The 106,940-nt window shown below is 35.1% G+C and overlaps 8 protein-coding genes and 1 long non-coding RNA gene across 12 annotated transcripts; 3 read left to right on the top strand and 6 right to left on the bottom strand.

Annotated features, from left to right (window-relative positions):
- Positions 1-42,140: 42,140 nt before the first annotated feature.
- Positions 42,141-43,780, bottom strand: LOC110730172 (transcription repressor OFP13-like). The gene has a single exon (XM_021909953.1). The coding sequence runs from the start codon at positions 43,417-43,419 to the stop codon at positions 42,517-42,519; it is 903 nt and encodes a 300-aa protein (XP_021765645.1). The 5' UTR covers positions 43,420-43,780; the 3' UTR covers positions 42,141-42,516.
- Positions 43,781-49,498: 5,718 nt separating this feature from the next.
- LOC110730163 lies at positions 49,499-57,105 on the bottom strand. Of its 2 annotated transcripts, XR_002513006.1 has the most exons (4): positions 51,861-57,105; positions 51,553-51,724; positions 51,355-51,460; positions 49,499-50,446 (listed from the first exon to the last, which is right to left on the bottom strand). It is a non-coding gene; the product is annotated as an uncharacterized LOC110730163 (long non-coding RNA). The 2 variants fall into 2 exon arrangements; XR_002513005.1 differs by having other exon boundaries at positions 51,553-57,105.
- A 2,640-nt stretch (positions 57,106-59,745) lies between these two features.
- LOC110730152 (probable CCR4-associated factor 1 homolog 9) lies at positions 59,746-60,867 on the bottom strand. Its single transcript, XM_021909930.1, has one exon. It carries the CDS (start codon positions 60,697-60,699, stop codon positions 59,872-59,874), a length of 828 nt encoding a protein of 275 aa, XP_021765622.1. The 5' UTR covers positions 60,700-60,867; the 3' UTR covers positions 59,746-59,871.
- An 8,863-nt stretch (positions 60,868-69,730) lies between these two features.
- On the top strand, positions 69,731-76,683 carry LOC110730137 (serine/arginine-rich splicing factor 4-like). Of its 3 annotated transcripts, XR_002513001.1 has the most exons (4): positions 69,731-69,849; positions 71,432-73,892; positions 74,357-74,426; positions 74,731-76,681. XR_002513001.1 is itself a non-coding variant. In XM_021909922.1 (2 exons), the coding sequence occupies exon 2, from the start codon at positions 71,432-71,434 to the stop codon at positions 73,790-73,792; it is 2,361 nt and encodes a 786-aa protein (XP_021765614.1). In that variant the 5' UTR covers positions 69,731-69,849; the 3' UTR covers positions 73,793-74,350. The 3 variants fall into 3 exon arrangements, 1 of the variants encoding a protein (XP_021765614.1); XR_002513000.1 differs by having other exon boundaries at positions 74,357-76,683; XM_021909922.1 differs by lacking the exons at positions 74,357-74,426; positions 74,731-76,681 and having other exon boundaries at positions 71,432-74,350.
- On the top strand, positions 75,114-84,457 carry LOC110732372 (zinc finger MYM-type protein 1-like). The gene is made up of 6 exons (XM_021912309.1): positions 75,114-75,247; positions 75,498-75,541; positions 80,961-81,044; positions 81,466-81,558; positions 82,353-84,303; positions 84,400-84,457. Exons 1-6 carry the CDS (start codon positions 75,114-75,116, stop codon positions 84,455-84,457), a joined length of 2,364 nt encoding a protein of 787 aa, XP_021768001.1.
- Positions 84,458-85,753: 1,296 nt separating this feature from the next.
- On the bottom strand, positions 85,754-87,488 carry LOC110730127 (homeobox protein 6-like). Its single transcript, XM_021909905.1, has 2 exons — positions 86,861-87,488; positions 85,754-86,468 (listed from the first exon to the last, which is right to left on the bottom strand). The coding sequence occupies exons 1-2, from the start codon at positions 87,068-87,070 to the stop codon at positions 86,028-86,030; spliced, it is 651 nt and encodes a 216-aa protein (XP_021765597.1). The 5' UTR covers positions 87,071-87,488; the 3' UTR covers positions 85,754-86,027.
- A 4,950-nt stretch (positions 87,489-92,438) lies between these two features.
- Positions 92,439-98,929, top strand: LOC110730117 (TLD domain-containing protein 1-like). Its single transcript, XM_021909894.1, has 8 exons — positions 92,439-92,591; positions 92,679-92,781; positions 92,879-92,983; positions 93,068-93,153; positions 93,831-94,072; positions 97,213-97,399; positions 97,754-97,937; positions 98,358-98,929. The coding sequence occupies exons 1-8, from the start codon at positions 92,539-92,541 to the stop codon at positions 98,661-98,663; spliced, it is 1,266 nt and encodes a 421-aa protein (XP_021765586.1). The 5' UTR covers positions 92,439-92,538; the 3' UTR covers positions 98,664-98,929.
- A 29-nt stretch (positions 98,930-98,958) lies between these two features.
- On the bottom strand, positions 98,959-99,525 carry LOC110732362. Its single transcript, XM_021912298.1, has one exon. The coding sequence runs from the start codon at positions 99,523-99,525 to the stop codon at positions 98,959-98,961; it is 567 nt and encodes a 188-aa protein (XP_021767990.1).
- Positions 99,526-105,103: 5,578 nt separating this feature from the next.
- LOC110730107 (40S ribosomal protein S17-like) lies at positions 105,104-105,859 on the bottom strand. The gene has a single exon (XM_021909884.1). It carries the CDS (start codon positions 105,704-105,706, stop codon positions 105,272-105,274), a length of 435 nt encoding a protein of 144 aa, XP_021765576.1. The 5' UTR covers positions 105,707-105,859; the 3' UTR covers positions 105,104-105,271.
- Positions 105,860-106,940: the final 1,081 nt, after the last annotated feature.

Here is a 106,940-nt window from a genome sequence, read left to right as displayed (position 1 = left end):
AACTGATGTGTGTAATTATTGTAAGGAGAAGAGGCATTGGAAGAGAGAATGTCCCAAGAAGAAACAACAGGATAAATCTGTTACTGTTGCTTTAGCAGAAGAGGATTCGAATTCTGAGTATGACATTGCTTTAGTTGCGGGTGAACATACATATATTGATGTGTGGGTTCTTGATTTTGGGGCATCGTATCACATATGTCCACGTAGGGAGTGGTTTACTACATATGAGCGGGTAGATAGAGGAAATATTTCGATGGCTAATAGTGCAGTGTGCAAGGCAATTGGGATTGGCTCTATCAAGATCCGGACACATGATGGTACATTTCACATATTGAACGATGTTAGACATGTTCCACAAATGACTAAGAATCTGATTTCACTTAGCGTATTAGACAATAAGGGGTTCAGTTTCAGGGGTAAAGGTGGAGTTCTGAATGTCTGCAAGGGTTCGGATGTGGTTCTAAAGGGTGTCAAGCGTGGTACTCTATATTTTCTATAGGGTTCCACTCTATCAAGTTCAGTTGTTGTTGCTTCATCTGAGGTTCAAAAGGATGATATGACCAAGCTATGACACATTAGGCTTGGGCATATGTGTGAAAGAGGGATGCAAATTCTCTCTAAGGCGGATCTTTTAGGTGGCCACAAGGTCACGAACCTTGATTTTTGTGAGCATTGTGTCTTTGGGAAATTACATTGTAGCAAGTTCCCTAAAGGCATTCATAGAACTAAAGGTACTCTTGATTTTATCCATGCATTCCGATTGTTGGGGTCCTTCACGTGTTGAGTCATCATTGGGAGGTCACAGGTACTTTGTATCATTCATTGATGATTTTCCAAGGATGACCTGGGTGATCATAATGAAGTTTAAAAGTAAAGCTTTCAAGAATTTCAAGTAATGGAAGGTGTTAGTGGAGAATCAAATTGGGAAGAAGATCAAAAGGCTACGAACTAATAATGGTCTGGAATTTTGTTAGTCTGAGTTCAATGATTTTTGAAAGAATGAGGGGATTGCTAGGCATCGTACTGCCATAGATACAACATAGCAAATAAAATGGTGTAGCTGAACGAATGAGTCAAACACTTTTGGAGAGAGTTCGGTGCATGCTCTCTAATGCTAGATTGACTAGAAAGTTCTGGGCAGAAGCCGTCAGTACGTCATGTTATCTGATCAACCGTGGACCGCACTCTGGAATTAACCTCAAAATACCCTATGAGGTGTAGTCTGGTAAGCCTGTAGATTACTCAAATATGCGAGCTTTTGGTTGCAATGTTTATTATCATGTTAATGAGGGTAAATTAGAGCTAAGGGCCAAAAAGGGAGTATTTGTAGGGTATGGAGATGTGGTTAAAGGCTATAGAATTTGGTCTCCATCGGATAATAGAGTTATACTTAGTAGAAATGTAGTCTTTGATGAAAATTCTATGTTTAACTCTAATGTTTAGTCCATAATTGTATCAGATAGTGGTAGTGTTGACAAACAGGTGGAGCAACAAGTCACTCATGATGAGAGTGATGAAGTACAGGGAGAAGATGTTCAACACGAAAATTCTGAAGCACCAAAATCATCAACACCAACATTGAACAAGCCTAGTCTAGCTCTGGAATGTCCTAAAAGCGCGAATTTCGGGAAACCTCCCAACAGGTTTGGTTTTGAAGATATGGTGGCTTATGCACTACAGGTTGCCGAAGAGGTGGATGTCTATGAGCCATCTACCTACAAGGAAACAGTTACATGTATAGAATCTACCCATTGGCTTGCTGCAATGGGAGATGAGATGGATGCAATGGGAGATGAGATGGATTCACTTCATAAGAATAAGACTTGGGATCTTGTTCCTAGGCCTTCAGGGAGAAAAATTGTTACTTGTAAATGGGTTCTAAAGAAAAAGGAGAGGATGACACCTACGAAAGGGATCAAGTGTAAGGCTCGAGTAGTTGCTAGAGGGTTCACATAAAGAGAGGGGGTAGACTACAATGAGACCTTCTCACCTGTGGTCAGACACACTTCCATCAGGGTGGTAGCAATGGTTGCGCATCAGGATTCGGATCTTGAGCAACTAAATGTGAAAAACAGCTTTTTTTACATGGAGAGTTGGAAGAGGATATATACATGACTCAACCGGATGGTTTCCAAGTTCTGGGAAAAGAGGACCATGTTTGCATGTTGAAGAAGTCCTTGTATGAACTAAAGCAATCTCCTAGGCAATGGTACAAGAGGTTTGATAGCTACATGGTGGAGCTAGGCTACAACAGGAGTTCGTATGATTGTTATGTATACCACAACAAGGTGACAGATAGGTCTTACATCTACTTAGTTCTGTATGTAGATGATATGTTGATAGCAGCGAAGAATAAGTTTGATATTCAGAAATTGAAGGGTCTTCTTAGTGCCGAGCTTGAAATGAAGGATTTGGGTGCGGCTCGATAGACATTGGGCATGGAGATTTATAGGGATAGGGCTCAAAAGAAACTTTTCTTATCGCAGAAAGGTTGCATTGAGAAGATATTGTCGAGTATTGTCGAGGTTTGGCATGTCAACAGCGAAACCTATAGATACTCCAAGTGCGACCAATAGTCACTTGTCGGTTGCTTTTGCACCTAAGTCTGCAGTAGGGAGTTTGATGTATGCTATGGTTTGCACTAGGCCAGATCTCGCACATGCAGTCAGTGTTGTTAGTAGGTTCATGGTTGATCTTGGTAAGGAGCATTGGCATGCAGTCAAGAGGATTTTTTGTTACCTAAGAGGTATGTCTGATGTTGGTCTCATTTATAGTAATGAAGTGGCGTGTTCAGTTACAGGTTATTCGGATTCTGAATATGTTGGGGATGTTGATGGTAGAAGGTTCATGACTGGTTATGTGTTCACTCTTGGTGGTTCTGTTGTTAGTTGGAAAGCTACTCTGCAGCCCACGGTGACTTTGTCTACTACCGAAGTAGAGTACATGGCCTTGATAGAAGCGGCCAAGGAGGGAATCTGGTTAAAGGGACTAGTTAGTGACCCGGGTCTACATCATGATCAAGCGATAATGTATTGTGACAGTCTGAGTGCAATATGTTTAGCTAAGGATCAATTGTATCATGAGAGAACTAAACACATTGATGTCAGGTATCATTTTCTACGAAGTGAGACGAGAATTAAGGTGAAGAAGATAGGTACTGTTGATAATCCTGCTGATATGTTCACCAAGACGGTTCCACAGAGTAAGTTCGAACATTGTTTGAACTTGCTCAATGTTCGAGGTTGCTAGTAGGCCTTAGGGGCTAATCTGAAGCTCTATGGAGCTAATCTGGAGTTCTACGGGGCTAATCTGGTCTGGTTGTCTTTTCGGGACAAGTCTGGTTGTAAGGAGAGTCTTGGCATTGTGATCAATGTGTCTAGTTATCTGGTTTTTGTGAGAGGATTCAAGTCAAGGTGGAGATTTGTTGAAATATGCCTTGAATTGGGTTTAGGAGCAGCGAGCTATAACTCATGAGGTAGTTTAGTAGTTTTGGAAACATTTGAAGTTTCGACGAATTTGGAGTTATATCTCCTATGCGAGTGAGCTATAGCTCACGAAAATAGTTTGGTTCGACTAGGCCGAGCGATAGCTCGCTTGGTAGCTCGCGAAGGTCAAAGGTGCGCTAGGGGACGAGGGATAGCTCGATCGACTATGAGCGATAGCTCGACTGGGGTCCGAGTAAAAGCTCGCTCGATTGTGAGCAAGAGCACTCTATTTTCGCGCGATGAAGCTTACACAACTCCTTAGGGTTGCGCGAGTCTTTTTTATGCGTTTATCTATCTTATTTGGGGTAGCTATATATAAACCTAGTTAGGATTTATTCATAGTTTGAGTCTGGTGATAATTGACATTATCAAATTTGTAATATGGAATTCCTCAAGATCAATAAAGCTTTTCTCTCGCATGCCCGTGGATGTAGCCAACACACTGTTGGTGAATCACGTGAATCTGTGTATTATTTATTTGTTTTGCATTCGTTAATTTGTTCTTTCTCACATCCGTTACAACAGTAAAAAAAATACACACTTCATAGCTCATCATACAACCATCACTAGTAGAAAAACTTAAATGGGCACCGCCAAGTGCGCACCAGTTTTTAATAACCGGTGCAAAAAAAAATAGGCGGGATTGAGGGAAAGAGTTTTCGCACCGGTTCTAACCAAAAAAATGAGTTAATCGCACCGGTTCTAACAAAACCGGTGCGAAAAGTGAGTAAATCGCACCGGTTCAGTTCGAACCGGTGCTAAAGCTGTTGTAAAAAAAAAACGTTTATAATCTTCTTTCTTTCTCTTTCAATTCCTCAATTTTTCCTCTTCTCTCATCTGCCTCTCTCTCCTCTCTTTCTCCTCCATTGAAGCGTACTCGACATTCTCCATTGAAGGGGCTTCTGGGCTTTCTCCCAGCACTTTCCTCAACCTCCTTCTCTCTCCTTCGATCTACTTCTCCATTACCTCCACTTTCCCTTTCCTTTCTTCTGTCTTTCGATCTCCTTCTCCTTCTCCATAACCAAGCACAACCACCATCGCTGCCGCCGTCAATGTGAACCAAATACAACAACAAACTTGAGTTAATTATCGATTCAAAAATCACAAATTCGAGGTATGTGCTCTTCGATTTGAAATCTAGGTTTTGTAATTAGGGTTTCTAATTTGACTCTGAATCTCCGAAATTTTTTTGAGGATGATATTGTAGAATACTGCGAATACTCTTCATGGTGGCGCAATTGCGTCTTTGGTGGATTTGGTGGGTTCGGCTGTTGTTTTCACTATTGGAGCTCCGTCTAACGGTGTTTTCGTTGAGATCAATGTTTCCTACCTTGATGCTGCACTTCCTGATGTATGTTGAGGGTATTTTTTGGGAGAATTCGTAATTTTGTTGGATTTTTATTACTTTATTGATGTTGATAAGCTAGAATTTGTATGTGTTCTGTATATTTTGATGTTTTTAACATACTAAATTGTGGGAATGTTGGGGTTAAGCTTGTTGAAGTGATTTTATAATCTATCAGTGTCATGTATTTGGACTTTAATTTTTCTTTGTTATGTAATTTGTACTTTTGTAGCAATTAGCCAATTAGTTTGCATTTTGCAGGTTATTTATAATTTTATTATTTTGTTTTTTCTGAAAATTAGTTGGTGAGTTTCCTTTTCCCTTCTATTTTAATCGTGGTGCTGCGAGGTTAGTTGTTGCGTGTGTGGTGCTGTGCGTGTATTGTTGCGTGTATGGTGCGCTGCTATTGCGTGTTGTGTGGTGCTCTGTTGTGGGGTGTTGTTGTTGTTGTTGAGTGTGATTGTTGTGTGCTAGGTTGTTCTAGCATAGTGTTGCGGTGCTCTATGTGCAAGGTTGCTAGTGTTTATTATCATATACTTGTGGCAATGTTTTTTCTATGTTGATGATGATTACTATTGTTGTTGTTTAGTGATTCTTAAATATTATCACATATAAGTTATTGTCACAAATTTATTGCTCATTTATGATTCTTATGTTGATTGATCTGATGGAGGTTGCCTTTTATTGATGATATGGTTGTTGGCAATAATATATTGTTGCTGGCTAGGGGATAGATTTTGAATATGAAGAATGTTAGTTGCTGATTCTGAATTTGTTGTTGTTGTTGGGTTGTGAATTAATATTGTTGGTTATGTTAGTACTTTTGTGGCTGGTAACGTTGATGATGATTACTACTATTTCTTTGCTTTTGTTGGTATTGAAGTGATTTTTATGTTAGTTGTTCTGATGGAGGTTGCCTTTTGTTGATGATATGGTTGCCAACCACTATATATTGTTGCTGGCCAGGGGATAGATATTGAATGTGAAGGATGTTGCTTGTTTCTGAATTAGTTGTTGTTGTTGTTGGCTTGTGAATTTAGTTAAGGGTCCCTGTGTGTGTCTTAATGGGGAATTGTGATTGTTGGATGATGATTGTCCTGCAGTCTATTTGTGTTAGTTCTCAATGACCAAGTGTATAGAGAGAACTACTGCTACTTGCTATAAGTCAGTTCTTAGTTATTCATAGTTAACCAAATGATGAGGGGACACATTTTGAACTACTAGTAGATTGATATGTATGATTTGTTCGTGTGTTGCGTGCGCTAGTGGTTGTTTGAAATTCGTTGGACATACAGTATACATCTGGGAACATAGTTATCTTAATGATTTGAATATATGTCCTATTCTTTCATTTGCTTTCTCGAAGACCATATAAGATTGTTGCTCGAATAAGCTTAAGGCCAATTTGAATTTCTTTTCTTTTCTGTTTTTTTTTTTTTTTTTTATGTGATGTTTGATTTTGAGTTTGATTTTGTCCCTCTTGTTCGATGGTTATTGTAATTTTGATATCTAGGTGTTTTCACTTAGTTTAGATTATGGGTTTAATTGGGTTTTAGTAGCCTTAGCAGACTTGATAGTAAGTTTTGGGGTTTGAAATCAGATTCCACAACTCAGTTTTATTGCGATTGATCTAGGGTTTTGTTAATTTGTTTCAATAATTGCGATTGATCAAGCCCCTCTCTTTATCATTCACTGTCATTGATTGACTAAGTAGAAATTAGGATTACTATTTACATGGTCTTGAGCTTTAGGTAACTAAAAAATTTTATACTTGGGACCTTGAGCTATTAAAACTTAAATGCAGAAGAATCCTTTTAAACAATGCAAATTGGCATAAAGCAGAGATGATATTGTAATTCTATTTTTTTACTTTTCATTATTCTACAGAATGATATACGGAAAAACCCGACATTCAGAGCTCAATTTCATGAGATGTGCTCTAAAGTAGGGGTGGATCCTCTTGCCTCAAACAAGGGTTTTTGGTCAGAGCTTTTGGGAATGGGTGACTTTTATTATGAACTTGGTGAGTGTCATGTTGTCTTAGCTCTTTTGTATGATTCATTTGTCAACCATTCAATATAGTATATTTACTGTGGCTTTGCTAAATTTTACAAGTATATATTATGATGCTTTGCCTGCTTGCCTTTGCTTTTGGTGTGATGCATTTTTATTCATGTCTAGTATTTTCTGATACATCTTGTTGCCTAGAAAGGGGTGCAAATTGTTGAAATATGTTTGGCCATCAGATCGCTCAATGGAGGCTTGATAAACTTGCAGGAGTTATTAGACCTTCTATGTTTGAAGCGTAAAAATGCCCGTGAACCAGTATCAGAGGATGACTATTTACGTGCTATATCAGAGGACGACCTTCTACCTCTGCTGTTGTTGTTACTTTAGTGCTGCTACTGCCTCCTATCTTTGATTGTGTGGGTTGCTTTTTTTTTTCAGTTTTTTAAAGTGTAATATTACAAGTTATTGAAGAAAATATATGTGTTTTATGTATATTATGATTATATATAAGTATTTGGTACAATTTAAGTGAAAAAAATGCAAAAAAAAAAAAATAAATAAAAAAAAAAAAAAATTTAGGCATATTTGGCACCGGTTTTGAAACAGAACCAGTGCTAAAAGTTTTTTTTTTTTGGGCCATTTTTAGCACCGGTTCATTGCAAGAACCAGTGCGAAATCTTCTGGTTTTTGTCATCCCTCAAATCTACACGGTTTAAAACCGGTGCTAAATAGGGGTTTTGAACCGGTACTAATTACCATTTTTCGCCTAGTGCATATATCACATATAATTCATAAAATTCTTTAGATGTCACAACTCCCTGTTTTTATGAGCAATTCTTTCTCTTATGAATGTTATGATTTTTAAGGAGCTGTTGAGCCTTTCCCCTTAATGTGAGGTTCCTAGTCTAAAACTTTGGTTTGTTAAACTTAGTTGGTTTATTTCAATAATGTCATGACATCGTGAGTAGTAATGTTTTATACTAACTCCATTTTAAAATAATTGTATCGTTTTGACTTTTATGTTTGCCAATACATAAACTTTGACTACGAATGTCATAAAAATTTGATGCATTGCAATAAAATATACATATTAAGACAAACCAAAAATATTTAGCTTGTTCATGTAATGATACAGAATAGTTGCTTTAATATGTCGATAGAAATAAGAAGAAAATGTTCAATATAGAACAAATAAGTATTATCAAAAGTCAAAATGATGTACTTATTTTAAAATGGGAGATACGTAGTACATACTCAGTAACTAAACGTCAATAGAGACAATTTTTTACACCATTCCAGCATACACCCTTTTAATAAACCAATCTGACAATTTGGCCCATACAAGATCAATGGGGTTACATTGCTTAAAATTATTATTTGAAGGCTGGACTCTTTTTAAGGTGTGAAATGATAATGTTTTATTGCTTGATGAATTCCACTTTGATGGTGGATTAGATAGGAGCTAGCCAGGCCAGCTGGATTGTTGGAATGGAATAGTGGAAAGCTTATATCATTGGTTGTTCTTTTGAAGAAAACAACTAAGCTAAGCTATTAAATCATGATGTATATCTTTGTGATTGAAAACTTGTTAAACCTAAGATTCCTATCCTTACTAATCTCTCAAAAAATTAAACTTAGTGACAATATATGATTTTAAAAAAATTGAAGACTATTAATAACATCAATGATTTATATAATATATTAATGCTTAATTAAAGGAATAAAGGTATTATTAGCATTTCCTATAAATTCCTATCCTTACTAATCTCTCAAAAAATTAAACTTAGTGACAATATATGATTTTAAAAAAATTGAAGACTATTAATAACATCAATGATTTATATAATATATTAATGCTTAATTAAAGGAATAAAGGTATTATTAGCATTTCCTATATAAAAAAAAAGGTATTAATAGCATTCAAATTTATGCATTAAAAGTTTAAAACCTTGAAAAAATACATGTACGGTAAATTTGTAACCATTTTTGTGGGACAAGGGTAGCATTTGGCTAGATGTGAATGTAGAAAAAGTTATGGCGAGTCTAAAAGTGTACAAGCAGTTTGAGTCTACTTTGGGGTTGGGGAAGTTAAGGGTTGTGCAAAAAATGGCATTGGGTCAAGTCAGTCATGAAACGGTATGGCCTAACATGAAAAGGCACAATATGACACGGTCTAACATGACAAAGCAGGATGAAGTAAGCTGTACTTCGTATTTGGTTTATGCAAAGTGATATGTGGCCTTTGATTGTGTATGATAACCCTTTCAAACATTCAACATACATGACAAGTATCTAGAGTATCGCTTACAACCATATATTAGTTGCGCCAATATTAAGTTATCTTTTTAAAAGAATTTAAAGTGTTAAAAGAAATTTTTTGTGACTGCATTGCATGTGTATCTCATTAGTAATTGAGAAACACTTCAACTAATTAATTCAACACAACTTAATAAATAAATGGAAAATTCTACATGGTCATCCTTAAAATGACTATCTTTATTCTTAATTCTTATTGGTCGATTTTATATTTATTTTTATGCTTGGTCAAACTTCTTTTTTTAATTTTTTCTTTTTTTAATCATTTTTTTATTTATGAAAATTATTTTTGATTTTTGGATTTTTTTTTATTTATCTTCATAATAGTTATTAAAGTTAGTTTTTAATAAAATCAAGAATAAAAAGATTAAATTAAAGAAATCAAATATTGTTCTTCATTGTTCTTTAATGTTCTTCATTCATGGATGAAATTAACAACCATTATTGTAATCTTTGTCCCGTAAATACGCTCGCACATCAATTAATAAAAATTTAAAATATGCATCGATCTACATACTACATGTGAAATTTGAGTTCGTTCGAAATTAGGATTTATGTGCGATATGGGTTTTTTAATACTAAAACAATATATGTTAATTGAACGATCGTAATCAAGGGATGCAAAATCGGTCATTATATGTATGCAAAAATAAAAGATTATCAATTTTTCGAATCTGGGCTCGTGAGGCAAATCGGAGAAGACAATCACGATTTTTGTCTTGAAATACCTGTTTGATTCAAAAAATAGAAGATGTAATTTTAATTTCTGTTTGTATATAAGGCATTAACTCAAATCCTAATAGGACATTACCTATAAAACACAATCTTATTGTTTATTTTGTCTATGACCATACGTTATGTTGGACATTGCTAGCTAATTATTGGTTCATAAATCATAATGCATTAATATATCTTAATATTTTTCTTAATTGATAGCAAATAGGATTGTGTTCTTCACTAGCCAAGTCACAATGTATGTTTACCAGGCCAGGTTTGATACCAATTACCAATAATGATTACTTATATATCTATTATTGTAGTTTGATTTCTGTAAGCATATACCTTAAAATTAAATTAACTCTCAATCAAACCACTTTAGAGCTACTCTAATGACAACTAATCGCCAAATTAGATGATTATCTTCGTATCCATCGTGTGACCCAATGGTTGGATACTAGTTTGTTATTAATTAAAACAATGAACGTCTTTTATTTATTATTATTGTATAACTTTACAATTAAGTAGATTGAGACCCGTTCTAAATATATAAGAAATGTCATATCCTAATATTGGACGTATCCAATATAATAACCAAATGGAAAAAATCTGGAATTAGAGCAATTACGTACAATGGCAAACTGTTAATTTTTTTTTTTTTTAAGAATACAATGGCAAGATGTTAAATATATGTAAATATATATATTTTTTAATCCTTTCATAAGTTATTTACATATAGGCAATATATTTTTGTATTTATGTAAACTAGTATGAGAATCAACAGCTACTCATCATCATATAGGCAATATTCTTCAAATATAGATCTTAAATCTAACACCTTCCATTGTTAATATAAATTTCAATTTTGATTAGTAGCTTTAAATATTTTTTTTACCTTAGAGAAAGCTGGTTTGAATTTCAAATTGCACTAACCAAAAAACAAAAATTACTGTCTAAACCTATCTTTATTGTTTTGGTCAAAATTTATTTTGACTATATATTATATCTTAAATTAGCTATATTAAAATATGAAATTACCAAAAAGAGGTTGGCTTAAACTAAATCGATTTACCAATTAACATTTAATAAAGAAGATATTTGGTAATTAAAAAAGGAGTCAAATATGCTATTATTTATCACGTAGACACGTACCGTAAGCTATCTCCTATCATTACATTTCATTTTTTATTAGAAGAATATTAAAGGTTTTTTCAATTATTACTACATAGGTTCCTTAAAATTTAAATAATCTTTCTAAAATTAAGAGATATTGGGTTCATATTTTTCTTAAAAAATAATTATATTAGATTCGTATAAATCTTTGTTCAGTAGTGCATTCTTATAATGGGCAATGTTCAAAATAATAAAATTGTTTGTTACAGGTAATGTCCTATTAGAAGTTAGGTTAATGCCTTATACACGAACAAGATTTATAATTCCATCTTCATTTTTTTGATCAAAAAGGTTTTCAAAACAAAATTTATGGTTTCTTCTCCAAGTTGCCTCACAAACCCAGATTTTCGAAAAATTGATAAATTATTTTAATTTTTTTTTTTTTTGCGTATAATGGCTGATTTTGCATCCCTTGATTGTAATTGTCCAATTAACATATTTTATTTTAGGATTAAAAACGATCCTAAATTCGCACGAACGATTTTGAATGAATTCCAATTTCACATATAATATGTAGATCAATGCATACTTTCAATCTCCATTGATGTGCAATTGTATTATGGGACAAGATTATGATGATGGTGGTTATTTTCATCCATTGATGAATAATATTGAAGAACATTGAAGAATAATGAAGAAACATATATTGATTTTGATTTTTAATTTTTAATTTTTTTTTTGAGGAAAATATATTGATTTTAATTATCATTGTATAATCGTTGCATTTGATTTTAAATAAAAAAAAATTATTTTAATAACATAATAAGAAAATAAAATTCAAAAAATCAGAAAATAATTTTCGAAAAAAAAATGAACTAAAAAAGGGAAAAAAAATTAAAAAAAAAAAAAGTTTGACCAAGCATAAAAATAAATAAAAAATTAACCAATAAGAATTAAGAATAGTGGTAGTCATTTTAAGGATGACCACGGTAAAATCATCCTTTATAATTTGGATCTAGAGTAGTTTAATACATTTAATTACTCAAAAATCACAATAATAAAAATATGTACTTCGTATATACATCATTGCATGCAGTCTATCTATAGAGGTCGAGGGGAACCTGAGTACTGTTAGCTTAGCTACCTCCTATTAGTTGAGTTCACGTACACTTCATTCATTAATATGAAAGGATTGGGGGTTTTTAAGTAGGTTATCTTTATGATATATATAGAGCCATATATATCTGAAAGACATTAATGAACCAATTCAATATCTTAAATATTAGCACCTAAATAATTGATACAGTTCGTTTCAGACTAAACATTGGAACCATTTTAGTTTGTCACTTTGGTTAGTTTGTCATCTGTGAAAATCCAATTCGAGGAGTATAATACTCTCTTGTGGAAGTAAGGGCGGAATTACATTAGTGTTTGTAGTGTCAATTAAACTCGCTATAAATATCGGGATTTTTAAATTTTATTTTGACTTCTTCATATAATTAGCCGTCATTTATCTTGCAAAGATCAAATAGAGAAGAAATTTATCTAGAGTTTCTAGACGATATTTTAATTTGTACTTAGCATAATCGTATGTATGTTAGGAAATAATATTTATAAAAATATTGTTGAAAGGTAATTAGTTGCATCATAATTCACGATACTAAAGAATTGAAGTATTTGCATTGGAATCTAGTTTTGATTTACGACAAAATCTAATGTGTACAAAAATTGACAACATTGACCCGACGCAAACTCAAACTACATCAGGTTATCAACTTTAATCAAGTTTGATCCAACGACTCAACTTGACGCAACCCAAAATATTACGAGGCCCTTGGAGTTTTGAAGGGATATACTTCGTAAATGTCAATCAAAAATAAATTTAAATTATAGTTGGGGTAGCCAGTGAATTAGTAATGAATAATAATAATCAATTTGCAGACATTGAAGCTACCCCGTCAAATAGGCTAAAATACATACACTCAGAATCCTGAACTTGCTGCAACAACATTCAATTGTAGGCACTAATTATTCGCTGCCAAAATGCATTGCCATTGTTCGTACTTAAATTGCTAGCTATGTCAAACATAACATATATATGGTACGTCTATCAATCATGTAAATATATTTAATGATGATGAGATATGATAGAAATACAGATATATACAGTAAATCATGCTCAAGATTTTGTTTCACATTCATGTTAACTTTGTCTTGCTCATAGAAATTGACAAATTTCTTTGAATTTTTTGCATGAACATAGTGAGAAGTTCTTAGTCAATCTCAAGTAACGCGTCTTACTATACGGAATAAGACCTTTGCTTTTACTAATTTGTAGATATACGGCAAACTTCAATTTGTTTGAAGTACAACTAAAATATTACAAATTCTTAAATGAACCTGGTTCACACAAATTTATTGTAGACCACTAACATCAGAGATACTATGATTGTTTTATTAATAAAAAAAAGTCACTACATTAAAATAAAGGTTATTATGTTGAAATAAAGGCGATTGTGACATTATAAAAGCTATAAGAGGTTAATTTTTTTGGGATGTAAACAGAAATAACATTAAAGGTCACACAAGTTTTAATAAAGGTTACTATGTTAAAAAATAAGGATACTATGTTAAAATTACAGTCACTATGTTCCAAATAACGTTAGTTTTGCGTGTATATAAATCTCAGGTCCACAATAATATTATTGTGGACTAGGTCCACGCAAGAATTTCTAGGCCTTATTTAGTACTCGTACTAATAGATCTCAATTCTACTCAGTACTAATAAGTTACATACCAACTATAAAGGATAATCAAATCATTATTAGTTATTGTGTTAATTGTGTAACTCCTTGATTTACTCTTTAGGTTGACAATTAAAGATTTCCCTAACTCTTAGCTAATGTATAACAGCTATCACTAACAGTTTTGTATCTAGACAAACACTAAAAAAAATGTCCATATAAAAACGGAATTCTAGCGACGGAATTCAATCCGTTTCTAAATTAGAGACGAAATAAAAAAAAATCCGTCTCTAAATTAGAGACGGAATTAAAAAAATCCGTCTCTAAATTAGAAACGGATCGGAATTGAAAATCCGTCTCTAAATTAGAAACGGATTTTTTTTTCCGTTGCTAAATTAGAAACAGATTTTTTTTCCGTTGCTAAATGAGTGACGGGATTTTTTTCCGTTGCTAAATTAGAGACAGATTTTTTTCCGTTGTTGATATGAGTGACGGACTTTCAATTCCGTCTCTAAATTATTTTCGAAACGAATTATGTATTACTTTAGAGAGGAACTATGTAAGCTAGAGACGGATTTTCGCTTCTAGTTTAGAGACGGATTTGAAAATCCGTTTCTAAACTAGAAACGGATTTTAAATTCCATCTCTAATATTTCTTTCACTTATTATCAATTATATGCGTAGAAATAAAGAAATAATATTTGGTATAGTTGGTAAGAGTTTCACTATGTGACTTTGAGGTCACGGGTTCAACTCTTACCAATTGCAATTCTTGAGATTGGGAATTCAAGGAGCTTTACATGCAAAGCTGAGTCGAGTTGACTTGAGTGAGATCGAACCGAATAGCAGCTATTTTTAGAGCCAAAATATTTTTTGCCGTTGCTAAATTTAGAGACGAATTTTTTTTTTTCCATTGCTAAATTTAGAGACAGTTTTTTTTTTCTTTTTTTTTGCTGATATGAGCAACGAATTTTTTTTTTCAGTTGACAAATTTAGCGACAGATTTTTTTCCCGTTACTGATATGAGTGACAAATTTTTCTTTTTCCCGTTGCAAAATTTAAAGAGGAATTTTTTTTCCGTTGCTAAATCTCTCATGTATAATCATTAATACAATTTAAAACTTTGCAACATTCTCTTTCTCAAATATAACTCTATCACCAACTACATACGATTTAATACCAATAGGTTTTATTAGACTCGGGAATACTTGAGGCTCAGAACTTCTGATATCATATATGCATGTAAAGATGATCATGTTAAGTACTTCAATTTAATGTAAGGGGTTTGGCTATTATGGGTTTAGTAGTAAATGCTCAATAAGTTGCTTCAATTTAGCTTGCATTGAAGAAGGGGCAGTGCTTTCGGCTACAAGCCATAAAATTTGACAAGAAAGGTCGTGTATAATTTTGCTGGTACGTTTGAACAATAATTCAATTCTATTTCAATTCATCAAAATTAATGTATGTGTAAACCCAAACCCATAATAATCGGGATACTTGTTTGCATTGATTGTTCTCAAATAGAGTTGAATTCGATTATACACATACTTTTTTTTTTTTTTTTTTTTTCTTATACACATACATGATTCATGCATACAACACACATGTTTCTCTACCGTTGACAATGATACTCCCTCTCATCATTTCCCTCAAAAAATTAAAAATGAAAAAAATAATTAGTAGCCCTTATTTAAGTTATTTGAACTTCTTTCCTTGAATAAAACAAAGCAAGAAAAAGTTATTTGAACTTCTTAGAAAGTAACTAAATAAGTGAAAATTGCGTCTAAGAATTATTGAAGGGGGAAAGTTTAAAGTTCGATTTTAATCCCTTATAATCATATTGAATTTTTTTTTTCTTTTCAAAGGGATTTGGATTTTATTATTTAAAAGGTACATTGTAGAAACATAAAGTTTCATGTGTGGCGCGCTAGCCACATCACGTGGCCGGGATTATTTGATCAGGGGTTACTCGGTCAAGAGTTACTTGGTTAAGGGTTACTCGATTGATAAGGAGTTACCCGGTCGGTCAGAGGTTACTCGATCATGGATTACCCGGTAGTGTTTTAGTGGTCAGACACACAAAAAAAAATGCTGATGTAGAAATAGTTAATTTTACTTCAAAAAATGTAATTCAAGAAAATTTAGTCATTCATTGCGGACAATGGAATGGGCCTTAGTCCCTGGTTTCAGAATGGGTTATTGGGGTTTGTTTACAGGCTGGCCCAAGTTACGTGATCCAATTCTCGCTTATAAATCACACGCAGTATCATGGTATTTTTTCTATGTCAAAAATAATACCCCCTCGTCATTTTCAATTATTTACGCTTTGGCTTGTATTTATGGTAAACTTTTTAAAATTTTGACTATAAAATTAGCTACCATAAATATCAAAATTATATGATCATCTTAGATTCGGCTCGAAATGTATTTGCAAATTATCAATTAATCATAATTTTTACCTATATCATATTGAAAATATATATATATATATATATATATATATATATATATATATATATATATATATATATATATATATATATATATATATAAAGAAAAGCATTAAAAACCATGAAATTTCATGGTGTAAAGAGTAAAAAGTAGCGGTGGTGAATAAAATATAATTTCACCTTTCGCCTAGAAAAATTAAAATAACTTTTTTTTTTTTTTTGTTAATAATAAATTTGGAGTACATGTTTTTTATTTATGAAAAGTTTCCTATCTTTTAACCTCTATTGCTCTAGTGCAACGTTAGTACTGGATGATACTAATATGAAAATACATGATTTGTAGATGTCAACTAATTTATTTGAATAAAATTTTGATGCCGCATCTAAAATTTGAGGTCACTCTCCTGTCTACTTCATTTACACTCTCCCACTTTTTACCCCAAAGAAAAAGCGAGATTGGAATTTGAAAACATAGGCAATGCCCATGCTTGAAGTGACAAAAACATGGCCTTGAAATAGATGACGAGGGCACTTCTTGGACCTTGCTTCACGGAAACTAATTAATGCTGTGATTACTTCTATTTTTTCTTGGAAAGGAAGTTCTCACTCAATATAATTTCCGTAATTTTTAGTAATAAATTATTGGGTAACTGAGATTATTATTTAATTTTTTGTAGTTACTTTGATTTATGAGCTTTACTATTATCTCTAACCAAGCTATTGGACGCAATTTGCCCAGCCAAACAGAAAACATGATTTGTTTTCCAGAGGCATTTTGACATATATAAGCCTGCAGTTTGTTTGTCTGAATATAGTACGAGTACAATCCCTATTCAATATTTTTCGGGTTTTTTTTAGAATATGATGAATCATCTACAATATCAAATTTTGATTTTTTATACTTTCTCTATTTTTTTATGGTACCCCAATATTACGTACACATGACACAAATTAAAATCACATATCAATTGTTGTAAATTAGTGTACGTAGCTACCACGGTGCAATGCAAGTTTGTTTAATATTTACAATAATAATAAAATTTAATTACTTAACTCACCAAGTATAAAACCGATACTAAAACACCAAGTATAAAACCGATACTAAAAAAAAAGAAGTATGCAAGTGAAGATAATTTAACAAACATATAATAATTACATGGAATTTAAGTTTTGTGTCTAGCAAGTTTAGTTTAGAATAAATTTTACTCTATAATAATGAAATTTTCTTAAGCGTGTAATTTTGGATGTAAATATTAATGTAACGCTATAAAGTCTCTTCCGACTTTTGGAGTTTGCCTTATTAGTAGAGATAGTACTATGTGAACCCTTTCCTTACCGTTGTTTATGTTAGTTAAATTATGACTAATTGGTTCAAATAAACTTCTTTAGTCTCTTCTTTGAAATGCATGACATGGAATATATACTTCCTCCGTTACTATTTAGTTGACACATTCAATTTAGGCACACATATTAAGGAGAGGAGAGAGAATGAGAGAGAATGATAAAACAAATGGGGTACACTAGTAAATGTAAGAGAAAAGGTTTACCAAAAAGGAAACGCATCAACTAAAAATAAACTTCCTAAAAAGGAATATGTGTCAACTAAAAAAAACGGAGGTAAGTATATTGTAAGAAGAAAAAAAAACGGGTATTTATACAATAATGAAAATGATGAAAAATACTGCGTAAAGTAATACTACCTCCGTTTTTTTTAGTTGACACCTTTCTCTTTTCACGCTTGCTAATGCACTATTTTAACGCTTAATATCTTTAAATCACGACATTGTAAAATTATAAAAAGTGGATTTTAATAAAAATATACATTAAGATGATTCAAATAAGATTCCACTTGACTATGTTTTATCATAGCTATAAATCAAAAAAGCTAGTCAAAGTGTAGCTAGTGAATAGTGTAAAAATCAAATGGTGTCAACTAAAAAAAAACGGAGAAAGTATCCACGAAGCCTTAATTCTTGGAGGGGTATGATAAAAAACCATTTCCATTTCCATTTCCATGACCATACACTCATGAAGCCATTAGTCATGAGTTCATGACGATACTTCTTACTTATGATAATTTCTTTTTAATTTTAAATTTAAATTTTAACATAAGATTAACTTTTGAACAATACAACATCACCTATCACACTATAATATTGATACAACATTGTCTTGAAATTCTTTATATGAAGATTTATGGGCATCGTTGGAAGTTGAACTTTCTTGAGGACTTTCTACTTAAAGAATATTGATGAAATAGTTTAGTTAACTAATATAGAGAAAGAAAATCATTACGGGATACTTAATACATATATTTTTTTTCATATTAGAGTATCAGCCGATATTTCATGCACCTTTATGGTTCCATCACTACTTAAAATTATAAACAGGACTCAATTTCAACTCTTAAGTCCTCGACTAATTAAGCTACTCGTAAATTAAATACTACTTCGACACTCTGTACATAAATCAATGAAAGGGTACATGCAATTCTAAATCACCAAACTAAAATTAATGAAATAATTTAGCTAGTACGCATATATAGATTGCACACTCATAAAATATTGTTGTCCCTACGTACTATTATAGTGTTGTCACCTTCAATTATCACTTGAAGGAAGAAATTGAAGCAATAAGCATGGTAGAGCAAATCATAAATGTGAGTAAATTTAATTTTGGAAAATAAGTTATTGCTATTAGCCTGAACCGGAAGTGGTTTATATATTTCTTTCTTTTAATTTCCTTTTATTGTTACCAAATCTTTTGGGAAGTCCTTGCGATGTTATATTTTTTCTGAGTTTTATTAAATGAAGGTTTGAATTTATATATTCACATTTTAATTAATGTATACATTTAAATGAAACAGGTAGAACGTAATATGACAAGATATTTGGGCCAATTTCATTAATCAGCATTTAGTATTTCTTGTTGTAAACGCTTATTCCCATACCTAGAGAGAAAAAAGTTGTAATAATTTTTAGGAAAACTGGCTTAAAATAATACCAACTATCAACGGTGTGTGCAAAATGAACTCAACTATTTGCTATTAACGGTACCGCCTATTGTACAATATATGCAAAATAGTATGCTGGTTACAAAAAAGTATTTCGAGCTGGAATACTCCGTCTATATTTATTGTAATTCTATTAATTTTATGTTTTCTTTTCAAAACACATACTTCCTCCATTTCTTTTTAATTGACACGTTTCTTTAGTCATCTTTGTCAATGCACAAATTCAACCGTTAATATCTTAAATTACTGATAAGCAAAAATTATAAAAAGTTAATACTTTGAAAATATATATTGTGACGAATCTAACAAGACCCACATGAATACATTTTTCATTACATATAAATCACGAACCCTGGTCAAAGAAAAATGTGTGAATAGTACTAAAGTCAAAACGTGTCAAGTTGTCAACTAATAAAAAACAGAGATAGTATTATGTTAACAATTTTATTTATAATCCAGAGTAATAATGCCCCACCTCTTTGTTAGACTTTTTTTTTTTTTTTTTTTTTTTTGAATTGTCAATATGTGTTTAAATATTTTTTTTTCAAAATACCAATAGTAATTTCTACTATCACACAATAGTATATAGGGTATTTAAATGCATTATTATGTTGATATAATTAGTTTCAAAAATTGTTTCAAAAATCCTAAATTTCGCCACATTCACCAACCAAAATAATGTGGGGAAATTTTTGGGTTTTCTAAACAATTTTTGAAATTGATTACTTATTATATCAAAATAATAATGCATTTAAATACCCTATTTACTATTGTGTGGTAGTAAAAATTACTACAGGTATTTTGAAAAAAAAAATATTTAAATACATATTGACAATTTAAAAAAAAAAATTCCTAACAAAGGGGTGGGGTATTATTAATTTGGATTGTACTTTTGAAAACATAAATTTAATAACAAAAAAAAAAAAAAGAATAATAAATATAGACGAAATATTCCTCGCGATGCTTTTTCGGTGAACGACATACTATTTTGCACATATAGTACAATAGGTGGTACTGCTAATTTCAAATAGTAAAGTTCGTATTATTTTGCACACACCGTTGATAGTTGGTATTATTTTAAGCCATTTTTTCTACTTTTTATGTGAGTAGTTCTAAATCCTTTTATTGAGTAATGAATAATTTGATGCAAATTTGAGTACAATTAATTACGTCAAATCAATGTCTAATTAGCCTTTCGCATAATACAGAGTATAAATTAAAATAGGTATAATACTTATAAATTGATCCAAAATCTATCTAATGCATATGTATTGTCAACACAATCAATTAAAGCTCACTAGAGGCTCTTTGAGGGTGGGGGAATCCCCCTTATTCCCAATGCAATGAATTTGATCCACACATTTGCATCTCTTATCATGGTCAGCGTTGGATATTTTAAAATAACAAAGGTTTTTCGATCCTTTCTTTTGCCACATTTCAGTCAAAGCTAAGGGTTGAATCGTTGAAGAGAACGAAGCTAAGGTTTTGGTCTTCCCATAATGGCTAGTTTATGTTTAAACAGAAAGGAAAAAAAAATACTAATGAGAGACATATATAGGTGTGCCGTTTATGTAGTAGGGTCTTTCTCCAAACCTTTAAAAATATAAACGCATTGTCAAATTTTATATGACTGAGTTTATAAAGTTCAATTAATGACATAACTGATTTGTACGTAGGAACGCCATACAATCCGGTTATCATACTTGTATAATAATATAGCCTAGGATTTTTGGGGACTACGTACATTGATCACCCTCTTTCAAACCTTGTGTATATGATGATTATAAGCTAGCTCACATAATACTATGTTTGTACTTAATTGTATTACAGCACCACAGTACGTACATATACTCATATTGTCATACATACTTAAAAGGTTAAATGGCATGAAATAATTGATGGCACCATGTGTAGTGGTCAATTGACACCAACTTCGTGATTTGCGCTACTTAAACAATTTTTAATAGGTTGCACATTATTTTTTTTTATTTTTTTTTGAAGGGTAGCACATTACTAATTTAATTCATACCAATATCTTAATACGAATTATAATGAAAAAATGCTAATGATTAACCATTTTATAAAGATATACACAAGTAGTTAGATACAGAGAGATGAAGAAACGAATTTATACATAAATGACATTAGAGTATCATATGTGGCCTAACTCAACTCGTTGACTATTTTAACAAGTATAGCAACATTAGCAATTAATTAATTAATTAGGAAATGTTTGTTCAAAAAATAAAAATTTAATTATATAGGAAATGCATTAACCAAAAGATTAAATTGCACATGGTTTAGAAGCTTCGCCGTTCAGATGGAGAATCTTTTTGCTCCGATGTTGAAAGTGGAGCCGAATCAACCGATTCTGATCATCAATTAAATATCGATTAAGGAGCTGATTATGTCTGATTGATTTACCTATATAAGAAAAATTACTTTTTTCTAACTCCCTCGATCTATCACTTAATATGTACCGATTTTATATTATATGATATTCAACTGCGTCTTGGGGCATAGCTCGTGTTTTTGAAACGCATATGAGGGTAAAATAGTCATTAGAATTCATAAAGGTATTTTTTTTTATGATTGACGTGGTATTTTTTGTGTACTATTATTATTACTACGTATTTTTTTTGGTGTTCCACCCAATTTACTCTTTGGACTAATTCGGATTGAGGATCGGTTCTGGGTGGATAGGTTCCAGTCCCCTCTCAATTATTGTTGCGGGAGATCGAACACGCGGTCTTTTCTACCAAGTGCAGTCCCAATCACCACTGCACCAACAACCTTTTTTTTTTTTTTTTATACTATTACACATGTGTATTATACCATTAAAATATATAGGTTGTCTTAGTAGTACTATTATATCTCACAGTGGTATAATATTTGATATACAATTTACATATTTATTTGTATCATTCAAAAAATATTTATACCACTACAATATTTAATGGTACTATTTACCTATTTGATGGTACTTTATACTCATGTTAATATTTACATCTTAATCCTATTTGTTTCAAAACAAAGAGGTGCTATGCGCCAATACTTCTCCATGATATTCAAGACATGCATACATTTTATTGTCAATATCTTTAATAATAACGCATTAATCGAAATTATAAAAAGTTAAAATATATATATATATATATTTTTGAAGATTTAAAAGCAAATATTAAAACTGCACATTGAAACTAATATAAGTATAATAGTTTATCAAAAACAAAAATACCGAGTGTAATAATACCTCACATTTGTATCATGTCAAAAAAATCTAACAAAGTTTCAAATCAAAGTTAAAAATAAAAACCTTAGTGTCCCAAACATATCTTTATTTTTTATTTTTATTTATTATATTTTTTTTTTATACAGTAAAATACGGGGGTCTCCCACCCTATCACAAGAATAGGGAGATGAGAATCGAATCCCCAACCACTTGGGGGGAGATGGGAGGACTAACCATCCCACCATCTCCTATGTCCTCCCCCAACATATCTTTATACAACAAGATAATTAACCAAAGTACAAAATTGCATAAAATTCGATCATTTATTTGAGATTCGTTATCTAATTCGTGCACGTACAAACCAATGATGTTGAATGCCGCTATAGACTTGAAGAAAGTCATAAATTAAATTTGGAACAGATTGGAGATTATTAAGTAAAAATTAAAGTCATGTACAATGTACTAATTCTCTTGACAAGTAGGCAACTTGTACTACTTTGTGTACTAAAATAGTAAATTTATTTCATCTGATCATCCTTTTAATATAGTTGCATGTACTAAGGTGATGTACATTTGCTATACATCACACGTAATAACATTTGTACAAACTAATCAGGCATTTAGACCCTTTCATTTCTCTGTTTATTTCGTTATTATTAAGCCTTAGTAAGTTAAGTTAATTGACATTTGCCAGACATTACACAACATTTAATTTTATCAAACATAAGTGTGAGGTAAAGGTTCTAAATTATGCCTCATGCTTACCATACCTGTAGTAAGTCGCACCGTACAATGACAATACGCTTCAAATAAACTTTAATTCATATTGACATTCTCATGAGTTTCAATTAGAGCAGTTAATTTCTGACCCGAACCATTAAATCCAATAGTTTCGAACCGATCCGAAAATGAGCTGAACCACTAAAAACCCGTTTTTTGGAAATCGAAAATCGACCCGACCCGACCCAATTTTTGCTAACCCGAAACTGAACTGAATCGAATTTGTGTGAACCGTTACTAACCCAACTCGTTATCAAGCCAAACCGTTACAACCCGAAACTGAAAACAACCTAAACCGATTACGTCTGAACCCGATAGTAACTCGACCCATTTTGAACCGAAAACCGTTTAAACCCGGCAAAAATCCGATAAATCTGAACCGATCCAACCCGTAATAACCCGTTGTGACCGAAACATTTATAACCCGTAACCCGTTATGACCGAACTGTTTCCAACCTGTAACCCGTTGAGACCGAATTGCTTACGACCCATAACCCGTAGAGATCGAACCGTTTACGACCGGTAACCCGTTATGACTGAGTCGTTTACAACCTGTAACGTAATATGTTTATGATCTGATACGTTTCAACCCACTACTTGATAAACCCAACTTATTTATGACTTAACTTGATTATAACATGACCCGTTCCTACCCATTATCTGACTAACTCGACTCGATAATGATCCGACTCGATTTTAACCCAATATGATTTGGACTAAAACCCGCTTCAAATTGGGTAATCCCGTTTTCAAACCGACCAAGTTCAATCCAAACCGATTATGACCGGAACCCCGATTTCACCCGATCTATTTTGAATCGAACTCATTTTCAAACCGACCCGGGTTAACCCAAATTGATTATGACCTGAACTGATTACAACCCGACCCGATTAGAACCCGAACTATTTTGAACCGAAACCCACTTTAAACTGGTTAAACCCTTTTTCAAACCAACCCGATTCGACCCAAACTGATTATTACCCGAACCAACTACAACCCGACACGATTAAGACCCGACCCGAATAGAAAACGCAATAAAAAAACCAAACCGAACTGAACCGATGATTTTCAAAACCGACCCAAACCGATCCGCTAATCATTTCAACCCATTATAAACCGACCCATTATAACCCGAAACTGATAAACTCGAACTATTTACCCGAATTTACACCCCTGATTTCAATTACACAAGTAGGTCCCTAAGCTATTTTCTACACGTTCTTCTTATGACATGTCTTCAAATTTTCCTTGTGGGATCTACTTGTTAATTGTTTGGTTTACAGCAAAATATACTTGTACATGTGAATATGATGATTAGAAGTTACTAAGACGTGGGATAATACGAAAATCATAAAATTAAGTTCGTCTTCTCGCTAAATAGAGAAATTTATACTATATGAACACAATGTCATACATGAACCCAAGCATTAGTGTTAGCAATATTCATATTTTTGAATGAGGAAACAATAACTACACCAAATTAAGCTTTTAATAGCGCTTTTTTTCCTAAAAACACAGCGGTTATGAAGCGCTATTAATCATAGGTGCTGCTAATTAAATTATAGCGCTTTAGAAAACGTTGTTGAAACTTGGTTTTTTAATAGCTATTTTTAGAAGCGTTGTTAAATCTCTATTTTCTAAATACTTAGAGCTTAATTATTTTATTTTAATTTTTTTAGATATATTGCTCACATCTAAAGTTTGAGCTTTTTTTATTTTATTTTTTTATTATTGATATACTAAAGACAAGGTGAAAATTAATCTAATAAAAAATATCAAAGCTTTGATAAACAATCTTTAATTCAATATATACAACAAAAGAAAATTCATTTCTTATAGTATACAAAATCTCTTAGTAAAATCATTTACTTTGTACAATATTATTCGTCGCATAGTCTAAACACTTATTTAATCTTTATAATCTATACATAAATTGGTTTCTTGACTTCATAATAAGAGCACTAATCGAAAACCAAGTGAAACCCAAGGCAACTAATTTATCAAGTTATTGATTTGACCATGCATAATCACAGCTCGAAACGTTACAATCATCATGCATCAGACTGCAAAATTGAAAACAAATAATCATTGATAGTAACTTGCATAATATATATTAAATCGACATGAAAAAAAAAAAAAAAAAAAGTCCTCCTTACCATAGAATCAATAAGAGCCATCCATGATGCACAATAAAAAAAAAATGAAGCACAAAAATAAGACACAAAGGAAGGCAAAGAAATCAAGAACGAGTCATATAACTTAGGACATCCAATTATTAACAGGGTTAGTTATAATTACAACTCAACCATCATATATTATCCATCAAAAACTACAATGAGTATTACTTGTTAAATATGACTGACATTCCCCCTAACTAGCACCACAAGATTATTATACTCATTTGATTATTGATAAATTGCTTACAAAGCACTAGTTTATGCATATACTTGTAATTGACTTTTCTTGTATTTTAGATAGCTAGTTTAGTTCTATGTTGCATTTATTAAATGTTTTTACACTAATTATTAACTTGAATCACTAAAACTATAAATCATAATACTTCATTAATCTAAATTAAGCACTAGCCAGCTAGTCACATGAACTTCCATTTGATCTGACAAGCATAATTTCAAAACCCCCCCACCCCCCCAAAAAAAAAAAAAAAAAAAATCTAGCAGTAGCTATGTAGGAAGTAGTAGTACATGAATTAAAAGCACTAACTAATTCAAGAATATCACTTAAGTTAATTATTACTAATACCTTCTCTACTGTAACTACGAAAACAAAACCTACTAGACTTAAAGATATTGGATTAAAAGACAAACAAAATAAATCTTAAAGATTATAATTAAAACACCCTAGAATCAAATCATTGCTAGCAATAGAAATCAATAGTTGTAATCAAATAAGGAGATAGAGAAGACAAACAAGAACATAGATGAACTTTTATGCCCAAAACACAATAGTGATCGACAACAACCATAAAATTGCCAAATTGATAAATATGAATCAACCAAACCATTACTGTATCTTATTTGAAGAATGATTTTAAAGATTAGATGGAATATTAAATGTTTCGGGTGAAAACAATGGGACCTTGCCGAAGGTCCGCTGAAACGGAGAAGACTGGATTCGGTCCAAGTTATGTTGGGCCGAAGGTTTCCTGCACAGTAAACACACGTAAACTAGCCTCGGGGGTGTTGCCGAGGAAGGCCCCTCCGATGCTAAAGTCAGTACAATGTGTAGAAAGAGAACACTATGCAAGAGAATTAATTGCTTGAGGCTTTGATTGAATATATGAGAGTATATGAATCTATGAGAATATATTCAATTTGTGAATGAAAATGAATGTATGAGTATTGATGGCTTTTATACCTCTTCATACATGGAGAGGTTGGGCCTTAGCCCAATTGGCTTGCTTTGAGGGCTGACCCTTGACTTTAGCACAAGTGGAGAGTTGAACCTTGACCTTGGGCTTTTAATTGGATCATTTAATGCCTAGGCCCAATTGGACTAAATTGGACCCAAACAACTTGCCCCCCAGACCCGATTTGGAAGGATGACGGGTCGGGTTTGATTTAATTCAGAAAAGGAGGGAAGTAAATGATTTAATTAATCCAAAAATTTGAATTTAAACCGTAATTAATGAGATAACCACGGTGAAGGCGGATGATTGTGGAAGTTGGACGGATAATGGGCAGTTTAATCACAAGATCATGTGTTTAACGGTTACTTAAGTGGGGTATTTAAGAGAAATTGAAACACGGACTCCTCGTATCCCATTCCTGGAGATATAAACAGAGGCGCGTCATCTCTCCTCACTTATTCACCAACACAAACCCAGAATTCTCGAGAGAAACCAAGAACCCGCATCAAAACTTCGCAAATTCCCCGAGCATTAAGCTTAGAAACTGAGACTTGCCACTACGAACTCGTAAATCGGCAACTTTCGCTTCAGATTAAGGTAAATTCCTTTGATTTCAGTTTATTTTTCTTCGAATTCGAACTCCTTCCCTTTTTTTTCGACTTTTTTCTTCGAAATAATCAATGGCAAGAGGAGTTAGAGGTAGAGCCCGTGCTCCAAGAAGAGCAAGGCCAATTCCCGATCCTAGGAACAGGATTGGGACCTGGAATGGACAAAGGCCAGAGTCTGACCCTGCTGAAGGGATTAGGGCGACTCCAATTTCCTCGGCTCCTCCTCAGAGAACGGAGGGGCGGAGCGCTTCTGGACGGGACGATGAAGTTCCCGCTGTCCTTTGGGATATCCTCCCCGGGTTTTCAGAGTGGGAGAATGCCGAAGTAGCTTCGGCCATGATAAAGAACCGCCCCTACTCATGGTGGGTGGAGAATGCCGAACAATATCGGTTTGCCGAGCAAATTGAGTTGCATTACGGCATTTTTGAAGCTGATGGGTATTGGTGCCGAATGCCCGCGGCATCCGATAGAATCCATCGTCCACCCCCGGGGTATGTGGGGGTGTACACAAGACAGCTTCAGTACGGGCTGAGGTTCCCTTTGGACGTATTCGTCCGAGACTTGTTGATCCATTACAATATCTCTCTATGTCAGTTAACTCCCACCAGCATCCGAAGGGTGATGACATACTTATGGGTCTGCAAGTTCTTCAAGTATGTGCCGAACCTGCACTGCTTCAAAAAGCTTCATCGGCTAGTGCCAAATATTCAAAGTGGGCACGGAAGCCATGGTTCTGGGTGGTACCGGATTGAGTCCCGGCCCCAATACCTAACCATGTGGCCGAACGACTCTTCAGACAAAGACTGGAGAGGTCAATGGATTTGGGTTAGGGCACCCACAGATCCGGGCCACCCTTGCGTCTTCAGCGCTCCCCGGTACCTTGCTGAGCCTGATCCCGAAATGGGAAGTTTAGGTCCCCCCGCAGATAACGGGGCGGATCCGAACCTTGATCAACAACATATCTTCGGCAAGCTGCCGAACCAGGGGGGCAGTGGCCGAATGCAGCATATCCCGGAGACTTGGCTCCCCGATACACATTATGTTTTCCAAGAGAACATGCTAGCAGCTGTTGGCCTCAGCCGAAAGTTTAAGGATGGTAAGCTTCTTCGGCTGGGGCCGAGGCTTTTTAATTATCTCTTTTTCTTCTCTTACTTCGCCTTTTTATGCTGTGCCACCCTATCTGAACTGACCTTTCCCCTTTTCTTTTTCAGAGCGGGACGAGACCAACGTTGGCATTAACTACGCTCGTCTTGGTGTCAACCGAGAGAGAGTTGTAACTGAACGGGCCCCGTCTATCACTGAACCGAGGCATAGGGAAGTTCATCTATACTCTTCCCACTTCCGAATTGAGGTTGTTGCTCTGTATCAGAGGCAGAAGCCTTGGTGGAAGAAGAGAGACCCCTGGTTTCAGCTGCTGGACGAAGAAGCTGAAGCTGCCCGTACAGCCGAAGAGGTTGCACGGGTTCTCGAAGCTTGCGAAGGAGGAGAAGGGTCCTCCAGAGCTGCTGAAGAAGAAGCTGCAGCTAGGGCAGCTGAAGAAGACGAGGCTTTGCTGAAGACCTCGGTGAGCTTTCAGACTTAACTTGTCTTTCTTCTTTTTTTTTTTTTTACTCACATTCTTCCTCCCCCCTGTCTGTTACAGTCTGAAGAGAGTAACAGACACAGAGAAGGGAAAGTCCCTGTTCGTCCCGAAGACCAAATACAAGAAGAGTCTTCAGACTCAGATATGGACGAGCAGCCCCTTCAGAAAAGGCGCCGAAGGATGGCCATCATCGGGCCGCATGACTTTCAGCGGAGGCCGATGACCATCGGCGTTGCAATAAGGGAACCCGAGGAAGGCAATGGATCGCCGAGGGTTCCCCGGCCACCACCCCAATCACCTCCAAAGACCCCTCCGCCACCTCCTGAGATGGAGGTGGATCAGAGAACTCCCGAATCTAAGGGAGGGGTCCAAGAAGCAATTAAGGAGAGTGCTGCTGAGCACAAAAATAAGGATGCCGTGATGCCCAGTGCTGAGGGTTTCACAGCAGATATCGCAAGAGAGGTTGAGGCTTTCGTCCTCACCCCTGAAGAAGAGGAGGTCATAGTAATTGACTCCTCTGAGAAGGATGATGCTGAGCCATCCAAAGCTAAACAAGCTCCATCGTCATCCTTTCCCTCCTTCCAGACTCTGCAATCTGGAGAAATGGGTTTCTCGGCCCCCCGAATTCCAATCCCAGACCACATCTGGGACCTCATATGGGGTCAGAACCGAGAAGGAGCTGCAGCCTACTTCGGCGATTTTGCTGGCATGTCCGAAGTAGATAGGGCAAGGATCTGGTCGCTGAAGGCCACTGCTGGGATGGGCGAATCCAGCAGATCAGTTCCTGACCCAGCCAGGTCTAACCAACTGCTGATGATGCAGGTGATTTTCCTTGCCTTTATTTCCTCTAAAATTCAGCTCTATTTTTATTATTATTATTATTATTTTTTTTTAAACTTGTCTTCCTGTTTTCAGTTCGTGCACAATCAGACTCTCACTGTAGAGCTGATAGATACCCTACAAGATAGGGTAGACGCTGCTGAGCACGACAAGAAGGTAGCTGAAGAGGAATTGAAGCTTGCTAAGCTGAAGCAAGCAGCAGCTGAAGAGAAGCAGCAGAAGGGTGAGGAGTATGAGAAAAAAGCTGCTGAAGCCCTCAAAACCTTCTGCGACGCTATGGAGAAGGAAGTTTTTCCCCCACTGATGGAAGGGGAAAAATTCCTTCAGGAGCACATGGGAGTGGACGTCTCCAAATTCAAGGCTGCCGTTGAGAGCCGTATTCAGGATGGAGCTGCTGCACAAGCTGAAGTGCAGCAACGACTAGAAGCTCTTGAAGCCAGCCGAATGGCTGCTGAAGAGCTGCTCCAAGCCAGGGATGTCCAACTCTCAGAGGCTGCTGCTGCTGCTGAAGCTCAGAGAGCTAATCTCCTTGAGGCTGAGGATCAACTGATGGCCAAAAAAGTAGAAGTGGCCCAGGCTCAGACAAAGGCTTCCCAAGTTCAGCAGGAGCTGAATGAGCTGAAAGGTTCCTCCTCCAAGCTCGCTGATGAGCTGAAGAAATCCAAGGAAGACTTGGAGGAGACCCAGAAGAAGCTGGCTGATGCTGAGGCTCTACTCAAAGTCCGTGTCTATACCCAAGAGGAATATGAAATGGGTTTCAGAAACGGGTTCAGAGTATGCCGAAGAGTCTGCCTTCATGCTGAGCCGAAGCTGGACTGGTCCAAATGTGCTGAATGGGTCCAGAATCCCGAAGACCCTCATATGAAGTATGCAACTCCAGTCGAAGCTGAAATTCTTAAGGCTGAGGAAGCCGAAGAGGAAGCTGAGAGAATGGAGTTGGAGGCTGAACAGAGGGAAAGGGAGGCTCGGCAGAGTGCAAAGCCTGCTTCTTCTGCTGCTGGGGCTGAGGCCACCATGGGGCTCAACAACGCTGATCAGTCTGATCCTCAGGCTGAAGCATAGGAACTCGGGCAGTCGTCTTCAGAATCTTGCGGTTCATCATGCGCTTAACTTTAGACTTGTCGCTTTCTGAATTTTTTGCCTTGTTTTTTGCTTCAGCTTGCCTTGTCGTACAACAGTTTATTTTTTTGCATATGTACGTATTTCGGCAGCTGTTATTTTCCGCTTGTGGGCGGCTGCCGATACAGCTTAATTGAACTTGTAGCTCAATTTCTGAGCATAAATTATTAATTTGATGCTCTTTTCTTCAGCTGCTTTGTTTTTGAATGCCTTATTTTCTTTCATTCTGCCGAACATAAACTTGCACTGATAGTGCTTCTTGCCCCCCCAGAAATTGAAGTATGGCTTCAGCTGAATAAACAATTTCTTCACTTCTTCAAAATGGGTATCCGAAACACAGGGCCAACTGAAGGCAATGCTTCTGGGATACAAGTCTTACTGAAGATTGACTTCAGCTGAAAGACTAGAGTTATTTAAAAAATGGATATCCGAAACACAGGGCCAACTGAAGGCAATGCTTTGGATAATAGATTTCTGGGATACAAGGCTCAGTTAAGGCAATATCCCAGAATTGTCCATGGACTCATGTCTTTGGAGAACAAATCTTACTGAAGTTGGACTTCAGCTGAAAGACCAGTGTTCTTTAAAAGATGCCTATCCGAAACACAGGGCCAACTGAAGGCAATGTTTCGGATAATGGCTTTTTGGGATACAAGGCTCAGTTAAGGCAATATCCCAGAATTGTCCATGGACTTATGTCTTTGGAGAACAAGTCTTACTGAAGTTTGACTTCAGCTGAAAGACCAATGTTCTTTAAAAAGACGAGTTTTGTCAGCAATCTGAAACCCAGTTACCCGAAGGCGAAGGTTTCAGACGAGGCTGGCTAAACAATTTTCAACTGTTGCTGTTATCCTTTATTTTCTGTCTATCTTTGAAAAATGGATACCCGAAACACAGGGCCAACTTAAGGCAATGCTTCGGATAATGGCTCTCTGGGATACAAGGCTCAGTTAAGGCAATATCCCAGAATTGTCCATGGACTCATGTCTTTGGAGAACAAGTCTTACTGAAGTTTGACTTCAGCTGAAAGACCAGTGTTCTTTAAAAAGACGAGTTTTGTCAGCAATCTGAAACCCAGTTACCCGAAGGCGAAGTTTTCAGACGAGGCTGAATAAAAAACCCTTAAAGAGTAGATAGAACAAAGAAAATTTTGAAAGGATAAAAAGTTGTAAACATTTATATAAATGGCGGCTCCAAGGCCTTTCATTAATTCAAAATGTACTTACAAAGATTGTTCTGCCCTGAAGGGTTTACACATGGTATTTTTTCAGTACATCAGCGTTCCAGTGATTTTTCAACTCAGTTCCATCCAACTGCCAAAGTCGGTATGTCCCTGGCTGAAGCTCATCATAGATTTCATAAGGTCCTTCCCATGCAGCTGAGAGTTTCCCATGGATTCTGCCTTTCTGAACTGCAGCAGCATTCCGAAGGATAAGGTCTCCAATTTTGAGAGGCCTTGCATGGACCCTTCGGTTATAAAAATTTGCTGATTCTCTGCTTATAGGCGGCCATTCTGTCTCGAGCTGAGTCTCTTACTTCGTCGAGGAAATCGAGAGATTCCCTCATCAGTCGCTCATTCTCAGCCGAGAAGTGGTGCACTCGAAGGCTCTCAGAGCCAATTTCCACTGGAAGGACGGCTTCGGCACCATACACCAGTTCAAAAGGTGAGTGGCCCGTTGCCTCTTTTTCAGTTGTCCGAAGGGACCAAAGGGTTCCAGGGAGCTCCTCCAGCCACTTGGACTTTTGATCTTCCACCCTCTTCTTGAGGGCATTTAAGATCTGTTTATTTGCAGCTTCGGCTTGTCCGTTACTTTGCGGGTGGCATACCGCTGAATATGCCAGTTTGATGCCGAACTGATCTGTATACCGCTGAAGCGGTAAGTTATCAAATTGCCTCCCATGATCGAAGACAAATACTCTCGGGATGCCAAAGCGAGTGATGATATTCTGCCAGATAAATTTTCTGACAGTTTGCTCTGTAATGTTCGAGGCTGCTTCGGCCTCGATCCATTTACTGAAGTAGTCGACACCAACTATCAGCCATTTTTTCTGGTACACAACCTCTGGAAATGGTCCCAGTATATCCAGTCCCCATTGGGCAAACGGGAGTGGATAAGGATCGGCTGAAGATCCCTTGCTTGCTGATGGATAACTGGAGCGTATTTTTGACATTTTTCGCATTTCCGAACCAGCTCCTTAGCATCTGCGATCATGGTGGGCCAGTAATATCCAGCCCTCAGTGCCTTGTGGGCTAAGGTTCTTCCCCCAATGTGGTTCCCACAGATGCCGAGGTGAATCTCCCGTAGGATATAATCTGCATCTATTGGTCCCACGCATTTCAGCAATGGGGCTGAGAAGGACTTTTTCAGAAGTTCCCCCCTGAAGACAATTAACCTAGAGCTGGTTCTCTTCATCTTGGAGGCCAAAGCTTTATCTTCAGGAGTTTCTCCCCGAAGCTTGAAAGCTAGGATGGGGTCCATCCAACTAGGCTCTGGGTCAGCGCAGCACACTTCAGGTGCTTCGTCGACACTTCTCTCTCGACGCACTTCTACATATACAGATCTGCTCAGCTCGGTAAGAGATGAACTGGCAAGTTTGGAGAGTGCATCGGCTTGAGTATTCTGACCCCTTGGGATCAGCTGAACCTCAAAAGTTTTCAGCTCTGCAATGACTGATTTGATCTTGGCAAGATAAGCTATCATGGAGGGCTCTTTGGCCTCGTAGCTGCCACTGATCTGATATGCAACTAGCTGAGAGTCTGTTTTTAGGCAGACATGATCGGCTTCCAGGGAGATGCACAATTCTAGGCCGGCGATTGCTGCCTCATACTCGGCTTCATTGTTCGAGGCCTTAAAAGAAAACTTTAGTGCATACTCAAAAGATATTCCTTCGGGAGAAGTTATCACTACTCCTGCCCCCGAACCGTTTTCGGTGGAAGATCCATCCGTAAACACGGTCCAGACTTTCTTTTCACTGTCTAGCGCTTCTTAGTATGAGCATTCGGCCAAGAAATCCGCTAGAGCTTGAGCCTTAATGGCAGCCCTCGGACGGTAGCTGATGCTGAATTCGGTGAGCTCAAAAGCCCACTTGGCTAGCCTACCAGATTTTTCAACCTTGCCGAGAACTTTTTCCAACGGCTGATCAGTTAAGACCACTATCTGATGGCAATCAAAATAGGGCCTCAGCTTCCGAGCAGCTACTACTACCGCGAAAGCAACTTTCTCGAGTAGAGGATAGCGAGTCTCGGCATCCGTCAGTGTATGACTGACGAAGTAGATCGGTTGCTGACTTTTACTTTCTTCCTTCAGCAATACTGCGCTGATGGTGGCTGGGCTAACGGCCACATATAGGTACAAAGTTTCTCCTTCAGCTGGGCTAGCCAGCGTTGGGAGTTGAGCCAGATGCTCCCGAAGCTGTTTAAAGGCGTCTTTTTGCTCTTCCTCCCAAACGAGCTCTTTTGTTTTCGGGAGTTTCAGGGCTTTGAAGAAAGGTAACCCCTTATCCGAAGCTCTGGAAATGAACCTCTAGAGGGATGCCATTATTCCGGTGAGCCGCTGAACATCCCGCTTCGTTTTCGGCTCAGGAAGGTCGAGCGCCGCTTTGACTGTAGAGGGATTGGCATCAATCCCCCTTTTGCTGACTATGAACCCAAGGAATTTCCCTGACTTCACGCCGAAGACACACTTCTTCGGATTCAGCTTCATTTGATGCTTTCTCAAGGTGGCAAAAGTTTCAGCCAGGTCCTTTACATGGTCCTCTGGTTTTTTTGCTTTTGACGATCGAATCGTCAACATAGACTTCCATGTTTCGGCCCTTTTGATCGGCGAAAACGTGATCCACCAGCCTTTGATAGGTTGCCCCCGCATTTTTCAATCCGAAGGGCATCATTTTGTAATTGTACACCCCAGCGTTCGTGACGAATGCTGTCTTTGCTCGATCGTCAGGGTGCATAAAGATCTGATGATACCCCGAGAATGCGTCCATGAAACTAAGCAAGGCATGGCCACTTATCGAATCGACTAGCTGATCGATCCTCGGCAAGGGATAGAAATCCTTTGGACAAGCCTTATTTAGGTCCGTGAAGTCAACGCACATCCTCCAGGTACCATTGGGCCTCTGAACCATCACCACATTTGCCAGCCATTCTGGATATTGGCAAGGTTCGATGAATCCTGCCTCCAACAATTTTTTGACCTCGGCTGCGATGTCTCGGTTCTTATTGGCGGAGTAATTCCGCTTATTTTGCTTAACTGGTCGACACGTTGGGTCAACATTAAGCTTATGGGAGATGAGGTCTGAACTTATCCCGGGCATATCAGCTGCCGAGAAAGCAAACACATCTCTGTTGTCCCGAAGGAGCTGAATAAGTTCACAACGGGTGTTCGGATCAAGGTCCATCCCGATTGTTACACATTTCTCAACGTCTCCTTCAGCCAACTCAACTGTTTCAGTCTGTTGGTCCATGTCCATTGCTGATGGACTGGACTCTTCATAATCTGGCCTGCTGCCAATGTCAGCAGGTGTCCCAGTCTTTTTGGTCTTCGGCTGGCTCTCTGAGTCTTGCGGCTCAGCTGAAGAGCTAGCCTTTTCCCTTTCGGGCCCTTTATCTCTGCGTACAGATCCTTGGGCCGAAGCACTTAGGCCTTTCGGCTTTTTTGTGCTCGGCTCTCTTTCTTTTTCTTTCTCCTCCTCATCCTTGTCATCTGGGCGACTAGTGGATGGTTTGAGGTAGTTGCACCTTCGGGCGTCCTTTTGGTTGCCCTGTATCCTTTCGGGGAAGCCGGCGTCTGAGACGTAAATCATCAGCTGATGATAAGTTGAGACGACCCCTTGGATCTCCTGAATTATGGGTCTCCCCAAAATCACGTTGTACACTGAAGGAGCGTCGATGACCAAAAATTCAATCATGACGTTCCTGGCTGCCTCATCGCAGCCGATGGTGACAGGAAGTGTCACCTTCCCATCTGGATAAGTTGAAGCCCCGTTGAACCCGGATACCGGGTAGGGTACCGGCGTAAGATGCTTGGGCTTCAACTTGATTTGATTGTAGGCCTTTCGGAACAGAATGTTTGCTCCACTGCCACCGTCAACAAGGACCTTACTGACGTCGTGGTTGGCCACCGTGGCGATGATCACCAACGGATCCTCGTGAGGGAACGTAATCCCCCGGCAGTCGGCGGCTGTGAACGTCATGTTCGGCACCGGCGACTGGGAAGATTGAATGTCAGCGTTGTTCACCTGGTGAGTCAAAGCTCTAAGGTGTCGCTTGTGCTCCCTCCGAGAGTATATTCCTCCCGAGATAACATTGATAGGAGGGAATTTCCCCTCCGGCTTTTTACTGTTTTTCCGGGGGAAGTCGAGGTCTTGCCGAGAGTCCTTTGCTGACTTCTCGGATTCTTTTTTCTCGCGGTGATCCGCGATGTATTTTTTCAAGTATCCCTTCCGGACCATGTCCTCTATCTGGTCCTTCAGTTGGATACACTCCTCAGTGTTGTGTCCCGAAGATTCGTGGAACTCGCACCACTGATTTTTATTTTTTCGCTGATACCACTCTGGGAGTGGTCTCGGCTTTCGGTAACTCTTCTCCTCCTTCGTCACGCTGTAAATTTTGGCGCGTGGAAGAGAGAGCGGAGTGTAGGACTCGTATCTGCCTGTGTATGAGGCAGATCTTTCCTTCTTTGGGTCACTAGCCAAAGATTGCTCCGAGGCCTTTGACTTTCCCTTTGCCTTATGGCCTTGGCCTTCAGACAAGGGTATTTGCCTTTGTTTCCCTCCCCCAAATTGAGGTTGGGTTTTCGCTTTGTTCCATTCTTCGGCTCGGATGAACTTATCCGAAGCATTCAGAGCTTCCTCCAAGGTCTGCGGGGTATGCATGACCATGAAGTCTAGGAACTTTCCGGGCTGAAGGCCATTCTGCATTGCAAAAACGGCTAGCCCCTGGTCCAGCTGAGAGACGCTGGATGACTCGTTACTGAAACGGGTCAGATAGTCTCGGAGGCTTTCGGTTTCCCCCTGTTCTAGACTCATGAGCTCTGCAGTAGTCTTCTCTCGGCGGTTTGCCGTGGAAAACTTGCTCCTGAACTTGGAGGACAGATCATCCCACCCTGTTATGGAGCCTTGCCTTACTCCCTAGGAGATCCACGCTTGCGCGACCCCCTTGAGAGTGGTTGGGAAATATTTGCACCAAGTCGCCTCGGATCTGGGGCAAAGATGCATATGAGTCTCATACGAGGCCACGTGATCCTTCGGATCCGAGGTCCCGTCATATGTGATGTGCGACGGTATTTTAACCGTGGGTATGCGCTCTTCCAGTATCCATTGCTCGAATGGTGAACTGGCGGGTAGCATAACGACCTTGCCCTTGTTCCTGGCCGAAGGGACCGCGCTCCGCCCTCTTAGAGAGGTAGGAGTGGTTTTCGTCCCTGGCTGGGAAGTCTGGGCCTCGGCTGCAGGGAACGAGAGGCGACTGCGCACGCTCGGTTCCTTGCCGCCGAGTCGGTCAAGGACGCTTCGGCGAACAGTCTCAGGTTCTCGGTGAGTAGATTCTGGCCGAGAAGCTGAGCTGCTGCTCTTATGCGCTTCTGGTCTTGAGGATGAGGATCCTTTTAAAAATTGAGGGTTCTTTTTCCTCTGTTTTTCATTTTTCCAGGAATCCTCTTCCCACTCTTCCAGTTCCCGGAAGGAAGGAAGCTTCCCACCATCATGGTCTAACTTCCTCCGCTGATGCCGGGTATGCGGAGGAGTTCGATCACGAGGTGGTGGCATATTTTGTGCCCTCATCGCCTCCATGAGCACTGCCAGCGCTCTTGCCACCTCTTCCGAGCTGGGCCCCGTCAAAGGGGTCCTCGGCCGAGTATGGGAATGAGGGCGCGCAGCCGATGGTTGGCTTTGGGGCACTGAATGTGTCCTATGATCGGACTCACCCCTGCTAGACCGAGAGTGACTCGGCCTATAATGAGAGTCATGAATTACGGGAGAAAGGGAATCCTCCTTGTATGATCCTCCCCCCGGGCTGGCACCCTTGGGAGAGTCCCGGTCCGGCGAGGGTGATGGTGTAGGGGTTTTAGGCTTTTCGCCCGCTCCTTGACGGAGGCTTTTGCTCTTGCGGTTCTTAGCCATTGCTACTAAGATAATTGCAAGATGATCTTGGTTAGAAATTTGGCTTAAAGATTTTTGAAAGTCCTCCCCACAGACGGCGCCAAATTGTTTCGGGTGAAAACAATGGGACCTTGCCGAAGGTCCGCTGAAACGGAGAAGACTGGATTCGGTCCAAGTTATGTTGGGCCGAAGGTTTCCTGCACAATAAACACACGTAAACTAGCCTCGGGGGTGTTGCCGAGGAAGGCCCCTCCGATGCTAAAATCAGTACAATGTGTAGAAAGAGAACACTATGCAAGAGAATTAATTGCTTGAGGCTTTGATTGAATATATGAGAGCATATGAATCTATGAGAATATATTCAATTGTGAATGAAAATGAATGTATGAGTATTGATGGCTTTTATACCTCTTCATACATGGAGAGGTTGGGCCTTAGCCCAATTGGCTTGCTTTGAGGGCTGACCCTTGACTTTAGCACAAGTGGAGAGTTGAACCTTGACCTTGGACTTTTAATTGGATCATTTAATGCCTATGCCCAATTGGACTAAATTGGACCCAAACATTAAATAAAATATTAGAACGACATTACCAGAAAATAGCAAAAACTTCTGTCAAAGAAATTGAGTGATGGTTTGCCGTCATCGGAGCGCCGATACAATGGAATTTAAACCAAAAACTAAATCTACAACAATTTCAATCTAAGCGACCTAATTTATCTAAATAGGAAAATTCTCTTATTGTAAAATCTAAAATTGATGATAGAAACAAGAAGTTTTTGAGAAACAAAAAGAATCTCAATTTGAGAAGCGAGTAGCGACTATAATCTTGGGAAATTGGGATTTTGGGGAGTTTTAATCACACAAATTCCTGGCAGTTAGTGTTTCAAATTTATATTTTAATTTTATTTTATAAGAATACGGTTTAGCGAACATATGAAATTGGAATGATTGATTTCATTAACATCGCATAATGAAAGCGTTTAATCGAAAATGCTGTCGATAGTATATTTTTCACAGCACTTGTCCTTAAACTGCTATTAAATTGCTTCAATTAGTAATTAAGAGTTGGTATCTCCAATAATAATAGCATTTTTGCAAGAGTGCTGTTATTTTGGTGCTCTTAAAAGCTTAGTTTGTTGTAGTGTAATATCAATTGATCATTACACCTATAAACTATCACATCATTTTCCAAGTTAATTAAAGATACGTTGTGGGATAACAAGCATTACTATCGAGTTTTAATTAATAGTATATTAGTATAGACAGATGTGCCGTAGTCTATGTCTTTAAGCCCTAATGGCCATGGTGAATCAAACTCAAATCATGAGAGGAGAAAGGAGAAAGTTCAAGAGATCAAAGATCTTGATGAGACCGAAGTTTGTGGTTTTCACTTCGGGATTTAATTATTTTTTTTATAATAACAAGCATTACTATCATTGTTTAATTATAACTTGATTGATTATTGCATAGTCAATTATTAATTGATCTCTACAAAATTCGTAATTATCCACTTCAAATCGACCCTAACCACATCGAATGACTCGTCACTATAATATCAATTAAATGAGCGCGATTGGTGGAATCTTGAGGGCCAGGCAAACTTTGTAAAATCTCTAATAATTTAAGAATTGCCAGGCAAAATGTTCATCGAGACAATTGTTCTCTGTAAAGGCAACCATATCCTCACAACCCACTCACTAAGGTCTAAGGAGCAGGAGCAAGAAAATGTATGTATGGTATGTCTTTCAATCTTGTTTTATTCTTTAACATTTTACTCCTCAAAATTTATATTCATATCTACCCAAACATGATAACTTGGGCGTGCCCACTTATGAATGAATCATTTATATGTATATACTACGTACGTTTTTTGTTTTCTTTCAAATTTTTTTATGAATTTTATTTTTAATTTTAAATGAAGGGTTTTCAGCCATTAAAATTACAGAAATCCAGGTGTTACTTCTTTTGTCTCATGCTAAGATCCTGACGTCCAAATATTCTCATTATATCATCCCATAAAAAATTAATGTCAAAAATCAGTGAAACATTTTATACCAACTTCATATACAGACAGAAATTAGATGTATAACCTGAATTTCATGCATTATTATAATTTAAAACACTTTCTTTGTTTCGTTTAGTAAACATATTTTTGTAGGCACGGTTCCTAATGTCGCATGATTTTAAACTTTAATTCCTTCATATCCTCACCGAAAAAAATATACGACGTATAAAAAATTTATATATAGATTATATATATTCATTACATGAACAAATTCTTATTCTTTTTCTTAAGCGTAGCATTATCACGAGGAAAGTCAAAGTAACTTCTATGAATACTGTCCAACATCAAAAACTTGTTAACTCAAATAATGATATACCGAATTAGTGGTATTTAAAAAAATATTCGTTTTTTATTTATTTACTACCTCAGTTTCCTATTATTTGCAACAAAGGGGTATTATTTATGAGACATAAAATATTCCTTTGTTGTAAATAATAAGAAACGAAGGCAGTATTTTTTTTTTTTTTTTCTTTTACGAAGGCAATATTTATTTTAAAAAAATGATAACATAGCCCTTAGGGCTATGTATAAGAAGCTAAAAAAAGAAATATTGAGAATAAATTAACATTAATTACACTGATTTACGCGTGATTTTGTCATGAATTTCCAACTTAATTCCATTTTAGAAAGTATATTTAATATTTATATATAACCCTAAGGGCTTCATATTTCATTACCCTTTATTTTAATTATTTGTATTTTTATTAATTTTATTTTGCAGGTGCAAGGATATAAGTGCAAAGGCCAAGCCAAATCTCTGAAAAATAAATGAAGAATAGTAGCTATCACTAGACAATGACCGTCCAAATTTAAACTAGACGGTCAAGATCATTTATAAATATCACCATCATATCCAATAAGTAGAAGTTGACGGTTGTGATTGAGGGTGCATGAAACCCATCATGTGGGCGCAACAATAATGTGAAAAAACCCTTCACAGTTTGGAACTTGGAATTGAATATGCTCATTAATATATGGCAGAATGCCGTTGAAGAAACCTCTTATTATTAATTTAATGTTCATCAAATATTTGCTCATCTTCATTTCAAAGTATAAGTAATTTGAGTATATACATTATCTATTTATCCATTATTATAGAAGTGTGTGTTATTTTTAAGTGTAGTTAGTGCATTTGTGATTTGTAGATGTTTGTCATTTAATGGGTATATGGGTTGTCTTTATTAGTGACAAATACACATCAATTTCTTAGGATTAATTAACTAAGTCTATGTCAGTTCTTCTAAAAGTTGGTTAAACAAATGACAAGTCTTAGTGGTTGTTATAATTTCTTGGAAATTGTGATCCATAAATGTAATTTAGCGGCTACATGTCAACCAACTAAGTTGATTAAATTATATAAGTATAACAGTCGTATTTGTATTAAGATAAAATCAATTTCTTTCTATATTATTGCGCATTATGCGATTAATGTTATACTTTACATTATTATCGAGTGTTTACGTGATAAATTGTTTACTTTCTTGAACTAAAAAGTGGCAACTTTGCTATAAAGCTACGTTCGGCCTAGTTTGCGGATTATGTCAACGGCAAACTCCTAGGCATTTTTTTAAGTGAAGTGTGTGCCTTTTATATTTCGGGGTTTGATACGTGAGGCTCCAAGCATGCTACCTTTCCTAATCTCAAACCCTCAAATCAATAAGATAGACCATGACAATTATTCAGATAATAAATACACATTTTTTATGAAATATTGTTGAAGACGTTGGTTAACCCCACGGGCCAGGTTAACAACCATAATGAAAGAGATATAGAGAAAACCCTCACACCTCTTTCTTTCACGAGGATGGTCAACAATATAGGTTGATGATCATTCTCGATAAAATCTTATTATATATACATATTTTATTTTGTTATTTGATTGGATGACAATGTTTATGAGAGGAATTGACTAGACCGCATCATGACATAACACACCCACCATGATTTCATGAAACCTCTTAGTTTGCTACTCTTTCATGGTTTCATACTAGTTTATACATATAGTGCCAAAATTTTCTGGTTCAAATGTTCTTTCTTCTCATTCTTTTATGAAAACAAATATTTAAGATCACCTAACCCATGACAATGGTAATAAATAACACTTGTAAATTTTATATACTACGTATAATTGAATGGCCATTACCCAAGACAAAGGGCAATTCCTAAATTAGCAAAAAAAACAGAACAATCTAACTTAACAAAAAACAAATAACAAATAACAAATCTAACATTATACTAGTATTAACCAAAATTTCTAATTTGAACACCTCATTTTCTGATTTCTCCAATTCATGTGATATGACATGTGCAGTTTCCTTTACAAGTACTCGTCACAGACTTTCATGAGGCCAATTTCAGAGGAAAATATAAACCTAGTCCAACCAAACTAGAGATATATAGATAGATTGTACATACAACAACATTCAATAATAGATTGAATAATCTTAACTTCAATCTTTTCCAATCTTAATAGTGTGCATAATAATCAAGTTAGCATTGACCCTAAAAATATTACTAACGCTAATACTACTTAATTAATAATAAACCATAGGAAAGATCTATTAAGATCAATTAATACTAACTAACTAACCCTCAAAATTCACTAAACTAATATGTAGATTTACCCATCCATCATACATGATCATCATCCTCGTCTCGCTCATCAACGTCGCCATGATCGAGTATTAAAGAGAGACAAGGGGTAGTGAGCGAAGAAGAAGGCAAAGATAGAGGTGAAGAAGGAGAAGAGTAATTAGAATAAGAAGTTGATGATGTTGTTGTAGTAGTAGTAGTAGTAGTAGTAGTTGATCTTGTTGTTGGTGTTGAAGTTGAAGATGACTCAAAAGAACCAAAAGAAAGATTAACCAATAAATCAATAAAAGCACCAACAATATACCCATGATTATTTTTGCCATTAATCTTCAAATAACACCCCAAAAGTTGTTCTAACCCTTGCCAATCTTTAACACCATGAGCTTCAACCATTTCTTCCATTGACCTTCTAAAATCTTCATATGGACTATTTGAGTCCATTGATAATACCTCACTCTCTTTGTATGCTACTACTAATTCCGAATCTTCCGATAAGATTGGATTTATACTGGGTTCTTGTTCTTGATCTTGTTCTTGTTCTTGGTGTTGTTCTTGTTCTTGACTCCGTTCGTTTTGCAAGTGGAGTAGTAATGAGCTACTCCGCTCAGGCTCAAAGAAGAGCCTATCGGATCTCAACCCACGAATGACGGACTCAAGGGGGTCTCCGGAATCTTCGGACATAGTCGAGAAGCTTCTAGAAGAGGAAGAAATAGTGAAACAAGATTCAGGAGGGGTCATTTCGGTTTCAAGAAAAGCAGAGTTGAAGGTTCTGAAAGCATCATCATCATTATCTTTGGCTCGAAAAGAAAGAGTCTTTATGTTCCCACAAGCAGGAAAGGGCCAAGGTGGGGAAGACGAATATGAGGAAGAAGAAGAGAATACTTTTGGGTCTAAGCTTTTAGATTGAAAGAGAAATGGAAGCTTCATTTTCTTCTTGCCCATTATTAATGGAAGATTTTAATTTTCTTTGGGGAATTTCGTCGAACAGTTGGAGTGGATGGTGAAGGAAAGGAACTTATATTAATGAGTTAGATTGAATTTTGGTGAACTAAGTATGGAAGTGTGGTAAGATTGCTTGGGTTTCATTTAATAATGGTGAGAGAAATATTTGAAGGGAGGAAGAGAGAGAAAATAAAGGGGGGAAAAGAGAGTGAATGTAAAATATAGATAGATGTGGGATTTAGGTGTGGTAATTGAATGTAAAAGTATAGCAATTTTAATGTTGGAGACAGTTGCCTACATTCAATTTCTGTTGTACTTTTTGCTAAGCAAAGCAAGTGTGTGTCATTTATGGTTTTGTTTACTTGCTCACTCTCCAACGACTCAACCCGCCCGTTTTGTAGCCAACTTTTTAAATACTCCCTTGTTTCTAAAAGTTCGACTCTCTTTTCATTTTGAGATTGATTAATGTTTATACGAACAGAAACTATACGGTTAATCGGTTATATCATTAATGAGTTGAACTTTCAAAAACGAAGAAAGTTTACATACAAAGTGATTTGGTACATAAATACTCTCATTTGTTGTACAAAGATATATAAAAGGAACGATGCAAACAAGATTTGAATATCCCCTTTGAACACTCTACCAATATAATGTCGTATTAAATGCTGAAATTTACTATGGAGTAGTAAATTTATCAGAAGTTATCTTTACATTAAAGTACCCTTAATTTATTATTGACTTAACTTATTTGAACAAAACCCTAATATTTATATTAGCTTTTCTAAACTAAAATTTATGTTAAGCAATAAGGAGCAAAGTCAACCATAAATTGTTGACAGTTAGCTCCAGTTATGATGGATTGAAAGTGTGGGTTGTAAAAAGCCTTTAAGGAAATGATCTTAAACTCTCAATGTCAATCTCAAAGATTAAACAAGTGTTTGAATTTTAATGAGTGATTGATCTCCCTTCCTCATCAACTAGAAAAAACAGAGCAAAACTTATGGAAACAAAGACTAAATTAAATTAGTGGACATCAACTTTCAAAAAATTAGTTTTGGGTAGTTTTGTCTAACATTAACCTATTGCTGTCAGAAATCACTTTTTAAATAACGATTATGATATATATAAACCTAAAGATTAGTCATAAACGGCATTAAATATTAATTATAAATGGATTTTAAATTCTTGAGCAAAGCCTAATATTTCTACTGAACATTTTGTATGCAATCCTAAGTCCTACCTAGATCCTTTTCTTTAAAACTACATGGACATTCCCTTAGGTAATAATTACTTGTAAACTAGGCTTTATATAATTTACCGGGATATGATTATCTGATCTTAATTGCTCTGATATAATTTGATCAAACTTATAATTTTTTATGGTAATTCAGTACGGAGTATCATATTTGTAAGAAAATTATTATAGTAAATATTTACGAATATCTAGTTTTCGAAAATAGCAAACTTCGTGCATAGATGCAACCTAACTAGTATCTTATAGATGTATGTCCCTCAACAAAGACAATTCTAGCATCACACCAAAAATCATCTTGTCAATAACCAAAATGCTTTAGCATCCAACAATCACCACATTAACTAGTAATTAACTATTGCAATGAAGACTTGGACACATCGTGACATATTTAGTTTAAAGCCATTTTAAGAAAGACGTCTTAGCACACTAAGTGACGTAATATATATAGTTCAACCAAATATATACCAGAATTAGATAAATAAGAAAAATAAAGTGACAAAATCATTACATATTAAGAAGATAGTGACGTATTTTATACATGGTATTAAACTTAAGTTGGAAGACATTTAAGCAGCCTTAGCTTCTCGATGAAAGATATCGTGGAGGCGTTTGTGAGCATATAAAAACACAACTCTATTAATCCATGCATACACTCATGCAGTCATGCATGCACATATATATATTGAAGAGGTCATATAGATATAAGTGCATGTTTGGTAACAAACATATAACCATTAAACCGTTTAATGTGGTGATTGTTACTTGTCAATAAGGGTTTAGGTAACAATTATCATTATCTAAGGGTAATGGTTTTCACCTATTGTTACTTCTTTAAAACCTTAGGTAACAATTACGCTTACCCTTCTCAATAAAAAATAAACGGCTATTTCACCAAATGTCATTGAGAACTTTAATAATTCACCAAATGTCATTAAAGTTTCCAAAATTCACCAAATGCCACCGAGTTTTTAAAAAAATTAACCGAGTGTCATTAATGACTAACGGCCATTAACTCCGTTAGTCATTAAGATTAAATCATGACACATGTCATGATATGATTGGTTTTTTTTATTTTAATTAATAAAAAACATTTTTTTTCTTGATATTCGTGACGAAAATTATTCGGGTAAAGTTTTAGGGGTTATTTAGAAAATTTATAGGATCAAATTAAGCCCAAATTTGGCAAAAAAAATAACGTAAATGTCCCGTTTTATGTGTCGAAAAATATATCGATTAGTGAGTCATTATTTTTTAACCCTGAAAATTGATCGTGTAAGGTTTTGGAGGTAATTTTGGCCCTTTATGGGCTCAAATTAAGTTCAGAATTGGCAAAAAAATAACGTAAATGCCCCGTTTTGTGTGTCGAGAAATATCTCAATTTGTGTGCCTGTTTTTTTAACTATGTAAATTGTCCAGGTAAGGTTTTGGCGGTCCCTTTATGGATCTTAAATAAGCTCGGAATTGGCAAAAAAATAATGTAAATGCCCTATTTTGCGTGTTAAGATCGTAATTTTTTTAACCGTAAAAGTTACAAAACGGGGGCATTTACGTTTATTTTTTGCCAAATATGAGCTTAAATTAGTCCTTAAAGAATCAAAATGACCCTCAAAACCTTACCCGGTCAATTTTAATGGTTAAAAAAAATAACACGCTAATCGAGATATTTCTTGACATACAAAACGGGGCATTTACGTTAATTTTTTGCCAATTCCGAGCTTACATTGATCCTTTGAATCAAATTAACCTCCAAAACTTTACCCGATCAATTTTCATGGTTAAAAAATAATGACTCGTTAATCGAGATATTTTCGACACATAAAATGAGGCATTTACGTTATTTTTTTTGCCAATTTCGAGCTTAATTTGAATCCATAAAGGGTCAAAATAACCCCCAAAATTTTACCCGAATAATTTCCGTCACAAAAATCGAGAAAAAAATGTAATTTTTATTAATTAAAATAAATGATTAAAATGAATCAATCATATCATGACATGTGACATGATTTAATCCTAATGACTAACGAAGTTAACGGCTGTTAGTCATTAATGACACTCGGTGAACTTTGTAAAAACTCGGTGGCATTTAGTGAATTTCAAAAACCTTGATGGCATTTGATGAATTATTAAAGTGCTTAGTGGCATTTGGTGAAATAGTCGAAAAATAAAAAAAGTTAAGTAATTCCTTTCCATGGTTAAATCAAACAAATGAAAATGTAGAGTTAATTGATTCCTTTCCTCAGCTCCCTCATATTTATTTCCTTTGCACTTTATTTCCAATATTCATATCAAACATTGCCTTAGAGGTTTCCATTCCCTTATAGAAATATTTTACAAAGCTAAATTTTCAAAATCGTCATTTTATTATTCTTAGGTATTTAGAAATCAACAAATCTTTCAATTTCTCAAACCTCAGAGTAAAAGAATCTCAAATTTCCAATAATAACAATTTTCTATACTTAAAAACTACGCGATATTCAGACTTGAATACATGACCAGTACTTAGATTTAAATCGTTTATAAGTAAGGTGTTTTTCTAGTTATATGTTTTTACATAACTTTATCAAATTTATACTTTCGTATATTTTTGTATTTTTAAAAAAGGAAATGCAACTAACCATAGGTCAAAGATACATTTATAGTGTGAAAAATGAAGACCTCTTCATTGACCAATTGTCTCATTCAAGGTATTGAGATGATTGGGATGGAACCAAATGAAGCTTGTATGATGAAACAAAAATTGAAAAAAAGAAAGTAGATGAGCCCATGTGAGACTGTGGACACGAACATCTGGATTAAGTTTGGTTTGGGGTATTACTAATACTATAGTCCAAATCATATCCACATCCTTTGTTTCACATCATACTCAGATACTTGAGACCATGGTCCATACTCTTTTCTTGGGTGGTCCCTTTATTTCAAAAACCTCTCGTACTACAAACCCATATACCCAACCTTGTACGACATATATACCATAATATTAGTTACAATTATGTTTTAATAAATTCTTTGTACATTAATCAATAATGAACAAGACGTGAAAGCAATAAAGAAGGTAAATAAGAGACAATTGATTCACATATTCAAAACAGATAAAATTCATATGTACTCGTAAAAGAGAAAGCAATAAAGAATTTTTGTTCAATGTAGACAAGCAGTGTTGCTTTTAATTTGTACATTAATCATTAATGAACAAGACGTGAAAGAGTTAAAGGACATAAATAAGAGATAATCAATTCACATATGTTGGTTAAGAGATAATATGTAAAAGAGAAAGCTATAAAGTGTTTTTCTTCAATGTAGACAAGAGAATAACAAGAAGTTTTTCTAATGGCTTAATCTACTCAAACACCCAGTGGTTCTCTTTTATAGCATAAGAAAACCCTTTGTTACTTCACAAACAATATGCTATTAGCCATCTTCACTTGGCCGTACAACAATTGATTAAATAAAGCATCAAGTTTCGAATAGAAGACGCATTGGACACAAAAATGAGGGGTAAATTGGATCTTATGTGCATACTCACTATGATCCTCTTGCGTGGATGCACCAATGCCCTAACAAACCTTCTAGCTAGTTGCATGTACGCCTTCCTTTGGCTTGCACAAGAAAATACAAGTTGAAATAAAAATGGTAAATAAATCAAAAACTTTTCATTAAATATGAACCCTATAATTGTTGAAAAATTTATGAAAATAGCATGCTGATTAAGCATTTTGTTGATGAATTACCGTTTTGCCAATTGATAAACCAATTTTGTTTATCAAGGACATAAATTGGGACTTTCTCAGCTTCCACTGGTGAATAAAGTGTTTCCCATCTTTGAAACTTCATTCTACAACCAGGGGAGTGGATTTGACGCATACATAACCTTAATGCATACAAAATTGAAAATACATACTTCGTATGCATAATATACTTACTTATATAATTTGTTTCTTAATATTAGGGGTTATAAGAAAAACATTCCTTGCGCAATTATTAGTTGGTTTTTGACATTGAACAATAGATGTATATATATAGAGATTTAAAATTCATATATAAATAACATTATGCAATAATGTCATTATAATGACTAAAACTGATTATGACATAAAACTTGGGAGTAAAAGTGCATAATAAATCGGTTTCAAGCATTAGGATGATTAACACTTGACATTGAACACACACAAACAGATTCCAAACTAAACTTAACCTAAACATCAAGCAATCATAAATATTTAAATTGCCATATCAGTCTTATAAATATATCAGGACTTACCAAAAATAGCTACAATGATCACTGATACGTCACAACTCACAAGCCCACATTTTTTCAATAAAATCTCCATAGTCAGCACCCCCACATTGGCCACAAATGATATACTCCATCGGTTGAGGATTGGGATCACTTCTTCACTTATCACCTTATCTCTAAAATGAAAAATTAAATAATTCTAATATACCCAAATGCTTTGGCCCAGTTCCCTTCACCTTGAAAATAATACTCCATAATATTTAATAAAAACAAATTATATTCATAAAAGTAGCTCATTCTTATCAATAAAAAGCACTAATAGTAAATCGGTAAAAATGATTTAAGTACTGTAAAAATCAGGAACAGAGTCTTAAATTATGTTTAAGTATTATATATTACATTTCTACATTTTTGCTTAATGAAAAAAGTAAAAAGTATTTTATACTACGTACATTTCTACACATTTGCTTACTTTATCCCCATTATTGTCAACAAATGTAATTTTAAACAGTAACATAATAACATACATATAATAATCATAAACCATTCTATACAATAAATAAAAAATAAATAAAATCCAACCGTTAAGTAAAAATAGCATATGTTATTGTTAATTCCAGCCAAAATACTATAAACACAATTTGGGAACATATCACATCGTTGTTGGGCACTCATTCCATCACCATTTTAACGAGTGGTGATAATTATTGATAACTTATAAACAAAATTATAGAAGAAAATCTAGCACATTTACGCCTTCAACCACAAATAAAAAAGAGGTGGAACCCTGATGCAACAACATAACAACTACTCCGTTTTGTCCTGCCTTCAACTAAGGGAGACTCCAATTCATTACTGAGCTCAGGTGTATGAAATTTTAGGTTCAATTTTGCCACCTTACACTTTCATTGTCATACAATAACACCCAAATTTAGAGCAAAGCAAGCATTTCCATTAATAATCCGATATTGACATGCAGCCCGAGTTTAGACAACAGTTCTTAAATTCCTTCCGATAATAGGGACACCGAATAACCTCTTCAGCACAGCTCAATATTCTATGAGTTGCTCTCATTTCATCACCTGTTCTTTTCTCCCCAATGATGGTGACCCCTCCTTAGCTTCATCTATTAATGCCTTTCTATTATGGTCTAGTAATTTCACACGTACACCAAAACCTTGTACACTTATCCCCTAGAAAATATGAGGTGTAATGGCACTCTTTCCACACCCGCAAAGCATATAAACAAATTATAGTAAGAAACAGAAAATTAAATGTAAATACGAAATAATTGATCAAGTGTGCTAAAAAAAGTGTAGTCAATTGCAGGAATAAATTCTTGATGCAAGTCTTAACTGATTGCACGCTTCAATCAACGCACAGACGATGCTTCACTTTTGGCAATGATTTCCATTTCAAATCCACATTTTGGCCCCTTTCACATGCAGTAGTACTTCCACAGCTGATTAGCTGATGCATTGAGCCAAAGCCTCTCATGTCCAAACATTCATGGTGGTAGACCACTAGACCATATCCTGCCCCCGAAAAAACACAGTGAGGGGCCTTTTTTGAAGCTAAGGACAAATTTCGTAAAACTAAAATGAATTCAAAACAAACAGTGAAAATTCTTTTCCAGCTCGATTGGGGATTACAGTGAAGATAAACAACACATTTAGGGGGCCAACCTCACAAGCCCAGTCAAACTAGTCCAAGATCGTCCACACTACACTGCACTGCACTGCACTAACTAAACTAGCTCCAAAGCAACACCACAAGAGATTTTTACTTGTAGTACTGTACAGCCTAAGAGTCGAGGGGAATATAAGAAGCCAAGGAAATCATGAGATCCAATATATTTATAAAAAAAAAAAAGTTTGGAAGGATCTCCTAGACTCTCCAATGGACAGAGAATGAAGTGTAAGCTCTTAATGACACGAGTTTTAAAGGTATCTCCAAAGGATATCCAAAAGAACCCCGTCACCCCCCCCCCCCTCCCCTCTCTCTCCCCACCACTTCCCCCCCAAAAAAATATCCATAAGGGTGACGCGTCAAATGAAAAGAAAAGAGAAAGAGAGAGATGTGAAAACCCCCCGTCCCCTAGATCAGAACTGGTTTTAAAACAAAAAAAAAAGCAAAAGAGAGCTATTTCGAGTGTCATAGCAATGTTGGGATTTTTTGGTAATGACCTTGGGTCTTTTTTGCAGACAGAAGGAAGGGCTAGTGGAGATACCAATAATAGACAGTACACAGTACCACTAAAGCTTGACAATTCTATTTCCTAGATGAATATCCCATATGACTCGGCCAAAATGAAATATGTTAATTCCTTTACAAATCTTACTCACCACTCTGAATTACTGTTATCATTGTTCAATTTTACTAAAAAAAAAAATCAAACAAACATATCAGCAAATACTAGTGTACCCATGGAAATAAAACTCACGACATGGATCAGTGAGTTGAGATTGACATCTTGGTCACAATATCAACTTCATATAAGCAGATTGATGTACTTGTGGAGCCCAGACACATCCAGCTTTTGTGGTATTCTACAATTATATAGAGAAGATTCTTTGTCAGTGACTGAAAACCTAGGTGTGGGCACCAATTAAAGGGAAACAAAACTGCCCAACAGGCTAACCTTGATGTTGACAAACAGGTTTTCTTGGCATACCCTACAAGTTTTGAGTCACATGACCACTAGAACTCCAGCTTGGGACTGGTCATGAGAGCCAGAAGGCTATGGTGGCCTGCAGCATTATTAGATTAAAACAAAAGATATGCTACAGTAAGCATCAAGCATGTGCCAGGACCTACAATGATTAAGAAAGATATTATAATTTGCAAGTTCAAAACTCCACAAGGCCATTAAGATGATATTTTTTTCAAAAAAAAAAAAAAAAAAAAAAAATAAAATAAAATAAAATAAAAATAAAAATGGGCCTTAACCTTGATCATGGATGAGAGACAACTTCACTTACACAATATGCTGATATGGAGATCAGAAGCACAAGAGCTCCTGGGCACATAAAGCTCACAAAAGCAAGATCAAACAAGGACCAGTAATTTGATTCAGGTCAGCCAAATCTAATCGAAAAAACAAAAGTGACAACTAACAGTCACAGCAGGCACCAGAATTCTGAAAAAAGTACAGTGCACACACTGGGCATGTACCAAATTTTACAGCTTATCAACAATCAATGAAACCATCAAAAGATGATAAGCAGGGGAGCGTAATCTACAGGAAACCAAATACTGCAATTACAGCTCTTCACCTCTGGCTCACATAGCAACCAAGGGAAGGAACCAAACATCGTAAATTACCAGACATATATAGAAGTAATAGAGCCACATAATTTGAGCATAATCAAGAGGGGAAAAGAACCTTACACAAAGTTGTTTACCAAAACAAGCATTTAGTTGTGGCTAAGAGATACTGAGAGATAAACCAGACGACAATTGGCAAGGAAAACTAACCACAAGGAAAGTTTTGCAAGATGAACAAACTAGAAACAGCTGCTACAAACACGGTAGCACTGTAAGACTATTCACACGCATATAAATTTTACCCTACCTAGAGCAAACAACACTTCAACAAGCAAAGATTTTAACTGCAGGTGTCCAACAAACAAAACCTAAGCCATTAAAAACTAATCTGTATTTATAGGAACATACTTAATATTTACAGGTGGGTACATCAACCATTAAAAATTACCCTAAAAGAAGATGCATTAATAATTCTCCTCAACATACATTTCTACTTAAAATATTAGTTTTTACAAATTCTTAGGAAAGATGGTCTGACTGACCAGTGTATAAAACCAATACAGTTGACCAAAAAAAAAAAAAGGTTAAAAGTTACACTATGACGAACATGAACCTAATTCTTTATGGTTAAATAGTCATGACTCGTGATTCATGAATATACACAAAACTAAAAAAAATCAAAAATTAATTTGTCTGAACAGAAGCATTTAATCAGACATTCTGACACAAAAACTACTAGGTTAGATTGTGAGTATACTATGTTAAAAAGCCAAGTTCCTCACATAAGGTAGATCGTCATTATTACCTAAATGCACAAAACTCTTATGACCTGTAATATTCCTCACAAGAAACCATAATGAATAACATATTTATGCATACCAGATGTAATATCTTTTATGTAAAACTTGAAGTATTTATTATCTCACAGCAGCAAAAGTTTAAGAACTATTAGCAGTACAGCATTAAGCAGAGACTAGTCCAATTAAACAGAGAACCTGCATATGAGCTCATAATACTCCTATCAGCTACCAAAAGAAGATCAAACAATGGCATAATAAACACATGACTACATGAGATAAACACTTTAGTCTTACCCCATAAAATTAGAGATTTCAAAGTCATATGCAGACTAAAAGAAATTTGCTATATTCAGACTACTGCAAAGACGATGTAGAAACCAGAGATTCTGATAATTACACAAGCACTGCATTTCACACTGATAGTTACAAGGCACACAACGTAATTGAAATTAATAGCATTTAAAAAATTATAGAGGTATACATCACTAGGTCGGCTGAAGCTAACAAGACCAATATCCCCTTAAAGGTCTTCTGCATTTTACAGAATATAATTACCGCCACCTCCCATTATTAGCCTCAATCAATCAAAGCCTTCATCCCACAAGTGGGGTCGGCTACATGAACCAAAAGTGATTATTCCATATCATCCACCAAAATCTTCCTCCTCATTCCTTACGATCAAATACCTCATTATCATGCAAATCCATATGCTTCATATCCTTCCAACTCCTTCCAACCAAGTCATTTTCGGTCTCCTTCTCCCTAGTTTAACCTCTCCATGGTCCCACTCTTCCACTCTTCGTACCGGTGCACCTCGGGTCTCCATCTTACATGCCCAAACCAACGCAGGCGCTTTTTCCTTAGTTTGTCTGCAATGCCTGCGACACCCACTTTCTTGTGAATAACCTCATGATTCTATCTCTTAGAGTGTTCCTGCACATCCATCTTAACATGTGCATTTCCGTAACCTCCCATCTTTTTAATGTGCTCCTTAGAGGCCCAAAATTCTGTACCATAGAGCAACACCAATCTTATGGCATTCCTATAGAAATTCCATTATTAACCTCAAAAGTACAAAACTTCTGTTTGCCATTCTCATAGCAATCATATAACTAAAGTGTGTTTCCTTTTTACATCACCAGCTCAAGTCTCTTCAAAAAAAATCAGGCTTTACTCACACAAAGATTCAAATGGAGCTCAGATAATGGGGTAATATTGATTAATAATATAAGGAATGATGTTACATAAAAGACTTAGATGATCAATCTCGGAGTAATTTATAATGAAAAAGGAAAACAGTTGAGAATATCCAGCTAGTCACCAAACAGATTCAAACTTTTAATTATGCAGTAAAAATGAAAGTAAATTTAAACAAGGAGAGAGGAAATAGTAGTTAAGGTTGAATGTCAAATTTTCAATTCCTGCAAGCTGCAACCATTACTACTTACATATATTTTGTGGCGACAAAACCTCTAACAGTTCAAAATAACAAATTGAGGGAATATTACATTTGCTGTATGCCCAATTGCCATTTTAACAGAGACAAAAGGAATATAAGAAAATGCAAGGAAAAAAAGTAACAAACAAAAGGAGTCACTACTTCAACACTAAAAACCTACTGCTCATACAGGCAAAAAAATGCCAATCCAAGAAACAAATAGTACAACCACGTCGATAAGCAAGCTGATGCTGCGATGAAGGATAACAAACACTCACCTGAAAATCTGAAACATATCTGCTACTTTGATGTGCTTTTAAGTTTTAACACTCCCCTGTTTGCACTTATCATAAGCAGCTCAAAATCTCATGGATTTCAGGCCAAGAAATTTGGAAGAAATAAAAAGCCAAAAATACATTGCTATCATATTTTTAAGAAATTTAGATTGAGTGCATTGCATCATGGAAACTAATAAAAACACGAAACCTTCATATGAATCTAGAGTTAGAAAGAATATCAAAAGGAAAATAAAGTCTCTTAAGAAAGCAAACAATATCAAAACTGCTTCAAAGCATAATCTATGAAGTTAGAAGTCCGTGTCGTCAACACAAAGACAAGCAGTCACAATGACACTCAAGAACAACAATTTGATCTGAATGATATTGCTGCTTAGTGTAGTGACCCAGCATCCAACACAACAAATTTCAAACATTTTCAGGCTAGCATGATCCAAATTTCACAGAAATTGTACTTTGACTGCTGACTTGATTAGTTATCTTGATCGTCTAAGTCAAACCAAGGCAGGACTCAGGCACAGAAATTCAGAAATAGCTCAGAGTCACGATGAAATGAGAATACTTCCTGGCAATGGGAATGGAATTAAGTGTAATTTGGCAAGCAAATCAATATCATAATGTCCATAACAATGCAATCTCATCCCCAAATCAGTGATTTTCTTCATAAATGCCCATTACCAACCAACACCACCCCCTAAATGGTAATGGATGGTAATGGAAATTTGTGAAGAAAAATAGATAGTATGGAAATCATTACCACGGAAAAAATTGATTTCTCTTACAAATTTATATACAAATCCATTGCCATTGCCATCATTTATTAGCACTTACCAAAAGGGCAGTCTTTAAGCATGTTAATAAGCCCGAAGTAAAATTCAACTCCATCATTGTTAATTCTCTTCTTCATGGTGAAATAGAAATTCAAGTGACTTGTTTCTTTTTTTCATCTAATTATTTTTTAACAAGCCAATTCTGAGAACAGAGTAAAATCTTGCAGGGAAAGAGAAAGACAATATTCTAGGAAAGTATCCACATTCCAAGAGTGAAGTATATACCATTTACAAAGATGAAGATTAGAAGTAAATACTATTTTCAAAGATGAGGATTAGACTCTATTTACAAGAGTATAATTTCGTGTGCAAGAGAAATTACTCCTCCCAAATTAAATAAAATAAAGAGGACCTCATGAAAAAGCATATATTGTTGACAAGTGGAAGCCTAGTGTTGTGATGGGTAAATACACGTCTGAGCAGATTTTTAACTTGGTTAGTGCTCTGAAAAATGACGAGGCAGCTTCCTTTCTCTATCCATTCAACTTCATAAGTAACACTATAAAACATAGACCAAGCACATAACAATATGATCACATCAACTTTTATCCAAGACACAATAACTCCAACAAGTGCAGCCTAGGTAAGTAGGGATTCATAATGATGATACAATGGTGAATTCATCTGTCACAAATGCTATCCCAACATCCAATAATAATACATAGGAAAGAGGACACTTGAATGCACTCTTAGTCTCTCACTTTAAAGCACAAAGCCACAAATCACACTCTTCATCTCCCTATTTGACATTTGGTAGGAATTGACAGATGGGGATTTAGTTGGAGATTAATGTCGCATGCATGAGAAATTCTTCCTCCCTGATTAAAAACATACTCCCTTTGAAATTTAAAATTTCAACTTTCATCCATCCCAACATAGTTTGAACACTTTCTTTTTCTAATAAGGTTTTACCAATTATTGATTATTTATCACCTTTCTCTTGGGCCCACTATCTCCTTCTCACACCTAAATCACTACAATGATCACAATTATCCCACTAACTCCCATCACATCTACATCTACTTTTCTATTAAGAAGAACACAATTAGTGACTCTACCACAGCTTATCACCTAAAATTCTATGCAATATGAAGTGCTTGAACTCTTGTAGAGCGGAAGTAGTGTAAAACATCAGTATGAGTCGATGACAAGTGCAAACCTTAAATATTGATGACAACAAGTAGCACATATTTGGGCAGTGACTCAGATTGGGTGGGCAGTAAAATGTCTTTCTTTAAAAATCAAAGTTCCTTCATACCAACTTTAATCCCGGACACAGTACAGCCAGTAAGTGTTGCACTGCTGTCTTTTTTACAAATTTAGATTCAGAAAGAGATACAAATGTTTTGTTCATCATTTACAAATTTCTAGTATATAAGAAAGAGAAGAGGGAGTGTAGTCCACATAAAAAGGATTCTTTTTTACCCCTATTTAGTTCACAAATATTGACCACTTTAATTTAATAGTTCAACATGTCCTAATGACAAAAAATACAAATGAACGCAAAATAAATAAATAAATAAATAATAAAATTAAAAACTTAAATATATAAATAAAAAAAAATAAAAAAAAATAAAAAGAAAGAAAAAGAAAAGAAAAAGAAAAAAGCTAATAATAGCTTAAAGCCCTAAAATATTAAAATCATACTCCTCCATTTTTTTTGTTCTACACACTATAAATTTAAGTTTGTTGTTTTTTGTTCTACTGACTTTGCACTATTTTATTATAGGCCTACCCTGTTTATCAGTTTACCCCACAAAAACTACACTTCTCCGCATTATGTCTTACTTTATTCACCTTTTTCTTACACACATTCACCTTTTTACATTATTTCTTAATTTATCTTATTCTCACTCAACTTTTTCAATATTTCCTTAGATAGCGTAGCTTTTTTTTTTTACAAATTAAATAGCGTAGCTACATTAAATAACCATTAAAAAAAATTAAAAATGGAGGGAGTATTTATTTACGGAAAATAATCAAACAAAAGTTAGGGTAATGATGATAAAATAATGCGAATCATATTGATTATGGAATAAAATTAAATAAAATCAATTTTAATTGACTATGAAGCATTGGAGCTAATATTTTCTAAATTGATTTTTGTTATTTAAATATTTATTTACTAATATAGGCATTACAAAGAAGAAAGAAGTGACTCTTGCCCCTTATTAAGTCATCAAGTTTTTTTATTGGTAAGTCATTCGTCATGTATGTTCAACAATCAAATAATCATCATTTATTAATGCCTTAATCAACATTATCAATTTCTCCATTAATAATAACTTGATAGTTATCTCAATTGCAGGTTGAAAATTATGCTTTAATTATCTCTAATTTCATAATTATCTCAATTACAGATTCATAATTTTGCCTTAATTATCTCTTATATCATAATTAACAAATATTTATACATATGTATCATTTTTTACCTCTAATAATGATTTTATCCATGGCAATGTGGGCCCATGGATTTTTCAAGGTTATTTATTGTTTTATAGAGCTTATTCATCCAAGATTGGATATTTCATAGGCATTACAATGTTACCACTACTGAATATGTACCTATGAACTCAGAACATATCTATATAAACCTTCCAAGAAAACATGCCTCACCAAGGAACACCTCAATGTTCTTCATACACAATAGGCAAGACTTATGGCAACTGTTCAACTTAAAAAAATATGAAACCATAATTCATAATCATCCAACTCTAGGTAAATAGGTCATTAACGGCAAAAAAGAAACCCGAACAAGGTTCTCTTTATCATTGTTGTGGATCTTGGCACTGTGAAGTCAACAAACAAATTCGTATAGCTTATCCTACAAAGGTTTTATTCTCTTCACCTTAAAATAATAATATTCCGTAAAAATAATTTCAATTTAGTAAAAATAAGTTTAGTTTATTTCACTAAAAATAATTGTTAATTGATAACATTAAAGAACAAATATAATAGATGATTAGTAAAAATAAGTTTTTATAATTTTAGTTCAGTAAAAATAGTTTTAGTTTGATAAAATTAATTTCAATTCAGCAAAAGGTGAAGAGAACAGAGCCTAAATGTAATTCTAATCAGAACATTCTATATTGTAAGACAGAAATAATTCAGCCAAGGAAATGTACCAACAATTCACCTACTCATCTTCACCTCCTGCCCTATGCATAGGCTCCAAGACCTATACTATCTCAAGCATCCCACAATCTTAAGGAATTAGACAGTCCAAACTCCAAAGCAAAGGATATGCAAGTTGATAAAGACAAAAGTCCCTTCAGCTAACATGTCAAACTATACCCAATGGAGACATTCTCGATAAACTTCTCTCAACCTGACGGAAATACTTCTTAAAGTTAAGCTCAAACTTCCAGCTATATCCTACTCTTCAAAATCTCACTCTATCTGAGATATAACACTTGAGGGAAGGGATAACAATCTGGAACACCAAAGACCACCATTGCTCCAAATTAACTCATCATATATCAGAGATTATACAAAAACAAATAGACCAGCTCCCTTTCCTCTTTCTCTACATGTATAACTAAATGGAAAACTCCAGACAAGTAACAATAATAACATCAAAAATACCTTCACTAATTTGGTTGTCTAAATCTCTAAAAAGTTGAAAATTATTGTTAAGTGATTTACACAAATTTTGTTGTTTGGCTCATCTAAAGAGGAAAACTAGTGGAACTAAAGTGATTTACACAATTTTCCGATGTTCGACTGTTAAAATAGACAAGAGATAAGTAGCTAAGATCACTCCTTGTTCCAAATTTCCATCATTATTCCATCACCTTTGAAACAAAAACCAAGATAGACCCATTTATATATCCATAATTTGTCTAATTTTCTTTTCCATAGGTGTTCAATACACAAATTGGTACACTTCCAATCCTATTCAGTCAATAAAACACCCAAGCTCCCTAACAAGCTAAATTACTACACAATATAGTCCCAAAACTTGAATATCACTAATACTGCATCTAAAAGCACGCAGTATTTGTACCTCCAAAATCCCCAAATTCCTTTAGAAGTTCATAAAGCAGTTTCGACTTCCTCACCGTCTGCGAAAACCACAAATATCACATTTAGCTCTAGTCTCAATCAATATTTCTCTCAGGAATCGTTGGAGCAAGGCAAAGAAAATATAAAAGCATAAGGGAGGAAAAAAAAAAAGCAAAAGAATTAAAAAAAAAAACGAAATTTAAAGAAGAAATGAAGCCAGATTAAATTAAAACTGGACTATACTATATTCTTGAAACTATCATCAATGACGACATATCCAAAGACATTAATTTACATTAGAGCATGATCAAAGAAGAGAATTTGCTAAGAAGTCTCTAACCCATACAACATTCCAGCGTAATTGTCAATGCTGCCAGGCTTCTTGAAGAAAATTTCTCGAATCTTCTCGAAGACAACCCATGTGAGCAAGCTATCGGAACCGGCTTGATGCGACTGGCCGACCATTCGCTTCACCTCCAAAGCCTTCGCAACACGATCCAATCCTCCATACAAGCCATCACAGAACCTGATCATGTACTTCACATCAAATACTCTCCCTCCAAAGAAAATGCGCACCAGCTTAACAAACACACTGAGCTCACTCGGCAATTCCGACTGAGTCAACACTTTAACCAGATAGCCGAAATCATAAGCACAGTGAAATGTCAGCCAAGTGACTGAATTATCGTTGCACACCAAACCAGACGACATCATCAACTCAGCGAATTTCACTGAGTCAACTCCAGATTTCAAATTCATAGCGAAATCGATGCCGTGATTCCTCAACAACTCGACGGAATCCGGCGACTGATTATCAGTCGTAACATCGAAATCCTTAAAATTAAACTGCCAGATGTAGCCGATCTTAGGATTTCCGAGATTGGGCAGATTTCCATTGGAATCCACCAAAGTTAGCCCTAATTGAATGATCTTCAAAGCATCGACGTTCTGCTTCAACAGAGAGTAGTGTTTCCCCGGAGAAGTGTACTTAGGCCGCGATTCGCTGCCGAATTGCCGGAAAAGTACGCCGGGAAACTCCGTATCCATGGCAACGTAGGAGTAATCGTCGATCAAAGATCGAATCAACAAAAACTCAGATTCAAGATTATCAGACCATACCTCCCGGATCTTAATCAATTGAACAATGGCCATCAAGAATCCAGAACTTATCGAATTGTTAGGGTTCTTCAATTTTCACTTCTTCAGTGTTGATTGGAATAAATTAACTGCGAATTTTTGGATAATTTGAATTTCTAGGGTTTTGATGGTGACTGGGGAGAGGAGGAAGAAATTGGGAGGTTTGGGGTTTTTTTTTTTATAATGGAAGTGGGAAGAAGAGAGAGGAAGGGAGAGTGGGGACGTGGGACGGTAACTTCTATACATAGATACAAAATGGAAAAGTAAACTTTTAAAAATTAATTGACATATGTAAGTAATAGCGTGACTTCTAAAACTCGTTATTATTTTTTATTTGAATTGAATTGAATTGAATTATTGTTCGTGTGATTAAATGTGCCAATTACAGATTAAAGATATATTATCTAATAGGATTCAATTGTCAATGAGGATATAAAAAAGTCACTGTATTGATGAATAGTCCTTGTATTTACAAATTAAAGTTTTATCATTGCATTAGTAGTGTGCACCAAAAAAATATTGAATTAGTTTTACTAGGAACCACTTTTAAGCTATATAAAACATTACTTATAGAAGGGGATGAAAGATAGAAACTTTCAAACATTGGAGAAAGATTGAAAAAGTGAATAACTTTATAAACACATGAAAGTTTTACCATAACTTTAATTAGCTGTTTACTCTTTTACTAAAATTAATTATTTGATTGAAAGTTTCAATTATAAATTAATTGCTTCAATATAATAATCCAAATGAATAATCGAGGAAAAAGATTGATTATATTTAGGTTTCATAGTCAATGAATGTGTTATAAAGCAGTCATTGTATTGAAGAACTGTCATTTCATCCACTTCATTAAACATGATGTTTGGTTGATCATTGCATTAGTCAATTAGTTTTACAGTGGATAATTTTTGAATTATAAAAATGGAGCACTAATCTTACATAATATATTGAGTTGTAAAGTATCAAATAGATTTTATTTTATTTTTTATTTTTTTTATATGGAAGTGGAAAGAGAGAAAATAGGGAGAGCAGGGACGTGGACAATGACTTTCAAATATAAGAGAAAGAACGAAATAATCATATTTTTGTAACGCAGGAAATATTCAATAACTTAAAAAAATTATTGACATATGTAAGTTTTACCGTAACGTAGCTTTAAATCACCCGCTACTACTCTTGTGAAAATTATAAATTGATATATCGGCCATAAGTAGTTCAACAAACTAAATAATGGAAAATTGAGCACCACTTGCATGACTTGTGATCATCTCCATAATTTATGATAATTGCATAACAATATAAGAATGTGATGATCAATGTGCAGCACAGAGAGTATCAACTCTTTTGTTTGGTACCAAACATCCAACATTTATATAATTTGGCTGCCAACTTTAGTTAATGTTCATGCATCACATAGTACTGAATATTATTATTTAAAATGAACCTCGTGGTTTTGGTACGTTGTGTTTTGATGTTTCTCTACTTTTTCGTTTAGCTTTATTTAATTGTTTGTCATGTTAGATAATAAAACTATAACCTAAAGTCTTCATGTGTATAATTAAGAATATAAGTACATACATTGATCAGGAAATTAAGGAATGCAATCATTTGGATTCTAAGCAAAGCATCAAGTATGGCCTCTCCTCTTTTGTAACTTTATCTAACCATAAACATTATTGATTTTTGGACTAGCCTCTGTTGTATCTCATCGTTACCGCAACTATTTATACAGTGCACAACAATACATCAACAACATTGCTAAAAAATCTCTTTCCTTATGTGTCAATGTTTCATTGCACAATAAATTATCATGTACTTCCTCCGTTTTTTTTTTTTTTTTTAAGCTGAGATTGTACAGAGTTTTAGGAGGTTTAATAAACAAATATGTTAGTGGGGTAGATAAGGTTATTGATTGTGTAAAAAAAAAAATTATTGAAAAGTAAAGTGGTGTGAAAGGGAGTGGGAACCATTAGAAGAGTGGGAATTAATAAAGTAAGAAAAAGTGGTGACATTAGTGGGTAAAGATATATTATTAAAATTGTAAGAGATTTCCAAAAAAGAAGTGCAACTTTAAAAAAACTGACGAAAATAGCAAATGTAGCTTTTAAAAAAAACGGAAGGAGTATAGTGATTGCAGTCCATGTCGGGCCATGCCTCGTGCCAAGCTCACGTTTTTTGGGATTAGATAGGCTAGGCCCATGGCCTAGTCATGAGCTACGTGTTGTGTAAGCTGAAAATTTTCCAAAGGTCGGCCCATCAGCCACCGTGCCACCATGTAATATATGTTTGTATGCCTAAACCAAATTTCATTAATTTTTATCATAATGTGCCATAAAATGCTTTTTCCAAATAAAAATGGCTCAAACCCGTCATACACATTAACATTTCGTGCCTACCTCATGTCAGTTCCGTATTTTGTCATACTTGGTCATGGCATGCCACTAATCGCCAGGCGAGTGCCATCTTTTCATGTATATGTGTATCGATTAGCTATTAGGATTACGTGTAGTAAAATACTTTGTGTTAATAATAATTATTGAGCCATAAAATTATTTGTTACTTGTTTTTAGAAGCTAAATCATAATCTAATAGCATTAAGATGGGAAAAAAAAACTAGACTTTTCTTATTACATCTTGATCGATTAGTCATCCATTATCAACAATGGGTATAAAATACATAATAGGTGAATTTTATAAAACTACGTACTCTAAATAGTTTCCAGTCAGTATCGCAAACTTGGTAAGTTTATGTCCAACTAAGGGTAAGTTTATCCCCATCTCCAGACCCAAATTCATAATTCAGACTCTGTCACGTTAGCCTTCCACTAAGATTAAATTAGTTTTTTATTATTTAGACTCATACCAAACTTTCTCCACTTTAACACATTATTCTAAGACTCACTCCAAATTTACTATTTATATATCTATTCCTTTTTACAAATATCAACAATTATTTTGAGTTGATGACTTGGCAACTCCACATTGGCTAAAAAAATAATCAGATTGCTTTTTATGAGTTTGTAGAGTCTTAAGATGAGTTTTGGAATCCAAAACTCATCTCAAGACTACCTATAGTCTTGCACCACTTTATTGCAAAAAACACAGTCTTGTATGTGAGTCTTGAGTCAAACTCACCAATAAACTCACAACAATAAGTGGTTTGGTGTTTTGGTGATCATGAGTAATTTTTGAAACCTCAAGTGTTAGGTAAATTTAAAAGTCATACATTAAAGATTACTCTTGTTCTTTTGCAGGGTTATCATTGACTTGTTTGCATTTTTACAACAATAAATAAATTGTTATCCGAAATTTTCAAATTCGATTTTCGATTCGAAACTATTATCGAATCGGCTGAGGATCGGTTCTTCAGACAATTTTGATCTACACTTATCCTAGCCATAGAGATAGCGAGTACTTGGTAGAGAGTATTCCCTTTGTCATTTTTCTATGATTACACGTATTCAATTTTGGGCGTCTCCTTTCTATGGTTACATTTATAAACTTTCCTAAAATAAAAATAATTATTTTACACATATACCTCCATATTTTGACATTTCAAATACATTTACCTTCATATTACAAACTTCCAATCCAAATATTTCCATTTACCAAATACAAGGATATATGTATTCCCAAAACAACTACGAGTATTTTTACTTAACAAAACTAGTACATATTTTCAAAGCAAATATTTTCATTTACCAATATATTTATTTACTCCCAAAATAAATATTCTCATTTTACAAATTTCTAAAGTCTTTTCCTTAATACTCGGTTACCCACTTAAAAACCAAATTTAACCATAGATAAGTGATGGAAGGAGTATTTCTAGAATCATTAATTCACTAATTCTAGAAATTACCATACGATATAACACAAATTCTTGATTAAGGCAAACGGTTTAAAGTTACTCTAAAAATATTTAAAATTACCCTTTATATACTACGAGTACAAAAGTTTAAAAAATTCTGACATAAATTTTACCCTTAAACACTTAAAAGTATTAAATTAAGGGTGCTTTTTTCTGTGTGACTGGCTACATTGTGCGTCCGGTATTACTTATAAGAGTTACTTATTCAGGAGTTACTTATAAGGATAACTTATTCAAGGGTTACTTATAAGGATTACTTATTCAGGGGTACTTAAAGGGATTACTTATTCATGGGTTACTCAGTCGGTCAGGGATTATTTATAAGAGTTACTCAATCGGTTAGGGGTTACTTATAGGGGTTAGGGTTGTGCACCGGTCCAAAATCGAAACGGACTAATACGGAACCGGAATGGACCGGAACCCAAAATCGCCTTTTTGTAAGGATCGAGGACCGGATCATAATTAACTGGTCTTGGTTCCGGTTTGGACCTGTTTATTACGGTCCATTCCGATTTTTGGACCAGCTAGACCGATTAGATCTTTTTTTGTTTTTTGAATTTTTTAAATTGCATATTAATACCAATTAGACCCCTTTTTTGTTTTTTTTGCTGCATTTTGGACCGGGGCTGGAACAGGACCCACGTCCAGCGAGTTGGAGACGGTAGAACAGGCGAATGGTCAGGCGTCGTGAGGTGGTTAGAGACTTGGAGCTGCGTCCAGCGGGTGGTCATATTAGCATCCTCAATTTTGATCTATAACCAACTTTTAAAAAAAGGGGGGAAAAAAGGAGGAAGACAAATATGGCCTAGACGGTGCTGCAGCCGGAGATGAGCGGTGGAAGGATGAATGTAACACCCTAGAAATTCCTTTCCTTTAAAATATCTGTTTTGCTCTTTTTAAAATACGAAATAGGAAATTCTAAGACATTATCGCCACCATGAAAACAGCTAAGGCAAAATCAAAGACACACAGCGGAAGACTCTCTTTAAAAATAAATCAAAAGAAGTCAACTTAAAAAGTCAAACCAAGGAAAGTAAAGTCAAACGAAGTCAACCTACAACTAGGAACCTTTGAAGGTCCTTATTAAAACCGAAATAAGACTTAAAACCTTTGTGTTAGTCTCACAAGTAAAATATATAATATTCAAAGCAATAAATCACATCACATTCTTATAGAAACTAAGCATGATTCGCTCTTCACTCATGCCCATCATGAATATGCTTCATCACCTGAAAAACTTCTCTTTACTTTGTCCCCACTACTCGCCATCAGAAATAGGTCGTCGTAGGGCCAAGATAAAGACAAGGCCAAACAAACATACAAACACATAATCAGCAATGTTGAGTACATAAGTATAAATAGAACACACTAACATGCTTTCATCCTATCAACACACAACTTACCTTGTTGCACTTGTTTACAAGCATACAACATACAACATAGCCAACTAACAAATCACTAGATTATTTATTTAACTTGATTACGCATCGAACGGGTTTTCCCCTAACCTGCCCCAATAAAGGGATACTAACACGGGAGCTAACCGTGCCAGTATAAAAGAACCACTCGTAAGTGGCGGAATTCCTGTGCATAATAAAAAGGAATATACAGCGTCCTGTACTCCCAATAGAAGTTATGGTCAAATATAAAGTCGCATAGCTCCCCCCATATGTTCATACTCAAGGCATATCCGTTCCAAGAGTTTTGGTGCGCAATCACTTTCACTTTATGTTGTTTACATATTTTTAGACTTGGTGATGACTCTCAAACCATAACACAATCAATCATAATAAATCATTCAAGCAATCAAACACACCCATGTAATTCTTGCATAGCACATGACCACAAAAATTAAATGTTGAATCCTTTTTAAACCACCTCGGTGTTAAATAACACCTTATGTGCATAAAGCACCACAAATTCTATCCCTCGGTGTTTAGAACACCTTAAGTGCACTAGGCACCAAAAATATAATTTAATCCTCGTGTACATAGACACTTAAATAGCTCATTTTTCATGCTTGTAGCATCAATAAAATTCTCTTTCAATATTCCAAACTCAATTAAACATTTAGCTTAATTAAACATGCTCACAATCATGCCAACAATAAAAGTGTGGTTCATATTCAACATGCCAACATAATTAATTCCGATCATCAATTCACCACAAATAAATCATACTTCACAAATCAATCGCCAACATCAATCCAATCAACAATTTCAACCAATACCTATCATGATACTACCTTGGAATTAATTAAACAAAGCCTAGCATGCTTCTATACACTTAAATAATTACCGAGTACGCGAACGTACCTTGAATATGATCTCAAAATCGCCTCGACTACACGAAATCACTCACTTGGAAATCTCCTACAACCCAAAATTACAAAAAGACATTAATATCTATTCAATATAAATTTCCAGCAATATATACACTCTTTAAATCACTTATAAACCCTCTAAAACAAGCTGAAAATTAATTTAAAACCCCTACTTTTTCCCAATTAACGGGTAATTAAAAATCCTTTCAAAAAACATAATTCTAACCTTTATATTAAAATTCTAGTTTTTTAAAAATATGTAAAATTGTTGTAATTATGTTTAAAAACACCTATTTCAATAATATTAATCATCTACAATCAAATTCCACCAATATACATTAATTTACAAACCTAGGGTTTTCAATTTGGGGTTTTAAATTCAAAACCAAATTTGAAATTTATATACATAATAATCATAATCAAACATCATAAAAATCATCACACAACCCGAAAACAATAATTAAATCAAGGCTAGATTAGGATTAAAACAAAAAGATTTTTTTTTTGTTGAAGCCGCACCGCCACACGACGAGGAGGGGGCTGTTGCCGCCTTCCACGCGGGCGGCTGCTGGCCGGTCGATGGGAGGTGGTGGCGGCGGCCGACCACCTTGGGTGTGTGCGTGTGTGTGTAAAAATAAAAGGGGATGGGGAAAAATTAAGGGAGAGAAAATAAGAGGAGAGAGAGAGAGAGAGTTTACCTTTGGGTATTCTCCATCTTGGGCAAGATCTAACTTGCTCATAAAATGGGTATTTATACCCCTCTCTCAAAACCCTCCTATTCTTAAATTCCCTTTTACCCTTAATAATCCCTTCTCCTATTAAAACTAGTCATTTGACTTTCTTTAAACAACATTGACTTTAAATTTTCTTTTATAAAATAATATGCCCCAAAGTTTCTAAATAATAAAATAAAATATTTTCAAAACCATTAAATAAATAAAAATGGACCTTTAATTAAAATAATTCTTTTTAAATTAATAAAATACCATAAATAATTCATTTCAAATTATTTAAATGCTTCATAAAATAATGATTTAAATTAAAATACGTATAAACATACGGGGTATTACAATGAAGGCAGTGTGGAGGGATGAGTTTGAGGGATGGAGAAGAAGCAGAGAGAGAAAGTGAATGAGAAGAGGAAGAAGAGGCGTGAGAAATTAGAAAGTTAGGGTTTTTAGAAATTAAAACATAAACTTCAAATTTTTAACCAAGAAAATAAAAAAAAATAAAAAAAAAGTAAGCATTTTTCCGGGTTTCCGATCCGGACCAGATTATTCCGATATTTACCCGGATCGGACCGGAAACACGGAATCACCAAATTGTAAGGACTGAGGATTCATCTGTCCGGGCCAGTCCGGTCCAATTACGGTCCGGTTTCCGGTCTCGGTCCTCTTTTGCACACCCCTAATAGGGGTTACTCAGTCGGTTAAGAATTACTTTAACTCTTGAATAAGAAACCCCGGCCACATATAAAAATTTGTGTTAGATAATCATATTAGCCATCATATCATATATCTGTTATAAATTACACATTAAAATTCAAATCAAACTCATTACAAATTAAGAGTTATCCGAATTAAAGTTACTATAAAAATACTCCTTCCGTCCCTAAAAGAACGACCCTTTTGACCAAATTTTAATCTCAAAATGTTCATCTCATTGGCATTAAAGCACCCTCCAATTTGCAATAATATTTGTGCAAAATTAGCTTTCCCATGTAACTTTTGCTTTTTCAGTTAACCCTTAGCGCATAGCTGCTATTTGTTAGAAAACATATAGGATGGAAAAATGTACCACTACATGTATTATAGGTGACAGGTGGTAAGTATTTTGGGGGAAAATATTTAACCTATAGGATGGAAAAAAAATACCACTACATGCATAATAGTACACAAAAAGTACTATTAAAACAACTTATACTTTAATGGTACAATATATATGCATAATGATATATTATAATATACCACTGTAGAGTTAGCTTTTTTCATTTTTAATTCTAAAGCTTGCTAAATTTACATTTCTGCCCTCCTATATGCTTTGTAAACGCTTAGTAGCTATGCGCTGAGATGCACTCTGCTTTTTCGATGTACTTTTATTACTTTTTCTCTCTACTTTTTTACAAATCCCATGTAAATTTAGTTTTTCAATGTACTTTTATTAGCTTCCCCAAACACTTGTATTTCCCACTTAAGTTTCTTAATACCCGTGAAAAATGCCCAAAAGGGTAGTTCTTTTAGAGACGGAGGGAGTAGATAAAGTTTCCTTTAAGGTAACCGTCTTACAATAAAATTAATGTAAGTCCGCTTTATACGTGACTTATTGTATATACTCCGGGGGTGTTTGGTATGTGGGAATTGAGGGTGGGATTAGGAATTTTAATCCCAATTCAAGAAAAAAACCTTGTTTGTTTGATGGAAATGGGAATAAAAATAGGTTTGGGAATGAAAATATTTGGGTGAAAATTCTCATCATTTTATTACCTAGGGAGAGTAGGTATTAAATGAATGATAAAAAAACATTTTTGCCATTAATGAAAACAATGAAAAAAAAAAATATTAGTAAGGGTATATTTGTAAAATTGTTATTTATTTCCTATATATTCCTCTCACCCACTATCCAAATAAGATACATATTTTTCATAAACTCTCAACCATTAATTCTCAATCCTATTCTTTTTTTTAATCCCCAAATTCTCATTCCAACGTTTTAAAGGCTCGTCGGTACCATATAGATCTACTTCGATGTTAAGGTTTTACTTAAGATAGACAATACGCCACTCCAGTCTCTGTATTTATTTTCAGGCGTTGTCTATTAACCTCGTCGACGCTTCAAGTCCTCCACCCCCCCCCCCCCCCCCCCCCAAATTACAATTTGAAGAGAGAGAAAATACTTGTGTGCTTCTTCTTCGGGAACCCAAAATCTCACAATATTGTACCAATCATCACCTGCAAATAACTATTACAAGGTTTCCTTCACTTCCTTTTATTTTTCCCTTATAAAAAGGACAAATTTTGTGGCTTTTATTAACTTTTGCCAATTGGTTTTCGTAATGAATTTCTATATGACTATATCTTACTTTATGATTTTATATTGTTGGTGTTGTTAGGATTTTATATGTTTTTTCTTGCTTAGTTCATGTTGCTAGATTATTGACTCCAAAAGAATATGGTTTTAAAATTAATTTTGTGTTTAGTTTTCTGGGTAATTTTATGCTGATGCCTGGTTTGTTTTTCGGGTAATCTTTGTCTTGTTAATATTGTGTCAAATGATTAAGGAATGCTTAATTAGTATTTATGTGAAGGGGTTTGTTAAGATTATGGCAAATGTGAACATGTTTTGTAGTTGAGTTAACTAGCAGTTAGTTTAATTTTGGAGGTGGTATTTCTTAAATTGGGTATGTTGGGGAATTGCTCAGACCTTGTCAATGATGTCGTTTATTTACGGGGTAAACAGTCTCAAACCAGTGATTAAAGGGTTGTTTTTGTGATTTGTGAAATACGGAGTAGTTTAGAATGTCAGTAGCAATGTTTGATTGTATTTTGAAATGTCCTTTCCTTGGCATAAGATGAGGGTTGGCTATGTTACTTGGACTCGGGTACTTGTGTCTAACTTGTGCATGTGTCCAAATGTTTTGCTCAGCTATTATGTGAAAAAAAAAAAAAAATCATGATTCTAGCTCAAACTGAAGTTCAAGTGGTCATACCAATGTGGGTGTGTTTAGAATCTGACATGGGTGCTTTAGATGAAATGAGATTCCAAGTAACATAGGGAGTCGGTGGACTAAGAACAGTCAAACAATCTCTAGCCAGTGCTTACTTACTAGACTGCTTGTTCTTTGATAGTTTGATTTTATGAAACAATTTGGAACGTCATTAGCAATGTTCCAATGTTTGGTTTGAGTTAGTGCAAAAGAAGTAAATTCCATCCCTTGGCCTTCAAATGGAAAATCCGGGGATTAAGGATTCTCATAATTACTTTTGTGGATTAGCCAAAACGTTTGCTCCAACCTTACTCTACTTTTATAGATATGGTTTGTTTTTTCCGTTTGTATGTTTATTTTCTTTATGAATAGATTGTAGGAGTGTTATATTGAGACTTCATAATGAAATCGAAATAGAGTCTTTTTGTTGATTAGTTGCAGGGGTATGTTTTTTCTAATGACTAATAATGAAGCCAAAACATAATCATTCTTTAGGATGATTGCAGGTTTATTGGTTGTGGTTTCTGAATTTCTTTTATGTGACAGCCATACACACTCAATTTGATACTTTTGGTTGCTTTAGAGAAGATAACTTATAGCACTCTAAACTGGGTTGTTAGATTGGGATGATGTGGGGGCCAAGGACTGCCACTCTTTTCTGTTCACCTTTGCATGTAATTCTATCTCACTTGCTATATAAAACATTTGGAAGTTTGCAACTACGTTATAATGGTGATGCAAATTAGCATTGAGATTTTTTCACGTGACATTCTACCATTGACTGTAGAGAAACTTAAACTAATTGCTATTAATATTTGTTTTCTTTTTATTTTTATTTTTATTGCAGATGTCTTTGCATCTTGCTAATCTGTCTCCTCGAATGCGCAAGGATGAGTTGGAACGTATTTTCAAGAGCTTTGGCCGATGCACTGTGCAACTGAAAGATGGATATGGGTTTGCAGTGTATGACTTCCGTGGGGATGCTGAGAAGGCTTTAAGGACTCTGAAGGGCAGGAAGATTTGTGGCGAGTCAATATATCTTTCGTGGTCAAACAAACAGCCTAAGCCATTGCAAAGAGCTGCCAGATCTCATGATGTGCGATATGGAATACATTCTGACCAAGGTGATGATTTTGTTGGTCGTAGAGGTTACTTAATGAGTGACAAAAAACAACCTGATAAAGGTCGAGAAAGGCACAAGTCTCCTGAGATACATGATGATAGGCACAGGTTTAATCTTAATGATGCAGGACGTATACATTATGATCAAAGGGAAGTAGTTTTGGAAGAAGGTGGTCGTGTTGTAATTAAACCCAATCAGATAGATGATGGAAGGTGGGGAGAGCAAGTTGATAATCTTCGAAATGATACTGGTTATGATGCACAGAGGGGATTTGATCGTTATGACCCTGGTCGTGTTGATGAAAAAGGTGAAGAATATGATAATCATGGTTTGGATCATTTTGCTGGTTCACATTCTGTAAGGACATCACCGGACAAGAACAGGAGGGTACATCCTGATGGAAAAAGAGGCCAGCAAACTTGTTTTAAATGTGGAGCTGTTGGTCACAAGATGCGTGATTGTTCATCAAAAGAGGCTTTGCAAGAGAAGAACACGTACCACCCATATCATAGGCATGATGTAAAAGCTAAGAATGAAGTTGAAAGGGCACAGATTAGATCTGGGGGACGGTTGCAGTCTTGTTGTCGGAATTCGAAATCTGCAAGACAACCTGACATTCACGGGAAAATATCTCATTCAGAAAAGGATGGAGTTAAACACTCTCCAGTAGAAAATGAATCTGGGTGGGATAAGAGAAAGAACAATAATAGAGATAGACAAAGGGAGAGTGATGATCAAATTGTAGAGTCGCATGATGATAAGAAAAAGAGGGTGTCTGCTTTGTCTCATCTTCATTCTGATTGTGCATCTCCTGAGTTGGGCAGATATTCAAGACCGTCAAAGCCTTTGGGGGGTTTGAGCTCTCATTTTAAAAATGGATCACCTAGATCACATTCCCTTTCTGCTAGATCCAGGTCCTATTCAAGATCGCGCAGATCCAGGTCCCATTCAAGATCGCACAGATCCAGGTCCAATTCAAGATCACGAAGATCCAGGTCTAATTCAAAACGGTGCAGATCCAGGTCCAATATAAGATTGCATAGATCCAGGTCTAGAAGTATTAAGATCAAGTCTAGGTCTAGGTCAAGGTCAAGATCACCATCCTCTTCCCTGTCTATCTCTATTGGTCGGTCTTTACTCTCCTCTCCAAACAAGGCAGAGGGTAATTTGAATGCATATTCTGAAGGTGGACCTAGTCCTCTGTCCAGGGACGCGCATACCGAAGTGAGGCAACATGACGAACCTGAAATATGTGAGGAAAACCTGTCCATTGCTAACAAAGCAGAGAGAAGTTTGAGTAGATGTATGGATAATCTTACAAGTTATCAAATCATGGATGTTCCAATAGAGAGGAGGGAATCCGAACATAACTCAGATATTATGACTTCTACAAAGCATACAGAGGAAAGCTTGAATGGTTTTGGGGAAGATGATCAGATTCCACAATATCAGGACATTCAGGAGGCAATGCTTGAGGAGAATCAGTGGTTAGAACCTCAGCAGAATTTTGAACCTCCACAAGCAGATGCGCCTCTAGGAAGCAAATGCATTTCTACTTCTGAAAAGATGATAGATGGCATGAAGCTGGATAAAGTACTTACTGATACTGATAGTGACTCCACTGTCCCTCATGTATTATGTGACCTCGAGGCTCCTAGCTCATCTTTGCTTGAGAAGGGTGACGGTGAATATGCTGCTGTAAACATCTCAGCTGCAGAACTAAAAGAAACCGAGGAACTTGAAAATGCCAATGTAGAAACGACTAAATCTTTGGAACCAATTAATGATACCTCAGATCTGGAAGCTTCGCCTAAATCGCATGTTGGCAGCCGTTTAAGCATATCTGCAGAGGAATTGTCCAGGGTTATGAAATGCTATGATTTGAAACATCCAGAAGAGAATGAACAGCACCTTGATGTTGGAGATTACTTTGGTTCTTCCCGACTATGGCCTTGGGAGATAATTTATTACCGGAGACTGAAAAAGGGTCTTATCTCAATGGAAAACTATGCTAGGCGAGTAGCACAAAATGAAGCATTCCACATAACTGATAAATATATTAGAAGTAGTAGTGGTTGGGAGTAATTGCTTGAAGAACATTGTTAGAAAGAATTACCTTTTTGATGCTTCTTGTGCGTTACTTGAATGTAAGTGGTGGTGATCCTTTTCACTTTCCTTCTGAAAGGTATGCTCTTCTTTTTAATCTTATATGTTTTTGGTTTAGGAGTAGGTTTTTGCACGAACATTTAGGAAGAAGCGAGTAGAGAATGAGTAGTTATGCTGTTGGGTAACTCTTTGTGTTGCTTCCATAACTTGTAATGCATTATAATTCACAGTATGCTAGTGTGTTCTGTTGCTTCTTTATTCCTTCATGAATCTTATTGCTAGTTATTAAAGTTCACCTTGGACATTGTCATTTCTTTCTTTGAGTACAGAGTATCTAATATTCTACTCATAATTCTCATCTATCTAGTTCTGCTATCAATTGTAATGCTTCACGCTCTTTTGTAATTTTTGTGAAATGTTGCGGTAGATTATTAGAATAGAACCAGAATCACTGAGTATTAAGTTTAGAAATTCCAGAGTTATATTTCCAACTGTATGCTATATTGCTATCTGTCACTGGTTTTCATCCGTAATCTCTTGCAGTGGTTGCTGAATATTACAAACGAAAATTTGGTCAAATGAGTTTTGCACTTACTATAAACGAAAATTCTAGGTCAGTGCCCTCTCTTTCTCCCCTCCCTTACCCTCCCCCCCCTGTCTTTCTCTGACTTACTTGCTTGTCACCATTCAATATTCTTCCTAAAGAGTGCCTCTTCTCTCCGGTCTCGTGCCAACAACTTGTCATGGATGAAGGAACTTACTGACCTGGGATTACTACCTTTGAATCTATCATTGCTTATAACATCGTTCATCAAAATTAAATATGCTGGAAATTATAGGAGATAGTTTATGATTTACTTTTTCCCCTTCTCTGCTGCTTATGTGACGTTTATGTCATGAGGTTGTTTGATGTGCAGGACTGCTTTAAATCACTAAGAATAGGTGGATTATGATGTCAAGATTGGTTATGTATTACCAAGTGTTATTATCTTATGTATTGTAGGCAGGTTATTGCAGAAACTTACCATGAAAGAGAAATTGATAATGCAATATAGGGTCTATGATTTTGTGTAGCTCGTTGTCTCTTCTTGTTTAGTATCCATCATGCATATTTGAATATAAAATCTGTCTTTATTGCGTTCATCTTGTTGAACCAGCTTGAGTGATTACTTAGGATTTTGGAACCAGGATACTTAATCTGATTGTTTTTGGCAGAACTGTAAATAGTTTCATTTTCTGCTGTCTGCTATCTTCAGTTGCAGTAATATCAGCACATAATTCTTTTTTGAGTTAGACAAGAATGCCTGATAAGCCTCTTTCTAGCTGCATTAATATTTCTATGGACATTTTAATGATATACGAAGTATTTGAGTTGAGCTATACATTGTGGCTATGCCATGAAGAAAAAGAGTTGAGTGGGATCATTTTGACATTGTGAGCCTTATGTTTTATTTTCCTGTATCCATGTGAGAGGTGATAAGGATATTCATTCTAGGGCTATAATTGTATCTGGTATCTGTATTCAAACGATCGAGAATCACTTGAATAATTCTCTGTTCAATGATGGTCATTATGAAAATTTATTTGAACTGGCTACATTACAAGTAAATGAAGACACATGTAGGCAAAAGTTCGGAAACAAATTGTGATTTTTTGTGAGAACTGGTGTTTATTGTCCTGGCAGTCATTGCTTGTCTAATATATTTGCAGACAGGTTGAGTGGAGAGGGTAATTGATTAGAATGGTTGAGTGGAGAGGGTAATTGATTAGAATGGTTGAGTGGAGAGGGGGAATTGAGTAGAATGAAATTTTTTGTTTGGGGGGGGGGGTGTGGGGAGGTGGGGGGAACTTATATCTATTATTTCCGTCCACTGGAACCTGCTTTGCTTCGACTTTCGAGCTTGGTTTTGAAATTACTTGCAAGCTTTTCTATGATATTTGATGGACCAAAACAATGTTGCAACCCGTATGCAGATTAACTCAAGTAAGATGTGGTGTTATGAAATGAAATCAACTGCCCGACTCAGGTGCAATAGATAACTGAGTATTGCTGACTTGTAGCCCCAGTTTCCTTTTACTTTTCTGTCAATTTGAAGGACTACTAGTTGGTGTAATTAGGAGTAGGAATGGTACATCAAGTTTCTCCTATTGATTCAATGGCCACTAGCCAGTCGTGCTAATTCGGCCAAGTCATTTCCATCCTTTAGAGTTGTGTATTCACCTGTAGTCTCAGGGGTCTGATGATGGTCCGCTAGCAAGTCATGAGTTCGGTCTGGTAGATATGACCAGATAGTCAAAACTTTTGATGCCCTAGCTCCTGCTCAAAACCCAAAAGGTCTAGTTTTGGTCTAGTTTCCGATGCCTTGCTGCTATGCCTGCTAGCCGGTACCCATTTCCTGATATGGGGTGGCTTATTTACGTTGCAGCTTGCTCGTAGCGTTGTCTTAAGTTGGCTAACTGCACTTGCCATGTTTCAAAAGGGTCACAGTTGCAAATTGGCGCCACCAAGTTAAGTAGTTTTTTGGTTTCAAAAGTTGACACCCTCAGGTTTCAGGAGATCTTTAGGCTTCTGACTGTTTTAAGAGATTAGATTCCTGGAAAACTGAGCTGACTGTTACTCGTAGTACTTTACAGGTGTACGTACCTTTGTAAATATAATGTGGGACACTGTATTTAATTCATAGACCAAAGTGGTAGATTTGAATTAAGCCTAACCTCTCTATCTGACTCTCAGCTTGTCTAACATATTGTACTTTACGTGGAATTTTTGGGACCAATATGACTAATACACGTATAATCTCTTCCTCTGTTGCTAAATATTTGTAGGTCTGATGTGTTATCTAAGAATTAATGGTTCATTTATTCGGTTGGTTTCTCTCTAATTATTACGAATCCTAACCAAATACAAATAATTTTATGAATTATCTAACCTTTCATTCGATGGGAAATTGGAGTATTGTGTGAGAGCCATACTTTCTCACTTTATAAAAAATGCAATTAATTAGCAATGAATGAAACATATCTTTAGCAACGAATGAAACGTATCTTTAGCAACGATAGTAATTTTCATATTTTTCGTTCTAAATTAGCTTACTATATAACTCATTTCTAAAGATGGAGTGAGTACATGTATGAGATAATCACTTGTTCTCGTATTATATGGGTGATTTAGCTGTCTTATTATAATGGTGCTAATAAACTCGTAGAGTCGTAGTCATAACTCATAAATTGATCTTTAAATATTGTGATATGCAAATCTTCTTCTAAAAGTTGTGTGTACATGCACCCACCCCTTGCAAAAGATGCAATAAGTGTTAGGATGAGAAAATTCTCCTAATATAATTGTATGTTATGTCTTACGCATGAGTGTTCAACTATCCCAACTTTGGTCTAAAAGTCTCCTTATATTAGAGGTAAAGATCACCCCATAGCCTCGGAAATAAGTCAATATTTGTATTCTTATTTCTTAAAATCATTGGACGGTAGGCAAAGTTAAGTATAGATCTCGAACATCCCATAAAACAATAATTTTATAAAAACACTTTAAACATGGAGCTTTCGATTGACCGACCAAATCAAAATGACCGTTTTACCGCCCCAATTTCACACAAAAGTCTTGTTCAAAAAAATAAAAAATAAAAATAACTTAATACAAAAGTCAATAATTGTAATCTTGAAATTATTGAATGGATGTTAACCAAACCTTTAGGATTTTTTTTTTCAAAATTATACAAGCCTTTTTATGATGCAATCTCTACACGGGAAAAACAATTATTTTAAAAATAATAATAATACGGAGTAATAAATAAATATATTGAGAAAAAAGAGTATGAAGAGCTTTCCTAAAAAAAAAAAATAGAGAGGGGTAAAAGAAGTTGCCCAAATTGACAACAAAAGGAAGAAAAAATGGCATTAAGTGATTAGTGTGAAGAGGAAGAAAAGGGATGAAATCAATTAATATTTGGTATTTATCACCTGACGTGATGCAACTCTCTTCATTATTCTCCAAGTCTCAACTGCCTCAATTACTATTGCATTTAATTCCTATTTTTAATTTTTTTAATGATCTTTCAATCAAATTTTTGTTCTTCAATGCCTTTGAACTACCCCTACCTATTTTTCTAAATTATTATAATTATTATTTATTTAATAATTTCCCAAAATTCATTGTTTCTTGTTAATTATTCTTCTTTTCCTTAATCTTAAAAGTTGACTATATTTTCGTTAAAAATATGGTTAATTTTGGGGAGTAGATTCTCTGTATTTCAGAAATAGAATGTGTTTCAATTTCACTCTCTTACCTCATACAAGGTTGCGCCCACACAACACAACTCAAATTAAATAGTATACTCTTTTATATTTCTTCCTTTTATTGCCAACGTGTTGATATTTTGTTCAACTTTTTTCTTTTCTCTACAAAAATTAAAAAAAAAAATAATTAAATAAACTACTGTAATTTTTTTTTAAAAAGTGAAACTAAGTAACTCTTCTAATTCTATTCTCAAAAAAAAAAAAAAAAAAACCACATAACTCTTCTAATTAGGTCAATAAAATTGAATCAATTTGCAAGAAGAGTGGTTTTAGTTGGAAATTGAAATGTACTCCTACAACCCTTAAAGTTGCATGATATAAGGAAGGTCAAAACTGAAAATATTAATTTGAATAAGATATTAATTACACCGATTGATGTATGATTTATAAGTATTTTCATATTAATGTCCTGTGTCAATTTAAGAAATGTATTAAATGTTTTTATGCATTCTATTCGATCCTAAATGTTCTTCCTATTTTGATTATGTATCTCTGTCAATGAATTACTTTTATCATAAAAATCTAAACTCTGTACTTCCAATTCTGTAGTATAACGATTAAATATTAAGTACTGTGTGTTAAACTACTCATTGATCGAGACGAATTAAATAAGACATAACATGACTATATTATGTTTTATATATTAAATTAATTTTAATGATTATTTCAATATTTTTTCAAAAAAAAAAAAAAAATTCAATTTATAGTGTCAAAATTTCAAATGAGAAAACAAAATGGATCCGAGGAAGTATATTCTAAAGGCTATATATATTACTTGTATTTCTCTTTATTAATTAATCTCACTTCAAATTATGATGCCCCATACAATAAAAGTATTTCCACTACTTGTAATAATTTGACTCACATGTGCCTATGTATAAATTTGACCTTAAAAATATGTAATTATGTATTTATTAATAAAAGTTATGAAAAATATTACATTAAGACTAATCAAACGACATATACTACACAATAACATTTGATTGTTATATATTACAACAGTAAAATACGTAGCTTCAAACCTTATTCCTTCTATGATCAAAGTGAGTCCGCAGTCAAATTTTACATATAAATAATGTTAAAGTCAAATTATTGCGAGTATTAATAACGAGGGGAGTATACAACATCCTCTCTAACAAGATCTCAATCCTGACATATTCTTTAAATAACATTTGCAGGTTAGACACTTTAGAGTGAGAGAAGAGTAAGGAATCCTTAGATAGACTAAGCTTAGCTTGGTATATACTTATTGGTTTTGTGCTATTAACGTGTGTGGTGTTGATATATGTTCAATGTTCAACGAGGTAACTAGCCGTATAATTTTTATATGTTCAATGTTGATATATGTTCAATGTTCAACGTGTGTGGTGTTGATATATGTTCAATGTTGATATATGTTCAATGTTGAATGTATGAATACTTTTTCAAGGAGTGGTTTTTATTTGGTTTTTTACATTAATTGTTTTCACAAGCTGTATTTTTAGTTTTTTTTTTTTTTAATATTTTTAAATGATTTAGACATATACGTTGAACAGTAGCAAAGATGTGTGCTTTTTTTCATGCTTTGTTAGTTGGACTTTAGAAAGATCTTTACTCTTCAGCTTGGCTATATTATTAATTACACCATTTAATTAATCATAAAGGCTAATTAGTAAGGCTGGTTTACCTGCATTTTGTTAATTAGTTTTAATGACTCGGTTGTTGGTTAATCTATAATTGAATTGGATCCGTTTATTTCTACCCCTTTTCTTTTGTAACTACAAAATCCCTATATTTAAGCATTGTTGTTATAGATAAGGCCATATTGTTTTTAAAGCTAATTTAGTAACCCTTGTCACATGTATGTTGAATATTGTACCAATATGGAATATAATATGCTACTTGCAGTGGCGGACTTGGGCTTAGACCTGGTGGGTCAAGTGACTCACCAGGCCCAAAAAAAAATTTTAAGTTATTTTTAAAAAAAAAAAAATAAAAAATTAAAATCAGTTAGAGGAGACTTCAAGCCCTAGCCTCTTCGTGCTCTTCGTGACTTCGCCTTCTCCGCCTAATCGCCTCCATTCTTCTCTTCGTGACTTCGCCTTCTCCGCCTAATCGCCTCCATTCTTAATCGCCTCATCTCCATTCTTCTCTTCGTGACTTCGCGTGACTTCGCCTCTTCGCTCATCTCCATTCTTCTCTTCGTGACTTCGCCTCTTCGCTTCGCCAGGCAGCCACTGTTCTCTTCGCCTAATCGCCTGGTAGTCGGACGTCGGTGACTCGGTGGTCGTGACTCGTGGACTCCGTCCTCTTCGTGAAATCGCTACTCGAAACGTCGGTGCTAGTAAGTTGATTTCTAATTTTTATTTTTAATTTCTAATCTTCAAATTAATTCATTCTAATTTGTTAATTTTATTAAACTTTGGTTTAAACTTTGGTTGATTTGTTATTTTACTGTTGGTTGTGCTGCTGATTGCTGAATTGGCGAATTGCTGTCTTGCTGAGTGCGTGCCTCGGTGCCTGAGACTTGTCCCGTTTTATTTATTTTGTTCTTTGATTCCCTTTGGCTCTTGGCTTAAAGTCGAGTGATCTACTTACTCCTATTTTGAATATCTTTCAGTGGCTTAGCTGCTTTTATTCTTTCCTATTCATTATGCTGTCTTTTATTGCATCGGCCCGTTCATAATCGAGCTATTAAAGACTATTGATCTTTGTTATTGTTGTAACAACTGATTTGCTAAGCTGGATGATGAAATGTGGTTGTCTGATGTGGTTATTGCTGTCGCATGTGCATAAACAGCAGTTTCTGTCTCTTTCTTTGCTTATCTGTTAATTACACTCCTGCTCCTGTGATCAGGAGAAACCCTGTTGCCTGTTTCTATCTACAATCTACTTGCTCATATTTGTATTTTATGCTTTGAGGATGTCACTGCAGAACTCAGTGGGTATCATCTTATCAAATGATCATAAATTATCAGCCTTCTTGGTTAGATCTTGCTATTATCTGGTATCCACATTTTTGTACGAGATTTCTCTTAGTCGAGCCAATTTAAGCTGCCATAAATCATGCTATTCATTTTAGAGATAAAGGGGAAGAGAGTTTAATGTTTACTATCTAGATTCCCCAACCAATTTAGCTTCAGGATAGCTAGAATATCACTGGTAATATGTTTGTGGATGGTGACCTTAAGTATGTAGGTTTTTAAGTAAAGTCTTGATTCATGTTTGCACTTTTTACATCATATTTTATCATATATACTGTAAATTGGTCTTTTCTCAGAACAGTTATTACAGCTATCCACAAACCTTAGAGTTAACTTTTTTGTCTATGTGTTACTCAACTGGAAGTTTTGTTTTGCTAGGCATTGAAGCAAGAGGTTTTATCTTTGGTCCCCCTATTGCCTTGGCTATCGGAGCAAAGTTTGTGCCATTGAGAAAGCCAAGAAAGTTGCCCGGTACTTACTCCCAAAACTTACGCCACTGGAGACTTGAGTGCTGCCGACTGCCGACTGCCTAGCAAGGTAGGTAATCAACTAATCATCAATTGATTTTTTTTGTGAAATCTGTTTTGTGTAATTGTGTTTTGTGTAATTGAAATCTCTTGAACTTATTAGTTATTACTTATGTGAAATCTGTTTTGTGTAATTGTGTTTTGTGTAATTGAAATCTCTTAAACTTATTAGTTATTACTTATGTGAAATCTGTTTTGTGTAATTGTGTTTTGTGTAATATGTTTATGTGATTATGTCATTATGTGAAATTGCTTGATTTAGACCATTTAGTTGAATATTTATTCAAATAATTTTTCTGGGGAATATTGCTTGATTTAGTTCAATATTTATTCAAATTTCAGAATGAAGAGAAAACATACTCCAAATGAAATGCAAAACATTACTAGCTTCTTTGCTAAAAAAAATCCTACTCCAACTTCTCTTCCACATCCAACACAAAATGAACAAACTATAACTCCACCTCAAGAAAGTGAGCAACTTTCATCTCCATCTCATTATTCAACTCAAAATTCCCCTCAAAATGAACAAGGCCAATGTTCTCCTAATGCCCCAATCTTTGGAGAAAGATTAAGTGAACATGAATTTGCTAATCTTCCACAAGATCCAGGAAAGAGGAGAAAAATGAGTCAATTTCATAAAGATGATAGAGATTTAGTGAGAAGAATTTACATTCAAAGAAAGCCTTGTCAGCCCAAAGACTTTACATTTCCTCAAACTTCTATTTTTGGCAAAAATAGTCGCTTTTGTGCTAAGTGGTTTGATACTTGGACTTGGCTTGAGTATAGTGTGGAAAAGGATGCTGCCTATTGTTTCCCTTGTTATCTATTCAAGGATGAATGTGGCCTTTGGAGGTGATGCTTTTGTTAGTGATGGTTTCAAATCATGGAATCGATCGGATTTAATAAGAAAACATGTCGGTAAACACTTGAGTGCACATAATAATGCTGTTTTAGCTATGGATTTGTTCAAGAAACAAAATTCAAGCATCACACAAGCCTTAACAAAACAAACCGCTGAGAGTACAAATGCATATAGGACGCGACTTGAAGCTTCAATTGAATCTATCCAATGGCTTTTACTCCAAGGGTTGCCTTTCCGTGGTCATGATGAAAAAGAAAGTTCCTTAAGAAGAGGTAACTTTCTTTCACTTTTATCCCTTATTTCCAAAGGTAATCCTGAATATTCTAAAGTTGTTTTCAAAAATGCTCCTAGTAATTGTCAACTTACTTCTCCTAAAGTCCAAAAAGATATCATAAATGCATGTGCAAAAGAGACCACTAAAGCAATGCTTGAAGATATTGATGGTGGTTTATTTTCTATCCTTGCTGATGAGTCCGCTGATGTTTCTGACAAGGAACAATTGGCTCTTTGTTTGAGATATGTTAATAGAAAGGGAGAAGTGTGTGAGCGTTTACTTGGTATTGTGCATGTTGTAAACACTGCTTCTTTGACTCTCAAAACTACTATTGAATCCTTATTAATGGAGCATTCTTTGTCTTTCTCTCAAGTACGGGGTCAGGGTTATGATTGGGCAAGTAATATGCAAGGTTCTATTAATGGCCTTAGGACTCTTATAGAGAATGAGTGTAAAGAAGCTTATTTTGTCCACTGCTTTGCTCACCAACTTCAATTAACTCAAGTTGCACTTGCTAAAAAGAATTCAGATTGTGCTTGGTTATTTGTTGATGTACTTGCACCTCTCTTGAATTTTGTGGGGGGTTCACCAAAAAGGAAAGAGTTTCTTCGTGAAAATCAAGCTCAAAGAGTGGTGGATGCATTGTCTCTAGGTGAACTTGAAACGGGTTCAGGTTTAAATCAAGAACGTGGATTAGGTAGACCTTGTGATACTCGTTGGGGATCTCACTTCAAGACAATCTTGAATGTACTTGATTTATTCCCTGTAATCCTTGGTTCTCTTGAGGATATTGCAAAAGTATCTGATACAATAGATTCTAATAGAGCTCAAACACTTACAAATCTTCTGATGTCCTTTGATTTTGTGTTCGTGGCACACTTAATGGTTAGTATATTTGCGATAACAAATGCTTTGAATGTGGCCTTACAAAAGCACGATCAAGACATTGTGAATGCAATGGCCATGGTTAATGTAACCAAGACTAATTTGCAAAAAATGAGAGATGAAGGATGGGATTCTCATATGGAAAAGGTAATTTCTTTTATTGGTGACTATGACATTGCAGTTCCAGATATGGAGGCTAAATATGTTGTTCCCGGGAGGAGGTTGTTTAGAGGTAAATGCCCACAAGTGTCTAATCTACATCATTTTCGAGTTGAAGTTTTTTTTGGTGTCATTGATCTTCAATTGCAAGAACTTGAAAATCGATTTCCCGAAATAACTAAAGAACTACTTGTGTGTATGTCTTGTTTGAGTCATGTGGATCGTTTTTCTAAGTTTGATAAGGAAAAATTGATTAAGCTTGCAAAATTCTATCCTAATGAATTTCCAAGTTCAGAATTGATAGCCTTTGGTCATACACTTGATAGTTACATTTGTTCTGTTAGAGGAGATGAAAGGTTTTGGAATTTGAAGGGTCTTAGTGATCTTTCAATCAAATTGGTTGAAACGGGATTGTCTGAAACTCATGATAGGGTCTATTTACTTTTGAAGTTGGTGTTGCTTCTTCCTGTCGCAACGGCAAGTGTGGAAAGAGTATTTTCTGGCATGAAGCAAGTGAAAGACAAACTACGAAATAGCATGGGAGATCAAATGTTGAATGATTGTTTAATTACTTATTTGGAGAATGATTTGTTTTTGAATGTTAGCATGGAAGATATCATGAATCGATATCAAAACATGAAAACTCGTCGAGAACTATTTTAATAAGTTTGCATTACTATTTAGTTGTCTTTTGTAGTATTATATGAACATTTGGTTGTATTTTGTACTGTTTGAATATTTGGATGTATTTTTTAGTACTATTATTTGGTTGTTTGGTAAAATTTTTTTTTTACATATTTGATTATCGATTGTGACTCACCAGTCGGAAAATCCTGGGTCCGCCACTGGCTACTTGTATATAATATGGTATGAGAAAGAAGAAGTTTATTACGATCTCAATAAACCTAAAAATGACCTCATATTATCATTCAAAATTTCAATCACTCTATGCTCAACCATTTTAAAAATTATTAGTCAATCTAAAAAGTCAACCCTAATTATTGACCATTTTTCTTATCCAATCGGTGACATGTGTTTAAACTAGCTACCATGATATCCATGAACTTATAAATTTGATCTTAAAGTAGGGTATTAAATGACCATATTTTATAGTTGTTCTACCCCTTCCCCTGGCCGCCTTTTTCGATTGTGAGCATGAACCAAAATTCTGCAGAAATAATTCGTATGTTTTATAATTTAAATCTTCATAAGTAGCACTGTATGAAGACTCATAACTATTTTTCTTGCTATTAAATTATGCTTGTTACAGTTATTATTCAAAATCGAGTTTGATCCTCATATTTTGTGTACATCACCATCCAATTTGACCAAAAAATATATTTTAGCACTATAATCTTAAAGTCATGAATTCTTGACAAGTTATGTTTACATACATTCGCCCTTCTCAAGGAACCAATATATTGTAATCTTGAGTTCTTAACAAGTTAGGTATACATACATTGGACCTTCTTATATCTTACGGGCTACGAACGATGAATCCAGAATTAATAGCTAAATTTGTACATTGAATTTAGCATGAAAGGTCAAGACTAAAGCTTGATCTAATTACACAAGTAATCAAGTACGGATTACTAAAGAGAAATCAACTCAATTTAAAATAAAAAATAGTAAAATTGTCTAATTATAATTTATGGTTGATTAGAGATATAATATAAACTTAATTATATTAGTGCCATGCAAAGTTAATTTAGGACTAATTATAGGAGCTAGTGTAATTAAGTTTTAGTACATCTTAAATGAGAATGACCAACCTCTTGAAAACACCAGTTTCCTACATAGTATTCAAGTCCCATGCAGTTCATCTACCAAGCTTAATTTATGAATTATTTCCTTATTTCAATTATACATACTTGTATTAAGGTAGAACGAAATATAAAAAACTAAATAAATAGATTAAATACGTAGTAAAATACAACTAAAATAATGTGGGGTCAGATCATGTCACAAATCATAACCCAAATATATTAATTAGAAGTTGCTGATAGACGTAACAAATAATTTAGTACAAATCCAAGTAACCCATTTTATTTTATTTTTTTCATTTTTTTTTTTTTACAAGATGCATGGCTAAAATAAGACACAAACACGAAGAATCCTACAACTAAAACTTAAAAAGGTTAAAATAAAGAAAATTAGTTAACAACCTTAATTAAAGTTCCAATTCCTAAAAACAGGGCTACTAAAACAGAGTTTACATTAATTTTTTTCGAGTTTAGCCCTTCTTAGTCTTCTTAGAGCTACCACTATTGCCGCTCTTACTATTATTATTGTTGTCGTTGTTGTTGTTGTTGTTGTCATTGTCATGCACGAAATCGAGCAAGACGGTGCTCTTGCATTTAGGGCACTTGGGATCATCCTCCGATAGCATGACATACATTAGACATCTTGGACACCCTACCAATACCATAGAAGTAGCTTCCGGGCTGCTCATCGATACATCCGACGATACACACGAGCTCGGTGGTGACACCGATGCTGATCGGCTTGGTGATTCCATCCTCGGGTTCAAGTTCGGGTTCGGGTTTACAATCATCCTTGAATTTGGTGGTGATAAATTTAACTTTAAGTCCAACTTTGGCACGTTGTTACCATTTCTCCTGCTCATGGTCTTCTCCTTACTTTTATGATCCTCTAAACCCCTCTTTTGCTTACTCTATAAAACAAAAAAAATAGAAAAAAAAAAAATTAAAATTAAAATTTAAAAAAATATAAAGTTAAAAACACACTTAAAAAGTACACAAAACCAACTTTTGAACTTTTTTTTTTCTCCGTTACACCTTTGAGTAAGAAAATTAATCACGTAAGCAAAATGAAATGATTGATCACCTTTAATTTCTATTACATATCATAATTAATATAATTTAAATACTAAAATGAAATATATCATCATCATCATATTAAATACATGTATGATGTTTATTTGAAATTATTTAACATTTTTTTTATTAAATAATTTCAACTAAACATCATACAGGTATTGAAGTATTAGAAACAAAACTCTAACAAAACAAATAAAAAAAAAATAAGTGATGAAAAGTGATGTACCTTGTCGTTAAGAAAACAAGTGCCCCGTGCAACGGGGCACGGGGGATGAAATTTGTTCCGAGGTGGAGATTGTTTGAAATCGAAGAGATCAAGGGTAACGGGGGCGACTTTAGGCACTAGAAAACCATTATTATCGCCAAGTAAGTTACTAATAAGAAGAGATTTTTTTGGTTGAGGATGAGGATGTGAGTTTTCAAGTAGAAAGGACATTATATAGAAAGTGAATTCAATAGAGAGAGAGAAAGAAATTAAAGATGGGTTTGATGGGAGGAAGGGTTCTCTTTAAAGCTTAATTAAATGGAGTTGAAGTGATGAGAACTTGAAGGCACCAAGGAAATGTATTAATTGTAAGGAAAAAATCCCAAGGAAGAGTGATGCAAAATAAGGAAAAAAATTTAATATAAAGTATGAAATAGCATTAAATAATTAATTAAAATCTTAATAGTTCTGCGAGACTATTACTGTTGAAACAGGGAGAAGTTTTAGAGATGGAGGGAGTAGTAATATTAATACGAGTAATAGCGTAGCAGAAGAAGTCGGAGGAAGAGGAGGAGGAGGAGAAGGAAAAGGAAAAGGAAGTGATGAAAAATTGAAGTCTTAGGATTGAATTGTCATTCATTATTGCTTAGGAGAGTAGGTGTTAATTTATAACTTGAGTAGTACTAGAAAACTACAACTACTCACTATAAACCCAATTGCTTTTAAAGCCAAAAATATTTACTACTATATTAACTATCATAAGTTCATTTTGTATTTAATTTTTTTTTTTTTTGAAAATGATTTTAATAACAATAAAATGAAGAAATTATAAAAACTAGCAAACAGAAAACATTTATATGAAGATCAACCATAAAAATTAAATTCTCTGTCTCTATCTTCTGATAATATTAATGACCTCCCTTATAGTTTGAGCATACATTTATGTCCTTTTTATCTAACTATGTAGCTATATTAGTATTAGCAACTTCTTGAAAATCTAATTTAAGTTAATTTGGTAGTTATGTCTCTTATGAGTTATTATGACCTTATGACTATCTTGAACTTGCTTATTGATGATCAACTAGATCAATTATCTGTTATTGAGTACCAAATATGATTATAATAATGTCACTTTACAAGAATGTATACTAATTAAGTTCCGAGTTTTTACTGTATTCTGTATATACATCTGTTGATAACCTATTTTCATTTTAGTTCATTCATCAAATTTGCTTATAAATTCAATTTAAAACTAACTTTCTTGGGTCATATATACACGAAGATTACTAGCCTACTTATGGTAATCATCCTAGCCTCCTTTGAAGAATTGGAGAATACAATAATTTAAAGTGATAAGAGAGGCGCATAGACCAATCAATCATATTGATTATAGTCTTGAATTTGGAATGAAAAGTAGAGCATTGTTTCCACTTTTTAGAAAGGAAAAGCCTACAAATTACTTGAAATTAGGAGAGATTTATCACAAGGCTGATTTTTATCAAGTTCGGTGATACAATATTTCAAAAAAGTTAAATAACAGGAGTAGTTAAAGTTAATGTTGTATCGCAATATGATTCTTTAGAAAAAACATACATATGCATAATCTTCCATCTATGAGTGGTTATTTCGATGAATATTTTAAGAAAAGGATGAAGTAGCAAATTTGGAACAAGGATGCATACTAGAAATTCCGAGGTTCATCGTGTACGTGTTTAGATGATGTGATACACCTTATTTGATCGCCTATTTTAATTTCGATTTTGTTAAATTTTCAAGCCAGCTTCCTGATAATTCATCTAAGAACTAATACAATAATATCCTCATATTATTGGTGTATCATATTCTTGGTCTAATTGATGTAGCCAAGAACTTGTGCCTCTACATTTGATTAGAACCTTAGCACTATCCTTAGGCTCCACTGCTCCACCGAATACTCTACAGGTTTGTTACTAATTATATGGACTAGTGTATTCAACGATTTTCAGTTTGGGCCAATACAAGTATCTTCAATTTGGGCCAGCCCGAAACTCTTGATTCAGTTTCATGTCCTTAATGTCCAGTATTTTCTTGTTCTTTTAGACTAGAAGCATGGTTGTGATAGGCTGATAGTTCCGTACTCCTTCAATCCTTTTTTGTTTGCTCCATGTCCCACTGTTTGTGAGAGCTTTATGAGTCACATGGAGCAAAAAAAATAAGGGATAGAGGGAGTACAAATTTCAAGTGCACAACTTTTTCTAGGAAATTAAATTAATTAAAATAATTTGTCATCATAACAAACTGTTTTTTTGAGTATCCTAATTTGACCGAGACATTTTCCAACATGGAACTTCGACCAATACTATCTTTAATTATCAACAGCTATAAATTATAAAAAATTGATATTTGGAAATTATACAATAAGACGATACTAACAAGTACTCACATGAATATGTTTATTTTTTTTATTTTTTTATTTTTTGGTGTTTAGAGAGCCACAAGGGCGGGGTGAGAATCGATCTTAGATCTCCTGAAATCGGAAAGGAAGCTCTAACCACTTGAGATATCCCTCACTCTCGAATATGTTTAATTTTATGTATAAACCAACAATATTGGTCAAAGTGATGTATGTGAAAAGCCAAAAGTCAAACCGAGACACTTAAAAAAACGAAGAGAGTATGATCCAGCAAAGGGTACTCCAAAGTCCACAGTATGTTGGGCAAAAACTGAATTTAGGAATACAAAGCCTAAGTAGGAAACTCGAATCTGATACGCTAATCCTCGAGGTTTAGTATTTAATGCTAATAATCATGCATAATGTAATATTGCTTTGCCTAACTTCTACTTTAGTGAATGAGAAAGCTAAGGTTTACGCTTTCAATTCTCGCTCTTTATCTAAAGATCGATTGTAAACATTTGAAATTATTGAGAATACCTAATGGGTAAATTGAATCGCAACAAAATACTGGGCAAATAAAATGATTTCTATGACCCTAGCAAAGTCACCACTGTGAAGAGGGTGATTCATCTTCCTCATGAATGAGCCCTTTAAAGCACATGCCTTAAGTCAAGTTCCACGCGCAGCCTTCAAAGTCATGTTCGACTGGCCACTCGGGTGACTCAAGATTGCGCGCATTGCTGTGTGCAAGTTTATGGGTTGTGCGCGGTCCCTCAGGAGAGTGAATTCCCGATTGTTTGGAAGACCAAAATAGAGAGGGGACATGATTCCCTTTTTAATCAAGTTGTTGTATAAAGTCACCAATGAGTTTTTAGGGAAAAAAACTTGTAAAACCCATTTATATCGCCCTCAGCTGTTCAAAGAAGTGGTTGAACCAGCCCAAATGCCTCATCTACTAGCCTCTTCTCATTCACAATCTTGTAACTAAACAAATAATACAACGTGCTACTGCATAAGAGTATAATATAATACTTTATAACAATGAAATTTTTTGTTCTCCCGTGTAAAGTTCGAGTATTTTAGACTTTTTAGGGATATATAGACGAAAATGAGGTATTTTATATATCGATAAACGAAACTTGTTAATCAACGAGTTAAAACTGTAATATTAGGTAACAGCTACTTCAAGTAGCGGTTATACCAGAAAAAAGTTGCATTTATTTACAACTTTGTTATCTAAGAAACATATTTTGTTTATCGAAAGAGAAATTTGAAATTTCTCATTACGAAATATACATGTATTATATACACTACTTAATATTCATCATGTAATATACTCCATCCGTTTCGTAATAATCGCAATAGTAGGCATGATCACATGAGTCTAGGGGTGCTAATTGAGCAAAGGAACTAGCGAGCAACTCGAACTCGGCTCAGTCAAAACTCAACTCAAATTGGCTCGTGCTCACTGGAATCAGCTCAAAACTCGATAAGTAGTGTACATAAATTCAACATTTTTTTGTTCTACTACCTTTAAAAACAAAAATTTACCTTGAAACTTGATAAATTTAAATTAATACACTTAAGTAACAAAATATTTATATAAAGAGAAGGAAATATAATCAACAAATGTTTGAAGTTCAAGAGATCTAAACATTTAAACGAGCAGCTCGTGATCGACTCGGCTCGACTCAAAACTTAAAGAACACGAGTCGAACAACCCTCCGCTCGTTATCGACTCGCTCAATTAGCATTCCTAGGCATGACGCATAGTTTTAAGAAAATTATAGGGTGGGGTCTAAAGTAGAAGTTTAATAATTTAAAGAAAGCTGGAAGAGATATATTTAACTGTTAGCAGGAGATAAAAATAATAAAAAAAAATAGTGCAAGGCCTGTTCTATACACTTTATTTTCACTTATTTCAGCTTTAATAAGATAAGATAAATTCAGATAAGTTAATTTCGGGAAAAATAAGTTCAGATAAGTTCAATTCCGGAAAAATTAGTTCTGATAAGGGTTACCCAAGTACACAAGTTCAGATAAGTTCAATTAAGTTTAGATAAGTTCAGATAAGTGAAAATCAGGTGAATTGAACATACCCTAAGTGAAGTTGATAGGAAAGAGAAATAATAAAATAGTAAAAAAAAAATAAAAATAAAGAAGTGCTTTAATTATTATGAAACAGTAAAAGGAAAGTGTTGCGATTATTATGAATATGAGAGAATAAAAAGATATATATTTTTTAAAATATAATTTTTATTGATAAGTGAAAATCAGGTGAATAGAACATACATATCCTAAGTGAAGTTGATAGGAAAGAGAAATAATAAAATAGTAAAAGAATAAAGAAGTGCTATAATTATTATGAAACAGACGTAAAAATAAAAAGTGTTGCGATTATCAATAACTATATACTAAAAGCGAAATCACGAATGATACGTGTTTCCAGGTTAAAAATTTTCCCACCCTTTTACTTTCTTTTTTTTTCTTATTTATTTTTTTTATTTTTTTATTTTTTATTTTTTGCAAATTCTTCAAGGATTTTATTTAATAATCTAAAATATCTTTTTTCCAGTTAACATTTTTAACAAAAATATTTGTCAATATACCCTCAACTAATATATTTTTACATGCATGCATGTAGTATGTTATATTAGTTATTTTTTTGTATAAAAAAATGAACATATATTAGGTAAATATTACTCCGTATTAAACTATGCTACTCTGTATTATCTTAGTTTCCAATAACTATCAACTTTGTTTCCATCCAATTTTATTATTTTTGCAATAATGTTTAATTCAATTAAAATAAAATCATTTGGTTAACATATATTTTATATACTTATTTTTCTACTCTTAAAAGTTGCATCAATAATAACACAGCATGTGCGGGTACTATCCTTAGTTTTTTTTATTTATTTTTAAATAAAACCTCGTAGTTTTTTTTTTAATCAAGTGTAAGTGTCAATAATCTTGACATTAGAGGTATAAAATTCAAGTTATATTTATTTTTGAATTAGTATTACAAATGTAATTTTTTATAAAATTCAATAATAACTGTTTATAAAATTTAATAACAAATGTGAATTGCAGGGGATTTAAGCTAGTTATTAATACGAGTGAATAACAAGGTTTTTTTTTTTTTTTTTTTTTTTTTTTTTTATTATAAATAAATTTTATTTATAAAAATAATTTTTTAATATGTCAAAAGTGTTACTATTATTGGAATGCCACTCTGAGACTCTAGCTCAATCTGTATCCCAAAATCCCAAATAAGTGGTGGGTTGGTTTACAACTATACAAAATTCAGAGGACAAAGTAAGAGATGGGCAATTCTCAATCATCTTCAACTAACCCTCGTTTCGCTTCTGCCTCCAGGTTTTCTTTTCAATCCTTACTAAATTTTCAATCTTTATCATAATTAATTTCATTATATAATTCTTATTCATTTGATCATATATATAGATCATTTACACAACATAAATTGGACGAGCTTCAATCTCAATTTAATTCTCTTGCTACTCAATCTCAAAGCAATGGCAAATTCATATCTCCTTCAGTTTTCAAGGTCAGATTTTTAATATTTTTATTAGTTTAGTAATTTCATAGCTAAATCACGAGTTAATTGGTGTTGTTAATGTAGTTTGTTTGTTTCCCTTTATTAGGGTTATTTCAAAATTCCTGATTCTCTTGGAGATCGGATGTTTGATTTGATTACCCAGAAACGCCATGATCAAAAGCTTACATTTGAAGATCTTGTTATTGCTAAGGTGATAATTTTGTTGTTGGTTTTTTAATAAAGTTTAATGGGTTATCTCAAATTCTAATTATAAGCTATGAATTTTCATATATAGGCTACTTATGAGAAAGGGACCAAAGATGAGATTGAAGAATTTATTTACCAGTTATTAGATGTTTCTGATGATGGCAAAGTTGACAGGTATTGTTGTCTGACCTTTCTGGTTTATCAGTTAATTAAATTAATCTCAATTTATTACTTGCTTCGCTTTCTATGTCCCGAATCAGTAAATGTGAATTTTAAGCAAAAATTTTCATCTGAAGGCTAAGAAATTGATTGAATATTACTTATGTGGTCCCGTTATTTGGAAATTGAAATATTGTCTCTTTAGTACTCGGAGTATTTTGCTGCATCCTGGGAAAAGTTCCCTTACCTTAGACAATTAGCAAAACCAGGAAACATGGTTCGTTACAGGGAATATAGCGGTGACCTGTGCGGTAGCTTCTAAAATTCGGTGAGGGACAACTAATAGTTTGACATGCCAAGTCTTGAGAACTCATTGCCTACCCACATGTGTACTGCTTGATATGATTGGTTGTTGATTATTCCATGATACACAGATGCAAATATGTAGTATGTTTAGTAAGCGGCCATCAAACATGAAATTTATAGTTTGAAAGTGTTTTGCTCACATCATATAAAATGCTCACTCGTGGAGTAGAGCAATGTGACAATCATTTAAATGAGAGTGTTATCCCCCGGAATCAGAGTAATGTATGTATTTGTTGTTCAGGGTCATTGGCAATATTGTATATATGGATTAGCTGCTTAGTTTCTTTACTGTGTGGTGTTGATCGATTTAACTCACAGTTTGACAGGTCTGATCTGCAAGCTGTATTAGCTGCAATTCTTTATGACTTGTTTCCTCTCAAGGATAATGAGTCTGAAACGAAATCCCATCAGTGCATAATAGACGCAATCGTAAATGCTGCAACATTCTCAAAAGATGATGAAGGAGGTGATACAAAAAGTATGTCGTTTGAAGACTTCAAAGACCTGTGTGGCCATATTCCATCTCTTAGGAAGTACCTTGGAAGTTTGTTGTCGCCACCTGATCCAGGTTCTTATCTTTTAATCTATTTTTAATTTTTTATACTACTACACAGGCTATAGGGAAACGTATAATTTGCTATCTGCTCTTTGGATTAATTCTTTGACTCTCGTCCTGCTATTGGATGCTACAAATGCTTTGTTTTGTATCGTTTTGCATTGAGCTAACAGAAAGGAAAGAGTTGTTATAGATTATAGACTATATACAGTGTATGCTTGGTTTAATTCATCCTTCAATTACCTTCTCATTATTTTTGGCTTGTAAGAATGATCAAGAGTTAGAAATTGCAGCTTCTAAAAGGATAGAACTTGTTAGATAGGGAATGGTTCTCATTGTTTTCAGGGATTGATACATGCTATTCGAAAAAGTTAATTTTTTGTGCTCTGCTTTGGTGGGGTGTTGGGATAAGCCTTTATTTTCATTTTTGAGGACAAGATTACGAGCTAATTATGTGTAAGTTTTCAAAGAACCACCAAGCTTACCCTGGAAGTGACACTCTAAAGTCTTGGGGTCTGTGAGAAAAAGAATCCGCAAAAGCAAGCATTATCAGTGACTTGGGAAGAAGAATACCACAGTTGTCAAATATGATATTAACTCTGGATGCTTTTATGCAAGCTGTTCAATTGTTCATCATGCACCTTCTAAGCTTTCACAATTTTAGATTTCCTTCTACGATTTCGATTTCTGTCAAATCCCCAATAGTGATGCACCCATTCTTAGAGAGCATTAGATGCTCATTGCTTAGTGTCTTCTTTCACCTGCAAGACAAGAAACCTCTAGAAATGTTCTCCTTTCAAGAGAGTAGGTCTCCAGGTTAGCAGGTCGTAAGAGTATGTATAGACCTTGTTTATGTAGGGGTCTGATAATTTTATGCCACCCAAACTTTTCTGCTGGCTACCTTACAATTAAAATAAAAGATTAGCCCTGAACAATTGAAACCTTTCTCTGGATTTTCAATTCCATTAAACCCCAACACCACTTCCTAAGTACAAGTATTATGTAATTGCACACACATTAGCCCTGAACAAATCTTCTCATTCTTACCCAGAGAGTTCATTTGTCACTTTCTTTGGAAGAGGATAAACTATAGTATACTTAATTGTCTAGTCCAGATGATATATAATCAATCAATTCTCTTGTTCGAGTATCTAAGATTATTCTAGCACACTAGAATTGGATCTTAGCTCTAGTTCTTACAACAAGTGTAAAAAGTTGTATCTTTTATAATGATGGTAGATATAAAATTCCAAACTACTATGCAAACTTTTTAAAAAGTGTGAGGTAAGAGCACAAATCTAAGGATCCACCACTTCAGTTCAGAGTTTATGGCACTAGGATATAATAAAATGAATTTCTGGACCTTTTTTTCAGATACCAAATCAACTTGTTTGTAGTATCTTAAAAAATTATTTCAACATTTTTTTATATATGAATGAGAGGGAAACAAGAAAGATTCTATTCTGTTTTAAATTAGTTTGACACGTTTATTTTTAGCACACTTCTTAAGTTAAAGTGAGATAGAAATACAAAAGACAAGAATACCTTTAGTTAAGTACCCCTCTCCTTAAACCCACAAAAGTATTCAACCTTTACAAATTCACAAAAAGTTCAAAAAAAAAACTTCACAGCCCCAACTTTCTTCACTGCCATGAGTTTTTCTCCCTTGAAGAGTCTCCAGCGAAGTTGAAGGTGAGATAAGTGTCTAATGGTTTAATAGAGGCAAGGGTGAAACATTTCCTCAGTCTCTCTCACAGAAGCTTAGTGTAGCCCTAACCTTAGTCTCTCACACAGAAGCTTAGTGATACCATTATACAATAGGAGATTGGACAGAAATCATTCACAGTTGTTGGACATTTGAACTTAGGAACTAAAGTAATTGAAGCATATCAGCTTATAGCTTACCTGCCTCAAAGAAAGAGAGCTTAGGCTTCTCCTATGACTTTTTCTGCAAATTAGCGAGTTATGAACAAGGCAAAAGTGCCACCTCCTGTTTCTATGTCAGTTCTTTTGGTGGGTCTATATTCTTTGGAGCTTTCACTTCCTTGACATCACATGGTAAGAATCTGTTGATATTGTGTGGGCTGAGAGAAAAACAAAGAGTTCATTGGGGTAGTAACTATTGGTAATAAGATGAAAGCGAACCAATTGGAGGCACCGGTATCTTCTCTAGCTTTTTTGTTCAAAAGAAGCTTGTTTAAGGATTAAGAGTGTTTTAAGGCCTTTACACTTTTTTCTGAGTGCAAGGTGCTTCTTGTGTCTCTATTTATAATTTGTTCCAAACACACACTTTTAGTTGTGAACTTGGATGCATGAAGCTCCAATCGTTTCCCACAAATTGCAACTTATGGTACTTTGTACTACCTCCGTTATCTTTTACTCGCAACGTTTTGACTTTTACGTTTGCAGATTCATGATATTAATCAATTATATCTTTAATTATTCATATATAAAAAATATTAAAATTTGATATTGTGAAAATGTAAATTGAGACGATCTAACAAGATTCCGCCTGACTATATTTTTGCCCAACATATAAATCAACAAAGGTGGTCAAATGAGAGAACATGAATAGTGCAATTGTACACATTACGAATAAAAGAGAAAGGAGGAAGTATTTAAGATCAAATGGCACCGTATCATGGAGCTGTTTGTCTAAGCATTCTATGTACAAAATAACCAAAATAGAAGGAGATTTGTAGAGAACTTGTAAAAACCTTTAGGAGAAATATGTCTGTTTTGTATTCAGCTGTATCCTATCCTGTAGGTTGTGCTGGCCTGCTTGGTTTAGCTATGATTGAAAATTTGAAATAACAAGTAAATAAAGGTTTCGCCATAAAACCAAACAAGTAAAATGGGAGTCAATAGCATAATTATTAATAAATATATTTAATTAGACTAGAAGAATGGTTTAATTAGTTTTCCTACCCGTGCTCCAGTGTCAAAAGTTGTTATTAATTTTACTAAGAGAGTATGATCTGTGAAGACATCTGCTCCCCATCTTTTCTGTTAGTTTAAACTTTTAATTTACAAGCTATAACCTAATGGCTGCGTTCTGTCAGCAAGTTGAACTCGTTTTGTTAATGGACAAACTTTTGTTGCTAGACTTTCTCTATTTTCTAATGCAAACTTTGACTCCTTTTATTATGTAGGGAGGGTGGGCTCTCAAGTTCCTCGTCTGCTGTACCCTGAAAATTATGATTCCAACCTAATATTGAAAGAGGAATATGCTTGGCTGATAGGTGGCCTTCTCACCCAGCTAGAGCTGGTGGAGTGGAAACTTCTGTACCACAGTTCATACCATGGCCAGAGTTTCAACACATTCCTGGGCAAAGTCGCGTGAGTTTTATATGTACTTTCACTAATGAGTGTTTAATTGTCCTAAATCTTGGAAAGCTCAAAGCATGGTTTATGATAGATGACATCTAGCTTCTCTTTTCTCATGTATACTTCATTTTTTTCTCTTTGGTTCATTCTTGTTCCATATTGTTAAGGGTTTTGTTGTTGTGATTGGAAACATCAGGCTTACCTAGTTTTTATGCGCTTAACCAAATATTCACAGCTAATGGCTACTGTAATCTTTGAAAGTCCTGCAGTTTGATGAAGAATATTGTCTGCTTTTTGACAATGCACGTTTGATGTTGATAGCTTAAAACTATAACCGAAGTAATGAGTATTACAATTTGAGTGCAGAATTGATGAAGGGCCAACTGTGTTGATTATCAAGGATACAGAAGGTTACATATATGGAGGTTATGCTTCCCAACCATGGCAAAAGCACAGTGATTTCTACGGTGATCTAAAGTGTATTCTGTTTCAGCTACATCCAAAATTGTCTATTTATCGGCCAACTGGAGCAAATAACAATTTGCAGTGGGTAAGAGCTAAGAAATGAAATATTCCTATTTTTGAAGTAAATAATATTGTGTTTCTGCAACGAATCATTTCTTCCTTACAAATTATCTACCACTCACTTATACACCTAAATTTATTAGTTTACCCTTGCCTGAAAATGTGAAATTCCCTGGCCCCTAAGAAGTGAGAACCCATTACTAAGGCCTAAGGGAAATATTTCCCATATTGAGTGCAATAAATGAGGGTACTTCAATAATCTCAATACAATGTATGGTAGCTTCTCCAGCTTTTTAGAATTACAGTTCAGTTTCTGGAAACTTCCAAATGGTCGTGTAAATTACCCTGTTATACTTTCTGATGTGCTCTAACTGTAGTGAATTCCTTGAATTTGTCTATATTATGTCTTTCAATTTCCGTAGCTGATGGACTTCCACATTTGCAGTGCGCTGTCAATTACAGTTCAGAATCTATCCCAAACGGAATTGGCTTTGGAGGGCGGGCTCATCACTTTGGTCTCTTTCTGACAGCAAATTTTGACGCTGGACAAACCTTCGAGTGTACTACATTTGGGAGTCCTCCCCTTTCGAAATCCAACAGGATATGCCCGGAAGTAATAGAATGTTGGAGTGTTTTTCCTAGAGAAGTGCAACTAAAAGGGAGCAATGCACTTGAAGGTACTGTGCTAGAAAGGTTTAAGGAGGATAGAAACATGCTTAACTTGGTCGGCCTTGCAAATTCCAGTCAGTAATGTGCATGCATTCTGGGCATTATTGACGTAAGGATACATATTGTCTATTTATGAAGCTTGATGATCCTATTTCCACGGTCTCCTCCCCCCTCCACCACCCGGGGTTGTATTTTTGCAAGCTGTGCAATGACAGTGCTTGTATGATATTGATGTGTATCATCATAATTATGATGAATGATTTACTGTTTTGCTAAAAGCTCTTTAACTTTGTAATTATATTTGCTCAGATACTGTTCATTTACTTATAAAATTGTTACTTTGACTTACTGGAATCATCTCAAACCATTTTATCATATTAAGTTGTTATAGTCATTAGCATATGAAGTTTCTTGAGTCTCTCTATCTTTTCCATCTTTTTCATATTCTCATGTCGCATCTTCTCTAGACTTTCTTCCATTTCTTGTTCTTTCTCTTGAGTTTTCTTCATAGCAACTTCCCCAACATTACCACTACATTCGTAAGGGAAATGGTTCGTTGAGCCCTGCCAATTACGATGTTGCTTTATTATGTTCCACGAGTGCTTGAATGTGAAGCGTGCTCCATTTGAGCACCCTTGATACATCCTGTGGGCATCAGCCAAGATATCAGCTTCACTTGAGTCACTGCCTTTCAGTTTGCTTGCTTCCGCGTACACATCAGCCCACTTTTTCACAGACAAATTCATTCTTCTCCATCGACTTTTGACAGCCTCCATTTTTCTACGCTTGATGTTGTAAGGATTCTCTTGTCGAGCCACCTCAAAGGCTCGCATAATATTCACCCACTTATCTCTTGATATTTTACTGGTGCCGTTGAGTTGATCAACGCCTGACATCATAAAAGCCGTAAGGAGAGCTTTATCTTCATCTACTGTCCATTTCATGTTGAATTGTGTTTGGTTAAGTTGTGGGGAGTTGTGATTCACTGCCGGACTCTTCATTTGAAGTTTCAGAATCACCGCTTGGAGACGAAGGATTTGGAGTTACTTCCTTCCTCACTTGGAGACGGTTGGGTCGTTTTCGAATGCCGTGCCAAATTAAGTGTTGGAGTTCTTGTACAAGTTTGAGGATTTTGTTGGGGAACTTGAGGAGAGTAAATTAGGAGTGATTATTCTGCTAAGAAATTGTTGTGGTAATTTAGGGTTATTTCGACACTTCTGCACCAACATTTGGAATTGGGGATGATTAACAAAACTTGGGTCAATTTGAGAAGTATCAGGATTTATTTGGGAGTTGAGATTATTTGAGGTATTGGATTTATTTGGGTGCATAATGTTTTTTTTTTTTTTTTTTTTGAAAGACATTTAGTGTCAAATTTATTAATCAATGGACAAATTGTCCATTAGAATGTAAGGAGCAATAACAGAGGGGCAAAAATTCTCCCAAATTTGTTCGACACCAAACGGAACTAAATTAGCTAGGTGAATGGGCAACAAAATTCCCATCCCTTTTGACATGAGACCAAGCAACAAATCAAAGCTAGAACAAAGATAAAAGATAGGAAAAAATTGCGAGGAAGGTCCTTTTAAGGAGTCGACCTTGTGGGGAAGGTCATTTTATGACGTTTGGGTTGCGTGGAGGGTCCTTTGACCAAACTCCGGCGTTGACTTCCGTTTTCCGGCCAAAAAAAAGTCACGTGCTGTGCACGTGACCTCTTAAATCTGATTTTTTTTTTTTTCCTTTTCCTTCCCTTTCCCTCTTCTTCCACGACTTCCCCTTTTCCCTTTCAATTTCCCTCCCTTATTTTCTTTCAATTTCCCTCACTTGGGAAGCTTAGAAATCATGCAAATTGACTAACACAATTTTATATTCTTCATAACTACATAACATAGACTAGTCACACACATGCCAAGATTCAAGAAGACAACAATGGAGGGAACTCCATGGGAGGCCGTAGGGGGCAAGCTCAAAAATGGGAACCTATTATTTTTTCAACCAAATTGCATAAAATTTGCACCAAATTGTTCACAATTCAATATACAATCAAGTGGTGCAAAGAATTTTGAGAATAGCTTCACCAAATGAAAACCCCCAAATCGATTTTTTAGATTTCTTCATGAAATTCGTCCAAAAATTCGATTAATGTGCAAGAAGGACAAGAAATGTTCATAGCATTTGCATTCAAACAAGGAAATCACACGAAAATATAAGGAATGCGAAAAGAAAATGAAAGCAGAGATTGAAAAAAAAAATGATATTTGCAAAATTTTACTGCTTTGAAGAAGAGGGAAAGGGAAGGAAAAGGGAAAAAAAGAAAAGAAAAAAAAATCAGATTTAAGAGGTCACGTGCACAACACGTGACTTTTTTTTTGGACGGAAAACGGAAGTCAACGCCGGAGTTTGGTCAAAGGACCCTCCACGCAACCCAAACGTTATAAAAGGACCTTCCTCACCACTTTGTTCATAAAAGGACCTCCCTCACAAGATCGACTCCTTAAAAGGACCTTCCTTGCAATTTTTCCTAAAAAATATCATCCATCACCGAATCAAGGTCTGTGAAATAGGTTGAAGCCTTCGAGAGACGAGCTATAATGTGTTGGCACTCGGCTATCTCAGCTGGCCAGTAGCCTCAAACTCTCCTCATCCCTGCAAAAAGAACCTCCCAGCAGCATTTCTAGTGGCAGCCCCAAGACCAATCCAGCCATCGGTTTTGAGGCAAGTGTCGCAGTTGATCTTCACAAAATCAGAAGGAGGAGGGAGCCATTTCTTCGGGCTTCTGCACTTTCTCTTGCTGACCGAACCATAGACCTTTGCAGCATACTTGCCACAGTCTTCCACCAAGCGAAAAACTCGGTCTCTTACTATTGGGTGAGGGATTTCTTTGCCATTGAATACTTTCTCATTCCTACGGCACCAAATCTGCCATAGCAATGCAACCCCAACTAAGCACTTCCTCTCATTCCCTTGCTTCCACCCCATAAGAATCTCTTTGAAGTCGAAAGCTGGGTCTGTGACAGCAAGTTCAGAGCATTTGCACTCAACCCACAAATCCTGCACATCCGGGCAGCCAAAGAAGGTGTGATGCAACGTTTCAGGAGCACTACAACACCACGGGCAGAGATCCGAATCCCCCATGTGCCTATGATACAAGAGAGCACACGTTGGCAGGGAGTTAGAGCTAATTCGCCAGAGAAAATGCTTAACCTTTGGAATTGTATCAAGACCCCAAATGTCTACCCACACTTGATGGAAGGCCCCTAAATCACAAGTCTTTCCAATCATATATGCAGATTTCACATCATACGCACCCTCTTTGGAGAATGCCCATGTCAGAATATCATCCTGAGTTCTGAGGCTAAGTGGTATAGTCAAATACATTTTACATCCCTCTCTTCAAATTTTCCGGAGAGCAGCTCATAGTCCAAATCATTCGTTTCAGCATCTATTAAATCCTTAACCACGTTCAGCCCATCAACCCTTGGAGTGCAAACAAACCTCCCCTTATCATCAGCTAGCCACGGGTCATCAAAAATTCTGATTTTGGAGCCATCTCCAACTCTCCAGATCAGCCCTTCTTTCACAAGAGATTTAGCTCCCCATATTCCACGCCATGAGTAGCTGCCATTAAAGCCAAGTGAGGGCACCAAAAAAACCGAGTGAGGAAAATATTTGCCTTTCATAACTCGCCCAAACAGTGATTGGGGATTGTTGATAAGTCGCCGAGCTTGCTTACCAAGGAGTGCTTCATTAAAGACTCCCATATCCCGAAAACCCATCCCACCCAAGCACTTCGGTGTGCACATAACTTTCCAGCTTAGCCAGTGAACTCTCCTCCTAGCATCCGAATTTCCCCACCAAAATCTTGCGGTGAGGGATCGAATTTCATCAATGACACTGCTAGGCAACTTGTACACCCCCATCAAATAAGTTGGAATGGCCTAAATTACTGATGTTATAAGAACTTCCTTTCCGGCTCTCGATAGCAGCTCCCCTTTGTAGCCCTGCAACTTCTTCCATATTCTATCTTTCAAAGCCTCAAACACTATCCTCTTGGATCTTCCGATGACAGTAGGAATCCCAAGATATTTTTCATGTTTTATCACCGGTCGCATTTTCAGTAAATCAATGAACTCTTCCTGTTTCGAAACACTTACGCCTTTGCTAAAAGAGACCTTCGATTTTTCATAAATATTTTTCTGTCCGTAAGCTGCTTCATAAATGTTGAGCATATCAACTATCTTCGAATATTCTACACGGTTGGCCCTTGCAAATAGCAGACTGTCGTCAACGAAAAATGAGAGATTTTCGGCCCTTTCCTACTAGCCTTGGCTCCATGAACCAATCTGTGATCCGATGCCTTTTTAATCAGAGCCGAAGAAGCATCCGCCACTATAATAAAGAGGTATGGTGATAAAGGATCACCTTGTCTCAACCCCCTAGAGGGCAACACTAAACCCACTACATTACGGTTAATGATGAAAGAATATGAAATCGTAGAAACACAATCCATCACAAGTCTCACCAATCGATCTGCAAACCCCATATTTTGTAATAAATTTTCTAGAACATACCATTCCACTCGATTATAGGCTTTGCTCATATCCAGTTTCATAGCAATGGTCCCCTTTCTCCCTTTACTCCGCTTTTTCATCGTATGAAATAACAATATAGAGAATTTATGTTGGGTGCATAATTAGAAATTCAATTTTTGAGAATGGAATAACAATATAGAGAATTTATTTTGGAATTTTTTTTTTTTTTAAGAAAATGAAGCAAATATTATACGAACTTGGTATGTAATATGAGATGGAAAAGACTTTGAGGGAGAATCTGAAAAAAAAATTGTGAGAACAACTCACAGAACCTCTATTCATAGAGAAAAGATACATATGACCGTTAGTAAGGGTTTTATCAAATTAGTTTTCCAGATTTTGGCTGAAATAGCCGTTGGTAAAAAAGACTGATCAATTCTGTACTCTGATATATGGTCTGTTAGAGTTTCTACTCCTTGGGGCACAAATTGAACGAGCAAGTTCTTTTTCTCTAAAATGAAGGCGTTTGGTTTTAAATCATAGACGAAGTCGGTTTGGAGTTTCAGCAACATAATATAAGTAGCAATAATGAGGATGAAGGCATTGAAGACGGTGAAGTTCACCAAAGGGCAGATTTTGTTTCCCCAACCCATTGTGTCAATGTGGTGTGCTGTAGCATGAAAGGCAAAGACAAAAGGAGAGAGTAGCGATGCATTTTGCCAGCATTCTAATGCTCTAAACGTTCGTCCATCTTAATTCTAGCAGCACACCGAAAGCCAATATTGGTTGGCTGCGTATAAAATAGATATAGAGTGGAACTTGTAATGTGAGACAGTAATGATGGTTGTCATAAACACACTAATGTGACTCAAACAAATGCAATTGGAGTTTCATGCATAATCCTACCAAAACAAAGACAAACCCACCCCTGATATGGAATCACCGTCATTTCAAGCACTCTGCAAGGTCAATAGCTAATGTGAAAAACAAAAACAGGTAACTAGTCATGTATTGCATTGGAACATCAGCGCTACTGAGCCTTTACATTAAGCACAAGGTCCTATAATAATAGGTGTGCCAACCGACAATGAAAATGGAATAAAAAAGCGAACAAGATAGTGCAAAAAAGACTGCAAGTTTAAGCACCTATTACAAAAACATAGCATAATGCAACGTTAAGGCCCCTGCACCAGTAGCTATCAACTCAAGGATTGAAGCTTCAGCAACAACTGATTAAAAGCAAGGCAAATGTGTATTCATTATGTGGAAACATTGATACATACAAAGTGATTTCCTCATCACAACATGCTACCCCAACAATATAACCATACAAAATAACCATTCAGCAAATCCCTTAATCTACGAAAATATCTTAAAGGGCTCTGGAGTCCAGAGGCTCTTTCTATATAGCCACCACAAAGCTACAATGTGAGGCAACTCATTACTCACACTCACTTATAGTAATACCTACTCAATTTTGAATCCGTAATAAGTAGTAGTAGTTTGTAATATTCATATAGAAATTTTGTTCGACCAATTCAGCTTTTCCACCAAACAAAGGCCCAAAACCCATCTTGATCATTATCAGTATTCAGTACACTAGAGTATTTCTTCATAACTTAGCAGTGTAACAAGCAATAGCTTGCTAGTATGGTAGCCTAACCACTCAATAGAATGATGACTGAAATTATCCACAGTACACCACAGCATACTAACACCCCAATCCAAATTCTCAATAATTAATAAGCTCCCCAATATGCTTCAACAAGTATCGAATCGACCACGGATCGAGTCAATAATGAACTCACAGCTCCATCATAATTTGTATGAAGCTCTAAATCAAAATACTGAATATTCTAAACAAAAATAGAATATAATTTCTCTAAACAACCCCATAATTTTTACATCTCTCAACCAACAGATAACTAATTCAACCAATTCAGAAAACTAATCAATCAATCAACATAAACAGAAAATTAATAGGAAAGAATGAACAAAAGACATAATTCATTCATTTATATATTGATAATAAAAAGTCATATCATAGAGAAAATCCTCAAAATACGAAAACATTCCATCACCAAATTACGCCCAAAATTCTCCTACTACTAAATCCATTACTCGCAAAATTAAAATCATGAACCCTAAATCCAATTGATTAGTACCTCCTGGAACCAGCAGCACCACGACCAAAGCCAGCAGCAGCAGGAAGAACAGGAACAGGATCAGCAGCCATTTGAACAATACCAGGCAAATCAGACATACCAAGAGAAGCCAACATATCAATGGTTTCCTTATCAACCTCAATAACATCAGTTTTAATGGCGGATTCATCAGGAACGAAATCCATACGCCTTTCTCTCTCTTCCTCCTGCAATTTCAGCGAGATCCCACGAACTGGGCCCTTCTGAATACGTTTCATGAGGTGGGTGGAGAAGCCAGCGATCTTGTTGCGCAGTCTCTTTGATGGGATTATGGCGACTTCTTCAAGAACCTTCTTGTTGGTGTGGAAATCTAAGGTCATCTTTGAGTAGTATTTCTCGATGACATTGCGTGAGGATTTCTTCACTGTTTTTGTGCGAACTCGACCCATTGTTGTTCTGGGTTTAGGAGAGAGAAAGTTGCAGGAAGATGAGATCGAGAGGAAGAAGATGAAGGAGAGAGAAAACTGCTGCTGCCGCAGAGAGTGAGAAATGAAGGAGGGGAGAAAATTAGGGTTTTAGTGTTTCGGTTTTAGAATGGGCCGAGGGGTTTGTTGCTGAATCAAAGTCTGTTTTGGTTTTAGAATGAGCCGAGGGGTTTGTTGCTGAATCAAAGTGCAAGCCCAATAAAGAATGCTCCCTCCGTCTATTTGTTTGCCTCATACTCCGTCTTTCATTCAAGAGTGTTCAGATTTTGATCTGAATTAGGAGTGCTAATCGATCATGAGCTTAGGAGTGCTCGGCTTAACTTGACTCGAAAACTTTTTACATGTACTTGACTCGTGCTCGCTACTCGCTAAACTCAATAAGACCTTGCTCGACTCATGCTCATAAGAGTTTCAAGTCGAGTCGAGTAGCTTATGATTTGCTCGTTAAGGTTTTGATCCTTCTTAAACTATAGGTCTTTATTATTTTTTTTTTTCAATTTGTATAAGTTTTTTTTTTGTTATTTATTTATTATTAAACTAGGTTAGGTTTCGCGTCATACACGATAATTTTCACTATTTAGTATTAGTTAACACTATATTTTGGTTTTAGAATGGTTGAGGGGTTTGTTGCTCAATCAAAGTGCAAGCCCAATAAAAAATACTCCCGTTGTGTATATTTGTTTGTCTCACACTTCGTATTTCATTTAGGGATGTTCAGAGTTTGGTCTGAACCGCACCAAGCCGCAAACCAAAAGCTGTTTGGTCTGGTTTATAGTGTTTTTTTTTTTTTCCTTTTTGTTTTTGACAAATTTGGTATACGGTTTAGTTTATAAAAATTTAAAACTGCAATTTTTTGGTTTGGTTAGGTTTCTTGAAAAATTGAAACCAAACTAAATCGCAAACTGTAGTAAACCGTTTTATAGATAAAAAATATATATATATTTTTTATATTCATTTTGGAAAATTATTAATCTAATTGATGTATATGATTTATTTTACAAACATATTGTTTTTTTTTTCATGTCATTATAAGTTGTCTAGTTAAACAATTAACATATTTTACATTAAAAAATATATAATTTTACAACAATAAATTAAAGGAATGTAAAACCACAAACTAAACCGCACCACCGCACCAAACCGTTTTAATGCGGTTTGGTTTGGTTTGGTTTGGTTAGACATAAGATACGGTTCGATT

This window comes from Chenopodium quinoa, unplaced genomic scaffold (assembly GCF_001683475.1).
Source record: "Chenopodium quinoa cultivar QQ74 unplaced genomic scaffold, ASM168347v1, whole genome shotgun sequence".
Lineage (NCBI taxonomy): Eukaryota > Viridiplantae > Streptophyta > Magnoliopsida > Caryophyllales > Amaranthaceae > Chenopodium > Chenopodium quinoa.
Note: the sequence above shows the minus strand (reverse complement) of the source record. Positions and strands in the feature narration are given on the sequence as shown.

Coding starts and splice junctions, on each gene's coding strand:
- LOC110730117 (XM_021909894.1), top strand. CDS start 92,539: ATGGGCAATTCTCAATCATCTTCAACTAACCCTCGTTTCGCTTCTGCC. Junction 92,592..92,678: donor CGTTTCGCTTCTGCCTCCAG/GTTTTCTTTTCA, acceptor TCATATATATAG/ATCATTTACACAACATAAAT. Junction 92,782..92,878: donor TATCTCCTTCAGTTTTCAAG/GTCAGATTTTTA, acceptor TCCCTTTATTAG/GGTTATTTCAAAATTCCTGA.
- LOC110730152 (XM_021909930.1), bottom strand. CDS start 60,699: ATGGCCATTGTTCAATTGATTAAGATCCGGGAGGTATGGTCTGATAAT.
- LOC110730137 (XM_021909922.1), top strand. CDS start 71,432: ATGTCTTTGCATCTTGCTAATCTGTCTCCTCGAATGCGCAAGGATGAG.
- LOC110732362 (XM_021912298.1), bottom strand. CDS start 99,525: ATGAAATGGACAGTAGATGAAGATAAAGCTCTCCTTACGGCTTTTATG.
- LOC110732372 (XM_021912309.1), top strand. CDS start 75,114: ATGCCTGATAAGCCTCTTTCTAGCTGCATTAATATTTCTATGGACATT. Junction 75,248..75,497: donor AGTGGGATCATTTTGACATT/GTGAGCCTTATG, acceptor TTGTCCTGGCAG/TCATTGCTTGTCTAATATAT. Junction 81,559..82,352: donor AAAGCCAAGAAAGTTGCCCG/GTACTTACTCCC, acceptor TGGCAAAAATAG/TCGCTTTTGTGCTAAGTGGT.
- LOC110730107 (XM_021909884.1), bottom strand. CDS start 105,706: ATGGGTCGAGTTCGCACAAAAACAGTGAAGAAATCCTCACGCAATGTC.
- LOC110730127 (XM_021909905.1), bottom strand. CDS start 87,070: ATGTCCTTTCTACTTGAAAACTCACATCCTCATCCTCAACCAAAAAAA. Junction 86,469..86,860: donor CTTGTTTTCTTAACGACAAG/GTACATCACTTT, acceptor TTTGTTTTATAG/AGTAAGCAAAAGAGGGGTTT.
- LOC110730172 (XM_021909953.1), bottom strand. CDS start 43,419: ATGGGCAAGAAGAAAATGAAGCTTCCATTTCTCTTTCAATCTAAAAGC.